Here is a 143,766-nt window from a genome sequence, read left to right as displayed (position 1 = left end):
ATCTCTGAAGAAAGAAATTAAAGAAGATCTCAGAAGATGGAAAGATCTCCCATGCTCATGGATTGGCAGGATCAACATTGTAAAAATGGCTATCTTGCCAAAAGCAATCTACAGATTCAATGCAATCCCCATCAAAATTCCAACTCAATTCTTCAACGAATTAGAAGGAGCAATTTGCAAATTCATCTGGAATAACAAAAGACCTAGGATAGCAAAAAGTCTTCTCAGAGATAAAAGAACCTCTGGTGGAATCACCATGCCTGACCTAAAGCTTTACTACAGAGCAATTGTGATAAAAACTGCATGGTACTGGTATAGAGACAGACCAGTAGACCAATGGAATAGAATTGAAGACCCAGAAATGAACCCACACACCTATGGTCACTTGATCTTCGACAAGGGAGCTAAAACCATCCAGTGGAAGAAAGACAGCATTTTCAACAATTGGTGCTGGCACAACTGGTTGTTATCATGTAGAAGAATACGCATCGATCCATACTTATCTCTTTGTACTAAGGTCAAATCTAAGTGGATCAAGGAACTTCACATAAAACCAGAGACACTGAAACTTATAGAGGAGAAAGTGGGGAAAAGCCTTGAAGATATGGGCACAGGGGAAAAATTCCTGAACAGAACAGCAATGGCTTGCTCTGTAAGATCGAGAATTGACAAATGGGACCTAATGAAACTCCAAAGTTTCTGCAAGGCAAAAGACACCGTCAATAAGACAAAAAGACCACCAACAGATTGGGAAAGGATCTTTACCTATCCTAAATCAGATAGGGGACTAATATCCAACATATATAAAGAACTCAAGAAGGTGGACTTCAGAAAATCAAATAACCCCATTAAAAAATGGGGCTCAGAACTGAACAAAGAATTCTCACCTGAGGAATACCGAATGGCAGAGAAGCACCTGAAAAAATGTTCAACATCCTTAATCATCAGGGAAATGCAAATCAAAACAACCCTGAGATTCCACCTCACACCAGTCAGAATGGCTAAGATCAAAAATTCAGGTGACAGCAGATGCTGGCGTGGATGTGGAGAAAGAGGAACACTCCTCCATTGTTGGTGGGATTGCAGGCTTGTACAACCACTCTGGAAATCAGTCTGGCGGTTCCTCAGAAAATTGGACATAGTACTACCAGAGGATCCAGCAATACCTCTCCTGGGCATATATCCAGAAGATGCCCCAACGGGTAAGAAGGACACATGCTCCACTATGTTCATAACAGCCTTATTTATAATAGCCAGAAGCTGGAAAGAACCCAGATGCCCCTCAACAGAGGAATGGATACAGAAAATGTGGTACATCTACACAATGGAGTACTACTCAGCTATTAAAAAGAATGAATTTATGAAATTCCTAGCCAAATGGATGGACCTGGAGGGCATCATCCTGAGTGAGGTAACACATTCACAAAGGAACTCACACAATATGTACTCACTGATAAGTGGATATTAGCCCAAAACCTAGGATACCCAAGATATAAGATACAATTTCCTAAACACATGAAACTCAAGAAAAATGAAGACTGAAGTGTGGACACTATGCCCCTCCTTAGAAGTGGGAACAAAACACCCTTGGAAGGAGTTACAGAGACAAAGTTTGGAGCTGAGATGAAAGGATGGACCATGTAGAGACTGCCATATCCAGGGATCCACCCCATGATCAGCATCCAAACGCTGACACCATTGCATACACTAACAAGATTTTATTGAAAGGACCCAGATGTAGCTGTCTCTTGTGAGACTATGCCGGGGCCTAGCAAACACAGAAGTGGATGCTCACAGTCAGCTAATGGATGGATCACAGGGCTCCCAATGGAGGAGCTAGAGAAAGTAGCCAAGGAGCTAAAGGGATCTGCAACCCTATAGGTGGAACAACATTATGAACTAACCAGTACCCCGGAGCTCTTGACTCTAGCTGCATATATATCAAAAGATGGCCTAGTCGGCTATCACTGGAAAGAGAGGCCCATTGGACTTGCAAACTTTATATGCCCCAGTACAGGGGAACACCAGGGCCAAAAAGGGGGAGTGGGTGGGCAGGGGAGTGGGGGTGGGTGGGTATGGGGGACTTTTGGTATAGCATTGGAAATGTAAATGAGCTAAATACCTAATAAAAAATGAAAAAAAAAAAGAAAGCCAATCTCTTCTCACAGACTGTAGAGCCTTATTTATACTCACACCAAAAATCATATATCTCCCATGGGTCTTCCCTCACCACCAATCTTGATTCAGCAGTGAATCGCTCTCAGTTAATATTACTCGGCCAATCAGCGTGAGTATGCCAATTATCAAGAAGCTGTCAACATACCACCAGAAGTTTTCTTGTGCATTTCTCTCTTATGGAGTCCTGACAAAAGCAACTCAACTAAACAAGAGGAGGCAGATCAATGCATGCATGTCATTAACAAAGAATCCATCCCGTGGGAGCAAATGGTTAATGGAAGCAGAATATATAGTCATAGATGGATGGGGGACTAGAACAGGAAGATCCAGTGGAGAAGAGGAAGGGAGAGGGGGGATAAGAGAGGGAATACATGGAGAGACAGCTAAAATTAAGGGCTATTTTGGGGTAGTATGGGAACCTAACACATAAGATTCTTAAAATGTTTACATATACGAGGGAAATGAAAATGAAATTACCAAATAGTGGGGAAGACAGAGGCCCAAGTTCACATTTCTTGTCATTAAATGAAGCTTCTGGTATGGGAATTTGTCTAATTGAGTTGTTAACCAAAAAGGTCCCAAGGGTATCCCCCAAATGAGCCAGGCTGTTGCCAAGAGTATGGATTGTTCTCCACAGACTATAAGGCCCCCATTGATGAAGAAAATGCCTACACAACTGACTGTAGGCAAGGTGTCACACAGAGTCAATCTATAAAAACAATCTTTATGGAAGATATCATATGTAGTTTACAAAGAGTTTTTATGTCGTCACTGTAAGGTCTGCCCCTCTAGACTAACTGTAGACATCTTGTTCCATGCCTGCTAGCTATCTCATATTGTTGCTATAATATGCCTCCCTGTCATTGACCCAGAAAAATATCTTGACATAGAGCAGGGTCTTGCTGAACCCATCCTAGCTTGTTATGTTCTGTATGCTCTGAAGTTTGTTAATTTTAAGAAATTCCACAACTGTAAGCTCCACTGAGGACCAATCAGAATAATGGTCAGTTAGACCTGTTCTGTCTGGTTAGGGAAAACAGCTTGCGTCAGAGCCGACCACCAGGCAGCACATCCTGCACCTGTACATGAGCTCACTGTGGCTTCTCCTTCATAAGCCGGCCCTGAGAGATGTTCAGCATCATAGCTCAGCACCCAGATACTGAGTATATAAACTTCCCTGGCCTGGGCTTTGCTATGAAGATCAAGCTGGTCTGGAACACCAAGATTCCTTTGCATCTGCCTTCTCTATGCTGAGCTTAATAGATATGGGCTAGAGAGATAGATCAGCAGATAAGAGCACTGGCTGGTCTTCCAGGGAGACTGTGTTGGATTCCTAGTATACACATGGCTGCTCACAACTCTCCATCCAGTCTACTGGGACCCCAACCTCTTTTGTACAGAGTTTAGGGTACAGAGACATGCATAATGACAAAATACCCACGCACTCAAAGTCATTAAAACTTAGTGATGAATGGCAGGATCCACTCCACTGGACCCATTGTAGAGTTTGCCTTTGATGCTTTACTAAATTGGCACATATGGCACTTCTTCAAGGTTGTCTTCCCTGTGGACTGGCAACATCACTGGATCATTTGATGTCTGCTGCATCTACATCCATAGGAGAGCATTGTACATGGCATATGTACTGTGTCCATAAATGTAATTTTTAAAGGATGTCAAGGTTTGACTAAGACCTTAAAGGTTTTAGTATTCACACATTTAAATAAAAATGATCAAGAAAGTCAGTTGTAAATCGTAAAAATCAGTTTTATAAGCTGGCATAAAAACCTTTATATTTATTAATAACTTTAGGTACAATAGCTGGGCAAATTCTGAGCAATTCTAATCCTGGAATTCTAGACTAGACCCCTTCTCAGCCATGTGGCCTGATATCTGCAATCTTAGCCAAGCTCTTCCCTGCTGCTTTATCTATATCCCCATTTGACACTCCACACACACACACACACACACACACACACACACACACACACACACACACACTACACACTCACTCTAGACCTGAAATTGCAGCCTTTTCCTCTCCTGCCCAACTATCGTGTGTTCAGTTCTAAGATTATTGTCCATGAAGAACATGATGGAAAACATTTTATAAAATACTGAGTCCAGTGAAACTTCAAAATAGTGACAATACCAAAGTCTGGGCTAAAACCAGGTATCTGGGTACAGAAAACAGAATTTGAAAACACAGTGCACAAAATCATCCTCCAAAGCTAGAGAAAGCACCCAAGGAGCTGAAGGGGTCCGCAACCCTATAGGTGGAACAACAATATGAACTACCCAGTACCCCCTGGAGCTCATGCCTCTAGCTGCATATGTATCAGAAGATGGCCTAGTCGGCCATCATTGGGAAAAGAGGCCCCTTGGTATTGCAAACTTTATATGCCTCAGTACAGGGGAACACCAGGGCCAAGAAGTGGGAGTGGGTGGGTAGAAGAGCAGGGCAGGGGGAGGGTATAGGGGACCTTCGGGATAGCATTTGAAATGTAAATGAAGAAAATATCTAATAAAAAATTGAAAAAAAAAGTCATCCTCCAATACCTAAATTTCCATATCACCACAAATTTCCCATAAATTTTTTTAAGTGTAAAAAGTTGTTAAATTTGAAAAAAATCAAGTGTCCAGAATTACCAGTATCCCTTTGAGGGCTAAAAATTTATCCCTGTTTTAGCTGAATAGAGAGGGATTGGTGGGATAGTGATTTATTTACACTGTAAATTAGAGGGAACAGAGAATATATTCAATAATTATATTCCAAAGGAGTACAGGGTGGGTAGTAGTAAGATGGCCAGAAGCTTTGAGTGGCACTGGCAGTAGGGTTCTCTATTTTAGAGAAGTCCCCGTTTTAATGAATTTCTTTGTGTGTAGTTTCCTGACACGTTATTCAGACCTGGTGGACAGGAGTCCAGAGTTGGTGATATACCCAAATGTTGGGAGGTTAGCATGATCCTCCATTCCTGTCATTCCCAGTGTAAACAAATCTAATATTTTGCCATTGATTCTTTTACATGGGAATGGATTCTATAAAATGGAGGCTAGTGCTGCTCAAAAAAATTCTTCAATATCTTTTCTTTTTTATGAAAAATGTTTTAACATTGTATTTACAAAAGTCATATTTTGGAACAACACATGGTCATTTCATGCCTCCAAACCAACACTTTGAAAGAAGAGGCATAAATACCAGGAGATGAAGACCATGACAAGCTACACTAGATCCTAAACCAATACAACAATAACCACAACAAAAACCAAAGCAAAACTGCACAATGGAAGTGTACACTTACTGCCAGACTACATTACTTGCTAAATTCCTGCCATTCCTTATAGACATGGATAAGTGGAAATACTATAGAACTTCAAAGAAGGCTTTTGTATCACTGCTTACACTTGTAATGCCAGCACATGAAAAGTAGGGGTAGGAAAGTCAGAAGTTCAAGGATCGGCAAACAATGATATGGGAGGACACACATGCACAGAGTGAAGGAACCTCCATAGAATAACCTGGGGCTAATTAGGTAACTGCCATCTGAAGAGGACAGTGACGGCCAGAAACCTCCAGTTTATGAATGAAGAAAAAATTTTAAAAGGGAAGAACTATAAAATGGGGAAAGGGAATCTCCTAATTTCTATATTTAATCTTGAAACTCATGTCAAAATCCTAAAGATGAACCTGGAGGACCTGAGGGAGTCTCAGTACTGGCTCACTTCTCTTTCAAATATGATCACATGTCATGAATCACTTTTCCTAAATTTTACTATATCTATGTCTAACAGACATACTCCTGTTGCTGTCAGGAACTACAGACATCCAGAGAAAAAACACCAAAGAATCATATTCAGTACCAAAGATAGGCCTCATATCATGTAGATACAGAAAACAAAAACAGAAGAGGCAGGGATGTCCACTTCCTAAGGATGGAGGACAACATACCACTCAAGGATAGTCCAGGAAAATGTGTAATGGAAAAGTCTCTGCAACTTCACTAATTGTAGCCTCCCCCAGCCTTGAAGCAGGGTAATTCAGACCTCGCTGCCACTGAGTATGAGACCACCTGGGGTGGAGCCTTCCACTGCTCTTCTCCTAGACACTGCTACCTGCTGAGAGGCCCTTGAGATATTCCAGAGACTGCAAGCAATCCAGTAATTTACACCTACTTGCCAAACCACTTCTGTCCAGCAGATCACCTACAGGCTGGTGATGGGCATCAAGAATAGATCTGCAGGGGATGGACCTCCCCTCTTTATAAGCACAGACTCTTAGTAAACTTGGGGAACTTGAACAGAAACGTGTCTTGGCCTCCATTGTTTCTCTCATCGTTCTCTCCCATACAGCTCCAGCCTCCCACTCAGGAACCCAGTTAGTGTGGCCGCTGGCGGCTACAAGTAATACCTGTCTGAATTAGAAATGATCCACAGACATCTCTAAATATATTAGTAAAGTTAAGTAGGAAAGTACACGAACCAGAACAATAGGAAATGCTCATTTAATAAATGGAGATTACTGTGTCTATAAAGTACCCATTCTGTGACAAGTAATGGCCAGAGGCCTGGTTAAAACAAAGAACTCCAAAATACTGGTATAGGTTTTCAGGAAGAATTATTTGGGGGGTCTGGGGGCTGGACAAAAGGCCCAGTGATAAAGAGCACTGACTGCTCTTCCAGGAGACTCGCATTCAATTCCTAGCACCTGCACAATAATAGACGACCATCTAATTCCAAACACAGGGAATGTGAAGCCATTTTCTGATCTCCACAGCCACCAGATACCATCACGGTGCTTAGACATACATAGAGGGAGGGAAGTCATACACATAATAAAAATGAATAATATTTATTAATAAATGGAGAAGGGGGGAGCAAAAGATAGAAACGTTGAAAATAACCACAACAGGAGAGATTATGGAAAATATTCTCCCTTAAGGATTCAGCCAGATCAGAGGCCAAAGCCATTTTTCAGATATTCCTGTCTACCTAGTCTATTGTTATTTATCTAGTGACACTCACCATCTCTGCTCAGCCTGTAGTAGCAGAGCAAGTCCAAGATCTCTATTGTTTCCCACAATCTGCATGGCTTACATATAACCCAACAATGAATTGGACCCAGGACTCCAGGAGACGAGCCTCAGAACAAAGGGCATAGAAATAACACAGCTGATAGGAGCCTGAAACCAACATGCAATGGGACCCTGCCCTCCTCCTGGCACCTGAGAAAGTTCACTAGGCTAGGGGGGTGGCGAACAGGGAACCCAGCTCTGCACCTGAATGATGCAGGATGCCAGGCACAGGGAGTATAAAGAGGAAGCCTGGAGTTGCTGGAAGGGACAGGGCCAAGGCTAGGCTTCCCTTGTCTGTGGTAGTGCTGCATAGCATCCTTTTAGCTTCAGAATGAGATTCTTTCTCTCAGTTCTAATACTCACTTACCAGAGTCAGAGTTCAGGCAAGCATGGCTGTCCAAAAGGAGGACTGCAGGTAACAACAAAGTCTTCCTCCTAAGTGATGGTACAGGTTTAGTCCAGAATGATTTTCATTCACAATACATTTCTGAGCTTTCTGGAAGAGGCTGATTGGCTTCTCTTAGAGTACCCAGTGGGAAGTACAGAGACCTGAGGGGTCATGAAAAGATTAATTGTAGGGGACAAACCTCCATAGCCTGGCTTCCTGACCACAGCTCTAGTCACAGATATCATAGGAACAGTGTCTTGTGACAAGTTGTTTACCCTGATCACCATATCTGTCCTGTTGACAACATCCATCTGAGTCCTAGCCAAGATGCTGATCTGGATGCCAGAATCAAGGAAGGAAAAGAAAACAAAGGCCTACCTATCTCCCTGACATATCCATCTCTGTTGCTGATCTACAGTTTCATTGCCAAGTCACGTCATGGTCTTTGACTGGTGTGCTGAGGCCACCTGCACTAACGTGCCGCTTTCTGGTTATCACAGTCCAAACAGATCCTAAGAGGATCAAGAACTTTAGGATGGAGTTGGCTTCTTTGTCAGTGTCCATGTTCATAGGATGCCAAGTGTACAAATGGCAAGAAATGAAAAAGATAATGCACTTCTAACAGATCTCTTATGAACTCCACTCAAAATTTCTCCTGTGTCTATCTGTAACACCACACTGACCTTCCAAACATCCTCAAGACACAAATATGCAGCCAAAATTCTGTACCTTACTGTACCTGGGAAACTTTTAAATTTTTCAAACACCCACATTATTGCCACTATTTAATATCTCAGAGATTAAGGACCCAGGCTTTTTACCTTTACCCATTTCTTGGGGCCTAACCTAAAGAAAGAGATGCCCATGAACATTAAAAAAAAAAACCTACAGGAGTCCAAATAGACAGGACCAGAAAAGAAATTCCTCCCCACACATAATAATCAGAACATCACATTCACTGAATAAAGACAGAATATTAAAAGCAGTAAGGAAAAGGGTCAAGTAACATATAAAGGCAGACATATTAGAATTACAACAGACTTCTCACCAGAGAATATGAACGCCAGAAGATCCTGGACAGATGTTATACAGACCCTAAGAGAACAAAAATGCCAGCCCAGGCTACTCTCAATTACCATAGATAGAGAAAACAAGGTATTCCATGACAAAACCAAATTCACACAATATCTTTCCATGAATCCAGCCCTTCAAAGGATAATAAAGGGAAAACTCCAACACAAGGACAGAAATTCTGCCCTAGAAAAAGCAAGAAAGTAATCCTTCAACAAACCTAAAAGAAGACAGCCACAAGAACAGAATCCCAACTCTAACAACAAGAATAACAGGAAGCAATAATTACTTTTCCTTAATATCTCTTAATATCAATGGACTCAATTCCCAAATAAAAAGACATAGGCTAACAGACTGGCTACACAAACAAGACCAAACATTTTGCTGCATAAAGGAAACCCACCTCAGGGACAAAGACAGACATTACCTCAGGGCAAAAGGCTGGAAAACAGTTCTCAAAGCAAATGGTTTGAAGAAACAAGCTGGAGTAGCCATTCTAATATCAAATAAAATTGACTTCCAATCCAAAGTTATCAAAAAAGGCAAGGAAGGTCACTTCATACTCATCAAAGGTAAAGCTTTCAAGATGAACTCTCAATTCTGAACATCTATGCTCCAAATGCAAGGGGAGCCACATTCACTAAGGAAACTCTAGTAAAGCTCAAATCACACATTGCACCTCACACAATAAGAGTGTGAGACTTCAACAACCCACTCTCATCATTGGACAGATCCTGGAAACAGAAACTAAACAGAGACACATAGACACTAACAGAATTTATGGGAAAAAAAAGGATTTAACAGATATCTACAGAAAACTTTATCCTAAAACAAAAGGATATACCTTCTCAGCACCTCATGGTACCTTCTCCAAACTTGACCACATAATTGGTCACAAAACAGGCTTCAAGAGATACAAAAATATTGAAATTATCACATGCATCCTATCAGATCACCATAGACTAAGGCTGATCTTCATTAACAACATAAATAATAAAAAGCCAACATTCACATGGAAGCTGAATAACACTCTACTCAATGATACCTTGGACAAGGAAGAAATAAAGAAAGAGATTAAAGACTTCTTAGAGTTTAATGAAAATGAAGCCACAACATACCCAAACTTATGGGACACAATGAAAGCAGTCCTAAGAGGAAAACTCATAGCTCTGAGTGCCTCCAAAAAGAAACTAGAAAGAGCACACACTAGCAGCCTGACAACACACCTAAAATCTCTAGAACAAAAGGAAGCAAATTCACCCAAGAGGAGAAGACTGAAATTGGTACTCTTCCCAATTCATTCTAGGAAGTAATCAAACTCAAGGCTGAAATCAACCAAGTGGAAACAAAAAAGAACTATTCAAAGAATCAACCAAACCAGGACCTTGTTCTTCAAGAAAATCAACAAGATAGATAAACCCTTAGCCAGACTAACTAGAGGGCAAATGGACAACATCCTAATTAACAAAATCAGAAATGAAAACGAAGACAAAACAACAGAACCAGAGGAAATTCAAAACATCATCAGATCCTACTACAAAAGGCTATACTCAACAAAACTGGAAAACCTGGAAGAAATGGACAATTTTCTAGACAGATACCAGGTATCAAAGTTAAATCAGTATCAGATTAATGATCTAAACAGTCCCGTATCCCCTAAAGAAATAGAAACAGTCATTAATAGTCTCCCAACCAAAAAATGCCCAGGACCAGATGGGTTTAGTGCAGAGTTCTATCAGACCTTCAAAGAAGACCTAATTCCAATTCTCCTCAAATTATTAAACAACATATAAACAGAAGGTACTCTACCCAATTCATTCTATGACACCACAATTACTCTGATACCTATACCACATAAAGACCCAACAAAGAAAGAGAAATTCAGACCAATTTCCCTTATGATTATTGACGCAAAAATACTCAATATAATCCTCACAAAACAAATCCAAGAACACATCAAAACCATCACCCATCATGATCAAGTGGGCTTCATCCCAGGGATGCAGGGATGATTTAATATATGGAAATCCATCAACGTAATCCACTATTTCAACAAACTCAAAGACAAAAACCACATGATCATCTCATTACATGCTGAGAAAGCATTTGACAAAATCCAATACCCCTTCATGATAAAAGTCTTGGAACGTTCAGGAATTGAAGGCCCATACCTAAACATAATAAAAGCAATATACAGCAAACCAGTAGCCAACATCAAAGTAAATGGAGAGAAACTTAAGGCAATACCACTAAGATCAGGGACTAGACAAAGCTGCCCACTTTCTCCCTTCCTAATCAATATAGTACTTGAAGTAATAGCCAGAGCAATTAGACAACAAAAGGAGATCAGGAGGATACAAATTGGAAAAGAAGAAGTCAAAATATCAATATTTGAAGATGATATTATAGTATATATAACTAACCCTAAAAATTCCACCAGAGAACTCCTAAACCTGATAAACAGCTTCAGTGCAGTAGCTGGATAGAAAATTAACCAAACAAATCAGTAGCCTTTCTCTACACAAAGAATAAACAGGCTGAGAAAGAAATGAGGGAAACAACATACTTCACAATAGTCACAAATAATATAAAATACCTTGGTGTGACTCTAACTAAGGAAAGGAAAGACCTGTATGATAAGAACTTCAAGTCTCTGAAGAAAGAAATAGAAGAAGATCTCTGAAGATGGAAAGATCCCCCATGCTCATGGAATGGCAGGATTAATATAGTAAAAATGGCTATCCTGCCAAAAGCAATCTACAGATTCAATGCAATCCCCATCAAAATTCCAACTCAATTCTTTACTGAGTTAGAAAGGGCAATTTGAAAATTCATCTGGAATAATAAAAAACTTAAGATAGCAAAAACTATTCTCAACAATAAAAGAACCTCTGGTGGAATCACCATGCCTGACCTCAAGCTGTACAACAAAGCAATTGGGATTAAAACTGCATGGTACTGGTACAGTGAAAGACAGGTAGATCAATGGAATAGAATTGAAGACCCAGAAATGAACCCATACATCTATAGTCACTTGATCTTTGACAAGTGAGCTAAAACCTCCAGTGGAAGAAATGACATTTTCCACAAATGGTGCTGGCACAACTGGCAGTTATCATGTAGAAGAATGTGAATTGATCCACACTTATCTCCTTGTACAAAGCTCAAGTATAAGTGGATCAAAGACCTCCACATAAAACCAGAGACACTGAAATTAATAGAGGAGAAAGTGGGGTTTTAAAAGCCTCAAAGATACGGGCACAAGGGAAAAATTCCTAAACAGAACAGCAATGATTGTGCTGTAACATCAAGAATTGATAAATGGGACCTCATAAAAATGCAAAGCTTTTGTAAGGCAAAAGATAATGTCAATAAGACAAAAAGGACAACAGATTGGGAAAGAACTTTTACCAATCCTAAATCTGATAGGAGACTAATATCCAATATATTCAAAGAACTCAAGAAGCTGGACTCAGAAAATTAAATAACCCCATTAAAAAATGGGGCTCAGACCTAAACAAAGAATTCTCAACTGAGAAATACCTAAGGGCTGAGAAGCACTTCAAAAAATGTTCAACATTCTTAATCATTAGGGAAATGCAAATCAAAACAACCTTGAAATTCCACCTCACACCAGTCAGAATGGCAAGACCAAAAATTCAGGTGACAGCAGATGCTGGCAAGGATGTGGAGAAAGAGGAACACTCCCCCAAAGCTGGTGGGATTGCAGGCTTGTATAACCACTCTGGAAATCAGTCTGGTGGTTCCTCAGAAAATTGGACATAGCACTACCGGAAGATCCAGCAATACCTCTCCTGGGCATATACCCAGAAGATGTTTCAACTGGTAATAAGGACACATGCTCCACTATGTTCATAGCAGTCTTATTTATAATAGCCAGAAGCTGGAAAGAACCCAGATGTCCCTTAACAGAGGAATGGATACAGAAAATGTGGTACATTTACACAATGGAGTCCTGCTCAGCTATTAAAAACAATGAATTTATGGAATTTTTAGGCAAATGGATATATCTAGAGGATATCATCTTGAGTGAGGTAACCCAATCACAAAAGAAGTCACTTGATATCCACTGATAAGTGGATATTAGCCCAGAAACTTAGAATACCCAAGATACAATTTGGAAAACACAAGAAAATCAAGAAGAAGTAAGACCAACTCGTGGATACTTCATTCCTCCTTAGAATGGCGAACAAAATACCCATGGAAAGAGTTACAGAGAAAAAGTTTGAAGCTGAGATGAAAGGATGGACCATACAGAGACTGCCAAGACGGCCCCACCCTGGGATCCATCCCAAAATCAGCCACCTACCCAGGCACTATTACATATGTCAGCATGATTTTGACGAAAGAACCTTGACATAGCTGTCTCTTGTGAAGCTATGCAGTACCTGGAAAATAAAGAAGTGGATGCTCACAGTCACCTATTGGATGGAACACACGGCCCCCAATGGAGGAGTAAGAGAAAGTACCCAAGGAGCTGAAGGGGTCTGCAACCCTATAAGTGGAACAACAATATGAATTAATCAGTACCCCCAGAGCTCCTGTCTCTAGCTGTATAGGTAGTCGGCCATCATTGGGAAGAGAGGCCCTTTGGTATAGCAAACTTTATATGCCCCAGTACAGGGGAACACCAGGACCAATAAATGGGAGTGGGTGATAGGGGAGGAGGTTGGGGGGGAAGGGTATAGGGGACTTTGGGGATAGCATTTGAAATGTAAATGAAGAAAATATATAATAAAAAATTGAAAAAGAAAGAAAGGAAGGAAGGAAGGAAGGAAGGAAGGAAGAAAGAAAGAAAGAAAGAAAGAAAGAAAGAAAGAAAGAAAGAAAGAAAGAAAGAAAGAAAGAAAGAAAGAAAGAACAGAAAGAACCTCTGGGGAAATCACCATGCCTGACTTCAAGCTGTACTAGAGAGCAATGTGAGAAAAACTGCATGGTACTGGTACAATGACAGACAGGTAGAACAATGGAATAGAACTGAAGACCCAGAAATGAACCCACACAACTATGGTCACTTGATTTTTGACAAAGGAACTAAAACCATCCAGTGGAAAAATCGACAGCATTTTCAACAAATGGTGCTGGCACAACTGGCTATTATCATGTAGAAGAATGCGAATTGATCCATTCTTATCTCCTTGTAAAAGCTCAAGTCTAAGTGGATCTAGGAACTCCACATAAAACCAGAGACACTAAAACATATAGAGTAATAAGTGGGGGAAAGCCTCGAAGATATGGGCACAGGGGAAAATTTCCTGAACAGAACAGCAATGGCTTGTGCTGTAAGATAAAGAATTGACAAATGGGACCTCATAAAATTGCAAAGCTTCTGTAAGGCAAAAGATACTATCAATAAGACAAAAAAAAAAAAAAAAAAAAAAACCACCAACAGATTGGGAAAGAATTTTTACCAATCCTAAATCTGATAGGGGACTAAAATCCAATATATACAAAGAACTCAAGAAGCTGGACTCCAGAAAATCAAATAACCCCATTAAAAAATGGGGCATAGGTCAGGCAGTGGTGGTGTTTGCCTGTAATCCTAGCACTTGGGAGGCAGAGGCAGGTGGATTTCTGAGTTCGAGGCCAGCCTGGTCTACAGAGTGAGTTCCTGAACAGCCAGGATGGCACAGAGAAACCCTGTGCCCAAAAGAAAAAGGTGGGGGGCATAGAGCTAAACAAAGAATTCTCAATTGAGGAATACCGAAGAGCTGAGAAGCACCTGAAAAAATGTTCAACATCCTTAATCATCAGGGAAATGCAAATCAAAACAACCCTGAGATCCCACCTCACACCAGTCAGAATGGCTAAGATCAAAAATTCAGGTGACAGCAGATGCTGGCAAGGATGTGGAGAAAGAGGAACATTCCTCCATTGCTGGTGGGATTGCAAGCTGGTATGACACCTCTGGAAGACCGTCTGGCGGCCTCAGAAAATTGGACATAGTACTACCAGAAGATGCAGCAATACCTCTCCTGGGCATATACCCTGAAGATGTTCTAACTGGTAATAAGGACACATGCTCCACTATGTTCATAGCAGCCTTATCTATAATAACCAGAAGCTAGAAAGAACCCAGATGTCCCTCAACAGAGGACATACAGAAAATGTTGTACATTTACACAATGGAGTACTACTCAGCTATTAAAAACAATGAATTTATGGAATTCTTAGGCAAATGGATGGATCTGGAGGGCATCATCCTGAGTGAAGTAACTCAATCACAAAAGAACTCACTTGATATGCAGTATCTGATAAGTGGATATTAGCCCAGAAACTTAGAATACCGAAGATACAATTTGCAAAACACATGAAACTCAAGAAGGAAGACCAAAGTGTGGATACTTTGTACCTCCTTAGAATGGGGAAAAAAATACCCATGTAAGTAGTTACAGAGACAAAGTTTGGAGCTGAGATGGAAGGAACGACCATGCAGAGATTGCCCCATCTGGGGTTCCATCCCATAATCAACCACCAAACCCAGACACTATTGCATATGCCAGCAAGATTTTGCTGACAGGACCCTGATATAGCTGTCTCGTGTGAGGCTATGCCAGTGCCTGGCAGAAGTGGATGCTCACAGTCATCTATTGGATGGAACACAGGGCCCCCAATGGAGTAGCTAGAGAAAGTACCCAAGGAGCTGAAGGGGTCTGCAACCCTATAGGTGGAACAGCAATATGAACTAACCAGTATCCCCAGAGCTCATGTCTCTAGCTGCATATGTAGAAGATGGCCTAATTGGCCATCATTGGGAGGAGAGGCCCTTAGTCTTGCAAAGATAATTTGCCCCAATACAGGGGAATGCCAGGTCCAGGAAGCAGGAGTGGGTTGGTTGGGGAGCAGGGCAGAGGGGAGGGTATACGGGACTTTTGGGATAGCATTTGAATTGTAAATGAAGAAAATAAAATAAAAATATCTGTTACTGAGAGCACAATAGAATTTTCAGAGGTCTTCTATCTTTAGCTCCGGGCACTTCTATTCAGTATGGATGCTCACTAGGCCCACAGTTCCCCCTTTATGAATTCTGGACTTTTCCCTTCTGCTTTCTACTGTTTCCTTTTCTACTTTGCTAATAAGGTACATGATTCTTGTCATCACTCACTGCTTCTGATAGTTTTTATCCAAGCCACCCTTACTTATTCCTGGCAGATGTTTCCATGTGTTCCCGAGTGTCCCAGCCCCATCATGCTTCTACAGTGAGTTAGACCTGTGCTCAGTGCTTCATTGAGGAAGGTTAACTCTCCTTTTCTCAAAACAGGGAAGAAGAAAAACGAAGCCAGTGACTGCTGCCTACCCACCAAATTCATCTTCAGGATCCTAAAGTACACAACAGGAGGACTCTTCCCTGATCTGCTCTATTTCATTTCCTTTATTTCTTTGCAAATAAACTAGAGATTTCTAGCCTTGGCTTACTTCATCTGACTGCTGTTGTCTAAATTTCCCCAGTTCATTCTCTGGACAGTCTATCAGAGCGATCCGGTGTCTTCCTCTCCACCATGATTCTCCATGGTCTTGAACTCCTGATCCTCCTGCTAGTGTACCAGGACAGCTAGTTCACCTGAGACAATCTGAAACGTGTCTACTTATGTGTGTGGAGAAAAGATTGCAGTAACATTTCAGATAAGATTTGTAGACAGGAAGTATTTAATTGCAATGTGAACTCTTGTCCTTGTTTTTGCTCTTTAAGAAATGAATCCCAAAGTTTATGTTGTTAGGTACAATATGTAAAACATATGAAACTGAAGAAGAACGAAGACCAAAGTGTGGACACTTTGCTCATTCTTAGAATTGGAAACAATCACCCATGGAAGGAGTAACAGAGACAAAGTTTGGAGCTGAGACAAAAGGATGGTCCATCTAGAGACTGCCATATCCAGGGATCCATCCCATAATTAGCCTCCAAGCGATGACACCATTGCATACACTAGCAAGCCTTTGTTGCAAGGACGGTGATATAGCTGTCCCTTGTGAGACTAGGCCGGGGCCTAGCAAACACAGAAGTGGATGCTCACAGTCAACTATTGGATGGATCACAGGGCCCCCAATGGAGGAGCTAGAGAAAGTATCCAAGGAGCTAAAGAGATCTGCAACCCTATCGGAGGAACAACACTATGAACTAACCAGTACCCCAGAGCTCTTGACTCTAACTGCATATGTATCAAACGATGACCTAGTCGGCCATCACTGGAAAGAGAGGCCCATTGGTCAGGCAAATGTTATATGCCCCAGTACAGGGGAATGCCAGGGCCAAAAAATGGGAATGGGTGGGTAGGGGAGTGGGGGGGGGGGACTTTTGGGATAGCATTGGAAATGTAATTGAAGAAAATACGTAATAAAAAAAGAAAAAAATAATAATCTCAATGATATTTTAGAACTTACAATACCATGGGAAATGTATAATAATGAAGGGGGAAGATGGATGATCTATATAGCATAAAGTGCAGAAATAAAGGTTGGTTTTAAAAGTCTAAAAAAAAAAAAAAAGAAAGAAATGAATCCCCTCTAGTTCAGGAAGGCTTGAAATCCTCTGCTTCCCAATGACAGATGTTACAGGCATGCACCACCATTGCCTTCTACATTAGAAGAATTCTGTTAGAGAGTATTTTTAATATTAAATGATATTTTACAATGTCTTAGGTTTTCTATTGCTATGAAGACACACTCTAATAGCCTCATGTTCATGAATTCCATGTCAATTTAACACAATCAAAGAGAAATAAGGATTCCAAAGATTTACACAATTAACTATAATCTAGCTCTTAACAAAGGCCTAACCACAGCATTTTAGATAAGTGGTTTCAAACATGTGGGTCACAACTGCTTTCGCAAACCTCTATATACAAAAATACTTACATTGTGATTAGAATACAAATGACCCTTATGATGTGGTAAAAAGGGTAATTTGAGGGTTGGGGGTCAAACAACATGAGGAACTGTATTAAAGGGTTCCAGCATTAGGAAGGGTGAGAAGCACTGCTTTGGATAATGCACTGAGTCACATATGCCGGCAGCAGTGTGAAGGCCATTAATAAGAGATCAGAAAACAAAACAGGTGATCACTAGGGAATCGCTCAAGCTTGTTCCAAGACTCCCAAAAGGAAATCCTCCCCTCCAGGCAAATCATAGGCTGCAGAATACTGGAAGCTGACATCTCAGAGCAGCATTTCCAGCCCTGAGCCCAGATCCTCCAACCAGGACTGAATTGTGACCAGCCAGGACTGAACTCAGAGTCACATCACTGCAAGTGACATGAACAGAGGTTCTTGTAAACTGCACAGAACTGTACAGCAGCCAGTCTAGACATCCCTCATTTACAGGTAGTGGATCTCATTCCAGATAGCTGAATAAAGGACCTGCCTAAGGATCAACTATTTTTCCAAAATGTGGAACCTGCATCTGCTGCCACACAGGGCTGGTGGAGAGCTCTTCTTCCTGCCCAGCCTGGACTCCTTTGCAGTCTAGTTAGAAATGTATTGTTCCTCCCACAGCATAAAATTTTTAAAAAGTTCATTCATCAGCAACTGATCCCTTACCCAGTTGACTACAACAAAGATAATATCTAAGCTCCCAAGATAGCATTAATGATTTTGAGTACATGAATTCATCACAGTCAACTTAAGGGCTTCTTAAAGCTTCCCAAGTTTTCTATGGAAAATATTTGGCCATGTTAATGACTGACTTTTTGACAATTGTACATAAAGTACCTGGTCAAAGAACATTGTACTTTAAAAGAACATTCATTAACCTAGCATCCATTCAATGTGCAAGATTCTCCTCTGGATATGAACGCAGCTAATAATGAAAAAAAAATCAATGATGTTTGATGTCCTTGGCCACCTGTGCCCATTTAGTGACTAATCAATGAGAAAAATTTACAATTACCCACTTGGTGGGCAAATTCCTTTTATTCTGAGCATTTTGGAGCCAGTAGTATGGATGTCTGAGTGCTACACCAACCTGGACTACATAACCACTTCCAGACCAACCAGGCTACATACTGGAATGCTGTTTCAAAAGAAAACTAATATGAAAGGTCCTTGTTGCTCTTGCAGACGACCACAGTTGATTTCCAAGCACTTGCGTCAGGCAGGTCACATGTTCCTTAATGCCAGATCCAGGGTTTCCCACTATCTCTTCTAAAATCTATGAGTACCTTGTATACACACAGAGGCACACAAAAATACATACAAATAAAAGGAAGTCTTCAAATTGTTTCTCGGAATATATATCTGTGCAACTGCATTTTTCTGTGTTTCAAATATTTTTAAAAAAAGTGCTAAAAGGAATACACAAAATCCTATGATTTGTGGTGGGGAAGATGAAAATAAAGACTCCCAGAAATGTTAAATATCCAAAACGATCATAGGATGGCATTTTCCATTTCAGAAAATTGTCCTTTCTCTTTTCATTCACCTTACATGCAAATAGTTATCAATATCTGCATTGAATCAAAAATCTCAAAATGTCCAGTTCCTACCATGATAGTTATGGATTGATATAATCCACACAAACACAATCAGCACAGAAGGCTACACAATGTCTGAGCATGTACAGAGATTCTAACATTGAAATGTTTGACAATTGCTGACTTACAGGCCTCTGGGCTAGGACTCAAGGATGTTGTAACCTGGACTGGAGGACAGACAAGTGCTTAGACACTGATGCCACAATACAAAGTGTAGAACTGGTGCAAGGTGGGGAAGCAGTACCCTAGAAATCCCCTACACCCAGGAATTGGTCCAAGACCCACCCCATCAGGTCTACGTCACTACCTTTGGGAAACCTACTAGAAGCCAATCAGAATCAGCCACATCGGGTTGTAAAGTGAAGAGATACCGGGCCCAATTGAAACTCCACTCATCAGAGAGGATGAGGAACACTGGACCCTGCACACTCCTGCTCCTCCTGATGGTGGCCTTGGACCTGAACCACTATTGTGCAGGTGGGTGCGGGACTGGAGGGAATTGGCCTTTGGGGGAGCAGGAAACAGCACCTGGAATCCTTGTCTCTGAATCTTCTCCCTTGTCTAACGAGACCATTCCTGATCCCCTAGCTGGATCACCCCTGACCCTCGCCTGCATCTCAGGTCCACAGACACACACCACCACCCCTGCTCTGCTCTCTTCCAAACTGCTCTGGGTCCAGGCTGAAGAGGCAGGGTCTCAATGTGCACCACCCACAGGATCACACTGGCTGCAGACTTTCAACATTGTAATTTTGGAGCCTGGCATGTTGGAGCCCCGGTTCATCCAGGTCAGCTATGTAGACTCCATACAGTATCAGGGATTTGACAGCAAAGACCCATCTGCAGGGATGCAACCTCGAGCTGCATGGATAGAGCTGGAGCCACCTGAATATTGGGAAAAGGAGACATCAAGAGTTCTGGAATTGTCACAGGTAGAGAGACAAGTTCTTCGGTTAATGGTGAAAAAAAATGGACACAAAATGGATGGTGAGTCACCTCAGCTCTGAGGTCATGACATCTCAATGTCCTCATGATCTGACCCCAATAAGCTCGACTCTAGGTCCCCAAGTCAGAGATGCATCCATAGACAAAGGGACCCCTGGAGACCTTAGACCCAAGAGAACCATAGATTGTGACCTGGTTAGGGGTTTAGTTGGGGACAAAATCCCGGGGCGGGGGGGTAGAAGCCTCACAGTGACCAGGGGCTGAATGGGGGTGGGGCAGGTTATCACACCCTGCAGGAAGTATATGGCTGCAATGTGGCTAATGATGGGAGCTTCCTCGGCGGTCACTACCGACTCACCTACTATGGCTATGATTACTTAACCCTAAATGAGGACCTGAGCTCTTGGACTGCAGAGGGCAAGGGAGCTCAACACGCGAAGAGCAGGTGGGAGGATGCAGGTGAAGCAAAACGGAGGAAGACTTACCTGCAAGGGGAGTGTGTACAAAGGCTTCTTAGATACCTGGACCTTGGAAAGGAGACCTTGCTGTGCTCTGGTAAGAGAGGCCCTTGACAACCCCTTCTGCTTTCTGAGATTGGAGCTCCTGCCTCCCTGAGGCCTCCTCCTCAGCAGGGAGCAGCTGGAATGCTTACACTGTCTTGCATCAAAGTGGGAAAGAGGGCTCCTAGGTTTCCTGACTCAACATGAGAGAGGGACTCTCCAGAGGATTCCGCCTTCTCCCAGGACAATTCAGTGTGTCCATTAACAGCAGTTCACTTCCATCTCAGGCCTGATCACTGTCCATGCACGATGACATTGAATGTCTGACTCCAGGGTTGCTGAGTCCCTAGACCCCCTCCCCAATCAAAAAGAGAAGTCTATTTGTCTAGAATTTCCTGTTCTGTGTTGGCTCATGGTTATTTTAAAATATTCCAAGGAATAGATCATCCAGATCCTGAGTGTAGGCTTCTGTGTGGACTCTGCTCCCTCCCTCATCCACGTCTCCCATCCTTTCCAGGGATGGTCCCATGAGCACTGCTCAGGCCCCCAGAGGAGTACAAAATACCTGAATTTTCCAATTGTTCCCATCAGATGCCCCCCAAACACATGTGACCCACCATGTAAGACCTGAAGGGAATGTCACCCTGAGGTGCTGGGCCTTGGGCTTCTACCCAGCTGACATCACCATGACCTGGAAGAGGGATGGGAACAACCTCACCCAGGACATGGAGCTGCCAGACACCAGGCCTGCAGGGGATGGAACTTTCCAGAAGTGGGCAGCTGTGGTGGTTCCCTCTGGAGAAGAGCTAAGATACACATGTCATGTGCACCATGAAGGGTTACCTGAGCCTCTCACTCTAAAATGGGGTAAGGAGTGGGTGTGAGCACACACACTGCTGTCAGGAATTGTGTGAGCTCTTTGATGAACTAGAGCAGGATCAGGGTTGAGAGCTAGGGTCAGACTCCTCACTCTTCCTTCTTTTCCATCCTCAGAGCCTCCACACACCATCCCCATCATAGCAATTCTCATCGGCCTGGTTCTTGGAACCTTGGTGGTGGGAACTGTGGTGATTTTTCTGGTGTGGAGGAAATAAAGGTAAGAAAGGGTCTGAATGCTTGTCTCTCTACAGATCTGCAGACCAAGCTATAAATGAACCCTGCCTCATTAGAGGAAAGATGTATCCACTCAGGCACTGGGAATTGTGTGCTGACATTAACTCTATCATAAAGCATAAGGGAAATATAGAAAGGTCCACTGCCCTCTTGATGCAGGAGATGGAGACCTGATTGTGATTCCCCACAGACAGAAAGATGTCACAGAGAAGGTCCCTGCTGAGAACAGACCTACAGAAGGCTACTAAGTCCTTTTATTTACTATTTTCCATTGTGTTTTCTTCTGCATCCACGGAGCTGCAGTCCCAGTTCAAGAAACTTCCCTGGGGTTTGACCAGGAGATTTTCCACTCCCACAACTTTACTGCTTCCACAGTCTCTCACTGGCTGTGTTCTTTCCACAGGTGGGAAAGAGGCACCTATAATTCAGCTGCCAGTAATTAAGTCCGAGTTGTTTCCTGAGCCCCTTGCAAAAGGGAAGCCAGGAACCCATTGTGTGTGCTCACACATTTTCCCTCTGGGCCCTATTGCTGTGGGCCCTTAACAGGTCTTATGTTGTACTGCCATAGGCATGGACAGTGCCCAGAGATCTGATGCATCTCTCCCAGTAGGATAGGAAATATTCAGAGAACATATTCCTGAGCTGGGGTCACTTGCTAGACTGGAATTGTTGTTAGTATGGATGCTTGTTTGCTATCATGGTTTAACAATCACCAATCAGAATTTGTTCTTCATTTTTCCTTCTATAGAGTGAGATACAAACCTTCTGTGACTTCAAAAACTCCTGGCTTTTCTTTCAATGGCTGACACCTATGTCCATGTGTCTGTATCCTGTCAAAAAGAGACAGGTCTGGGAGACCTCCAGCAAAAACTGACCTTTAGTTTACAGTAAGCTGTACATTTATTCTGTCATCTTTAACATGAGGATTTGGGTAATTTTTTAATGTATGACTTTTTCCTATAGTTTATTTAATGAGTAAACCCAATCAAAGCAAGATGAATTAAATAGAAACTCTGTCTTCAGGAGTTGAAATTCATTATTTGGGTCTTCTCTGACTTTTTCTGAGTGCTTTTCTTTCTCTTCAACTTCATATTTCTCTGTTAATGTCTCTTCCTAATAAACCTGAACTTTGATTCATACTGGTAGTCTTAATTTTTTTTCTTTCCAAGTCTAGAGTCCCATTTTCACTTAAGTAGAGGTTTCTTGTAAATGAAACTTTTATTTCCCCAGATGACAAGATACGATTGGAGCTGGACACAAGCTGTGGGAATTCCTGGCTTGGTCTGAGCCCAGAGGCTGTCCTTCTCTTTTATAACTATTCCCTAGGCCTAGGCCTGAAAGCTTCCAGTCTCCATACAATCTAATCTTCTAAGCTGACTGAATCAATGTGGCTTTCCTCAGCTTCTGACTGAATTGCTTTGTTGGCCTCGTACTAACTTTGGCAATCTGTTCTAAATCCTCTGGCTCCTTCTCATTCTCTGGCTACTTCTGTCTTCACCTGTGTCTTGTTTGTTCTCTCTGTAATCTAACTTTGTAAAACAGTCATGGTAAAACTGCAATACACACACCACACTTTTCTCTCTTGCTGCTGTTCTCATGAGAGTTGAGCATATCCTATTTCAGACTTGTTCTCTCAAAGCTTTCTCTATTTCATCATTCTGTCTGGCCCTCATATAGATGTCACTTCCAAACATGGTTGCTTACTACTAAAACTAATCTTTCCTTCATTGGAATGGGGGTTACAGACAGCTGAGAACTGTCATGGAGACATTAGAAACCAAACACAAGTTCTCTGGAATAACAACCAGTGCTCTTACCAAATAACAAGTACCAAGTGCTCCTAACAACTGAGATATCTTGTTCTTTCAAGTCTTTCTCTAATTCATCATTTTGTCTGGCCCTCAATTAGATGTCACTTTCAAACATGGTTACTTACTTCTACAAACTAATCTTTCCTTCATTGCTGGGGATAAAAGGTGTATACTAATGGTGTGTCTGCATTCCAGCCTGATTATATCTTTGAATAGGATCCCTTGCCAGACTAACCATATTGCTGAATTAAAATTCCTCTACAATTTCTAAACAGAAGTCCTTACACATGCAGCATGGAGCTGTCTCTACCCTACATCAGACTGGGTCTGCCACTGTTCCTGCTGACCAGAAGGACTCTCTGAAACAACGCTGGCCAGGTTGCTTGGCTATCACTCTTTTGCTTTGCCTGTCACCTCCAACCTTCCCCTTCACCATCTGAAGATCCACAGAGTGAATTGTTTTATTTTTGTGGTTGATCTATCTGCATGTATGCTTGTCTCTGTAACACTTGTATGCCTAGTGCCCATGGGTGTCAGAGGAGGTCCTCAGGTCCCCTCGAACTGGGGTTACAGACAGCTGTGACCTATCATGGAGACATTAGAAACCAAACACAGGTCCCCTGGAAATTAACAACCAGTGCTAATTTGTTAATTACCAAATGACAAGTACCAAGTGCTCCTAACAACTGAGATATCTTTCTGACCTTTAATTGTGTGTGTGTGTGTGTGTGTGTGTGTGTGTGTGTGTGTGTGTGTCTGTGTGTGTGTGTGTTTATGTGTGTGTTTGTGTTGTGTATATGTCTCCTTCTGTGTATGTGACTATGTGTAAGGGAGAGAAAGAGAGAGAGGTGGGAGATGAGTATTTGTGTACAGGAATACAGTGCCCTTGGATGGCAGAAGAAGGCAGTGGAGCCCTAGGAGATGGTATTTGAGAGAGTTGTAAACTGCCTTATTAAGCATGCTGAGAACCAAACTCAGATACTCAGGAACTGCTCTTAACCACTGAACCATCCTTCTGGCTCTTTGAGTCAGAACTGCACTACATAGTGTTCTAACACTTCCCAATAGGAGTGAGAGGCACAGGTATTGTATAAGAGAAAGATTAGCTTCAGGGAACTAGGAATCACTACAGCTTTCTTCCTCACACAGACCAAATAATTAGGCATAGAATCCTGGGAGTAGTGTTTGGAAATTAATTTCTTTAACCAGATCCATGTCCTCCTGGTCCTGTTCACAAGCCCTTGGGAGTCCCAGCACAGTACCCAATAAGTCAGTAATTCTCAACCAGTTTATGGAAAAATGCCCATACGTGCTTAGGATTTATGTAGATCTCAATAATAATTATGCTCATGTGTATTGTATCAGTTTATATTGATTGCATTAGGAACTGTAAGTTTTAAGATATTTACTTAATAACTATTTGTGACTGTCAAAATTATATCAGAAATTAATTGAAACCAAAGGGACTAGGTACTTGTGGCAAATGTGTGTTTACTTGTTTGTTTCTTCTTCTTGTCCTTGTCAAACTCCTTGTTGTTGTTGTTGTTGCTCTTTTTCATCTCCTCCTCCTCTTCTTTTTCTTCTTCTTCTTCTTCTTCCTCTTCCTCCTCCTCTTCCTCACTAAATCTTGAGGTGGAAAGACCCACTTTTTATTTAACTTTTTACTTATTCATTCTGAAATTCACTACACGCACCACAATCCCATTCATACCCACCCTCTTTCCATGCAAACCCTCCCTCCTAAAAGAAAAAGAGGGAAAGAAGCCCATTGTGGAAACTGTAGTGTATCACAATGTGTCTCATGGTATATTTGTCCATACTTTTTTATTTGCAATATTTCATTGTAATTGGCCATTAGTGTGGGTCAAAACCTCTGGCTTCTGCTATACTATCAATACTGGGTCTTCACCAGGAATCCTGTTGGATACCGTGTTGTTGACCTGTGTCAAGAAGATCTTGCAGCTTGAGATCTGTTGGTCAACACCTTCACGTGCTTCATAGATGGAATACATGTTGGGGTGGGCCAACTCAAAGCCCTGGATCTTTGCTTTGGTCTTATCTGAGTTGGTAGTTAAACTGCCAGATATTCTGCACCATCACCATTAGGACAGGCTCTCCATCACTGCCCACATCTAACACACCAGGGGCTATACCAGCAAGAGACAGTTAGTTCTCCTGCATTCATGCCCTTGGAGCAGGTTTTCCTGCACCCATGCCAGCAGGGCTCTATTGTATTGTCCAGGCAAGGTGCAGGGCCTAGTTTGCCAAAAATTGCAGCTAGTGAGGAACAGAGCCAGCTCTTCCCACCTGCCATAGCTGGCAAGAGATAAAGGGAGGGCCTCTTTCCTTCAACCACACCACTGCATGGCAGATGTGTGCCAGAGCCAGCTTTCCCAAGCTCACATATTTGGTGCCTGCTCACCCACATCCCCTGCAAACAAATGGCCAGAAAACTGCTTCCTGGGAGAGGTATGAGGCCTGCTCTCTTGAGTACTGCAGCTGTTGAGGTGCAGGGACAGTTTTCCTGCTCTCAGACATTTAGGACAGCTCTCTCAGGATTCCCAGGCAATAATGGCCAGATCCACAGGGCCCTCAGACATCAACATGGTCCCAGGTGGCATCCCAGACCAGGGATACCCACTAGCTATTGATGGAAATATATCCCCTCTCCTGCAGGGCCATGATTCCGGACATGCCCTTAACAGAACTTGGGCCAGGACTTCAACATGGCCATACATCACCAGCTACTCATATCAGGCTGTTCCTCACTACCCTCCAGTCTCCAGTTCTGGCTCCCTTCATTGTTCACACATCCTTCTGCTTCTTTTTCTCTTTCATCTCTCCACCATGCACTTGCTTTTCTTAGTCAGAGCTGGGACATCTTAGGAGGGCTATGCCCTACCTCTGTGTGGCACTGAGCAGGGGTTGTCTTGGGCTTGCTCTGTCCACCCAGGACACAGGATGCTGGTCTGGGGTCAACTTTGGCATGTGGGGAAGACACACTTTTAATTTGGATCTCCTAAATTGGGCAGATACATCTTTATACTGAGCCAAATTTTATGCTGGAAACCCCTATAAAGAACATGAAAGAAGGAATGTTTTCTGCTCTTGTCTGCCTCCCCTCACTCTGGTTAGAATCCATTCCTTCACTAGCATTAGAGTCTACAGCAGGATTCTGGTGTATACAGAAGACCCACTGAAACATCCAGTCTCATGAATTGAACATCTACTGGATTCTTATACTTTCCTTAACGAGACAGTAATTATTAGACTAGCTGGACCACAGCCTTAAAGACATTCTAATAAATCCCCTTTATATACATGTCCTGACCCAGGGGACAGTTGAACAGGGTCTGAGGAAACACCTGTGGAGAAAATGGGGGACAAAGAAACACAAAGAACAGACAGCAAGTCAAAAACAACTCTGATCAAGCTGACAAATTTTATTTTTCCCAGGCAGGTTTTATACCCATAGAAGTAGGATATGGGGAAGGGGGTGACGCAGAATCGCTTTGTTTCTGGGGGAACCCACCTGTTCCCAAAAGCAGGATATTGGCTAGGTAAAAAGTTCAGCAGGAGGAACAGAACAGAATGGGTTGCTAGGCACCTGTCCACAAGATCTATAGATTTGTTCTTAACTGGGGGTAGTACTTTCCCATAGAGGCCTCAACGTTTCCCACAGAAATCTCAACTAAGCTAGTACTTTTCCACTAAGGCCAAAACTTTGTAAGTAAGCACTTATGGCTGATAAGGCAGTTAACATTTAAACAGGGTGGCTCCCATCTCCCCCTTCCTTTTAGTATAGAAGGACCATGGCGATTTTATTCTTTGCTAAGGCAAGGATAGAGGCCTGACCTCAAGTGACTAAAGGGGATCTTGTAATGGCTCCCATCCTCCTGGTGTTGTCCAGTGAAGCATGGGGACCATACTTATCCTGATGTCTTTTTTCCTGGAGAGGGGATAATTTTTGTATATCAACCCCTATGCAGTCAGGCTTGTCCCTCAGGGAACCCAGAAAAATGTTTTTAGTTTTTGCTTTACATTCCCTTGCAGTGCTTTGCCTCACAGCCCAAGCAAAAACTTAGATCACCAGTCAGAGGGGTTCTGGATGGCCCCTTGCTACTTGGTGCTGGGGCTGGAGTCGCCTTCCTTAGGTTGGGTGGAGATGGCCTTTGGGAACACCCTGGAGGGAATAACAACCTCGTCTCCAATCTCTTGGTCCTCAGTAGCTAACTTATGATAATATACTTGGATAGGTTTTGCTGCCAAATCATCTATCTGATGTTTCAGAAAACTGGTAAGTCCATTAAGGGCCCAGGGACCAAAAGAAAGAAGCAAAAACAATCCAACTAACGGTCCCAAAATGGAAGGAAATAAGATTGACAACCACAGAGAGGTTGAAAACCAATTTTTATACCAGCTCTCTTCTTTTTCTCTCTCTTTCTCTCTGTCTTTTTTTCTAAGCCTTCTCTTACTTTTCTCATGCTCTCTTTAACCATTCCTGTTTTATCTACATAAAAGCAACACTCTTCCTTAAGAGCTGCACACAGTCCTCCCTGCTGTAAAAAGAATGAGTCAAATTGGTAGAGGTCTTACAAGGGGTCCAAACAACATCATTTCTCTCTGAGAGGTCCATCCAAGTGTAATTCCAAAGGAGGTGCCTATTATTAGGAGATTTGGGGGCGGGAGGCAGTTGAAGGTTGGTGGTTATTCTAGTCAGCCACAAGATCATGAGTATCTTCGTCTGGAGCAGCATCTGAAAAAGAAAAGAGATTTGTCTCAGGAGGAGATGATTGCTCCATTCTGGACACAGACGGGTTTACAGCTTTTAGTAGTCTCTCTGGTAGCCATCTTGGGCCAGCATTTTTATTTATTTATTTTTTGTCATAAATGCAAGAAGACCCTCGTCCCCATATAAGGATGGGATCTGGTCCTTTCCACTGTCCAGTGAAGGGATCTTTCCATTGTGAGAATCTTGTGACTTAGGATGCAACAGGAGGTGAGCTGCCGACCTGTCTTCATTATCCAGGGACAAGAAGTTAAGAACAAAGAGAGCATAATTAAGCCCATTTCGGGGTGTCAAGGGGGAAATAAGCATCTGTAACTTCAGTCAACCACTGAAGCATATTTTTTAGAGTCTGATGGGCTCGTTCTATGATGCCCTGGCCCTGAGGATTATAGGGAAGACCAGTGACATGTTTAATATCAAACTGGGAAGAAAACTGTTGGAACGTGGTTCCTGTATAACTGGGGCCATTGTCAGTTTTAATGATCTGTGATTTTCCTATGGCAGACATGCCCTGTAAAGTATGTGTTATCACATCATGCGATGCCTCTCCAGAAAGGGGAGATGTGTGTATAAATCCACTATAGGTATCAACTATAACGTGCACATATTTTAACCTTCCAAAGGAGGGAAAATGGGTAGCATCCATCTGCCATTGTTCATTAGGGATGAGTCCCCAAGGGTTAACTCCCAGGTGAGGAACCAGCAGCAGAGTGGTGCATCCACCACAGGACTTAACAATTTCTCTTGTTTGATCTCTAGAAATCTTGATCATTTGGCTTAAGGTAGAGGCATTTAAATAATGCAAAGCATGAGCCTGGTTAGCCAAATCTATGGAATCAAGTAGGGCAGGGAATGCTGCACAAGGGGCCTCGTCAGTCAGGGCATTTCCATGCGACAGAGGACTACCCAGGCCAGAATGGGCTCTCAAATGTCCCACAAAAAAAAAAGCCACTGTCCTTTTAATAATTAGGGATTGAATCTCCACAAATAATTTGGAAGCAGTGGAAGCAGGCTTAATATAAGGGATTGTCTCTAAAACAGGAGTAGAATGAGCCAGGTAAGCACTGTCAGTATACAAATTAAATGGGGTCATTGGTAACATTTTAAAAACCTGAAGGACTGCAAACAATTCCACCAGCTGGGCAGAGGAATATGGGGACTGCATTGAAGTAACCCGATCTTATACAACAAAGGCAGCTTTGCCTATTGAGGAACCATCTGTAAACACCAATGAGCCTTCAAGGAGTCAAATTTTGGGGAAAACCAAGGAATGCATCCTAACAAATTGTATAAGGGGATCATTAAGCAGCAGCTGCAAACAGAGCAGAAGGGAGGGAGGGACCTTTGGATTGGCTCAGCCAGTTAGCTGTGGAGGAGGATGCTTACAGAGCAGGGGTTTTAAATGTCTTCAAACTCAAGAATCTCAGGACAGCTGCTAAAAATTAGAAAAATTCTAAAAAACAATACCTAGGGGCCGAGGTAGCTTCGCAAACAGTTCCCCTTAGTAACTCCTATTACCCTATGCAGGGGAAACACAGCTGGCCCTGGAACTCACTGCCAGCAGAAAAGGCAGCAGAAAAGAAATCCACAATATTCAAATTAATGTCAGTCAGGTCAAATACGATGTGATTTGGAGCGACTGACACAGCCTGCACAGAACACATCTCAGGAAGACACATTGCTCCAGGATAGCAGCAACTGTAGGTGCACATGAAAGGCAGGTGCAGGGGCGGGGTGGGGAGGTGTTAGATCAAGCCATTCATCCTCTAATTGCTGGAGAGCTCTGAGCAGCCGCACTTGCTCATTTCCGGTTTCTACCATGTTGCGCAGAAATGCCACCTCAGCAATTAACTGATGGCGGGCACTGGACATGGCAGACGGATCAAAAACTGCATCTAAAATCCCAAAGGGTTGTGGCAGAAAGATGGGAGTGTAGCAACATTTCTCAGCAGAGGAGCCAGGGCGATTGTGGCGGGTTTGGGTGGAGCTACCTCTCCTATGAGAGCCTCCTCCTCAGCGGGTAGCAGCTCGTTACCAAAATTAATGAGGGAAGGATAAAGGTCAGCCATCCTAATTTCCTCCATAAGTGGAGGCAAGGAAAGATCCATAACATCACTTACAGAGGGTGAAGCGGGCAAGGATCCTTCCCTTAAAGGGGAAGGCGGCACTGTATGAATCGCTAGGTTAGCAGAGGACAGGGGACCAGTTTTTTAAGAAACTGCTCTTCCAGCGACTGCGGTGGTGGAGGATGGGGAGAGGCGGATTCCTTAACAAATCGCTCCCCCTCGGACACTAAATGCTGGGAATCTAAAACTATCATTAATGAGGAACCAGTAGCTAAAGGCAGTAACGGGTATCTTTGTAGATCCAAATGCTTCATAATAATCTTTAAAGCAATCGCCAACTCTGCGCCAGTGTTTCTCATCAATTGTTCCCTTTTGGGGGAACCATGGACAAATATCTCACACAAAATCTAAAAATTATATTAAATACTTTTTATTAACCCTAGTTCTTTGCGTTTTGAGTGACTCCTTGAGCCCTATCACAAAAAGTGACCGTTTCAAAAAAAAAAAAAAAAAAGGGGGGGGGGGTGGCATGTCTTACCGTATTTCTCCTAAGATCTGCGCCCCTTTATTTATTCCTCCCAGACTGTCTCAAGATAGGTTGCTCAGTGGCGTCATGTGGAACCAAAGTCACTTTCTGGCGTTTCTCAAGATGAGAGGTAGGCCTACCCTCCAATGAAGAGCGGCATTCTCTCCTCTGTGATCTCCTGGGGTTCAGGCACCAGTTTGTCCCGACCCGCAGGACAGTTGAACAGGGTCTGGGGAAACACCTGTGGAGAGACTGGAGAACAAGGAAACACAAAGAACAGACAGCAAGTCAAAAAAAAAAAAAAAAAAAAAAAAAAGCCCTCTGATCAAACTGACAAATTTTATTTTTCCCAGGCAGGTTTTATGCCCACAGAAGCAGGATATGGGGAGGGGGATGACGCAGAATCGCTTTGATTCTGGGGGAACCCACCTGTTCCCAAAAGCAGGATATTGGCTAGGTAAAAAGTTCAGCAGGAGGAACAGAACAGAATGAGTTGCTAGGTCCTGTCCACAAGATCTATAGCTATTTGTTCTTAACTGAGGATAGTACTTTCCTACAGGGGCCTCAACATTTCCCACAGAAATCTCAACTAAGCTAGTACTTTTCCACTAGGGCCAAAAATTTGTAAGTAAGCACTTATGGTTGACAAGGCAGTTAACATTTAAACAGGGTCACTCCCTACATATAAATACACACACACATGCACATACTCATATATACATATGCAAAAATGCACATGCATACATATATATACACATAACATATACAAACATATATTTATTCCATGTTCTGTTTCTATAGAGAACCTTAACTAATATTGTCTTACTTTGCAGACTCAGTGTCTGTGAGCCCTGATCCTCATGGCTTTTGTTCAGGACAGAGGGCTCTAAGACACTCTCTCTGTTTGTAATATCAGAGCCTGGATATCAGATGTATAAAGAAAGTCTGGGCATAGCTATAGAGTGAACTGGCCCAAATGATATAGCCAAAAGGTTTTTATGCACACAGACACACACACACACACACATACAAATCCTGGTTGACACCCTTCGGTTAGCAAGAACTGTTAGCAAAGAATGGAGCTACAAAGGCCAAATGTAACATGAGTATAGTCAGGCACTTTCCCAGACCTATGGACTATGATGGATTTGGTTTTGCTCTCATTTTGGCAGGTGTTAGGGGTCTCCATGCTGGATTCTTAGGTCAGAATGGAGCCTCTAACATAGCATCACTTGTGCAAAGGGCTTGGCAGGGTGCTGTTTCAATATGGCCTTGATAGGGGTGACCTTGTCCTAGTCTACAAAACCCACACAAACTCACTGGTGTTCACATGGATAGAACAACTAGACAGGTATGGCTGTGTAGGGTCGTTAAAATTGATTGGGAGGATTCTAAACACCTTTGATTATTTAGCTCCCAAATAAAAGACACAAAACACTTATGTTCATGATAAGCCTTAAAAGCACAAGAGCTGGGAAGATATCAACCTTCTATGCTATTTTATCTACTTCTCTATCAATAACCTGGAGATACGACTTCCCATGTTCCATCTGAGCCTCTCCTACTACAACTGGCTGGCACTCAGAGCCAGGCTTTCATGATCTACCCACCTCAAGAAGTCTCTTCTCCCTTTTTCACTCTCTCCTATTTCCCCTTGTTTTCTCTCCTCAGACCCAAGATAAGCAAATGAAACAATGCCTACATCTCTTCTGCACAACTAAAGACTTTCAGTATGGATGCATCTGGAGGATATCATCCTAAGTGAGGTAACTCAATCACAAAAGAACACACATGATATATACTCAGTGATAAGTGAATATTAGCCCAGAAACTCGGAATCCTTCTTAGAAGGGGGAACAAAATACCCATGGAAGAAGTTACAGAGACAAAGTTCAGAGCAGAGACTGAAGGAACGACCATCCATAGACTGCCTCACTTGGTGAACCATCCCATAAACAACCACCAAACCCAGACACTATGGCAGATGCCAACAAGAGCTTGCTGACAGGAGCCTGATAACAGCTGTCTCCTGAGAGGCTCTGCCAGTGCCTGGCAAATACAGAAGTGGATGCTCACAGTCATCCAGTGGACAGAGCACAGGGTCCCCAATGAAGGAGCAAGAGAAAGTACCCAAGGAGCTGAAGGGTTTTGCAGTCCCATAGGAGGAACCTCAATATGAACTAATCAGTACCCCTGGAGCTCCTTGGGACCACCAATCAAAGAAAGCATATGGTGAGACTTGTGGCTCTAGCTGCATATGTAGCAGAGGATGGCTTAGTCAGTCATCAATGGGAGGAGAGGCCCTTGGTCCTGTGAACTTTCTTTGCCCCAGTATAGGGGAATGCCAGGGCCAGGAAGGAATAGGAGTGGCTTGGTTTGGGAGTTGGGGGAAAAGGGAGGGGATAGGGGATTTTCAGAGGGGAAACTAGGAAAGGGGATAATATTTGAAATATAAATAAAGAAAATATCTAATAAAAAAAGAAAAACTAAAAAACAGAAAAAATTTTTAAAAGGAAAAAGAAAAAGAAAAAAGAGCTAAGTTCAAAGTAGATTCTTTTTATTTATTTATTTATCTTTCAATTTTTTATTAGATATTTTCTTCATTTACATTTCAAATGCTATCCCAAAAGTCCCCTATACCCTCCACCCGCCCTGCTCCCCTACCCACCCACTCCCACTTCTTGGTTCTAGCATTCCCCTGTACTGGGGCATATAAAGTTTACAAGACCAAACGACCTCTCTTCCCAATGATGGCCAACTAGGCCATCTTCTGCTACATATACAGCTAGAGACACAAGCTCTGGGGATACTGGTTAGCTCATATTGTTGTTCCACCTATAGGGTTGCAGACCCCTTCAGCTCCTTGGGTGCTTTCTCTAGCTCCTCCATTGGGGGCCCTGTGTTCCATCCAATAGATGACTATGAGCATCCACTTCTGTATTTGCCAGACACTGGCCTAGCCTCACACGAGACAGCCATATCAGGGTCCTTTCAGCAAAATTTTGCTGGTGTATGCAATAGTGTCTGAGTTTAAATCAAAACAACCTTGAGATTCCACCTCACACCAGTCAGAATGGCTAAGATGAAAAATTCAGGTGACAGCAGATGCTGGCAAGGATGTGGAGAAAGAGGAACACTCCTCCATTGCTGGTGGGATTGCAAGCTTGTACAACCACTCAGGAAGTCAGTTTGGAGGTTCCTCAGAAAATTGGACATAATACTACCGGAAGATCCAGCAATATCTCTCCTGGGCATATACCCAGAAGAAATTCCAATGGCAATAAGAACACATGCTCCACTATGTTCATAGCAGCCTTATTTATAATAGCCAGAAGCTGGAAAGAACCCAGATGCCCCTCAACAGAAGAATGGATACAGAAAATATGGTACATTTACACAGTGGAGTACTACTCAGCTATTAAAAACAGTGGATTTATGAAATTCTTGGACAAATGGATGTATCTGGAGGATATCATCCTGAGTGAGGTAACCCAATCACAAAAGAAGTCATTAGATATGCACTCACTGATAAGTAGATTTTAGCCCAGAAACATAGAACACCCAAGATACAATTTGCAAAACACAAGAAAATCAAGAAGAGGGAAGACCAATAGGTGGATACTTCATTCCTCCTTAGAAAAATGAACAAAATACCCATGAAAGGAGTTACAGAGACAAAGTTTGGAACTAAGATGAAAGGATGGACTATCCAGAAAACCCCACCCAGGGATCCATCCCATAATCAGCCACCAAACCCGAACACCATTGCATATGCCAGAAAGATTTTGCTGAAGGGACCCTGATATAGCTATCTCGTGTGAGGCTATTCCAGTGCCTGGCAAACACAGAAGTGGATGCTCACAATCAGCTATTGGATGGATCACAGGGCCCCCAATGGAGAAACTAGAGAAAGCACCCAAGGAGCTGAAGGGGTCTGCAACCCCTATATGTGGAACATATAGGGGCATAGGGGACTTTCAGGATAGCATTTGAAATGTATATAAAGAAAATATCTAATAAAAAGAATAAATTAAAAAAGAACTACTCCCTCATCCGAGTCTTTTGTTCCAAGAGCTGTATGTAACACTTGGGTCCCGCTGCACTCCTTGCTGGTTTTCCTTCAGCCCAGCCGGATCTGACTCAGATCAGAGTGGCTCCCAGTTACCGAGGGACCTGGAAGGCAAGGCAGAGACTTCATCTCCCTGCCTGCACTCACTTCCTTTCCCTGGAACCCTCGCACCAGTCCTGGACAGAGACATACATGGAAAACCTCTGGTACCCAGGCCCACAGGAGGGGTGACAAGATGATTTAGTGTAGGCTTACATTTTTCTCAACCTGACTTTTAATAGTTTCTTAAATTCTTTAATACCCTTTCTAGCCCACCACCAACCAGAGGTAGTGGGAAAGAAATGTTATTAGGATTCAGGAAAGTGGGCTTGTATAGAGATAGTTGTTTGGAGCAAATCCCATCGACATTGTCAGATAAGCAATTCAGTTCACAAATCAACAACAACAGCTCAGTACACTTTCAAATATTCAGCAATCTACCAGCAGTTCAGTTTGTAGAGTCCAGATACCAAACACCAATCAGCAGTGGTGGCACAAACTTGCAGGAATGACCAGGACTCAGCCAAATTGACACGAGTCAGCAAGAGCGATTAGGACAAGCAGGAACACTAGAAGCTCTCATCTGTGCCTTTCTCAACAAATCGAAGATCAAGAAGTTCTACAGACAAGTCCCTCTGAGAGTCCATGGAGTCCTATTTATACTCCCCCTCCCCCACCAACCATCACATATCTTGCCTCAGCACGTGAGTCTGTCTTAGCAAAATACCACATGAGTTTGTATCAGCTGAAATTACTCTACCAATCATTTGGAGTCCGAGGATAAAACAAGAAGTTGCCAGACTACCAGAAGTCTTTTGGTGTATATCTCTCTATGGACTCCTGAGAAAAGGAGATCAACAATGCATGTAAGGTGAATCAATACATGCGTAAAATGAGTGAAGAAATGAGCACGAGTCCTTTCAAGTGTTTGCTCTAGCAAAACACCCTTTCACCTGAATCTGCTTCATTGAAACGTTCCTTCACATGTCTGCTTCATCAACACATCCTTTTACTAGTATCTACTGCAGGAAAGCATTCCTTCATGTGTTTACCCCTCCAAAACAGCATCTGCCAACAAAACTTACTTTCCAAAGAATCCCTAAGGTTCCACTTCAGGATAGGATCTCTGGGGCAGCAGGATGTGAGGCTGCTGGCTCTGCTCTCAGCCAACCAGGAGACTGAGAACCAGGAATGCAATGGTCACCTGATTTTTCTTGCCCACCCCACCCCTTGTATTTAGTCTAGGGCTACAGTCTAGGATTATAGTGTCACCTTCCTTTAGTTAAACCTCTCTGCAAATGCGTTTGAAGGCATGCCCAAAGGTTTGTCTCTTATATGACCTTAAATCCATTCACCTTGACAAAAAAGATTAATCATTACAGTTAGTCTATGAGAAAGAAGAGGATCTGTGATTTTTTCTTTTTTTTTTTTTTCCTTGCTAAGAAGAGGATTTAAAGGACTTCAATGGAGGACTTCTAATATAGTAGAGTCCAACCAAAACCTGATCACAGCGGGCCACTCCCGAGTGAAGCTGCTGTTTGTGGGAGTCGCTGTGTACTGCAGACACTGGGTGCTGCAGCTGCTTCCTGTGCTATGGGAGCAGATGCTGGAGGCTCATTTTGCAGGCACCTGGCTAGGAGCCTAAGTAAGACACAGAAATGCCATGCTTTCCCTTCATGCTGCTCTACTGCCATCTACTGGACAAGCTTCAGGGTCAGCTGGCAAAGAACAGATCACTAAGGGCTCAGGATCATTTTTTGTAGCTGAGATGCAGCATAAATACTTTCTCACACAATGAGAGCAATACCTGAACCTTGTAGCAAACAAAAACCAGAGGGAGATTACAACCTATAAATATGGTATTGCGACACTGCAGTGCTCATGAAGCTCTTTGGATTGTTTTGGGGTTGTTTTGTTTTGTTTTGTTTGCTTTGTAATCAGTATATTAAAGAGACATTAATAATTTTCAAAGATTGTTTAAATTCTGATACGCAGACATGAACATATGATGACATTAAATGTACGATTATGACCGTTCTTCACAATCTGCTACCATACAAAGGTTAAATTATGATTACTTTGGGGCCTAAATCAAATGGTTTAAAAGAGCTAGCAGCATGCATGAGGAACACCTATGCATGCAAATTTCTTTTCACTCTGTGGGAGTTAATAAACAAGGGATTTTTAATGCTTAGGTTAATTAGAAGAACCCACCTCTCTCTAGACGTAGAGCAGGTGTTGAACACAGGTAAGGCCATGCTAAACTCTGGAATAACTATTAATATTAGTGAGTTCTAGACACTTATATTGTGAGCACTCTTTCACACATTACTATTCCTGGAATAACCAAGACACTGGGAGTGGGGAAATCTGACTACCCATTCAGCAGAGATTGGACTTTCCTTTGCTGTTGGAGGCACCTGGAATAAAGACACTAATCTAGTGGGTGTGACAAAAGTTTAAGAAAAAGAGCACCTTAGACTCTCCCGCATGTAAGAACATATATTCAAACAGAGAAGGGGTGGGAAGAATGGAAGCTAAAGGGAGTTTGCTGTGATAGAGCACCTCTTAGGAATATCAGTAGCTGTGTCCATAAATCCCAACTACATGTCTGCTCAAACCTGGGCTGAATGAGACAATGCCAATATTCATGACAAAGTGACCAAAGAAAAGTCCAGGAGGCCTCAGTCATCCACAAAGAACAACAGGCACGTAAGGAAATCTGGGAGTTGGGGGGATAGTCTTCCACAGAGGAAAGCATCAAGTGGTTATCCAATACCACATGCGTAGGTTGAAAACATATATACGAATACTGTTATATAGGCTGAGCAGGTAATATATAAGAGCATGTGTGTGTGAGTGTGTGTGTGTGTGTGTGTGTGTGTGTGTGTGTGTGTGTGTGTTATGTGTTGAATGTGGAACATACACACACAGACACACACACACACGGAGCAGGCACATAATAACAGTAAATTTTAAAAAACATCCACTTGGAAATGAATGGGAGAGTTTTATGGTGTAGAGAAAAGGGAAAGGAGAAATGCAATTAATTATATTATAACCTCAAAGTAAAAAATCCAAAAATTTTTAAAAAGCAACGTAGAGGATAAAGAGGATTAGTGCAGGTTACAATTCCAGGTCTCCCTCCATCATTGCAAGGAAGTCAAGGAAGGATCTGCAAATGGCTAGTACATCAAGAAGAGAGAATCCAGCCTGGGAAACACATAGGCTAACTACAGATCTTCACCTCTATCTCAGCTCCCCAAAATCCAATTCCCCAGGCTCATTCCCAGTTCCACAGCCAACCATCTACTGTGACTCCCCTTTTGGTCTACCCCCTTTCTACAGTGGACCACACAAATCTTCTACTCCAAACTTCTTTCTCTCCCACTCATGGCTTATCCCAGTCCCCAAAGTCAACAGGCATTCCTTGGGAATCTGCAGGCCACTTTCACCAGGAAAGCATGGAGGCTAATTTCAGATCTACGTAACTCCTCTATTACTCCAAGTCTGACCCATCATTCTCATCTCCACCTCTGTTGCAGATCTTCTTCTCTGTGGCCTCTCCTCACTTTCTACATCTATTACCAGGGGATAAGCAGATCCCAATGAAACACCCTACTTTCCTCCCTCCTGTGGACCCCACACACACAGCCCACCCCCTCCTAGCCCTTCCTTACTCCTAAGTGTCAGCTCCCAATACCTAGAAATACATTTTACCTAGAATCCCCAGTGGCTACATCTATCTGGATTCTAGAAGTAATCCCTATCAGGTGATACACAGTCACTATGTCTCACATGAAACAGAAATATTAACATAAACAAAATACTCAAACAACAAAGACCAGATATAGGTACCTAAAATATGATCTTTCCAAACCCAGATACCCATATGCCAGCATAAAGACAAATCAGTAACAGCCCGGGGGATGTAAATCCAACAGAGCCTAACAGCTCTAGCACAGCAGACACTAAGTGTTACAACACAGCTAAAGTATGTGTGCCCAAACACACAAACACACACACACACACACAGGATCTTAAGATAGCCTTTATTCCCTTTATTTGTAGAATAGAGGTTCTTAACAGGAAAATAATTTTTTAAAATCCCTTAACGAAATATATGAAAACACAAATGGTGGAAGGAAATGGATAAAACCGTTCAAAACCTGAAAGTAGAAACAGAATCAATAAAGGAACCCCAAACTGAGGGAAATATGGAAGTAAATAATTTAGGAATTCTAACAGGAACCTGAGAGGCAAGCCTCACTAACCGAATAGCAAGAATGGAAGAGAGAATCTAAGGGGTTTCAGCAAAATCATAGACAGAATAGGTCCTTCAGTAAAGAAAACGTTAAATCTGAAAATATCCTGGCACAAAACATTCAGGTAATCCAGGACACCATGAAAAGACAAATCTAAGAATAATAGAAATTTTAAAAGGGGAAGAAACACAGGTCAAGCTGGTGGGAGTGGCTCACACCTTCAGGTCCAGTACTAGGGAGGCAGAAACAAGTGGCTCTCTGAGTTCCAGACAAGCCTGGTCTGCACAGTGGGTTCCAGGACAGCCAGCAATACACAGAGGGATTGTGACTCCAAAAACCAAAAGAAAACACAGGTCAAAGTCACAGAAAATATTTCCAACAAAATCATAGAAGGAAATTTTCCTAACCTGAAGAAGGTGATGCCTATAAAGGTGCAAAAGGCATCCTGAACACCAAATAGACTGGGCTAGAAAAGAAAGTCCCTTTGTCACATAACCATCAAAACAATAAACATAACAGAACAAAGAAAAACATTAAAAGGAGGATGGGAAAAAGACCAAGTTACATACAGAGGCCGACCTATTAGATAACACCTGCATTGCCAATGAAGATCCTAAAACCCAGAATGGCCTGGACAGATGTTCTAAAACTTGAAGACACCACAAGTGCCAGTCTAAGACTACTACTAAGAAAAAAGTATCAATCAAATAACAATCACAGCATTTGGGGAAAAGAAGAACATTCCATGATAAAACCAAAGTTTAACTTGGGAGGAAGAGGCAGGTGAAATTGTGAGTTCAAGGCCAGCCTGATCAACAGAATGAGTTCCAGGCCTGCCAGGGCTATACAGAGAAACCCTATCTCAAGAAACCACAAAAAAAGTTAAGCAATATCTAGCTAAAAATCAACCTCTAAAGAAAATAAGATAAGGAAAACTTGAGCCAACCACACCTAAGAAATAAATAATCCACACACAGGAAATAAAGAACCACACACAAAAATAAATAATGCCAAACCAGCAAATCAATAAAGGAGAAACACAGCTGGGCGTGGTGGCACACACCTTTAATCCCAGCACTCAGGAGGCAGAGGCAAGCGGATTTCTGAGTTTGAGGCCAGCCTGGTCTACAGAGTGAGTTCCAGGACAGCCGGGGCTATACAGAGAAACCCTGTCCCGAAAAACTAATAAATAAATAAATAAATAAATAAATAAATAAGAAACAAATACACACACCGACAACAACAATCACTACCATCAATGAAATAACAGGAATCAAAAACACCGCTCATTATCATCTCTCAATATCAATGGTCTCAACAATATGGATATAAAAACAGTATGCAACCTTCCAATGCATCCAAGAAACAGAAACACATCTTGACATCAAGGATGGACATCAGGGTAAAAAGGGTGAAAAATGATATTCTAAGCAAATAGACCTAAGAAGAAAGCTGGTATAGCCATTTTAATATCTGACAAACTAGACTTCAACACAAAACTAATTAAAAGGTATATATACTCATCAAGTGAAATGTCCACTTAGAGCACATTGCAATTTTTGATGCATATGGCCCAAGTATATTGCAACTCAAATTCATAAAAGAACATTAGTACAGCTTAAATCACATATTGTACCAAACACTGACAGTGAGATACTTCCCTACTTGACTCTTACCAACAGACAGGTCATCCAGACAAAAACTAAGCAGAGAAATGCTGCAGCTAACTTGTGTTATAAACCAAATGAACTTAACATATCATTATGAATTAAGAAATAATCTATTTGGCCGTATAGCATCACTACAAGACAGTACCTCTTTGTAGATCTGCAGAGATATGCTCAAAAAGGGTGAGCTAATATCTAGTGATTGATAAATGTTTAATAGTAACAGAAACACTTATTAATCGCAGGAATCTTTCCTAAAATGAATTCTCTTCTCCTCTCTACCTTTGGATGAATATATAGAACTCTCAGCTCCTCCAGGCCCACATCTACCTGGACACTGCCATGCTCACACCTTGATGATAATGGACTGAACCTCTAAACCTGAAAGCCAGCCCCAATTAAATAATGTCCTTTATACGAGTAGCTTTGGTCATGGTGTCTCTCCACAGCAGGAAATCCCTAATTGAGAGAGCGGGAGAAAGAAGAACACACAAAGTAGCAAACACCAGCTACACACACTTAACCTGATAAAAGTGAAAGTGGGCAATAGCCTTGAATGTACTGGCATAGGAGATGACTTTCTAAACAACACCAATAACACAGGAACTAAGATCAACAATTAATAACTGGGACCTCATGAAACACAAAAGCTTCTATAAGACAAAGGACACTATCATTCAGACAAAGTGTTGGCCTACAAAATGTGAAAGATATTTACCATCTACACATCTGATAGAGGGCTAATAGACAAAATTAAACTCAAAAAATGAGATTTAAAGAAAAAACTGAATTTTAAAATGGAGTCCAGAGAATTCTCAAAAGAGGAAAGAAAATGATTGTTTAAAGAAATGTTCAACATTCTTAGTCATCAGAGAAATGTAAATCAAAACTACGTTGAGATTGCATCTCGCACTGTTTAGAACAATCTATAAAACAAGTGATAGAGTGAAAATTTAATTTTTTTCTTTTATTTTTCCTCCCCAAATTTAATTTTTTTCAATGCCTACTTTTAATGATGGTTCTTACATGCTTTAATCTCCCTTCTAGCACACAATCCACGTGACATAGTGGAAGAGAAAGGATATGGCGGGCGGGGGAAGAAGACGAGTTTAGAAATGGTTCATTGGGCAAATCCATTTATTGTCAGGAAAACAGCAGTTCAGTTCACAGCTCACCAGTGACAGCTCGATACACTCACCAACACTTCATGGAAATCCCAGCAATACAGTTCAGTAGAGTAGGGATAGCAAACACAATCAGCAGAAGTGACACAACATAGCAGAAGTGCCAGGCCTCAGCTGAAATGTCACAAGTAAGCTGGACAAGGACAAACAGGAATTCGAGGAAATGTTTTCTGCAACAACAACATCAGAAAGATCAGTGAAAACTGGAGACTGACAAGAGTTGAACAGCACTCTGCAAGCAAGCTAATCTCTTCTCACAGACCATTGATCCTTATTTATACTCACTCCAAAAATCACATATCCTCCATGGGTCTTCCCTGACCGCCTGTCTTGCTTCAGCAGTGAATCACACTCAGTTGATAGTATTCTGCCAATCAGCATGAGTATGCCAATCGTCAAGAAGCTGTCAACATACCACCACAAGTTTTCTTGTGAATTTCTCTCTTATGGTCATGACATGACATTGAGTCATGACAAAAGGAACTCAATTAGACAATGTGAGGCAGACCAAAGCATGCATGTCATTAGCAAAGAATCCATCATGTGTTCTTTCCCATGTTTGCTTTAGCAAAATATCCTTTCATCTGTGATTGCTTCAGAGAAATGTTCTTCACATGTTTGCCCCAGAAAAACACCATCAGACACAACTGACTTTCCAAAGAACCCTAAAATTTCTACTTCGACAGAATAAAGAAGTAGGGGTGGGAGCAAATAGTTAGTGGAAGCAGAATAAACAGTCATGGATGGATGGGGAGCTGGAACTGGAGAATCTAGTGGGGAAGTAGAAGGAGAGGAGGATAAGGGAGGGAATTCATGGAGAGACAGCTAAAACTAAAGGCTATTTTGGGGTAGTATGGAAACCTAACACATAAGATTCTTAAAATGTTTACATATATGAGGGAAATAAAAATGAAATCACCAAACAGTGGGGAAGACAGAGGCCCAAGTTCACATTTCTTGTCATCAAATGAAGCTTCTGGTATGGGAATTTGTCTAATTGAGTTGTTAGCCAAAAAGGTCCCAAGGGAATCCCTCAAACAACCCAGGCTGTTGCCAAGAGTATGGATTGTTCTCCACAAACTGACTGTAAGGCCCACATTGATGAAGAAAATGCCTACACAACTGACTGCAGGCAAGGTGTCACACAGAGTCAATCTATAAAAACAATCTTTATGGAAGATATCATATGTAGTTTACCAAGAGTTTTGATGTCGTCACTGTAAGGTCCGCCCCTCTAGAATAACTGTAGACATTTTGTCCCATGACTGCTAGCTATCTCATATTGTTGCTGTAATATGCCTCCCTGTCATTGACCCAGAAAAATAACTTGACATAGATCAGGGTTTTGCTGAACTCAACCTAGCTTGTTATGTTCTGTCATTATATTCCTGATATTTGTTAATTTTAATGGAGGAGCTAGAGAAAGTACCCAAGGAGCTGAAGGGGTCTGCAACCCTATAGGTGGAACAACAATATGAACTAATCAGTACCCCCGGAGCTCGTGTCTCTAGCTGCATATGTAGCAGAAGATGGCCATCATTGGGAAGAGAGGCCCTTGGTCTTGCAAACTTTATATGCCTCAGTACAGGGAAATGCCAGGGCCAAAAAGTGGGAGGGGGAGGGGAGGGGAGGGAGGACTTTTGGGATAGCATTTGAAATGTAAATGAAGAAAATACCTAATTAAAAAAATAAATTAAAAAAAAAAAAGAATTGCCACGTCTGTAAGCTCCACTGAGGACCAATCAGAATAATGGTCAGTTAGACCTGTTCTGTCTATTAGGGAAAACAGCTTGCGTCAGAGCCGACCACCAGGCAGCACATCCTGCACCTGTGCATGAGCTCGCTGTGGCTTTTCCTTCATAAGCCGGCCCTGAGAGATGTTCAGCATCATAGCTCAGCACCCAGATACTGAGCTGTGGCTCTGATCGATCAGAATTAGGGTGTATATTCCATAAATCATCGCTGTCTTACTGAGATTGGTCTCCATGTGGTTTGTGGGCAACTCCTGAACCCACAAACCCAACAGTCACATCTTAAGCTTATTGTGCAGAGATGATTGGCTCAATTGTCACCAGGAAAATTTTTCACCAAATTGTGTTTTGTTTAAATATGCCTGAAATAAACTATTGGGGTCAGACTCCTTAAGTTTCAACCAATACTTTATGTTCTTAGACTTGTTAAACCAAACTACCTGCTTGCCTCCCACAGATCATCACTCCGCTGACCGTGGTGGACTCGGAGACCACAACAATAATATTTTATTTACCGTATCATTATCCCTAAGAAGCCTGTTTGTTTTCTAAAAAGGTACAAAAGGTGGGCAGATCCAGATGGTTGGAGAGATGGGAAGAAACTGGGAGGAGTAGAGAAAGGGGACACCCTTATCAGAATATACTATGGAAGAAAAAAATCTATTTTCAGTAAAAGGAAAAACCATAGAGAGATGACTGCATGTTTCCTTGCTTGTCCTGAGCTCAACTTCTCCACTCTGATACAGTCAAGGATGCACCACCCACCACTCCAATCCAATACAGAGACTCTTTGGTTGAGACTCAACTTGGATGATGAGTAGAGGCTGACTGTGAACATTTCCCATTTCATTTCATACACCTGACATCAGGGAGGCTGCTTGCCCTTCCTAGACTTGTCTATGGAAGTGACAGGGACAGGTGGGTGGGTAATGGAAAGATGAACTCCTGGGTGCCGCATCTCTAGAGTCCTGTTTCCCACCTCAGACCCACCTCTGTGGACTATTATCCTGGAAGCAGTGTCTGGGGACCTGATGCTTACCCCAAAGCTTGTGCTGGTCCTGTTGACAACATCCTTCTGAGTCCAGCTTGGGGGAGGGTAAGTCAGCAATGCCCAATCATTTTCATGACAGGATCTCTTCTCACTTACAAAGTGAATGGGCCTCAAGGTAATTCTTCCTAGGTGGATTTTACTAAGTCATACTGACCATGCCATGAACTGAGAGTTTGAGACATTAGGCTTATTGAAGATATTGTAACTACTTGCATGTAAGAATGATATTTTAAAAGAAAATTACACATTTTCAAGGCATAATGATGGTGGATAGAATAGATAATATTTTTGAAATTTACATTTTGGCAAGGAACTTTAACTTTTCCATCAATTAATAGGGTGTTTATTCATTTAAAACAGCTTTCTACTTAATTTCAGAAAATTAACAGAACCATGCTTAGCAGAAACATGTAAGCTGTACATATTTTTATGTGTGTGTGTGTCTGTGTGTGTCTGTATCTGTAGCTATATCTGTGTGTGTGTGTTTATATGTTTGTCACTGTCTCTGCCTATTTCTGTGTCTCTGTTTCTGTGTATGTTTATGAGTGTGTAATAGGAAAAAGAGTCACCGGGCGTGGTGGTACACGCCTTTAATCCCAGCACTCAGGAGGCAGAGGCAGGCAGATTTCTGAGTTCAAGGCCAGCCTGGTCTACAAAGTGAGTTCCAGGACAGCCAGGGCTATACAGAGAAACCCTGTCTCAAAGACACAAAAAAAAAAAAAAAAGAAAGAAAGAAAAAAAAAGAAAAAAAGGGAAGAAAAAGAGTCACCACAAATACTGGAAGTGTAGTTAGAGATGGTTGTGACTTGCATGTATATGCAAGAAATTCAGTTCTAGATTTTTGCAAGAACAGCAAGTGCTTTTCATTGCTGAGCCATCTCAGCAGACACAGAATATTTTTACAAGTATTAAATAATTGGAATAAAAATTATTTTAAGAAATTTAAATAATTTTATAAACTAATTAAATGTTTTTGTTACTACCAGCAGGATACTCTTTGGAGATGGGGTATAGTTATATAAACTGCCCTGGCCTGGGCTTTGCTATGAAGCTCAAGCTGGTCTGGAACACCAAGATCCCTTTGCATCTGCCTTCTCTATGCTGAGCTTAATAGATATGGGCTAGAGAGACAGATCAGCAGGTAAGAGGGAGGACTGGCTGTTCTTCCAGGGAAACTGTGTTGAATTCCTACTATACACATGGCTGCTCACAACTCTCCATCCAGTCTACAGGGACCCCAGCCTCCTTTCTTACAGAGTTTGGGGTACAGAGACATGCATAATGACAAAATGCCCATGCACTCAAAGTCATTAAAACTTAGTGATGAATGGCAGGATCCACTCCACGGGACACATTGTAGAGTTTGCCTTTGATACTTTACTAAATTGCCACATATGGCACTTCTTCAAGGTTGTCTTCCCTGTGGACTGGCAACATCACTGGATCATTTGATGTCTACTGCATCTACATCCATTGGAGAGCATTGCACATCGCATATGTACTGTGTCCATAAATGTAATTTTTAAAGGAGGTCAAGGTATGACCAAGACCTTAAAGGTTTTAGTACTCGAACATTTAAAAATGATCAAGTAAGTCAGTTGTAAATTGTAAAAAAAATCAGTATTGCAAGCCTGCATAAAGACCTTTATATTTATTAGTAACTTTAGGTACAATAGTTGGGCAAATTCTGAGCTATTCTAATCCTGGAATTCTGGACTAGACCCCTTCTCAGCCATGTGGCCTGATATCTGCCTTCTTAGCCAAGCTCTTCCCTGCTGCTTTATCTATATCCCCATTTGACCCCCACCACACACTCACTCTGGGCCTGAAATTGCAGCCCTTTGCCTTTCCTGCACAACTATTGGGTGTTCAGTTCTAAGATTATTGTCCATGAAGAACATGATGGAAAACATTTTATAAAATACTGAGTCAGGTGAAACTTCATAATAGTGACAATACCAAAGTTGGGGCTACAACCAGGTATCTGGGTACAGAAAACAGAATTTGAAAGCACACTGCACAAAATCATCCTTCAACACCTATTTCCATATCACCACAAATTTCCCATAAAAATTTTTAAGTGTAAGAAGTTGTTAAATTTATGGTGAAGAATTCAAGTGTCCAGAATTACAAGTATCCCTTTGAGGGCTAAAAATGTATCCCTGTTTTCGCTGAATAGAGAGGGATCAGAGGGCTATTGATTGATTTGCATTGTATATTAGAGAGACCAGAAAATATATTCAATAATTATATTCCAAAGGAGTGCAGGGTGGGTAGTAGGAGGAGAACCAGAAGCTTTGACTGTCATTGGCAGTAGGGTTCTCTATTTTAGAGAAGTCCTCGTTTTAATGAATTTCTTGTGTGTAGTTTCCTGCCACGTTATTCAGACCTCGTGGACAGGAGTCCAGAGCTGGTGATATACCCAAAAGTTGGGAGGTTAGCATGATCCTTGTTCCTGTCATTCCCAGTGTAAACAAATCTAATGTTTTGCCATTGATTCTTTTACATGGGAATGGATTCCATAAAATGGAGGCTAATGCTGCTCAAAAAAATTCTTCAATATCTTTTCTTTTTTATGAAAAATGTTTTAACATTGTATTTACAAAAGTCATATTTTGGAACAACACATGGTCACTTCATGCCTCCAAACCAACACTTTGAAAGAAGAGACATAAATACCAGGAGATGAAGACCATGACAAGCTACACTAGATCCTAAACCAATACAACAATAACCACAACACAACAAAAACCAAAGCAAAATTGCACACTGAAAGTATACACTTACTACCAGACTACATTACTTGCTAAATTCCTGCCATTCCTTATAGACATGGATAAGTGGAAATACTATAGAACTTCAAAGAAGGCTTTTGTATCACTGCATGCACTTGTAATGCCAACACATGAAAAGTAGAGGTAGGAAAGTCAGAAGTTCAAGGATCGGCAAACAATGGTATGGGAGGACACATATGCACAGAGTGAAGGAACCTCCATAGAATAACCTGGGACTAATTAGGTAACTGCCAGCAGAAGAGGTGAGTGACGCCCAGAAACCTCCAGTTTATGAATGAAGAAAAATTTTTAAAAGGGAAGAACTATAAAATGGGGAAAAGGGAATCTACTAATTTCTATATTTAATCTTGAAGGAAGCAAATTCACCCAAGAGGAGTAGACGGCAGGAAATAATCAAACTCAGGGGTGAAATTAACCAAGTGGAAACAAGAAGAACTATTCAAAGAATTAACCAAACGAGGAGTTGGTTCTTTGAGAAAATCAACAAGATAGATAAGCCCTTAGCTAGACTCACTAGAGGGCAAAGGGACAAAATCCTAATCAACAAAATCAGAAATGAAAAGGGAGACATAACAACAGATCCTGAAGAAATCCAAAACACCATCAGATCCTTCTACAAAAGCTTATACTCAACAAAACTGGAAAACCTGGAAGAAATGGACAAATTTCTGGACAGATACCAGGTACCAAAGTTGAATCAGGATCAAGTTGACCTTCTAAACAGTCCCATATCCCCTAAAGAAATAGAAGTAGTTATTAATAGTCTCCCAGCCAAAAAAAGCCCAGGACCAGATGGGTTTAGTGCAGAGTTCTATCAGACCTTCAAAGAAGATCTAATTCCAGTTCTGCACAAACTATTTCACAAGATAGAAGTAGAAGGTACTCTACCCAACTCATTTTATGAAGCCACTATTACTCTGATACCTAAACCACAGAAAGATCCAACAAAGATAGAGAACTTCAGACCAATTTCTCTTATGAATATCGATGCAAAAATCCTCAATAAAATTCTCGCTAACCGAATCCAAGAACACATTAAAGAAATCATCCATCCTGACCAAGTAGGTTTTATTCCAGGGATGCAGGGATGGTTTAATATACGAAAATCCATCAATGTAATCCATTATATAAACAAACTCAAAGACAAAAACCACATGATCATCTCGTTAGATGCAGAAAAAGCATTTGACGAGATCCAACACCCATTCATGATAAAAGTTTTGGAAAGATCAGGAATTCAAGGCCCATACCTAAACATAATAAAAGCAATCTACAGCAAACCAGTAGCCAACATCAAAGTAAATGGAGAGAAGCTGGAAGCAATCCCACTAAAATCAGGGACTAGACAAGGTTGCCCACTTTCTCCCTACCTTTTCAACATAGTACTTGAAGTATTAGCCAGAGCAATTCGACAACAAAAGGAGATCAAGGGGATACAAATTGGAAAAGAGGAAGTCAAAATATCACTTTTTGCAGATGATATGATAGTATATATAAGTGACCCTAAAAATTCCACCAGAGAACTCCTAAACCTGATAAACAGCTTCGGTGAAGTAGCTGGATATAAAATTAACTCAAACAAGTCAATGGCCTTTCTCTACACAAAGAATAAACAGGCTGAGAAAGAAATTAGGGAAACAACACCCTTCTCAATAGTCACAAATAATATAAAATATCTCGGCGTGACTCTAACTAAGGAAGTAAAAGATCTGTATGATAAAAACTTCAAGTCTCTGAAGAAAGAAATTAAAGAAGATCTCAGAAGATGGAAAGATCTCCCATGCTCATGGATTGGCAGGATCAACATTGTAAAAATGGCTATCTTGCCAAAAGCAATCTACAGATTCAATGCAATCCCCATCAAAATTCCAACTCAATTCTTCAACGAATTAGAAGGAGCAATTTGCAAATTCATCTGGAATAACAAAAAACCTAGGATAGCAAAAACTCTTCTCAAGGATAAAAGAACCTCTGGTGGAATCACCATGCCTGACCTAAAGCTTTACTACAGAGCAATTGTGATAAAAACTGCATGGTACTGGTATAGAGACAGACAAGTAGACCAATGGAATAGAATTGAAGACCCAGAAATGAACCCACACACCTATGGTCACTTGATCTTCGACAAGGGAGCTAAAACCATCCAGTGGAAGAAAGACAGCATTTTCAACAATTGGTGCTGGCACAACTGGTTGTTATCATGTAGAAGAATGCGAATCGATCCATACTTATCTCCTTGTACTAAGGTCAAATCTAAGTGGATCAAGGAACTTCACATAAAACCAGAGACACTGAAACTTATAGAGGAGAAAGTGGGGAAAAGCCTTGAAGATATGGGCACAGGGGAAAAATTCCTGAACAGAACAGCAATGGCTTGCTCTGTAAGATCGAGAATTGACAAATGGGACCTAATGAAACTCCAAAGTTTCTGCAAGGCAAAAGACACCGTCAATAAGACAAAAAGACCACCAACAGATTGGGAAAGGATCTTTACCTATCCTAAATCAGATAGGGGACTAATATCCAACATATATAAAGAACTCAAGAAGGTGGACTTCAGAAAGTCAAATAACCCCATTAAAAAATGGGGCTCAGAACTGAACAAAGAATTCTCACCTGAGGAATACCGAATGGCAGAGAAGCACCTGAAAAAATGCTCAACATCCTTAATCATCAGGGAAATGCAAATCAAAACAACCCTGAGATTCCACCTCACACCAGTCAGAATGGCTAAGATCAAAAATTCAGGTGACAGCAGATGCTGGCGTGGATGTGGAGAAAGAGGAACACTCCTCCATTGTTGGTGGGATTGCAGGCTTGTACAACCACTATGGAAATCAGTCTGGCGGTTCCTCAGAAAACTGGATATAGTACTACCGGAGGATCCAGCAATACCTCTCCTGGGCATATATCCAGAAGATGCCCCAACTGGTAAGAAGGACACATGCTCCACTATGTTCATAGCAGCCTTATTTATAATAGCCAGAAGCTGGAAGGAACCCAGATGCCCCTCAACAGAGGAATGGATACAGAAAATGTGGTACATCTACACAATGGAGTACTACTCAGCTATTAAAAAGAATGAATTTATGAAATTCCTAGCCAAATGGATGGACCTGGAGGGCATCATCCTGAGTGAGGTAACACATTCACAAAGGAACTCACACAATATGTACTCACTGATAAGTGGATATTAGCCCAAAACCTAAGATACCCAAGATATAAGATACAATTTCCTAAACACATGAAACTCAAGAAAAATGAAGACTGAAGTGTGAACACTATGCCCCTCCTTAGAAGTGGGAACAAAACACCCTTGGAAGGAGTTACAGAGACAAAGTTTGGAGCTGAGATAAAAGGATGGACCATGTAGACACTAGCATATCCGGGGATCCATCCCATAATCAGCTTCCAAATGCTGACACCATTGCATACACTAGCAAGATTATGCTGAAAGGACCCTGATATAGCTGTCTCTTGTCAGAGTATGCCTGGGCCTAGCAAACATAGAAGTGGATGCTCACAGTCGGCTATTGGATGGATCACATGGCCCCCAATGAAGGAGCTAGAGAAAGTACCAAAGAAGCTAAAGGGATCTGCAACCCTATAGGTGGAACAACATTATGAACTAACCAGTACCCCGGAGCTCTTGACTCTAGCTGCATATGCATCAAAAGATGGCCTAGTCGGCCATCACTCGAAAGAGAGGCCCATTGGACAGGCAAACTTTATATGCCCCAGTACAGGGGAACGCCAGGGCCATAAAAGGGGAGTGGGTGGGTAGGGGAGAGGGGGTGGGTGGCTATGGGGGACTTTTGGTATAGCATTGCAAATGTAAATGAGCGAAATACCTAATAAAAAATGGAAAAAAAAATAATAATCTTGAAACTCATGTCAAAATCCTAAAGATGAACCTGGAGGACCTGAGGGAGTCTCAGTACTGGCTCACTTCTCTTTCAACTATGACCACATCTCATAAATTCCTTTTCCTAAATATTACCACATCTATCTCTTTCATTGTTTTTTGTTTGTTTGTTTTGTCAGATCTTTTCTCATTACTGTTGTCAGAAACCAAGCTCTGACACTAAACCTTCTGATGATAGTATCACCCTTAAGTTGTATGTGCTCAAGTGTCCAGGGCTTTGAGGTCCATCAAAGACACACTCCTGTTGCTGTCAGGAACTAGAGACATCCTGAGAATAAAGACCACAGAATCATATTCAGTACTGATGCTGGGTCTCATAGCATGTAGATACAGAAAACAAAAAAAGAGGAGGCAGGGATACCCACTTCCTAAGGATGGAGGACAACATAACACTCAAGGATAGTCCAGTAAAATGTGCAATAGAAAAGTCTCTGCAACTTCAGTAATAGCTGTGTGAATTAGAAATGATCTACAGACATCTCTAAATATATTAGTAAAGTTAAGAAGGAAAGTGCATGAACCAGAACAAAAGGAAGTGTTCATTTCATGAATGGAGATCAGTGCGTCTATAAAATATCCATCCTGTGAGAAGTAATGGTCAGAAGCCTGTTTAAGACAAAGAATTCCAGAATACTGCTATAGGTTTTCAGGAAGAATTATTTGGGGATCTAAATAATTAGATAATAATAATAAATAATAATAATTAGGGGCTGGACAGATGTCCCAGTAATAAAGAGCACTGACTGCTCTTCCAGGAGACTCGCATTCAATTCCTAGCACCTGCACATCAACCTACAACCATCTAATTCAAAACACAGGGAATGTGAAGCCGTTTTCTGATCTCCACAACCATCAGATACCATCATGGTGCTTAGACATATATACAGGAGGAAAAAGTCACACACATAATAAAAATGAATAATATTTATTAATTAATGGAGAAGGGAAGGGAAAAAAAGGTAGAAACATTGAAAATAACCACAACAGGAGAGATTATGGAAAATATTCTCCCTTAAGGACTCAGCCAGATCAAGGGCCAAAGCCATTTTTCAGATACTCCTGTTTAGCTGGTCTATCGTAATCCAGCTGATGACACTCACCATCTCTGCTCAGCCTGTAGTAGAAGAGCAAGTCCAAGATCTCTATTGCTTCCCACAATCTGCATGCCTGAAACACAACTCAAGAATGAATGAGACCCAGGGCTCCAGGAGGGCAGCCTCAGGAGAAAGGGCATAGAAATAACACAGCTCATAGGAGCCTAAAACCAACATGCAATGGGACCCTGCCCTCCTCCTGGCACCTGAGAAAGTTCACTAGGCTGGGGGGTGAACAGGGAGCCCAGCTCTGGACCTGGATGATATAGGAAGCCAGGCAAGGGGAGCCTAAAGGGGAAGCCTGGAGTTGCTGGGACAAGCAGGGCCAAAGCTAGGCTTCCCATGTCTGCAGTGATGCACAGCATCCTTGTGGCTTCAGAATGAGATTCTTTCTCTCAGTTCCAATACTCAGATGCCACCATTTAATATCTCAGAGTTCAGGCCAGCATAGCTGCCAGCAGCAAGAGGAGGACTTCAGGTAACAGAGTCTTCCGCCTAAATGATGGTACAGGTTTAGTCCAGAATGATTTCCATTCACAATACATTTCTGAGCTTCTGGAAGAGGCTGATTGGCTTCTCTTACAGTACACAGTGGGAGATACTGAGACCTGAGGGGTCATGAAAAGATTAATTATTGGGGACAAACCTCCATAGCCTGGCTTCCTGACCACAGATTCAGTTCTAGTCCCATATATCCTAGGAGCAGTGTCTTGGGACAAGTTGTTTACCCTGATCACCATACCTGTCCTGCTGACAACATCCATCTGAGTCCTAGCCCAGATGCTGATCTGGTTGACAGAATCAAGGAAGGAAAAGAAAACAAAGGCCTACCTATCTCCCTGACATATCCATCTCTGTTGCTGATCTATGGTTTCATTGTCTAGTCACATCACGGTTTTTGACTGGTGTGCTGAGTCCAATTGCACTAATGTGCAGCTTTCTGGTTATCAGAGACCAAACAGATCCTAAGAGGATCAAGAACTTTAGGATGGAGTTGGCTTCTTTGTCAGTGGCCATGTTCATAGAATGCCAAGTGTACAATGGCAAGAAGTGAAAAAGATAATGCACTACTGACAGATCTCTTATGAACTCCACTCAAAATTTATCCTGTGTCCCTCTGTGACACCACATTGACCTTCCAAAGATCCTCAAGGCACAAATATGCAGCCAAAATTCTGTACCTTCCTGTACCTGGGAACCTTTTAAATTTTTCAAGCACCCACATTATTGCCACCATTTAATATCTCAGAGATTAAGGACCCAGGCTTTTTACCCTTACCCATTTCTTGGGTCCTATGTAGTTGCAGCATCCTTTTCCCACAACTGTGTTCACAGGAGCATCTTCTATTAGGGTGATCTTATCTTGGTGCCACAGTTTGCATCTGTGGCATGGGGTAGCTTCCCAGCTCTGTAGCTGTTGCATGGCAGGGCGTGAAATGGAAAGCAATGGTCATACAGAATGAGAAAGACTTCCTGTACCTCAGTTGCTCCCTCCCTGCAGAACACAATGGGTGTGAAGACAGCTGTTGCCTAGATTAAATCTTTTTTGCCAGAGGCTTGTTGCTGTGTTCCAGATACAGAGGAGGCTCTGGGACATGCTGGAGGGAATGTCTCCAGGACAGCCCACAGCACTGAGCCCTCCCTACACTGACATGTGTCTGCTTCCCTGTCATCTCTCCCTCTCTTAGCAGAGGCTGGCTTAGAAATCTCCATCACTGACTAAACTTTTCTTTTCACTGAACTACAAAGTCACACTTCCTTACTGAAGATATGCATTTGTCTAGTGTTTTGATATCTCTTACCATGGTAGGTGGTTGATTCATGTACGAAACATGAGTAAAACCTGGTACAAAAAAATGAAGTGTGATGTCCTTGTATAACTGGCTTACCCTGGGCTGAATGCATTGCCTGCTGTGACAAGACAGCAGCCTTGTCGAACCAAATGTATCATAAATTGAGGAGGGTTAGATGAGCTGGGGCGACAGGCAGTCCTGTAGGATATAAAGACAAAATGAAGTCTCACCTGCTTGCTGCTTGCAGCCTTGATGCCTTTGGGAGTATACTGTGCCCCTGGGCAATCCTTCACAGTTTGACACCACAGAAGGTAGAGGTTCCACCACTAGGCACCCCCCATGAGTCAGTTCTCATATGCTGCTGACACTCTGGACATGTCTTCTACAGTCTCATTTTGAAACATGACTGGACCTCTATAAGGATCTTCCTGTCATCTTGTGAGCACACACTTAAACTGGATGGAACCCGTGTCAATGGTCTGTGCAGACTCTGGGTCTGACAAGTATTCTACCACACTGAAATCTGCACTGATTTAAAGCCTCTTCCTTCCTGTGTTTTCCATCTGGCCAGGTGTCAGCATATATTCCAATGCTCTGACTGTCCTGAGAGAGTGGTTACTGGAGGGGCTGGGGCTAACAAACCACCAGCTCAGTAGAGGTCTTTGAAAAACAAAAAACAAAAAAAAACAAAACTGCTCTGGTTGAGAACTGAGTGGAGAGTGTTTTCCACTATCTCTCCTGCTATGTCTGCTTGTAACATTCTTGTCTATCTTGCTCCCTCTCTCTAGAATTAAAATATCTGTTACTGGGAGCACAATGGATTTTTTTTTTAAGGATCCTTCTGTCTTTACCATAGCTCTGATCACTTCTATTCGGTGTGGGTGCTCGCTAGGCCCACAGTACCCCCTTTATGAATTCTGGACTTTTCCCTTCTGCTTTCTAATGTTTCCTTTTCTACTTTGCTAATAAGGTACATGATTCTTGCCATCACACACTGCTTCTGATAGTTTTTATCCAAGCCACCCTCACTTACTCCTGGCAGATGTTTCCATGTGTTATACCCGAGTGTCCCAGCCCTATCCGGTTTTGTTTAATGTTTCTACAGAGTGTTAGACGTGTACTCAGTGCTGCAGAGAAGGGAGGTGCCACTCTCCTGTTCTCAGAACAGGGGAGAAAAATGGAGGTCTGTGACTGCTGCCTACCCACCAAGTTCATCTGCAGGATCCTACCATGAGGGTTAGACTTAAGTACAGGACAGGACTCTTCCCTGGTCTGCTCTGTATTATTTCCTGTATTTCTTTGTAAATAAGCTAGAGATTTCCTGTCATTGCTCGCCTCCTCTGACAGCTGTTGACTAACTTTCCCCAGTTCATTCTCTGGAGACTCCATCAGAAAGAGACTGTGTCTTCCCCTCCATCATGGTCTTGAACTCCTGATCCTCCTGCCTGAACCTTCCAAATGCTGGGTTTGCTTGGGTGTGCCTTGACACCTAGCTCTCCGGAGACAATCTGAACTGTGTCCACTTATGTGTGTGGGGGAAAAAATTGCAGTAATGTTTCAGATGAGATTTGTAGACAGGAAGTATTTAATTGCTATGTGAATTTTTGTCAATGCTTTTGCTCTTTAAGAAATGAATCCTGCTGGGTGTGGTGGCGCACGCCTTTAATCCCACCACTTGGGAGGCAGAGGCAGGCGGATCTCTGAGTTAGAGGCCAGCCTGGTCTACAAAGTGAGTTCCAGGACAGCCAGGGCTACACAGAGAAACCCTGTCTCGAAAAACCAAGAGAAAAAAAAAAAAGAAAAGAAATGAATCCCCTCTAGTTCAGGAAGGTTTGAACTCCTCTGCTTCCCAATGACAAGTGTTACAGGCATGCACCACCATTGCCTTCTACATTAGAAGAATTCTATTAGAGAATATTTTTAGTATTAAATAGTATTTTACACTGTCTTAGGATTTTTATTGCTATAAAGAGTCACTGTAATAGTCTCATGTTCATGAAATCCAGGTCAATTTAACAGAATCAGAGAAATAAGGATTCCATAGACTTACACACTTAATTATGACGTAGTTCTCAACAATGACCTAACCATAGCACTTTAAATCAGTGGTTCTAAACATGTGCGTTGCTACCTCATTGGCAAACCTGTGTATCCAAAAATTCTTACATTGAGATTAAAATACAAATGACAGTTATGAAGTAGCAAAAAAGGCAATTTGATGGTTGGGGTCACCACAACGTGAGGAACTGTGGGATGCCCGACTTGCCAGCAAGTGAGACGCCACAACAGGATCCTTCTGCAACACGTTTATTGGGAGAGCATGGACTACATAGGCGAAAGACCCCAAGCCCAGAAATGGCGCTGCTTATATAGGCCTAGGAGTGACGTGTCCATACCTGATTGATTATGCTACCAGTACCTCATTAATATGCATCAGGCCAAGCAGTGACTCAGTAAAAAACTCTTATGCACATGCGCACATTGGTTGTTTACCCAAATTCATGGGCGTCGGCATAAAGAAACCAGCGCCATCTTGTAATGGCTTTTGCGGCTTCCCACAAGGAACTGTATTAAAGTGTTCCAGCATTAGGAAGGGTGAGAAGCACTGCTTTGGATAATGCACTGAGTCACATATGCCAGCAGCAGTGGGAAGGCCATTAATAAGAGATCAGAAAACAAAACAGGTGATCACTAGGGAATCGCTCAAGCTTGTTCCAAGACTCCCAAAAGGAAATCCTCCCCTCCAGGCAAATCATAGGCTGCAGAATACTGGAAGCTGACATCTCAGAGCAGCATTTCCAGCCCTGAGCCCAGATCCTCCAACCAGGACTGAATTGTGACCAGCCAGGACTGAACTCAGAGTCACATCACTGGAAGTGGCATGGACAGAGGTGCTTACAAGTGACATTAATAGAGGTGCTTGTAAACTGCACAGAACTGTACAGCAGCCAGTCTAGACATCCCTCATTTATAGGTAGTGGGTCTCATTCCAGATAGCTGAATAAAGGACCTGCCTAAGGAACAACTATTTCTCCAAAGTGTGGAACCTGCATCTGCAGCCACACGGGGCTGGTGGAGCTCTTCTTCCTGCCCAGCCTGAACTCCTTGGCAATATGATTAGAAATGTATTGTTCCTCCCACAGCATAAAAACAAACAAAAAAATTCCATTCATCAGCAACTGATCCCTTACCTAGTTGACTACAACAAAGATAATATCTAAGCTCCCAAAATAACATCAGTGATTTTGGACACTTGACTTGTGACTTCTTCACTGACAACTTAAGGGTGGTTTGTTTTTTGTTGTTGTTGGGGGGTTTTGTTTTTTTGTTTGGTTGGTTGGTTTTTTTTTTTTTTGGTTTTGGTTTTTGGTTTTTGGTTGTTTTTGGTTTTTCGAGACAGGGTTTCTCTGTATAGCTCTGGCTGTCCTGGAACTCACTTTGTAGACCAGGCTGGCCTCGAATTCAGAAATCCGCCTGCCTCTGCCTCCCAAGTGGTGGGATTAAAGGCGTGCGCCACCACGCCCGGCCGATGACTGAGGTTTTGAAAATTTTACTGAAAGGACTTTGTCAAAGAATGTCCTACTTCAAAGTAACATTCATTAACTTGGCATCCATTCAGTGTGCAAGATTCTCCTGTGGATGTGAATGCAGCCAATAATAAAGGATTCAATGATGTTTGCTGTCCTCAGCGTGAACAACCTTAAGGAAGTACCACCTGTGCCCATTTAGTGACTTATCAATGTGAAAAATTAACAATTACCCACTTGGTTGGCAAAGTCCTTTTATTCCGAGCATTTTGGAGCCAGTAGCATAGATTTCTGAGTGCTAGGCCAGCCTGGTCTACATAGCCACTTCCCAGACCAGCCAGGCTGCATACTGAGATGCTGTTTCAAAAGAAAACTAACATGAAAGGCCCTTGCTGCTCTTGCAGAGGACCAGAGCTGATTTCCCAGCACTTGAGTCTGGAAGGTCACATGTTCCTTAACTCCAGATCCAGGGTTTCTGACTACCTCTTCTGGAACCTATGAGTTCTTTGCACACACAAAGAGACTCACCAAAATACATACAAATAAAACGGAATCTTAAGATTGTTTCTCCTAAAATATATCTGTGAAACTGCATTTTTCTCTGTTTCAAATATTAAAAAAAATTCTAGAAGGAAGATACAAAATCCTATGATCTACAGTGGGGAAGCTGAAAATAAGGACTCCAAAAAAATATTAAATATCCAAAAAGTTCTTCTGGCAGCATCATTTCGTTTCGGAAAATTGTTCTTTCTCTTCTCATTCACCTTACATGCAATTAGTTATCAATATATACATTGAATCAAAACTCTCAAAACCTCCGGTTCCTATCATGATAGACATGGATTGCTATAATCCACACATGCACAGTCACCACAGAAGGGTAAACAAAGTCTAAGCATGTATTGAGATTCTGACATTGAAACATTTGACAACTGCTGACTTACTGGCCTCTAGTCAAGGACTCAAGGATGTTGTGACCCGAACCAGAAAGATAGACTTGTGCTTAGACACAGATGCCAGAATACCAGATTGCAGAAGTGGGTGCAAGATGGGGAAGCAGGACTCTAGAAATCACTGACCACCAGGAATTAATCTCTTGAAGTCCCACTCCATCAGGTCTATGTCACTACCCTTGGGAAATCTAAGAGAAGCCAATCGGCATCTGCCACATCAGGGTTATAAAGAGATACCAGTCCCCATTGAGACTCCACTCATCTTGAAAGATGAACCCTGGACCCTGCAACTTCCTCCTCCTCTTGGTGGCCTTGGACCTGACCCAGTATTGTGCAGGTGGGTGCCGGGCATGGAGGGAACTGGACTTTGGGGGAGCAGAACACAGCACTTGAAATCCTCATCTCTGCACTTTCTCCCTTGCATAACCAGACCCTCCCTGATCCCCGAGCTGGATCACCCTGACCCTCTCCTGCATCTCAGGTCCACAGACACACACCACCACCCCGCTCTGCTCCCTACCAACCTGCTCTGGGTCTAAGCTGAAGAGGCAGGGTCTCAATGTGCCCCACCCACAGGCTCACACTGGCTGCAGACTTTCAATACTGTGATTTTGAAGCATGGCACGTTGGAGCCCCGGATCATCCAGGTCGGCTATGTAGACTCCATACAGTATCAGGGATTTGACAGCAAAGAACCGACTGCAAGGATGCAACCTCGGGCTGCATGGATGGAGCAGGAGCCACCTGAATATTGGGAGAAGGAGACAGCACAAGTCCTGCGCTTGTCACTGACAAACGAAAGACTTCTTAGGTACATGATGATCTACAATGAACAGAGCAATGAGGGTAAGTCATCTCAGGGCTGAGGTCATAAGCCCTCAATGTCCCCCTGGTTTGGCCCAATAAGCTCCACTCTAGGTCCCCAAATCATAGATTCAGCCATAGTCAAAGGGACCCCTGGAGACCTTGACCTGAGAGAACCACAGACTGTGATCTGGTTAGGGGTTTAGTTGGGGACAAATCCCGGGATGGAAGAGAAGCCTCACAGTGACCAGAGACTTAATGGGGGTGGGGCAGAATATCACACCCTGCAGGAAGTGTTTGGCTGCAATGTGGATAATGATGGGAGCTTCCTCGGCGGTCTCTACCGGCTCACCTACTACGGCTATGAGTTCATCAACCTGAATGAGGACCTGAGTTCCTGGACAGCACAGGGAGAGGCAGCTGGGTTCCTGAAGACAGACTTGGTGAATGTAGGCGCAGCGGAAGGCTGGAGGACCTACCTGCTAGGGGAGTGCACAGAAAGGCTTCTTAGATGCCTGGACCTCGGAAAGGAGACCTTGCTGCGCTCTGGTGAGAGGCCCTTGACAACCCCTTCTGCTTTCTGACATTGGAGCTCCTGCCTCCCTGAGGCCTCCTCCTCAGCAGGGAGCAGCTGGAATGCTTACACTGTCTTGCATCAAAGGGGAAAGAGAGCTCCTCGTGTCCTGACTCAACGTGAGAGAGGGACTCTCCAGAGGATTCAGCCTTCTCCCAGGACAGTTCAGTGTGTCCATTAACAGCAGTTCCCTTCCATCTGCACTGTGTATCATGGCCTCTCTCAGGCCGGATCACTGTCCTTGCACAATGACATTTAAAGTCTGACTCCAGGGTTGCTGAGTCCCTAGACCCCCTCCCCAATCAAAAAGAGAAGTCTATTTGTCTAGAATTTCCTGTTCTGTGTTGGCTCATGGTTATTGTAAAATAATCCAAGGAATAGATCATCCAGATCCTGAGTGTAGGCTTCTGTGTGGACTCTGCTCCCTCCCTCATCCAAGTCTCCCATCCTTTCCAGGGATGGTCCCATGAGCACTGCTCAGGCCCCCAGAGGAGTGCAAAATACCTGAATTTTCCAATTGTTCCCCTCAGATGCCCCCCGAACACATGTGACCCACCATGTAAGACCTGAAGGGAATGTCACCCTGAGGTGCTGGGCCCTGGGCTTCTACCCAGCTGACATCACCCTGACCTGGAAGAGAGATGGGAAAAACTACACCCAGGACATGGAGCTGCCAGACACCAGGCCTGCAGGGGATGGAACCTTCCAGAAGTGGGCAGCTGTGGTGGTTCCCTCTGGAGAAGAGCTGAGATACACATGTCATGTGCACCATGAAGGGTTACCTGAGCCTCTCACTCTAAAATGGGGTAAGGAGTGGGTGTGAGCACACACACTGCTGTCAGGAATTGTGTGAGCTCTTTGATGAACTAGAGCAGGATCAGGGTTGAGAGCTAGGGTCAGACTCCTCACTCTTCCTTCCTTTCTCTCCTCAGAGCCTCCACAAACCATCCCCATCATAGCAATTCTCATCGGCCTGGTTCTTGGAACTTTCCTGGTAGGAACTGTGGTGGTTTTTCTGGTGTGGAAGAAATAAAGGTAAGAAAGGGGAAGGGTCTAATTTCTTGTCTCCCTAGTGATCTCAAGGCCAAAATATAAAAGTAGCCTGCCTCATTAGAGGAAAGATGTATCCACTAAGGCACTGGGGCTTGTGTGCTGACATTAACTCTATCATAAATCATAAAGGAAATATAGATTCACTGCCTCTTGATGGAGGTGATGGAGACCTGATTCTGATTCCTCACAGACAGAGAGATGCCACAGAGAAGGTCCCTGCTGAGACCAGACCTACAGAAGGCCATTAAGTCCTCTTTACATACAATCTTCCATTGTGTTTCCTCCTACATCTATGGAGGTGCAGTCACAGTTCAAGAAACTTCCCTGGGGCTTGACCAAGGGATTTTTCCACTCCCACAATATTACTGCTTCCAGAGTCTCTCATTGGCTGTGTTCTTCCCACAGGTGGGAAAGAGGCACCTATATTTCAGCTGCCAGTAATTAAATGGAAGTTGGTTCCTGAGCCCCTTGCAATAGGGAAGACAGGTAACCATTGTGTGTGCTCACACATTTTCTCTCTGGGCCCTATTGCTGTGGGCCCTTAACAGGTCTTATGCTGTACTGCCATACGAATGGACAGTGCCCAGAGATCTTATGCATCTCTCCCAGTAGGATAGGAAGTACTCAGAGAACATATTCCTGCGCTGGGGTCACTTGCTAGACTGGAATTATTGTTAGTATAGATGCTTGTTTGGTATCATGGTTTAACAATCACCAATCAGAATTTGTTCTTCATTATTTCCTTCTATAGTGTGATATACCTGCCTTCTGTGACTTCAAAGGGTCCTGACTTTTCTTTCAATGGCTGGCATCTATGTCCAGGTCTCTGTTTCCTGTCAGTATGACTAAGGAAGTGAGTTCAGCCCAGACTCTCCATGCTGACCTGTATGTCTTCCCCAGTCATCTCTCCTGATCCAGGAGGTGCAGGTCTGGCTGACCTCCATCAGAGACTGACCTTTAGGCTCCAATATGCTGTAAATTTGTTCTTCCTTGTTGAACATGTGTATTTTGTCCCTGCTTCTAAGGAGGACAGAAGTATCCATACTTTGGTCTTCCTTCTTCTTGAGCTTCATGTGGTCTGCGAATTGTATCTTGGGTATTGAGCTTCTGGGCTACTATCCACTTATCAGAGTGCATACCATGTGTATTCTTTTGTGATTGGGTTACCTCACTCAAGATATTTTCTATTTCCATCCATTTGCCTATGAATTTCATGAAGTCATTGTTTTTAATAGCTGAGTAGTATTCCATTGCATAGATGTACCACATTTTCTGTATCTATTCCTCTGTTGAGAGACATCTGTCTTAAGTCTCCTGTGAACACAGTTTTATTTACTCCTGTAAACTGGACATCTGTTGGGAAAACTTTCTCCTGGTGGGGGACTAAGCAATGCCTACCCCTGTTCTCAAAGAGTGTCAATGACAAATCAAAGATTGAATCTCTGTGAGGAATTAATATTTTTCTTGAGCTTATTTACAGAGCTTGTATGAGAGGTTGCTGACAGGAGTGTAGGTAAATCTAATGTATAGACTGGATGGTCTCTACCTTCCAGAGATGGATTCCTTTCCCCATCCTCTATATTCCCCAGCCTATATACTGCAGCCCCTCCTGAGACCCCCAAGGCTGTGTAATAAAAGCAGATGTGGAGCTCTGAATCAGAATGGACCCCCATAGGTTTATATATTTGAATGCTTAGTCACCAGGCAGTGGGACTCTTTGAAAGGATTAGAAGGATTAAAAGGCATGGTCTTGCTGGAGGAAGTGTGTTATTGGGGGGGGGGAGGGGGGGAGAAGGGGAGACTGTTGAGGTTTCAAAAGACCATGCCAGGCCTGGTCTCTTTCTGCCTGTTGCCTGCAGGTTAGCATGTAGCTCTCAGCTACTTCTTCAGCACCATGTGTGCCAGTGTACTCTGAACCATGATAATAGACCAAGCCTATGAAACTGTAAGCAAGCCCCCAGTTAAATGATTTCTTGTTTAAACGTTGCTGTGGTCATGGTGTCTCTTCACAATAACAGGACAATAACTAAGACTTCACAATTGCATACTACTGGCTGAGAGAAGTGGCTGGATACTCAGCTGAGGAACCAATGGCCACCTCCATCTATGAGGTAATGTCAACAGTCAACAAACCCAGCTGCGTGCTCGTTTGTGAGGAGGCACAAATGAGCTGGTTGGTTTGTGAGGATGCAGCTATGCTCCTCGATATTCATTAACTCATGAAGACAGTTTGGCTGGGAAAATAGTCCTGTACAACAGGGTCACTTACAGAAGCCTGGGTGAAGGTTCAATACAAAAACGTGAATGATTCCAGGGCAGCTTCAGCACCAAAAGCCCAACTTATAGGCAGCTTAGCCAGCCAGAAAGTCTCCTCTCCCAGCAATTGCTTACTGTTTTTATGAACAGGGAAAGAGGCTACTGAACCCTATGTGCTTTAGGAGCCTCCTGAGCTTGTAAACTCCATTAGCTTCCTGAGTCTTATGAGTCTCCCTCCTCCACTCACAGGGAGCACTTCCTTAGAGGATATGACTGCACAACACTGAGTCACATAAGGCTCTGTCTCAAAAAGCCAAAACAAAGGCCTAGGAAGATGGTTCAGCAGATAAAACATTCACTGAGCAAGCATGAGGATAATTTAGATCTCCAGAACCCATATAAAAGCCAGTGGGCACAGCTGGATCCCCAACAGCAATCATGGTCCTCTGGGATTGGAGGTTGAGGAAATCCAAGGGCAAACTGGCTGGATAGACTGGATAGTCAGTGAGCTCTGGATAAAATGAGAGGCCATGCCTCACAAATAATGGGAATTCTGATTGAGGAAGACACTCAGTGTCAACTCTGGTCCCCACGTACACATTACTCACACACACATCTGAACACACATACCCATGCACATGCACACAGCACACACATATTCATGCAGAAAAAGATGAAACCAAAAACGATAATGTGACTTAGGTTTTTATTTGATTGGAAGGTACAGTCCATTAATCAAGGATCATCTCTTCTAAGGAAAATAAAAGTCCCTGGGGTAATGATTCGGTGGGTAAAGGTGCTTGTTGCCAAGCCTAAGGGTCTGCTGCATTCAATCATTTGATGGTGGACAGAGAAACAGTTCCCAAAGTTGTCCTCAGACCTCCATGAGGGTGCTGGTTTACAGCACTTGTTAGAGTAGCCCAAGATGAGTGCCCAGTCTATGAGAACTTTGTGCCACAGCTGCTCATCATCTACATGGCAAACAACTTTTATAGCAGGATACACCAAAGGTCTAAAAGGCCAGTATGGCTAGCAATGTTCTAGAGGAGGACAGAAGACACTCAAGCACAGAAAGTGTTCCTACAGGACATGTGAAGTGCTAGGTGATGGGTACTACAAAATGTGGAACAAGGAATGTTATTATTTTACTGGGGTGCTCAGCATAGGCCCCACTGGGAAGGTGGACTGTAAAGATCTGAAGGATGTGGAGGAATCTGTCAGGTGTCTTCAGGAAGTTGTTGCTGTGTTTGTTATTTGTGGCTATTGATATGTTGTTAATAAGCAAGAGGATCTTCCAGTGCTTACACCACAGGACACCGGCCTCTATGTTCTAGGGAGAAAGTGGCTCCAGGCATGTGTTAGGTAGTCTTATGGAGAGATGTGAGGTATAGTCAGGTCTTATGGGTCTGGAAGATAATAAAAGCATCCTTGCTTAAAGCAAGGGCATTTGAGTGAGGTGGAAGGGAAAAGTGTAGGGCACAGTCTGGCCTTTCAGGCTGGACATGACAGCCACTTCAACTGGCAAGTGAGCAAGTGAAACAGCAAAAGGGACTGAATTCTCTACACAGTTTGAAGATAGGCCTTACAGTATTTATCAGTGCATTGGTTCTATGGTACAAACAGAGAGGAACAGAAGACACTGACGTCATGGTGTAATTGAGAGACACCGTCTCCCTAGGCATCTCCCTTCCAGAGTCTGGAAGGGCCTCATGTGCACAGAGGAAATGGCAGGTGCTTGCTGTAGACGTGATTGATCAGAGATGCCCAAGGGAAGCATGGGGTCTGGAGTGATGGTACAGGCCTGAGATTCTGACATTTGTTTGGGGACTGAATGGGAGGATCACTTAAGCTCAGAAACTTAGCTCAACCTATATAAAAAGAGCCCCATCTCCAAGAGGAAAAAGAGGAACAATGAAGGAAGGAGACAGATGTGACGGGACACATACACACTGAGGCAGGAGCTTCAGCTATTCAAGTCCAAACTCGGTTATAGACTCGAGCTACAAATAAATAAGAGAAAAATTAAAGAAAAAAATTAAATGAGGTGGCCAGGTTGATGGTCTAAAAATACTGAAGATGAAACTAGAGAGCTGCAAGGAGTGGCATCAAATTAATGACACTTAAAGCCATTTCAATTCATGAAAGCTAAATAAAATGTTGGTTACAGGAGAGAAAAACAGTGCTGACTGAGCTCTGTGCTCCAAAACAAGTGGTCTGATTAGATCAGAGGTGGCTGCACCATTCTGGTGTCATGCCAACGACAGCAAAAACAACAGGAGTTGCACAAGAAACATGAAAGCCATCTTTCGATGAGGAGAAGGTATAGGTTAGAGGAGGGAAATCAAAGGGAAATAACAGCATGGAAAAAGAAATGAGAAAGGGAAAGGAAAACAAAGAAAAATATGAAAGAGTAAAAAAGAAAAGTTTGGTAATCCTAGCACTTGAGAGGCAAAGGCAGGCAGATTTCTGAGTTCGAGGCCAGCCTGATCTACAGAGTGAGTTCCAGGACAGGCAGGGCTACACAGAGAAATCCTGTCTAAAAAACAAACAAACAAACAAACAAAAACAAAAAAAAAAGACTAGAAGTGAAGAAGAGTAGAAAGAAGAGGAGAAAGAAATCGAACTGTTGTGTGTCTTGAGAAAAGAGGAACAGACATCTATTCGTTCTAGATTGGGCATCTATTCGTTCAAGAAAGACAAAAGATGATCCCATTGGTGCAATATCAGCTCAGTGTTACAGTGCAGCCAACCGCTTTCGATTGGAAATGCAGCGCACTGAACCAGTGAGTTTGCTTGGGTGTTCACAGTATTGTTGAGGGTTACTTACAGAACCATGGATGGCTCAAAGGCAAAAGCATCCCTGAAAACTCCACCCCAGCACAAGCCGAATCCTTATCATTCCCACCCAAACAACCGGCAATGTGGCTGGCTGGAGATTCTCTTCTCCCCAGCAAGTCTGACAGCTTATGTAATCTTTGGGGAAGTCTTTTGTAAATCTTGACAGTTTCAAGAGCTTCTAGTGGCCTCTCTCCAGAAGAGAACGTTCCATACCTATACAAAACCCTACTCCATCTGGCTCTTTCCTTCTCTTTGTGCAAGCTGGGTGATGTCTCTAAGCCTTGGGTGTGATAGATATGCAACTTCAATGCTCTATGGCTAAGCATTGTGATGCCACAATAAAATTGTTCTCAGAGCCAGGCGTGGTGGTCCACACCTTTAATCCCAGCACTTGGGAGGCAGAGGCAGGTGGATTTCTGAGTTTGAGGCCAGCCTGGTCTACAAAGTGAGTTCCAGGACAGCCAGGGCTACACAGAGAAACCCTGTTTCAAAAACAAACAAACAAAAATGTTCTCAGGGACCTAACCAATTATGAATCTCTGGAGAACTCCATCACTGCCTCCAGAATGAGTAAGGCTGTGGGTAAAAGGACACTAAACACCATTACACACCATGGAGGTGAGGGGTGTGATGGGGATAAAAGAAAAGCCTTGTTATGTAGCCCAAGCTGACTTCACAGCAACCCTCCAGCCTCAGCATCTTGATTGCTGGGATTATAGATATGCACCACCATACCTAGCTCTGTTAAGGAGAAATCTTTTGTGAAATGAAGACTTAGTTAATGTAGCAACATTATTCTGTCTTGTCTACTTCTATCACCTAGCTTGTCACAGTAGTACAGCCCCAGACCTTGGAAAGTCTAAGAGGAGAATCCTGAACTTGAGGCTAGCCTGGGCTACAAAATGAGACCCAGTTTCAATCAAAGGCCACAGCTACCCCAACTTTAAGCAGACACACTTTGATCAGCAACTATCAACATCAAAGCAAGAACTCCTACCAGAAAGATTACAACTCACTAAAGCCTCTGGCGATTAGAAATTTTAGCAATGGTGGGGAGCGTGTGGGGGACTTTTGGGATAGCATTGGAAATGTAAATGAAATAAATACCCAATTTAAAAAAAAAAAAAAGATCACCATCTTATTTGAAATTCATGGTGAGAAGGTGAACTAAATATATCTCCGAATTTATGTCCCTTTAAATCTAAATTTATTACCATTTTTTTAAGAAAGGGAGATTTTGAAGTTATAATCGATATTATTGTGGCTGGGTTCTCTTTTTTTTTTTCTTTTATGAAATAAAAAGATCCTGAGTCAAAAAAAAAAAAAAAAAAGAAAGAAAAAAATTTTAGCAACAACATATTCAACCTGTATAACAGGAAGAAATAGATAAGTAGTGTAATTCATTTGATTATAAATTATGCCCAGGAGGTAGTTATTGACATCATAGGGCAGACAGGGGTTACTAGCTTTCTTTCTTTGAGGGAAGGGGCACACCTTTAATCCCAGCACTTGGGAGGCAGAGGCAGGCGAATTTCTGAGTTTGAGGCCAGCCTAGTCTATAGAATAAGTTCCAGGACAGCCAGAGCTACACAGAGAAACCCTGACTTGGGGGGTGGGGGGGAATTAACCCTTTGAGGGAGGGAATTTTGAGCAAAACACAGAACAACTTTTTTTCCCAAGCATTAAATTCTATTAGCTCTTTTAAAAAAATATAATTATTTATTTATTTATCATGTGCAGTGTTCTGCCTGCACGCCAGAAGAGGGCACCAAGATCACATTACAGATGGCTGTTGGCCACCATGTGGTTGCTGGGAATTGAACTCAGGACCCCTGGAAGCACAGTCAGTATATTCAACCTCTGAGCCATCTCTCTAGCCTGAACAACTTTACTGTATAAAGGATTATCCTGGTTATATCCTAAGAAGAGAACTGTGACACTGCAGTAAATTCCACAAGGATAGAAATGTCAGTCCCGGGGCTGGAGAGATGGCTCAGCAGTTAAGAGCACTGACTGCTCTTCCAAAGGTCTGGAGTTCAATTCCCAGCAACCACATGGTGGCTCACAACCATCCATAACGAGATCTGGCGCCCTCTTCTGGAGTGTCTGAAGACAGCTACAGTGTACTTACATATAATAAATAAATAAACCTTTAAAAAAAAAAAAAAAGAAATGTCAGTCCCTCCTCCCAGCAAAAGCAGTGGAGATGCTGGAAATAATGTGGACCTGGTCTGTAGATGGACCTAGAGCTCTTCCTAATGAGCTCTATCAAAGCACAAGGAAGGAATTATACAGGGATGCAGACTGTGCCAGAAAAATGATAGAGATGCCACCAGGAAAAAAGGAAAGACTGCCAATGGCATATGTGAGGAAGGGATGTGGCAGACAGTTTAGGAGATACTGAGCTGAAATGTCCACTAATATTTTGCTTAGGTGGGAGGTTGGCAGAGGGACACTTAGGAACAATGTCTGGGCTGGAGAAATGGATCTGGGTGGGACACATATGAAAGGTATTAGACCTAAGGAAGTGATAAGGGCACCAAGGGAGTGATGGCTACAGAGATACAAAGAACAAGGACAGAGCCCTGTGCTCCAGTGTCAGCATTGGGATTAGAGCCCACACCAAAGCAGACTGCCTCATTCCAGTGCCACATCCAGAAGGCACGGAAAGCAGGAGTCACAGCTTTCCTGTGCACAGCAATCACAAGGATGTCACTACAACCTGCTGAAAGTCAGCTGTCAAGTGAGAGAGCCCATGTTTGTGACAAGGTTGGTCTGGATCCTGCTGGTCTCCTGATGGTCTCCTACAGTAACAAGGGCATAGAACAGGATTCCCAGGCCCTGAAGTGTCTCCTCTAAAGACTGCTCAACAGGCATTCTGGAATTCAAATGCCTAACAGTTGGGACTGGACTTAGGGAGAGACCTGGGTCCTTTTAACAACTCACAAGCATCCTGGTACTCAGACACATGGGGCAGTCCAGTGAGATCAACAATCAAGTGTAACGAGAAAAATCTAAAGCTGCACCTGGACTCCTCACCATGGCAGGAAACGTGGCAGCTCATTAACCTGAATGATGAAAGAGCCTGTATTTGCACATATTTGGATAAAGCAGTCACTAAAGGCTGCTAAACAGCAATTTACATGGTCACGTCTTTACATTAGATGTATTTCTTTCAGATGGATTAAGTGCTAGAAAAACTGACAGCTAAGTGGTCAATTAGGATGGAGAAGCAAGCTATTGTTAAACAGGACAGAGTAGCACCCTATAAAATGCACACACATCCTGAAGTACTTTCTTGGCCAAAACAGAGGAAGTTGTCTAGGATATATTAACATGTGTTGCCCAAAGACCACTGAAATTACCGAGAGGCCCTTATTTAACTAGAGGGAAAGGAACATCAAGGGACCAAAGCTGAGATTCCAGGACCTGATATCTGTTTGGACACTAACCAAATATATCCTATCTCTCTGCTTCCTCCGCACCACCATTTCACGCTGTCCCTGCCACTGATCTCACCTGGCTTTGCCTCTTCTTTCCAGAAGAGCTGAAACACACCCTACCATATACTTACTGAAATCTAAGAGCTTTGCACATGATATACCAGAAACTAAGCCTTACAACCTCTCAGCAATTAGGGATTCAACCATGAGAAGCTGCTGTGGTTGGAGAAGAGACCAGCGTGGAAATGTGACCTGGTTCACCAATCTGAGGGCTTGAAAGCAACATTAAATATGAGGAAATCATTACAATGGTTGGCATTACCGTTAGGCACACCCCTGCCCAAAGTCTAGGGAAAGCTGAAAAAGTGCATCAGAAATCCCTTCCTTGGGAGGATGTCTCAAACTCCAACATGGAACTAGCTCAGAAGTAAAAGTCTGTTTAGCCAAAGACCAAGGAGCAGGGCAATTTTAAAAGGCATAAACCTTGCAGGAAATCTTGAAAGAAAGTCAAGAAATATGCAGCTCATGAAAGTGAAACCTGAAGACGCTGAATCAGCCAAGGCTGGCAGCACTTTAAGATATCCACATGGCCACCAAGCTTCAGATGTAAAGATACACATTCAAACTCAGGGGAAAACATTTCTATGAAATGAAGCCCTTCACTGAAAAATGTAACAGCTCCATATAGTACGACACACTGTTGTTTTGGTTTTTTATTTTGGAGTTTCCCTGGCAATGCACAAAGCTTGACAAAACACTGTTGCTATCCTGAAGACAAGAAAAACCGAATCACCAAGACAACCCTAACTCTTTAACCTTTCAGAGAGCTGTCCAAGTAGACTGAAATCCCCACCACCCAACTTCCCAAGGCAGAAAAAGAGCTCCTAGGGACCAGGTGTGAGCATCACTCGTGGGAGGGCCCACGGTGCAACAGGGAACATGTTGAGTTGATTGGAGTGTTACTTATTATGTATTTATGAACTGCTACATTACGTACAGTAAGAACTTCTGGGAACCCCAGACACAATGGTAATTCAAACCTATTTGCCTTTTCCTCCAAACACTTCAAAGGACACTCAAAAGAAAGATAGGGACAGGGGGCAGATGATAGAAAATTCTCAAAGATACAAGATTAAAAGGGGAGGGGACAAGTCCTCCTAACAGAAAGGTATACAATGGGAAAGGCCACACTGGGATATTTTTAAGGGACAGTGATAAAAGACTAGTTTCATGCTACTCTGTTTTAAATAAGGTGTTTATTAACTGTAGCAACTGCTGCAGTTTATAATCCCTATGGGCAAATATGACAAAATGAAGTGGAGGAAAAATTGATATCTATCAAATTTACTCTTAAAATCACTGGCTACAATGAAAGCAGAGCAAAAACAACAAAACAACAGAACAAAAAACAACAGTAAAGACAATTTTTTTAAAGTCAATTTGTTGTATTTGACATTTGTGGTCCTAAATCTTTGACCTCAGACACTGCCTGTTTTCTGACATTAAAACAGTTTTGAACTCTTTAAGTATGAGGGGTTAAATATGCATCTCAGGTGTAGTAGTCAACACCTGTAATTCTCTAGTACTGAGGTGAAGCAGAAGGATCGAGCTTCCTAGTGAGCCTTGACTACATAAAATGCTACCTCAAAGGAGCCAGAACTGCACCGTGTTTGTGAAGAACTAAAACAGAAGAAGGACCACTTCCTCTGAAAGGAGGGCACGCATTCAAATACACGCAAATATGTTGAATGCCAACTGTTGCAGGAAGGAGAGAGAGTGTTTTGTAGTGGCTTCCTCTGAGATTAAAACCTTGCATCATGGAGGGAAACTTCCTAAAACAAGGGGTTTACAGAGATGTAAAGCAACAAGACATTCTAAAGAGAAGTGAAGTGCTACAGGGAAGCACCTTAAGAAACAACTCCTGACAGCTTCAGAAGTCCAAAATCCCTTCCTCCCGAGGGCATTAACAGTAGACACTGCCGAGAGCCACTCTCAGGTGAGCCCAGCAGAAGCAGATGACGACTGGAAGAAATAAGAACAAGCAGCCTGGAAGATGCGCACACTAGCCGGAAAGAGACCCTCAGCCTCTTCATCTGTGCAGTGTGCTCCAGGTTTCCAGCTATGTGAGCTGTCAACTACACGGGGGTGGACTTTGGTGACACCGTGTTGTCTTTGAGTTATTTCTGTTCCTGTAAGTAACTCCTCACCCATATTCCTCTAAATAACCCCAGTAAAACTCATGCTTCACCACATCGGACTTCAGTGGTACGCATACTTTGGTCCGTGTCAGTTTGTTGAGATGAGCAGACACGTGTTTATCTCCCCAGAAAAGGTCTGTCTCACAACAGAGGGACAAGCTACCTATGCATCCAGTAGTGTCAATGTGCATCCTAGCACTGACTCCTCCTGAGTCCATTACATCTGTACCAGCAGACGATCCCTCCACATCAACTCATCCCCTCCACAAAAATCTTCACCATGACAGGTTTATGACACTTCCAAAAACAACAAGCGTTAGCATTTTGTCTAGGCTCTGCCCCAGTTACCTCTCTTGCCTTCTTGCTCTTACTCTGTCCTGTCCTGCCTCTTCCCCCTCTCTCACCACTCGCCTCCTCCTCTCTCCCCACGTGCTCATGGCACTCACGGCTGGCCTCTACTTCTCTTTCTTCTCTTCTCTGCTCTCTTCTCCCCCCCCCCCCCCACCTTTCTCCGTCTCTACTACCCTCTCAAATCCCCTCCCCATTCCCTGAATAAACTCTATTCTATACTATGCCATCGTCATCGTGTGGCTGGTCCCTCAGGGGGGAGGGATGCGGCAGCATGGGCCTGCAGAGGCACCCCTCCTCCCACACCTGACTACACCTCCACCAAACACACTCCTTCTCTCCTTATCTTTTTATAAAACACAACAAGGAGGCCAATGTGCAAGTCTGGAGTCTATCCATAAGCTCCATCTGCTCTCCCAGAGAAACTTAAGCAAGGTCTTCAAAGAGAAAGAAGCAGGCTTTGGTTCCCACCCAGTGTTTCCTGAGCACAGGATTTGGTCCTCCTGGCATCCTAGATGCAGGGGCAGCAAAGCACCGAACTAGACCGGTTTTCTACACTCCAGCTCCAGCCAGGGAAAGCGTTTCGCTAATGTCAGCTGTGGTGGCTACTCCTGGTGGTCAACTTGACTATCTGGAAGGAATTACAACCCAGAATTGGAGGGCTCACCTGTGATCCAGATCTTGAGGCTGGAAGACACAAGTTTCTGACCTGGATCTTGACATGGAGATCTTGAGGTACAGTGGCCATTAAGTTTAGGACCAGGCAAGGCAGTACACGACTTCAATCCCAGACTGGGGCAAGGAGTTCTCTGAGTTCAAAGTCAGCCCGGGAGAAAGCAAGTCCCAAATCCAAACAAGGTGGTGCACACCTTAATCTGGGCCACGCCTTCTGCTGGAAGTCTACATAAGGACATAGGAAGAAGGAAGATTCTCTTCTTCACGGGCTTGCACTTACTTGCCAGCACATCTGTCGGAACCTACTTCTACAGAAGACCAGCTGAAAGAACTAGCCACGTGGGACTGCGCAACTACTAGATTCTTGGACTTCCCATCCACAGCTGCCCATTGTTGGGTTAGCCTGTAAGTCATCACGATTAATTATAGAGAGAGAAACATTCACTAGGTTCTGTAGCTCTAGAGAACCCCTGGCTAATACATCACCCAACCGGAGGAGGGGAAAAGACGCACCTCGGTCTGCAGCCAAGATAACTCACCTACTACAGCTTGCCGGTTAAATTGCCAAACCTCAGCCAGTCGGAAGTGACGTGCCAGCATAGACTCTCAGGTCGGCCACGTAATACACCGCCGCCTTAAACAGCAACCCTCCCCCAGAATTGACCCGGAGACCGGGAAAGTGTGGCCCAACGCCCACAACCCGTAGCCGCCCAGGCCTCTGCGGTTCCCAGCCCCACCGAGGACCAGCTTGAGCCTCTGCGGGCTCGCTGACCGCGCAGCTCTGCCAGCCCAGCCACGGCGCGCTGCCCGCCATGGGGTTCGGCGTCTCGCCACGCGCATGCGCGGCCCTCAGTCTCCGGGGGACCGCTCTGGTCACCTGGGCGCCAGCACCTCAGCCACGGGAAGCGGCGGGTTCCCTCTCGCCCGGTAAACTAGCCGCGCAGGCCCTCGCCTCCGGCTCTCCGCCCGCCACCCGCCGCGGGCCCGACTAGGCCCTGGCACGGCGGCTCGGCGCCGCGCAGCTGTCTTCCATCGCCGCAGCGCGGCTTCCGCTTCCGGCGAGTATTGTGTGTCGCGCCGCGGGGCGGGGGTGAGGGGAGGAGGAAGGAGGGAGGCAGTGCTCCGGCGGCTCCGCGCCCGGCACTCCGGGACCCGGAGCCGGGAAGGTAGGTGCTGCGCCGCCGCCACAAGGGTCCCGCAGCCGGCTCCAGCGAGCGGGCTCCTCTCGCCGCGGCCCTACGCCCGGCGAGTACGTCAGCCGGCCGGCGCGCAACCACAGCTGCCTCCGCCCGCCTCGGGCCCGGAGGACGTTTGCCGCCCCGGCGACGTCAGCGCGTCCGGCGTTGCTTGGCTACCCCGCCGTTCCCCTGTCCCGCTGCCTTTGGTCTCCCCGGGTGAAACTGACGCAGTCATCGCGGGTCTGGGCTGCGACATGGCAGCGGGCATCCCACCTTCACGTCACACCTCTCCCTCACTTAGACACGCATCCGTTCCTCCCTGCCAAGCACGACGTATGCTCCCTCACTCTGGTCCTCATGCTCCCGATATGGCTGGAGAAGATGGAGAACGGGTGGGACAGAGTTGTGGCCAGTGCTTGAAAGAGGCTCCTGAGGTGGTACCCAATAGTGATTAAAGGCAAAACGTGGACGTCTCTGACGCGATTACTTACACTGAGATCGAGTAATGGAGAGTGGGAGGAAGGATCAAGCCAGAGGAGCACAAGGCCATATTATGGCTGCCCTCTACACCACCACCACACCACCCCCAGCTCCAAATCCTCTCCGTTCTTCACTATCCTTGAGCCCGTTTCTCTCTCATACCATCTATTTGCTAATTAGATACATGCAGGTCTCTCAAGTGTGAATATGGTTCAGTTTTAGGTGAGGATGCCACTTATCTGTAGGATTGAGGAGGAGGAGGCTAAGTCACTAGTCAAAACTGGATTCTAATGGGCAGAGAAGAAAGAAATCATCCAACTGTACTTATCTGGATCAATTCTTTTCTCCATTAAAAGAGGATAAGTTACCAACTCCTACTTAAAATCCTTCCATTTGTACCACCAGTATACAGAAATAATCATTGTTGCCCCAATTCATTACATGGGCACTTTTCTGTCGATGGGTAGACCTATCAAATTTCCTTCCTTTTTGGGGGGCCCCTTTTGGGACAGAAGGAAAGTAGGGGGTTATGGGACCAGATAAATTAGCTTACTTATGTATTGACATCTTAAGAATGGAGAGCTTTGGTTGTCTCTTTCCATACACTTATTCATTTATTGAGACCAATAACTATTTATTGGTTATATTTAATTTAGGCTGGCCTCGAGTTCCTGAGGCTCCTGCCTTTGCCTCCTCGGTACATGCGCTACCTACCTAGTATTAACCATACCTGGCTAATTTCCTTCCTAATCACTGACTATCTAAGGAGTTAGTTATCAGTAGTGACGTTGAAAGACTGCAGTCACCACTGAATGTTTAGAATGTACTTGCCAGCTCTCTCTCCAAGAAGCTGCTGCCCTCAATGCACTCAATGGTGCTTCCTTAGAGCTGATATGTATTTGTTGCTTTGCAGCCATCCCAGCTGCACACAAATAGAAATGCGGTGAGTGACAGGAGCATCTTCAAGAAGAGAGCGTTCTTCCTTTGGGCTAGTTTGGGGAAAGGAAGAACCATGTCATGCTTTCCCTGAAACAGTGTGTTACTGTAGTGTAACTCATTAAGAGGAACAGCAGACAATCAAGGCTAGACTCTAAAACAATAAACTTCCTATGACGTTAGAAGAAGTAGCTTGGGGTTCTTTGAAATCGATGCAGTAATTATATATGAAGTTCTTTAAAGTAGTAATGAGTTCTAGGGCTGATAGTCAGTTTTAATAGATATGTAGATATATTATTTGTTTTACAAATCTTACTCTACAGCCCAGGCTAGCCTTATTCTTGTATTGATCCTCCTGCCTCACAGTGAGCCACCATGCCCAGCTAAAATCTTAATACTTTGGCTTATGTGACATATCTCATTTCCCATGGTTCCCTCCCTGTAGAAATAAGATCTGTGTAATTCAAGCTAACCTAGAACTCATTGTGTAGCCTACGTTGGCCTTCAGCTAATGACAGTCCCCCTACCTTGACCTCAAAAATGGCTAGGGAAATGGGTTTCAGTCGCCATATCAGGCTCCTTTTCATTGCTGGTATTGAAAAAGCAGAGGTAAAGAAATTCTGGGCACTGCTGATATTTGCTGACTCAAAATAATAATAAAATAATAATAACAGTGATGGGGAGAGGTCACACACACTGTAAATAGACCAACAGATGAAAAGGTGGAAATGGGAGAATACCAAGATGGGGCTTCATCTAGACCTATGGCTTACTGGGAGCTAATGTCAGGAAACAAAATAACCCTCCAACTAACACTTCTTTCCTCTCTCCCTGCCTCCAAGTTATAATGGCAGAGACAAGTCTGTTAGAGGCTGGAACCTCTGCAGCCTCCACAGCCGCTGCTCTGGAGAACCTGCAGGTGGAAGCAAGCTGTTCTGTATGCCTAGAGTATCTGAAGGAGCCAGTTATTATTGAATGTGGGCACAACTTCTGCAAAGCGTGCATTACCCGCTGGTGGGAAGACCTAGAGCGGGACTTCCCTTGCCCTGTCTGTCGGAAGACATCCCGATACCGGAGTCTCCGGCCTAACCGACAGCTAGGCAGTATGGTGGAAATCGCCAAGCAGCTCCAGACGGTCAAGCGGAAGATCAGAGATGAAAGCCTCTGCTCCCAGCACCACGAACCTCTTAGCCTTTTCTGCTATGAAGACCAGGAGGCTGTCTGTCTGATATGTGCAATTTCTCATACCCACCGGCCCCACACCGTCGTGCCGATGGATGATGCTACACAGGAATACAAGGTAGGCAGCCAGGCCCATGATGCTAGGGTTGGGGGTTGGGGAGGGCAGCTGAGAATATACTCTGAGTAGTCCCTTCCTGACTGTATACATCTGGTCAGTTGTCCTCCATTGAGAACAGTGAGGAGTACCCTAAAATTTCTGTAACTTACTGCAATAATATTGAGTCTTCCAAATATATCAGATTTTAAATAAATGAGTGGAACCACATGATCTGAAAAATATTTTAGAAGAACTAAAAAAGATTTTGATTTAAGCCTTTTTACTTAGGAAGTAGTTCTTTTCCCCATTTGTTGGAGGTAGCTAAAACCACTTGAGACTGATATCCAGCAAACTGTGCTGAGCCAGTCTGCATCTTCCCATAGAATGGGTAACAGCATTTAACATTTAAATCACTAGTGAGGGCACATGGTAAATATTTTACTAATAAAAATCAAAGATGGTACTGCCTAGGATTCTGCTTAACATTCTGCTTAACAAAGTCTTGAAAAATATTTAAGGTTATTTACAATCAAGATTTATTTTGTTTCTAAGTAGTTAGATTTGAATAGAGGCACGGGTTTAAAAGGGTATCAAGACAGGCGTGGTGATACAACACACTTGTAATCCCAACACTCAGATGGAGGAGGCAGAAGGATCAGAAGTTGGTTATTCGTGACTCCATGTCAGGACTGCTGGAAACCTGATCATAAAATAACAATAATAAAAGTGCAGAAGGCAGCTTCTGGCAGGAGGAAGGTGTAGCCTGGTACTAGAGACTGTTCTATCATACACACCTTTCATGGATCCCCAGCACCCCCAGAACAAGCAAACGAAAACCCAGGTAACTTCAGTTGTCCATAAGAGAACAGCATGGGAGCAGACCCAGTCGATGACAGCCAGACGACTAGGTTCAGGGGAGGAAAATCAGGTAAGCCACAAGCATGATGGTGACTAGTGCCAGAGAAAGGGGGATCTATGAAACATCCACATGACATCTCTAGCTCTGACAAGGAAGGGAGTTGGATGAAGAAGTGATGCAAGGGCAGACAGTGAATGACGGTGGAGTGGAGAATGCGTCTCAGTGGTAGAGCGCCCGCCCAGCATGCTGGGGGCATGGGTTTGACCTAAGTGCTTCAAGGGAAGAATAATCAGGGGTAGAGAAATGGCTTAGCAGGTAAGTGGGCCACTCAGGCAGATCACCTGAGTTTGTTCCCTAGCCTATAACTTCAGTTCCAGGGCATCTGATGCACTCTTCTGGCTTCCCTGGGCAGTGACACACACATACGCACACACTCAAGCAAACACATTCACGTGACTAAAAAGAAGAATCTATATCAACAGCAAAAGGTTAACCTCTTGAGTAATGGATGTACCAACTATCACGTCTCCTGCTTGCTCCCGACCCTCAGGAGAAACTTCAGAAGTGCCTGGAGCCCCTGGAACAGAAGCTGCAGGAGATCACCTGCTGCAAAGCCTCCGAAGAGAAGAAGCCGGGGGAGCTCAAGGTAAAGCTTGGCTGCCCGTTTCCCTTCAGTTCATCTGACAGCCAGGGGAAAGCTGCCTGTCTCTCACAGTGCTATCTCGTCAGGCTTGCCAGGAAACACTGGAGGGATTCTACTTTCTCTGAGTAAAGTTCTGAGGAGATGGCTCACTGGATAGAGGTGCTTGCTGTGTGCGCATCAAGACCTGAAGCCTACGTGGGGGTAGAAAGAGATGAATGACTCCACAGAGTTAACATCTGACTTCCACATGTGCGCTGTGCCCCACGTGCTCACCCACTCTTACACACATTAGATATACAAGAAGAGGTACTTTTTAAATTAACAGATGAAACATGCTATTCCTGTTAAGTCCACGGAGTCCTTGCCCGCTATTCTCTTCCTACTCCCAAGCAAGGAAAGGGGATCTCCTAAGAGTGCAGTGCTGGGAACTTAGAGGTGCTGAAGGAAAGAGAGTTCACAGGAGATACAGGGAGAGCTGAGCAAGAGCTCGCAGAACTGCTCAGTAACATTTTGTTTGGTTGGTTTTAATTATTCTGTGTGTGTGTGTGTGTGTGTGTGTATGGATATTTTCCCATGGTTACCAATGGTTGCAAGTACCATGTGGATGCTGGGATTCAAACTCAGGTCCTCTAGAAGAGCAAACACCCAATGCTTTGTAATTTTCCAGCCCCAGAGAACCACATTTTGAGATGGAGTCTCACCTTCACTGGCCCAGAACTCAATATGTAGACCAAGTTGACTCCAAACTCACAAATATCCACCTGCCTCTGCCTCCCAGATGCTGAGACTAAACACATGCACCATAACACTTGGCTCAGAAGTACATCCTTATAATTAAGTGAGCTAATGTAATGCCGATTCATTGCCAGAATGTCTGTCCCCTCCTCAGCCTCCACCTGTGCAGGTTCTGATAAAATATCAGGGCAAAAAAAGGAAACCTAAGGGAGAAGCGCTCTCTTTTGGAGGTGTCTGTAATGGCCGGGAAGGCAGGGTATACCTGTAGGAACAAGAAGCCTGCTGATCGGCTGATCAGATTTTTACCCTACATAGGAAGTAGAGCAAACAGGAAGTAGGGTAAACCCGCAAAGCCTGCCCCCTAGTGACATACTTCCTCCTGCAAAGCTCTACCTCCACAAGGTTCTATAACCTTTGCAAAGATCCCAAGGGCTACCAACTGTGAACCAAGTGGTGAAATACGGGAACATATGGAGGGCATTCACCATGATAATGTTTTAACCAAAGTACAGTTGTTGTTTTCAATTATTCATTTTTATTCAGTGATCTTTAAGAGTGTAATTCAAAACATTCCTTTCACGACTGTTTGAATTCATCTTCCTCCCCTTCTTACCCCCTTGTTCTTTTAAAATAGTTTGTAGGAGCAAGGCTTGGTGATGAGGACATCTAATCCCAATAGTCCGGAGACTTAAGACAGGAGGGTTACAAGTGAGGATAGCCAAGACTTCAGAAGACCCTGTCTCAAAAATAAAATGCACAGTTTTAAACTGTGTAGAGGCTGAGGGTATAGCGTCCGTTCCCCAACACAGCAGACAGAAACACAAGTTTGTGAACTAGGCATGACAGTTCACACCTGTAACCAGAGGAGGCTGGGGCTGGAACCCCAATATCCAAATCACAAATTCACAGCCAGCACAGGCCAGTATGGGCTTGTGAGATTGTACATCCTGGGTGGGGATGGAGTTTCTAATTAGCTATACAGAAATCAACATTTTTTAAGTAAAAGTCCAGATAAGATAGCCTATCTATATAATTCTAAAGTGATTGCAATATCTAATAACATCAGAGAGTAATTTTTAAATTTTTTTTTTTGTGATAGTTTCATTATGTGGGTCTGGCTAGCCTGGGACTCAGAGATCTGTCTGCCTCTGCCTCCTAAATACTGAGATTAAAGTTATACACACCACTCCCAGTTAAAAGTGATTTTAATTACTAATCCAGTATGTGGCTATTTGATTCTGACTTCCCTAAAAGCCCCTCCCTGCTTACAGCTTATGTGACACTATGAGTTCACCAAGTACTGGCTCCTGAGCAGAGGTGAGCCCAACACCACAAGCAGCCATGCTCTTGATGACAATGTGAAGTCTAAGAGAGGCAACATACAGTGTTCCGGTGTGTGTGTGTGTACATTCTCTCAGAGACCAGAAGTTGACAAATGGGGTCCCCTGGAAATAGGGATACTGGCAGTTATGTACTATCTAGTATGAGTGTTGGAAACCAAGCTCAGGACTTCTAGAAGAGAAGTAAGTGTTTGTTTGTTTGTTGTTTGTTTGTTTTTTTAGTGACAGGGTTTCTCTGTGTTACAGAGCCCTGACTATCTGGACTCCTTGTAGACCAAATTGTCCTTGAACTCAGAGATTCCAACTCAGGAATTTGCCTCCGGGGATTAAAGGCATGGGCCTCCACACCCAGCCCAGGAAGCAAGCATTTTTAACCACTGAGTCTTCTCTCTGGCCCCAAAAACATACTGCTAAGGAATATAATTCATTAGAGTGCTCATAATACCACACATGTTGAGAATCTGTTCAGGACAAAAGTGAGAATGCATCGTGCCATTGCCTGCCTGAGACAGCAACTAGTGACCCTGTAATGAAAGCTAGTCTGCCATCTGCTTGGCATAGTTTCAGATCCATGGCTGCGTTCTGAGGCCTACAGGCTTTGGTGTGTCACCCACTATTCTTGAGCCTGAGCCCAACCTCTCTCTCTGTCTGCATCTTTCAGTCCACTCTGCTACTCTTCTGAGTTGATGCTTCCCTTTCAGTCAAAAGACTTGAGACTGCTATACTGGGGAAGGTCACTTGCAGGAAGGCCTAGGGGAGGGCATGCTGATAACCCTCAGAAAGTGATCCAACTGCTGTTTGAGTCCTAAACTCTCAAGCTTCAAGGATGTTTGTTAGAAGTAAAAGTATGTACCGTTAGCAAAAGCACGTTTCAGATTTTATAAAGCTAAGTACTGATTGATTTAAATCTATCCACTGATTTGCCCTGTGAGTTGTCTGTTGGGGTCATGCAGGTAACAGTGTCCCTTACAGGAAGAGAAGCAAGTGTGCTGTTAAAGTCTTCCCAGTGACAAAGAAGTCTGTCCTGAGCCTGGTGGATCTGGGAGACCCCCTCGTGCCTTCTGGTCCTGATAGCCTCCTCCCTTGTTCTCAGAGACTGGTGGAGAGCCGCCGGCAGCAGATCTTAAAGGAGTTTGAGGAGCTGCACAGGCGACTGGACGAAGAGCAGCAGACACTGCTTTCACGACTGGAGGAAGAAGAACAGGACATTCTACAGCGACTTCGAGAAAATGCTGCTCACCTTGGGGACAGGCGCCGGGACCTTGCCCACTTAGCTGCTGAGGTGGAGGGCAAGTGCTTACAGTCAGGCTTCGAGATGCTTAAGGTTCGACCTTTGCTCCTGTATAGTTCCTCAGGTCAAATACAATCTAGCTATGTGCAGGCCGTGCTGTCAGTATGGAGTGCACCCTCTCTTACTCTATTTCTGTAATCCAAGGTTTTCTTCCAGGTATGTGCTAAGGGCATTTTTCTAGAGCGGGGCAGCTCAGGTTTCTATCATCCCTTCCATTTGTTTTGTTTGGGTTTTTTTTTTTTTTTTTTTTTGCTTTTTTTTTTTTTTTTGATTTTGGGGTAGTTAGTTGGGTTTTTTCCCCTTTTGGGGGGGTGTTGTTTGTTAGTTTTTCTTTTTTGGTTTTTCTAGACGGGGCTGTTCTATTATAACAGCCCTGGCTGTCCTGGACTCACCTTGTAGACCAGGCTAGCCTCACTCACAGAGATCCACCTGCCTCTGTCTTCTGAGGGCTGGTATTAAAGGCATATACCACCACACCAAGCCTAATTTTTTTTTACATCCTTAATATCCTTCTGTCTTTTCAGAAATTATGTGCTTGAAGCTAGAGAGATGGCTCAGTGGTCAAGAGCACTTGCTTCTCTTGAAGAAGACCAGGCTTAGTTCTCGACACCCGCATGGCAGCTCACAAACCTCTAACTACAGCTCCAGGGTCCTTACACCGTCTCTGGCCTCTTCAGACATTGCTCGCACCTGGTGCACATACATACAATATATACATGCAAGCAAGACACTCATACACATAAATCTTTTTTTTTAATGTATATAATTTACACTCAAAAAAAAGATCATTCTTTTCAGAAAATAGAAGTCTGTTCTACTTAGAGATACACTGTGCACTCAAAATTTTGTAAATGCAGTTACCATTACTTTGCAGTCCTAGAACTTACTGTACCTAGTGCCCAAAGGGGGTGGGCTTATAATATAAAGGATACTCAAAATGTGTTTATGTTGTAGTCAGTCTGTTGCTACCTCTAAAACGCTTAAAATCGTCTTACTATGGTAAGCGGATCTCTTATCTCAGAAGAGATCACTGGCATTTGAGTCAGTGAGGTATCACTGCACATTTACATGTACATTTATGTTGCTTAGAATCTATCCCTGTGTCTTCATTTGTGTGTGCTTTGCTAACCGCATTAAACTGGAAATTCTTCAGGGTGAGATTCATTGTGTTTGTCATCTGGATCCCAAGGAGTCTCAAATCAGGACTGGTATAAATTAGTGTTCATTAACCAGTGCTCTAGACAAGGGAGTCTGGATCACAGTGGGAATGTCCTGTGCCACGAGGCTGGAATTGTCTGTACTGATCCTCATGATGCAAAGGTGTGTGGTTGGATTTGGAGGACAAAGAAAAAGCAGACACCACCTCTTCCTTGCAAGGAGCCTGCAGTGTCTTTGAGGAACAAAGTCAAACACAGGAAACCATTTTGAAGTGATATTACCACGCTTTGATATGACCAGCAGTTATGGCATTCCATGAGAGACATGCACTAGGTCCCTCGGACTGGGATCCTCAGTTTGCCTGGGGCCTAGTTTGCAGATCTAGAACTGTAGAGAAGAGGGAGAACCTTTTTGCCATCGTGTTCCATGAATTCTAGGACCAATCTTACTTTCTTTTCTCTTTCTCTCTAGGATGTGAAAAGTACCCTAGAAAAGTAAGTGACTCTGTCTCTCTGGGTTGGGTCATGGCTTAGAGACTGGGTTTAGTAATGACTTGGAGGAAGTAAGAAAGGGGAAGTCATACAGTGTACGCGGAATTGGATACGGGGAAGGATGCGCCATTGGGAGTGATAAATCTTCACCTCCCTTTTGAGAGCAGCGAGAGCCACGTTCTGCTTATGTCTATAGGTGGCTGTGTACTTGTAGTACACAGCTGTGTACCCGGAGCTGTGGTCAGACAAGGTGGCAGCACAGGAGTATGAGTAGGGGAGGGGTAACTGTCCATTTGCATGAAATGTAAGACTCATTCTTAAGATACAGATCTGTCAAGGGAACCACATAGCTCTCTGAGTATAAAAGAATAAAACAGCTATCTTCAAGGAGGAAGGGAAGTTGGAGAGGTCTGGTTCTTCTTTTCAGTAAAGATAATACCACTTACATATTCCGTTGGCTTTAGCTCCCCTGACCCTGTTCTTTCTTTATCTCCCATCCTTCCTAGATGTGAGAAGGTGAAGACCATGGAGGTGACTTCAGTATCCATAGAGCTGGAAAAGAACTTCAGCAATTTCCCCCGGCAGTACTTTGCCCTAAGGAAAATTCTTAAACAGCTAATTGGTGAGTTGTTCCCAAGAGGATACTGGCAGAGGGCATGTAGAGGAATGGAAAGTTCAGATCCTTCCAGTGAGCTTCACTCTTCTTAGGCCCACCCCACCTGCCCCATTACCAGCTTTCTGTCTCACCTTGAATCGTAGAGTTCAGAGAAGAAGCCTTAGGTGTCATCTGCTCTAAATAGGGACCTAAACACAGTAAAGGGTTCCTAACTCATTAGGAGGAGTGAGCATGGACCGCATTTACCATCTTAGCCAGGAAAATGAAAGGGAACATCATTGTTAATATTTGTGCATAGAAGAAGAGTCACAAAGCAGGACTATTTCAGGATGCGAGTTCCTGTTTATCCTCTCCCCAGCCCCTACTGCCCACTCGATATGGATCCTTCTCTCTGGCCCTCACTCAGACAGTACCTTTCACTATTCCATTCAGCAAAAGCAAGCATGATTTGAGGTCAACCAGCCCACAGTGTTCTGGGAGCCTTGCAGGCTGTGCACAGGGAGGCTGGGAAAGTGAGGCAGGGACGTTTAGCTATTCCCATCCTCATCTAGCTCCACTCTGGCTTCTTCCGCCAGCGGATGTGACTCTGGACCCCGAGACTGCTCACCCTAACCTCGTCCTGTCAGAGGATCGGAAAAGCGTCAAGTTTGTGGAGACAAGACTCCGAGACCTCCCTGACACACCGCAGCGTTTCACTTTCTACCCTTGTGTCTTAGCTACTGAAGGCTTCACCTCAGGTCGACACTACTGGGAGGTGGAGGTGGGTGACAAGACCCACTGGGCAGTAGGAGTATGCCGGGACTCTGTGAGCAGAAAGGGCGAACTGACTCCACTTCCTGAGACTGGCTACTGGCGAGTGCGGCTGTGGAATGGGGACAAGTATGCAGCCACCACCACGCCTTTTACCCCTTTGCACATCAAGGTGAAGCCCAAGCGGGTAGGCATATTCCTAGACTATGAGGCTGGCACACTGTCCTTTTACAACGTCACAGACCGTTCACATATCTACACCTTCACTGATACTTTTACTGAAAAACTTTGGCCCCTCTTCTACCCAGGGATCCGGGCCGGTCGGAAGAATGCTGCACCACTTACCATTAGGCCCCCAACAGATTGGGAATGACAAGAGATGCAGTTTAATTGGGGTGAGGCAAGGTCAAGAGCGGTGGGCCTTCCTAACTGGCCTGCTAGAATATCTTGGTGTCTCCGTGGTTCCAGTCTTGAGCCATCTTGAGAAACCACCTCGCATCTGGGATGGTTTGTGTGAGGAGTAAAGATAGGACTGGGCTGCATGACCAAGCACAGATGAGTGTCCCTCCTTACTGTAGTGGGAGAGTGGACTCCCAGGGGATTGTACTCTGGTGTCCCGCAGGTTTCCTAGTGCACGGGGACAGGTTGAGAAAGCAAAAGCTTTCCAGAAACAAAGTCTATAGGAAAGGGTCTTAACTTGCTTAAAATGCAGGAAACAGAAACCTTTAAAAGGCTTCTGTGACGCAGAATAGCCTTGTTCCTTGTGGGAGCGCACAGGGGTCTGTATACCTCGGTGTCGGAAAGATGAGTGGCAGTTGCTGTCATGAGTCTAGAAGTCGAGGGGCTTTTCCGGGGCCAGAGCTTGAGCATTAAAGTTAGGAGAAGGATCAGGGAAGAGGCTGAAGGAATGTTTCTAGGATGAATGAAGGGAAGGGGGTTTTCTTTGGTCTCTTTTCTTCTTAGGGTAATGCTATCATTACCCATAGGATTAGCCAGAGGTTCAGATTTGGGGAGAAGGAAAGGATGGGGAAAAAGGAGACTCCATGTCCCAAAGGCTTGCGTTATTCCTGTTTCCTGCAGTTGGCTGTCTCTAAAAAGTAGGCTCCTCTTGCTTCCTTCTAAAGGTGAGATGGAAGCAATCCTGCAAGACATACATCTGAGCCGGGCGTGGTGGCATACCCGGGAGGCAGAGACAGGCGGATTTCTGAGTTCAAGGCCAGCCTGGTCTACAAAGTGAGTTCCAGGACAGCCACAGCTATACAGAGAAACCCTGTCTCAAAAAACTCAAAAAGAAAAAGACATACATCGGTCCTTCCATTGTTTCCCAAGGCAACTTGGAGAGGAGTCAGATATTAGAGGAGAGAGAAAGGTGTAGCTAAAGCCTTGGCCTTAAGGAATGTTCCTAAGTGGTTATTCCCAACTTGTCCACCTTGCCCCCTGGCTCAAAGACCTAAGGAAAGAAGGGAAGGTGATGGAGTCTTTCTCACCCATGAGAACAGGGTAGAAGAGGGTGGTTTGTGTAGCAAAGGGCCAGAAGACAGCTAAGCTTCTATTTCTATCCTTCACCCTTTGACATTCCCCTTTTCAGAGAATGTAAATTATTTTAATTTTAGGCCAAAATAAACAACCCATAGGGTACATATTTTGTCACAAAAGGTACCAGATGCATGCCAAACCAAACAACCTGGATTATCTGCTGCCTGGGTAATCTTCACACAAGACTGAGACAAGAAACTGCAGTGAGGGCATTCAGTTCCTCCTACCACCTCAACAGGACTTTGTCCACTCTACTCTTACCTTTGTGCCTTGACTGTGGTTCTTTGTGGCAAGATAATTGGTTGGTGAAAATATGGAACAAAGGATCCACTAATGTGATCTCTTGAGTTGCGTGGTAATTTGTCAGTGGATGGGTGTGGAAACTGTATGTTCTTGAGTCTCACCTTCTGTCCTTAATGGAGGTTTGGGTAAGCTTAGGAATCCACATTTTAATACACTCCCCTCATTTGTCTCTGAAGGCCCATACAAAACACCCAGGGTAAGTTTCAACGAATTGCCTAACTCTGAGCCAGCAGTCTGGTTCCCCACAGATCCTGCAGGGGCCTGGATCCCTCTGCTTCTGACCTTAGCCAGTAACTGGGAATCAGAAGTAAACACCAAGCCAGGTTGAATAAATGAGAAAAGGTCAGAGGAAGGAGGGTGAAGTAGATACTAATAAATAGCCGAGGAGACCGGCCATGCTGTTGTCTGGTTATTTGTGCTGTTCATGTAGCTACTAGCCCTTGGAACAGCAAGTGCCTTTAATAAGAAGTGGGAGAAAGGCAAGAAGCTCTTTGCTTAGGGATGTTTTGTCCTGTTAACTTATTTCCTCCCTTGTGATCTGATCTTTCACACTTTCAGGTCCATGGGCACTAATGCTTTTTATTTTTGAGACAGGGTCTGGCAATGTAGCCCATAATTCATATCCTGTAATTTATGGTAGTCCTACCTCAACCTCTCCAGTGGTGAGATAGCCAGAATATAACACCAGTTATTCTGGGCATTGACTGTTTTGTTATGTTACATCCGTTCATAGAAGTCCCAAGCATCTACCCTCGGCTTCAGAAGAGTAAGACAAAATCTAACCCAATGTCCACCGCAAACAACCCTCTTTCCAACCATAAAAGACAGGACTTCGGTCCTGTTATGTTTATGTACTTTAAGATCCTTTACCTGTTCCACGTCTACCTAATACGTGAGGGATACCAAACTAGGGCTGCCTGCACACAGAAGACCTGTGGGGTCCTCTGGTTTCTGACAGAAGCTGGTGCGGGGCTGAGGGCCCCCCCCCCTCCCGCACTACAGTTCCCAGCAGACGTTGCGCACTGCGCACGTCTGGGGCGGGACATCCGCAAGGAGGGGCAGACACTCATGGCGGGCCCAGTGAAGGACCGGGAAGCCTTCCAGAGACTCAGCTTCCTGTACCAGGTGAGACGCGCTCGGGGTGGGTGGCAGCCCGGTGTTGCGGCCGCAGAGTAACCTGGATGGCCGTCCTTGTTCCCAGGCTGCACACTGCGTCCTCTCTCAGAACCCCGAGAACCAGGCGCTGGCTAGGTTTTACTGCCACACAGAGAAAACCATCGCGAAGCGGCTGGTCCTCCGGCAGTAAGGCACAGGGTGGCGGGCAGGACCCGGGGCGCGGGCTGGCAGGCAGGCAGACAGCGACCTCCTCTCTTCCTCACCCAGGGACCCCTCTGTGAAGAGGACGCTCTGTCGCAGCTGCTCCTCTCTCCTCATTCCGGGCCTCACCTGCACGCAGCGCCAGAGACGTGAGTGCTGCCCCAGAGACATTTGTGAGGTGGGGACACTAGAGGACAGGGCAGGGCTCAGCAGCTCCACCTAGAGATGGAGACTTTCTGCAGCTGACTTAGTCCCTAAAACTATCTTGGACTACATGACACTCCTTAGTTTAAAAAAAAAACAAAAACAAAAAAAACAAAGCGATTTCGTTATTATTTCATTCCTAGGGTGCATTAAGCACTACTTACTAGCTGAGTGGGTTGTGGAGGTTCACGCCTTTTATCCCAGCACTTGGGAGGTAGAAGCAGGTGGATTTCATGAGTTTAAGCCTATCCTGATCTACATAATCCGGACTGGCCAGGTCTGCATAAAGAAACCCTGTCTCACACAAAAACACATACTGTCTCTTTGCTTTTGGTTTTGATTTTGTTTTGTTTTGTTTTTTGGCACAAGTGTCACAGTAGCCCAGACTGGCCTCCAATTCCCTGCAGTCTCCTGCCCCCACATCCCTAGCTAGGATTACAAGCATGAGACAACACACCCAGCTACTGGAGTCGTAATTTTAAATGCTTCAGTTGGTAGGGGTAGAGTGCTGAGTCCTACCAGTGGCAGGGAGGTAGGTATAACATGATAAACAAGAGTCAAACACTCTAGACGCTGGGATTCCCACACGAGAGAATGTGTGCTTTGTAGGGGCTTGGGAGATGGTTCCGTGGTTACTGTGCCCGATAAGCTTAAGTGTGAGGGCCTGACTTCAGATCTCCAACACCTGTGTACAAGCAGGTTGTAAGCCCAGCCAGCCTTGGGGAGCAGGTGAAGACGTACAGATCCTCCAGAGCACTCTCTGGCCAGGCAGTCTAGCTGAAAACATCTAGTCCCAGGTTCAGTGAGAGACCCTGTTCCAAAAAGACATGGTGGAATGTGGTAAAGGAAGACAGACACCCAAACTAGATTTCTGTCCTCCACATATATATCTAGATGAGTGTTCCTGTGTGCATACACACACACACACACACAAACACACGTACTCATGCATATAACAGTAACACATATGTGTATATACAATATGAATGTATAAATAAAAATAGGAATTTTTAAAAAAGAATCTGTGCTATAAGAAAAGGAATGCTCAGGAGGCTGGAGTTTGAGGTGGGCAAGATGGAGAGAGGTGAAACTGGACAGGAAGCTAGGCTGTGTTAAAGAGTTTGAACTTCACTTTAGAGTTCCAAGGGATTGATATGTATGCAGGCCTCCCACACACATCAGATCTACAAACCAAGTGCAGATGGGATGGATTTTCTATTGATGGTGGAAGGAAGACTGCAGACATACAAAAAAAAAAAGAGCAAAACCTTTATGTCAGAAGCCTAGGCACTTCCTTCTTTCCCGTTTATGCCCCAGGCCGAAAGGGACAGCGCTGGACAGTACAGACCTGTCTGACATGCCAGCGGAGCCAGAGATTCCTCAACGACCCTAAGCATCTGCTCTGGGGTGACCGGCCTGAAGCCCAGCTGGAAAATCAGGCAGGTGAGCAGTGGTAAGGAAAGATAAAGGAGCCTCCAAGAGATGGGACAGTAGAGAGCCAAGAGTAGGAAAGGGGGTGAGCCTGGTTAATATAAGGTGTGTTGGAATCTTAGGAAATTAATTCTTCTCTGATTCTCCTCCTATGTAGACATCAATCCATCAGAGCCCCTGCCAAACATAGCTGACCTCCCCAAAGAGAACATTCAGACTCAGGCTTTGAACACCAGTGAATGACTTCACTCCACTTGCCAGATAAATAAAGTTGAGTTGTTTGACTTTGTGTTCTGTGGTATCTCAACTGGTTATATCATCTTCCTCTGTATTCTTGTTTTGTTTTGGTCACCTAACCTCTCCTTACGTCTTCGTACTCCACCACATAGGGAATCCCCAGTTTCCATTCACTACTTGGTCCCATTAAGCAGCCCCTGTCTAAGGCTCTAGGGCCCCTTCACCCCACCCCTGCATGCTCAGTACAATGCCATGTTTGGAAATCAAGGGTCAGCATTTCTGATAAGCTCATTGCCTCCGTACTGAGGTGGTCCTGACTGCTGAGGAGAAACAGGCACTTCACAAACCTGGGCCTACTCAGACTTGACCTTTTCCTCAGCTAGGAATCGTCGTCTATACAATCAAGGTAAATGGTTCAGGCCTGAGCCAACACAGTAAAAGGTGCTAAACACTGGCAGGCTCCTTAAGTCTGCTCTCTAGGTAAACTCCGATGTCTTCTCTGATAGCTTTAGAAAGCCTACTCAAGGACAAAGTTTCTAAGCTGACTTCTTTGCTGCCTGCAGATTACAATGTTACCCCAAGAAACATGGAAACAAAATTCACTATTTCGGAAATGAAGTTTCTTCCCCTTTAACCCCGTGTTGCACTTAACCTAATAATGCATAAGAAAATGCAACAATGATTCTGCTTTTGGGATCTGGAAGGAGAAGGTCTCCTAACTGTTTCAGAAGACTCAGTAACTTAGTGTTTCATTGGCCAAAGCAAGGTGCATCTCCAAGGCCAGGTTTCATGTGGAAGAGGCTGTATCAGGACATGAACTTTCTCAGTTTCCTGTGGACCATGGCTGTAGCAGTCTACCCTAGTTTTATCTATGTCCTGAATTCAGTCTTTCTACTAACTCCACAAATAAGTAAATTCTCTTCATTAAAAATACTAAACTGACGCCAGGCATGGTGGATCACGCCCTTAGTCCCAGCACTCAGGAGGCAGAGGCCAGCCTGGTCTACAAAGTGAATTCCAGGACAGCCAGGGCTATACAAAGAAACCCTGTCTCAGAAAAAAAAAAAAAAAAAAAAAGTACTAAACTGGGTGTGGTGGCACACACTTAATCCCAGCACTCTGGAGGAAGAGGCTGGCGAATCTCTGAGTTCATGGCCAGCCTGGTCTACAAACAGATTCCAGGACCCTGAGTTCAAGGCCAGCCTGGTCTACAAATAGATTCCAGGACAGGCTCTGTTATATGGAGAAACCCTATCTCAAAAAAAAACAAAATCAGGGCTAATGAGATGGCTCAGTGGGTAAGAGCACCCAACTGCTCTTCCGAAGGTTCGGAGTTCAAGTCCCAGCAACCACATGGTGGCTCACAACCATCTGTAACAAGATCTGACTCTATCTTCTGGATTGTCTGAAGACAGCTACAGTGTACTTACAATAAATAAATGAATCTTTAAAAAAAAAAAACAACAAAAAAAAGTACTTAGCAGTGTTCAGGTAACAATGTTGATTGGTTATTTGACAGTTCATTTCTAGAGTTGTGCCTAGCTGGATCAACTGACAGCCATCAAGGAACATATGCTCTAAAAGCACACCTAATCATTCCTACCTGCAGCCTGCATCTTTAGCTCATGTTTTTTTGGCTTCTTCAGTAAGCCTCATAACTGATGGTCCTTGGCTCTTGCACACTAAATCTGATTTGTGGATAACTTTGTGTATGTGTGTGTCTACACACAATAGAACATGCTCCAAGTAGGATATCCAAACTTTTTTTCTTCAAGGAATTCTTGTCCAGTCTAACCTAAACTTCCTATGATCCACTGATGATTTTGAACTTCTGATCCTCCTGCCTCCAGTTCTGGGATTACAGGCATTTACCAAAACACTTAGTTTTGTTTGTTTGTTTGTTTGTTTTTTATCAAGTCAGCTCAGTCAGTCAACAGTTCTCTGGGGAGGAAGGAAGGATTAAAAAGAAAAAAGACAATTGGACAACACTGTAGCCTGACCCCAGTCTGTTCAGAGGCTGAAGCAGATTTATTTTTTTCCAGTCTGCTTTTATATCATTCTAGGTATATACAAAGAATATGGTCAGTCTTAAGTCATAAAGTAGTTAAGGAACAAACAAGGCATGGACTGGGTAGGTAAGGAGCAAACAAAATATAGATGAAAGGTCTCATGAGTACTGTATTCAGGGTCTTAACAAGAACCGTCAAGATACAAAGAACACATTCCTCAGCTGCATTCATCTTTTGCCTACTTCAGAGTCCTAGACCAAAGTCAATTTCCTGCCTGAGGTCTATTTGTTCTAGCCCACAGTCAAATTCCTGCCTGAGCTTACTTCCGTATCCTGGCCCAAGGTCAAATTCCTGCCACGTTTCTAGAAGTGGCCCCAAAAGCTTTGCACAGTTTTTCCGTGGTGCCGAGGATTGAACCCTGTGCATGCAAGGCAAGCACTCTATCAACTGATCTGCATCATCCCCAGCATAGGAGCAGGAAAACTTGAGTTCTGATGTCATAGTTCAATCAAAAGATTCCCTGGGCTGGAGAGATGGCTTAGCGGTCAAGAGCAATGACTGCTCTTCCAGAGGTCCTAAGTTCAAATCCCAGCAACCACATGGTGGCTCACAACCATCTGTAATGCTACTCAGTGCCCTCTTCTGGTGTGTCTGAGGACAACTACAGTGTACTCATGCATAAAATAAATACATAAATCAAAAAAAAGAAAAAAGAAAGAAAGAAAACAGCTACAATATACTTTTTTAAGAGAGAGAGAGAGAGAGAGAGAGAGATTGATTCCCCTTGTATAGGAGACCATTAAGATCAAGTTCCAGGAGGGAAAAACAGAATCTGGGGGGTTGGAGAGATAACTACGCTTGCTGCTTTTGCAGAGGACCAGGGTTTGGTTCCCAGTATCCACATAGCAGCTCACAATTGCCCATAACTCCAGTTCTGAGGCTCTAACATCTGATCTCTTTGGGCTCCTGCACACAGCGCACATAACATACTCTCATACATACACATGAATGTAGTTCCCTCATAAATCTTTGTGGTTTGTTCACGTGTTCTGGTTCCTCTAAGAGTCAGCTGCAGTCATATGCATACTCTAAGGACTACAGCAAAGACTCTCAGGCTATCAAAGAGTTCTTCAAATAGAATAAACATTTGGTTCAGCCTGGCACCCTGATCAGCACTGTAGTCCCAGCTGTTCAAGAGGCTAAGACGATCCGGTTCTCCCACCGCCCCTGCGACGGGTCGCAGCAGTTAGTGTGGTGAGGGCTTGGTGGTGCAGCTCGGGACAGATCCGGTGACACACGCCTCTCCCACTTCGCGCCGCCAGGATGCCCAAGAGGAAGGTTAACACGGATGGAGGCGGAACCCAAGCGCCGCTCCGCGAGGCTATCGGTCAAGCCCGCCCCTCCCAAGCCAAAAAAAGCCACGGGAAAGGATAAATATCAAACGAAAAAGTGCAGATAAAAGGGAAGAGGGGAGCAAAGGGCAAACAACAGGCTGAAGCTGCTGACCAGCAAACCACAGATCTGCCTGCAGAAAATGGAGAGACAGAAAACCAGAGTCCAACCTCTGATGAAGAGAAAGGACCCAAGTCCGACTAAGCATCCATCACGCCTGTCAGTGGTCCCGCCTCCCTTCTTGTACAGTCCAGAGGAATATTTTTATCAACAATTTTGTAAATGCGAGTTTTTTAGTAGCTCTAGAAACATTTTTAAAAGGTGAGGGAATCCCACCTCATCTCATTTTTTTTTTTAAGTGTAAATGTTTTTTTGTTTTTTTTTTTTTTAAGAGGTTAAATCATTTGCTGGTTGTTTATTTTTGGTACAACCAGAAAATAGCAGGATACTGAATCAGGAGAGGCTGTGACTGCCTCGGGGGTCACCATCACATTTCGTAGAGGGAGCTAGTTTTATATCCTACAATACAAAGCACACTAAATGGCAATTTGGAGTCTCGGGGGGTGCATTTGTGTCTGGAATATTTTCAGTTCTATCTGGTCCTGTGTTTCTTGTAGAACCATTTTGTAAGAAAGCCAGTCTTTGGTCCTTGCCCTGTCAGAACTGTGATGTCTGTGGTCGTGGCAGTCCATTTTCCTAACAGTCGTGATAATGTGCTGTGAAAGATGGAAATTCTGAGTACGTTCTCTGTGTGGCATAAAACTGTGAGTTGGTGGAGCTGAAGATTATGAACATTTGGTTGTTAGGAAAGGTCTTAGGAAACTTGCCAAGTTTGAGGCTGGAACATCATTGGAATAAGTTCAAAGAAAAACAATCCGTAGCTCTTCATTTGTGTACATGAACACAATGTGACTCTTTAGAGTTTGGGTACATGAACACAGTATATGGTTCTTTTGGGGACGTGTGATAAGAACTGGAATGTCTGTACTCTGCTCCTCGACCAATAAAATCTCTTGAGAGAGAGAGAGAGAGAGAGAGAGAGAGAGAGAGAGAGAGAGAGAGAGAGAGAGAGAGGCTAAGGTAAGACTAGCACTGGAGCTTGGGAGTTTGAGACTAGCCTCAACCACAACCAGACCTTATCTCCATAAAAAACAAAAGCTCCAACTCCATAGGATGCTACGCTCTCTGGTCGAGTCAACTGGACAAGCCGAGAGGCTTAAAAGTCACTCATGAGGCAAAAGACTTTCAAGGAAGCTCTCCTCCTGGAGTCTAGCGTTCCCTACCCATACAGTAATTTTTCATTCCCGCGTTCCATTCCCGCGTTAGTCTAGTGTATGGATCCACGTGCTCTCTTTCAATATTTTCCTATCATAAGTGCCTTTTAAGATTGAATTCTGACATAGCTAAAGCCATCCGCCAGTGTTCCAACAGTCCTAGTTCGTCCTTAGCAAGACCTTGGGCTTGGAATTCAGTATTGCCCCTGGTATTACACTATCTCTTTGAGTAAAAGTTAGGTCACTGCCCTTCACAGGAATTTACCATCACTAAGGAAGAAAGAAGTTTCTGACCGTAGGAGAAACCAGAACAGATATTTAGAATTATAGCTGAGTTACACCTATATACAGGAATTTACAATGGTTTAGGAAGTAGATCCGGCTGTGGTTTTAGAGTATTGCATTACTCATGAGATGGTTAGCTAGAACAAAACTCCCTAGTTAGAACCATGACTTGGGTGTGAAAGCCCTTGCCCTAGGAGTGAAAAGATCTCACACCTGGATTCTAAGACTATAGCTGACCTTAGATAGGGCTGACTCTGTCTCAGTTATTTTATTGCCCAGTTCCTGCCAGACTTTGCGTTTTCATTTCCTCTGTTCTGTGTAAGAGTCATTAAGCATCCGGTTACCTTATTTGTACCTTGTTGTCTTCTGCATAAAAAGTCTGATGTTCGATTTGAAAAATTACATTCAGATTCCACACAAACTCTCCTGTGTGTGTGTCTGTCTGTCATTCATCCACGCTTTGCCCACCCGCGTCGAGAGACCCCGTTCCACGCAGACACAGGGACCCAGAAGGTCTGCGGCAATAGGATACAGGTTATGGTGTGCAAAAGTGGATTTCCTGCACCAACTATGAGATGTATGCCCCTTCAGAAGTAAAAGAAAAGATAACGAGATTAGTCCATTTAAATTAGATCAAGTGAAGAACATTTCACTCAATACTTATACATAAGTGATCACTATTTAACCGTTAAATACCCTTTATTCACTTTGAAAACTGGTATTAAAAAGCCGGGTGTCATAGTCCATACCTTTAATCCAAGCACTGGAGAGGTAGAGGCATCCTCATCTGTGTCATGAGTTCCAGAAGAACCAGGGCTACAGAATGAGGGAAGCAGGAGGAAACGGTGGAGGGGGAGAAGAAAAAGAAAGAGAAAACCAAGACTGGGCTAAGTCCCCAGTCCTGAAGTGGGTGTGGAGCGAGATGGGGAAGAGGGAGAGCAGGTGAAAGGGGCATCATTACTATCAGGAGAAATGAGACTGGTCAAATGTTACTGCTATTCAGAAACGGGAAAATTGAGTTCTCAGCAAAGGAAATAACTTCATTTTTTGTCTGCCTTACCTAGAAGTATCAAATACTGTATGTGTACATACTGGAAATAGATAGGGATTTTCCTTTGGGGCTGGGAGCATGGTGTTGGAGACAGGGTTTCACTAGCCCCAGATGATCTGAACTCATTATGGAGTCCAGGGAGCCTTGAACTCATGGTAGCTTCCTGTTCATGTAGCCTGTCAAGTACAGAGACTATATACTGAGCCACCATATCCTGCTGGCTATAAGACATTTATTTAGTAGGCAGCAATCATAATACTTTCAGAGTAATAACAGCAAAAGATATTAGAAAAGACAAGTTAAGCCGGGCGTGGTGGCGCACGCCTTTAATCCCAGCACTCAGGAGGCAGAGACAGGCAGATTTCTGAGTTCGAGGCCAGCCTGGTCTACAGAGTGAGTTCCAGGACAACCAGGGCTATAGAGAAACCCTGTCTAGGAAAAACAACCCCCCCCCCCAAAACAACAACAACAACAACAAAGACAACCCAAAGCTCCCAGGTGGCCACCGGCTGGGCTCAAAGTTTGCGGCCGCCCCTGCACTGCGCGCCCGATGTATGGGTGATATACTGTGGCGGCGGCGGCAGGGTGAGGAATGGCCATGTTTAAGGGCGCGGCCCGAGTGCGCGGGCTCCTGGCAGGCGCTCAGACGGGAGCAGGGACATGGGACCGCCTGGCCCGGGCCTCAGTCACGGGCTCAGGGCCTGACCCGGCTCTGCCCCGCGCGCCCGCCGGAATGCCGTGCAAGCCGAATTTGACCGTGAATGCCCGCCGCCACCCTCAACGTCCAAAGTGTCCACTCACGGTCTACTAGGAAGGCGACCTCCTCCCAATAACGCCAGGTGCTGAGTGACTATGGGCCTCCATCGCTAGGCTACACCCAGGGAACTGAAAAGAGCCAGGTGCCTCAGAGTAAATATGCAGAGCTGCTGCTGGTGGTCATTGAAAAGTTGGGGGAAAAGATCAGACCCACGGATGCCGGGAGCAAGAGCGCCATGGAAAGGCTAAAACTAGGCATCATTCATGTCGGAAGCCTGGTTCCGGAGTGCTTGGCTGAAATGGAACTGAAGGTCCATCTCGCTACCCCATGGAGATAAGACGCTTTGTTCAAAACGGCAATAATTTTTCTACCACAGTCATTAAGCTTTTAGCCCACACATTTTGCACTAACTGACAATGTGCATTTTAATTAGTTAGGAATGACCCAGCTCATTTTTTCTTTCCAAACATTTGAAAGACGTTTGTGAAGCCACTTCACAGCAAGCTATTGCTTGTCCCCAAATACCAATGTCCCCTTTAACCTCCCCTTGGATCCGTTTTCCTTTTGCATCACCCCTGTTGACTTCCTTTCCTTGAGCTCCCCTGCCTCTGAGGAATTGAGTGCAAACCCCAGCTTAGTAGCTGGCCCTCCTGTGTACAGTGTAGACCCTGCTTCATGGAGCTTCTCTGCCTAAGCGTTTGCATGACTGAGTGCTTTGTAGTCAGTCTTTAAAATGCACAGGTTACACATGCAGAAGAAAGAGCAATCTACCCAACGTACCAAGCACCCTGCAGATGTCCATCCTGAGACTATAGATCTCGGTTCCATGTTTACTGTGAGCCCATCACAACATCTGGAAGAAAACGACTGAAACTGTTGCATCTTTGTATTTATAACTTGATGTAATAAAACTTACTTTCATTAAGGAAAAAAAAAACAGTCATTAAGTGCTCTTAACCTCTGAGCCATCTCTCCAGTCCCTAAAGTGGTTTTTTTGTTTTGTTTTGTTTTGTTTTTTGTTTGTTTGTTTTTTTGTTTTTTGACACAGGGTTTCTCTGTGTAGCCCTGGCTGTCCTGGAACTCACTCTGTTGACCAGGCTGCTAAAGTGGTATTCTTAAGTTAATTTAGATAATTAATTAAGATATTTTGCTGGCCCTTTATTATAAATTAAAATGCAAAGAACAGACATGCTGTTGGGGTCCAGGAGTCATCCCACAAACCACATGAACACGGGTCTCAGTCAGACAAGGGTGGTTTGTTTATTGAACACATACCCTAAGACTGATTTATCAGGGCCACAGCTCAGAGTTCAGGGGCTGAAACTACAATCCCAAACATTTCTCCGGGCCCTGTTTTAAAGGAAAAAAAAAATGATAATGATCTTATGTGCAGGTGCAGGAAGTGCTGCCCAGTGGTTAGCTCTGACTCAGGCTATCTTGACTAACTAGACAGAACAGTTCTAACTGGCCTGTATTTTTTTTTCTTTTTTCTTTTTTTCTTTTTTTCTTTTTTTTTGGTTTTTCGAGACATGGTTTCTCCATATAGCCTTGGCTGTCCTGGAACTCACTTTGTAGACCAGGCTGGCCTCGAACTCAGAAATCTGCCTACCTCTGTCTCCTGAGTGCTGGGATTAAAGTCGTGAGCCACCACGCCCGGCTACTGGCCTGTATTCTTATTGGTCCTAAGTGGAGCTTATGGTTTGTGGGAAGCCACATGTGCCGTTGCAGAGTGGCACTGACTACTGCTGGCCACCACGCATAAGTTTGGACAAACAACCAATGTGTACATATGCAGTAAAGTTTTTTGCAAAGACACTGCCTGGCCCGGGCATGATAATAAGGCTTTGAGAATATAACCAATCAGATGTGAGACATGCAAATGAGGTATGATAATGAGGCTCTGTGAGGTACAGAGAGAGAGAGAGAGAGTAGCCAATCAGATGAGTTACATGCAAATGAGGCGTAGTGCATAACCAATCCAGGTGTGAGACACGCCTCTCCTAGGCCTATATAAGCAGCACCAGTTCTGGGCTCGGGGTCTCTTCACCTCTGCAATCAAGCTCTCCCAATAAACGTGTGCAGAAGGATCCTGTTGCAGCGTCGTTACTGCTGGCCAGTCCAGCGCGCGCAAGAATGGTTGTTGAATTTCTTAAGGTTGACAAACCTCAGAACATACAGAACATTAACAGGTTATGAGGTCAGCAAGACCCTGCCCTGGGGCAAGCTATTTTTCTGTGTCAATGACTGGCCAGCATGTTATAGCAATAATTTGAAATAGCTGGCAGGCATGGAACAAAATGGCTAGAGCTATGCTAGGGGGGCAGACCTCAACATGCAAAACAAGGTCTGGGGAGAACTCAGTAAAGTGCTTGACTTGTAATCACAAGGACTGAATTTAGTCCCCAGAATTCAAGTAAAGATAGATAGATAGATAGATAGATAGATAGATAGATAGATAGATAGATAGATAGAGACAGACAGACAGACAGACAGACAGACAGACAGGAAGCCAGATGTGGCCAGGCATGATGGCACACACCTTTAATCCCAGCACTCATGAGGCAGAGGCAAACAGATCTCCGAGTTCAAGGCAAGCCTGGTCTACAAAGTTGTTACACAGAGAAATCCTGTTTGGGAGTTGGGGGAGGCGAGAACAAGTTTAATAGAACTTGCTTGGAATCTTAGCACTGAGGAGGCAGAGATGAGTGGATCCCTAGTAGGTGGATCCTTATATATCACCGGCTGGCCAGCCCCTAGCCTACGCAACAAATCTGGGACCCTGTTTTAAAAAACAAACAAAAGAAAAACCAAAAAACAAAACAAAACAAAACAAAACAAAACAAAACAAAACAAAACAAAACAAAACAAGGGAGTTGGAGAGATAGCTAAGTGGTTAAGCTCTTGAGTTCAATTTCCAGCAACTACATGATGGCTCACAACTATCTATAATGGGATCTTATGCCCTCTACTGGCATTAGGCGATCATGCAGACAACATTCATATAAATAAATGAGCCTTTAAGCAAACACACACACCTGTACCTGATGTGCATTGGCACAACCACACAACATAGATGCACGTGAACACACATAAACACATAAAATAAAAACAAAATGACATCATGATGGGTTCTTACAAAACACACCCAGGCTTAGAAATCATAAACATCAGGCTGGAGAGATGGCTCAGAGGTTAAGAGCATTGGCTGCTTTTCCAGAGGTCCTGAGTACAAATCCCAGCAACCACATGGTGGCTCACAACCACCTGTAATGAGGTCTGGTGCCCCCTTCTGGTGTACAAGCATACATGCAGGCAGAATATTGTATACATAATAGATCTTTTTGAAAAAGAAAAAGAAAAAAGAAATCATAAGTGTCTTAGTTTTCTTGTCATTGTGACAAAACTCCCGAGGTAGGAAGGAATGTAATTGTCTTTGGCTTGAAAGACCCACAACGTGAGGACTCCCCCACGTTCTGACTCAGGAGAGGCGACACCCCAAAATCACCAATGAGAAACGGTCTTGCTGCAAATTGCAAGAGGATTTTTATTCAAGAGCGCTCTCGGGCCCACGGTCATACACCACGCAGGGGTAGAGGACCGTGGCGCCCCGAGTAGATGAGTAAGGGGGTATTTAAAGAAAAAAACCACAACTCAAGGAGGTAGGAAGGACGTTGTTGGTAAATACCAAAAATACCAGTTAAGAGTCACAAGGAAGACAAAGTCACAGATGTCACAAGGAATACCTGGTAATTGTTAACTCTCAAGACAGTTTCTAAGAGCCCCTAACAATAGCACATTTGCATTGCAGCTTCCAGTAATGGTCAGGATGACTTTCTTTGAATTAACACTCTTTGAACACAGGAAGCGGGTGGGTGGAGGAATGTCGATATCTGTTTTATGATTAGCATTTTGGAGCACTGAGTTTACTACTCTTTCAGGCTCAAGGTTTGAAATATCAGAAAGTTACAGGAAGTGACCAGGGCAAAAGGCATCCTTCCTCCAAATAGACAATATTGTTAGGTCAGAACCCTCTGATCTAACCCTCACCGGAAATGCCATCATATTCAAGACATGGCTACACTGCTTTTTAAAAACCTATGTATTGTAATTATGGGCAGTGTGTGTGCCCGCTTGAGTGTATGTGCACAGTGTGACTACGTGTGCCCAAGGAGGCCAGAGGAGGCTACCACACTTCCTAAAACGGGAGCTATGGGCAATTGTGAGCTACTGGATGTGGGAATTGACACCTGAACCCTGGTCCATTGCTAGATCAGCAAGTGCTCTTAACCTCTGAGCCACCTCTCTTCTAGCCTCAGGTTTGTTTGCGTGTATGTTTGTTTGTTGTGAGCACCATATTTTAAAATTTTCAATGTGACATACTTCATCTTCACATCGTTTTCAATACTAGATGCCGCAGTCCAGCGCCAACGTTGTTGTTCTCGATTTGGGGTTGCAGGGTTAGGGGTGGTGGTGGGAAGGCGTGACAGCGGAGGCAAGACTTGGTCTAGCGAGATAATTAGGGTTGTTTTTTTAATATTAAAACGTTTACCTGTCTTATATCTAAGTGGCTTTGCAGCGGTAGCTGACAAGCCTCACTGAATTCCTTTGAGGCCAGAAACCGCAAGTCTCTTGTGTTTCCGAATCTAGGCTTAAAACAGCAGGAGATTAAGTAGCCTTTGTTCTTATCCCAAAGTAATGTAGCAGCTCAGACTGTGAGTGAAAGTGTAAGGAAGAAAAAGAAACACTGAAGGGCTGGTGAGATGGCTCAGTGAGTAAAAGCACTGACTACTCTTGAGTTCAAATTCCAGCAACCACATGGTGGCTCACAACCACCCATAATGAGATCTGACGCCCTCTTCTGGTGCATCTACAGACAGCTACAGTGTGCTGATTTATAATAAATAAGTAAATCTTTGGGCCAGAGCAAGCAGGGACTGAATGAGCAGAGTGCACCCGACCGAGTGGAGCTGAGTGGAGTTGACCAGCACGAGCGGAACGGACCTGAGTGAGCAGAGGTCCTAAATTCAATTCCCAACAACCACATGAAGGCTCACAACCATCTGTACAGCTACAGTGTACTCACATACATAAAATAAATAAGTAAATCTTAAAAAAAAAAAGAAACACTGAAATGTTATCTTAATCTTTCTTTCCTTTTTTTTTTTTCGGGACAGGGTTTCTTTCTTTTTCTCTCTCTCTCTCTCTTATTTATTTTTTGGGGGGGGTTGTTTGGTTTTTTGAGGGGGTTATTTGTTTGTTTGTTTGTTTGTTTGTTTTCGAGACAGGGTTTCTCTGTATAGCCCTGGCTGTCCTGGAACTCACTCTGTGGACCAGGCTGGCCTGGACCTCAGAAATCCTCCTTCCTCTGCCTTCCAAATGCTGGGATTAAAGGTGTGTGCCACCACGCCCAGCAGCAGTGACAGGGTTTCTTAATCTTTATTTCTAAGTTCCTCTTCTCTAAAACTTCTCCAAAAATTCTCTCTCCAGAAATTCTCCAAAAAAAAAAAATAATAATTTCTCTTAATTTTAAGTCCTCCCCCTTTTTAAAAATATTATTTATTTTATGTATATGAGTACACTGTTGCTGTCTTCAGACACACCAGAAGAGTTCATCAAATCCCATTACAGATGGTTGTGAGCCACCATGTGGTTGCTGGGAATTGAACTCAGGACCTCTGGAAGAGTAGTCAGTGCTCTTAACTGCTCTCTCCAGCCCCTAAGTCCCCTTTTAATTTCTAAGGTATTCTACTCTGTTGTCCTTCTCCTTCCTCCTCCCAATCTTGCTCTCTCTTCCTGCTTTGATGTATTAATGCCATGCAATGTAATCATTCCCAGTTTTTTGTATTTTTCTAGGGGAATAGAGTACATGGTTTTTCGAAGCATCCTTTTTTTAAAAAAAAAAAAAATTAAAGTTCTCTAAAAGTTTGAACATAAATTCAAATCATAAATCAAATAAGAAGTTTACAACAGAGAATGTTTACCTATATTCCCATTAAAACTAGACATCCTGGAGAGATGGCTCAGTGGTTAAGAGCACGGACTGCTCTTCCGAAGGTCCTGAGTTCAATTCCCAGCAATCACATGGTGGCTCACAACCATCTGAGTGTGTCGTCACAGGAAGGAAGCTGCTGTGTCATCTAATGTCAGTCGTCCCAGCTTTAGACCCTGAGAGCTGTAATATTGACCACCCAGGTGGGATCTGTCCACTCGAGTAATACAACCGTTCAGGAGAGATGTGTCCATTAGCTTGATAGCAGCATGATTGTCCAGTGATTCAGAAATGCTTCCATAGGCTCAAGTATTTGAACACTTGGCCCCGAGTTGGTAGTACTGTTTGGGGAGTCATGGGACTTTTAGATTGCAGCCTTCCTGGAAGAAGTAAGTCACTGAGGGCAAGCTTTGGGAGTTTATAGCCTTGACCCATTTCCAGTTTGCTCTGATGACTGAAGATTTGAGCTCTCTGGCTGCCTGAGGTTATGCCTCCCTCTTCCTCTGGAACCATAAGAACATCTTTCTTCCATAAGTCATTTTGGGAGGGGGAGGAGGAAGACAAGGAGGGAGGGAAGAAAGGAAGAAAGGAAAGAAGGGAGAGAGAGAGGGAGGAAGGGAGGTAGGGAAGGGAAAGAGGAAAGAACAGAAGGGGAGAGGATGGAAGGGAAAGGAAGGAAGGAAGGAAGGAAGGAAGGAAGGAAGGAAGGAAGGAAGGAAGAAAGAGAGAAAGAAAGAAAGAAAGAAAGAAAGAAAGAAAGAAAGAGAAGAGAAGAGAAGAGAAGAGAAGAGAAGAGAAGAGAAGAGAAGAGAAGAGAAGAGAAGAGAAGAGAAGAAGAGAGAGAGAGAACTTTGTGGTTGTGAGAATGATCAGGCTGCAACATCTGTCAACCCTTTGATCACCAGGGTTGATTGATTCTGCTGATCTGGCTAGCTGAGCAGATGTTCCCTTCCTTAGTCACCTCTCCACAAGCCTGGGTTTATCCCTAAGCTGCAGGCTCAGAGGACAAGTATGACGACCCTCCATGAATATAAGCAGACCAGTCTATGGTCCACCTGCTAAAACCTCCAAACAGACTCTCAACAAAGATTTGGTTGTTTGTTTGTTTGTTTTCGAGTCAGAGTTTCTCTGTATATCCCTGGCTGTCCTGGAACTCTCTTCAAGACCAGGCTGGCCTTGAACTCAGAAATCTGCCTGCCTCTGCCTCTGCCTCTGCCTCTGCCTCTGCCTCTGCCTCTGCCTCTGCCTCTGCCTCTGCCTCCCAAGTGCTGGGATTAAAGGCGTGCACCACCACGCCAGGCTCAAGAAAGATTCTTCCCCCTCCCCCACCCCGTGGTAAAAGTAAAACCTTTACTAAAAATAATACATATTTATTTAAATATTTTGCTGGAATAGCATACATACACTGGTATCATTTATTTACTCTATTAAGAGATCTATCAAACATGATCTTTCTTAAAATTAATAAGCACGTTATTTTACTTTCACTTCTAAAATTCAGTCTCTTACATATAATCAAAATATTTCCATGCCTATCTTAAAGCCAATCAAACGCAGATTTAAGGATCTTGAGTTAAAATTGAGCCCTTAATCTGACTCATGCGCTGCCTTGTTCTACAATTACCGGAATGTAGGACGTGCTGGGGACACTTGGGTCTGTGTTTGCTGATATTTTGTGTATCCAGTCTATCAGCACAGAGGGGAGAAATTTCCAGCCTATAGTAGGAACCTGTCTGCCCAATGTCTGCTGCTGTACCTGAGGGGACCCACAAGCTGCTGCTTCTGCAAATGATTATCAGAGATAAACCTGTGCGTCTGGCTCTGAAACCCCAAAAGCAGAGTGCAAAAGAAATCTGAGGCGCTTGTCTGGAGAAATGTAACTTGATCCCCAGTGGGCTCCCTCGAGGGTGGTCCTCTCAGTAAGCAGTCTTCAGGCTCTTACACTGAGCCAAACTCAGAGACCAGAGAGAGTGGGGTGGGGAAGGCTCTTGCCTGCATAATGCCTGCCCAGAGGACCTAAACAAACCCCAAAACCCTTGCCCTCTGGTGGAAGTGAGTGCTTGAGGGACCAGTCCAGCAGGTACCCGCAAGTCCCTCCCCCACCCCATCCCACCCCACCCCCGCCTTGCTGAGGGATGTGGGTAGTTCTCTGAGCCTGAGAGAGGCTATGGACCCAACAAAGTGGAGGACAAGACACAGTGACAAGGCCAGATGAGAACACCTGATCACCCTTTGAAAGGGAGACAGGTGCTTTCTAGAACTGTCAGTTTAAGTATCCAGAACAAGCTAAGTGGACAAGGTAACAACAAGGCTCAAGAAAAAAGGAGGAGATGCATTTGGGGCCGCTGATAGCCCCTGCTAAATCTCTGGCACCATGAAGGTTATGAGAGTGGTAAGGTTGGCCTGAGTGGTGAGCCACCCACCCCTGTCCGAAAAACTTTCCCTGGGGAAAATTCCAGAGAAGGCCGGTCTTGGCATCTAGCCCTTCATCTTTAACCCCAGCACTTGGATGGCAGATAAGTAGATCTCAGTGGGTTCGGGACTTGTCTGGTCTACATAGCAAGTTCCAGGATAGTGAGAGCTATTTAAAAGAGAAAACCTGTCTCAAAAAGAAATAAAAAAAATAATAAGTATCTTGATACTAAAGAATCTTCAATTCAAAAATTATACTTAGTAAATCTCAAACTTAACAAGGATAAAACTATGAAATTTTATTTTTTTTATATAGAGTAGAGTTTATTCGGGGCATGGGAAAGGGAGTCAAGAGAGTAACAGAGGCAGAGAAAGGCAGAGAGAGGGAGAAAGTAAAGAAGTAGAAGCTGGCCACAGCCATGAGCATGGGGAGAGAGGGGAAAGGGAAGGGGGAAGAGAAGAGCCCAAGAGAGCGAGAGAGAAGCAAGCAGGAAGCAAGAGTAAGAACAACATTATAATCTTATACAAGTTACTAGTTTATTGTAAACTGTATTTAATCATTTGTAGATACACAAATAATTTGTCACCTTATAAATGATCCAGTTCTTTAATGTGCTCAGAATTATATTTGTGCTCACGCTAAGAATAGGTGTAATTCATTGAGAGACAAAGTTGCAGAGAGATCAATTTACATCTCCCTGTCATAGTCTTCTGTATATGCTGTCAAAGTGAAGCCTGAAGAAAGTAACTGAAAACAAGTAACCTCAAAGTTTGTTAAACATAAAATAATTTTCAAGGGGCTGGTGAGATGGCTCAGTGGGTAAGAGCACCTGACTGCTCTTCCGAAGGTCCGAAGTTCAAATCCCAGCAACCACATGGTGGCTCACAACCATCTGTAACAAGATCTGATGCCCTCTTCTGGAGTGTCTGAAGACAGCTACAGTGTACTTACATATAGTAAATAAATAAATCTTTTTAAAAAAATTTTCAAAATTGGATGTGTAAAAAACTGATTATGCAGGCTGGAGAAATAGCTCAGCAGTCAAGAGCTCTGATGGCTCTTTCAGAGGTCCTGAGTTCAATTCGCAGCAATCACATGGTGGCTTACAACCATCTGTAATGGGATAATGGGAACTGATGCCATTTTCTGGTGTGTCTGAAGAGAATGACAGCATAATCACGTACATTTAATTAATTAATTAATTAATTAATTAATTAATACTGTTAAAAAATCTGGTTATGCCAAATGGTGGCAGCACACACTTTTAATCTTAGCACATGGAAAGCAGAAGCAGGTAGATTTCTGAGTTTAGGCCAACCTGGTCTACAGAGCAAGTTCCACAACACCAGGGCTACATAGAGAAACTGTCTCTAAAGACAAAACAAAAATAAGGAAGCAAGCACACACACACACTCACATACAAACTGGTTATGAGAAATAGAATACTTGAGTAAACTAGATTAAATGTGCAATACACTTGCATGGCAGGATGTCTCCGGGTCCAAGTAGTTCCCTTGGATGGAGCACAGTCACACCGAAGTAAGTTGTGTGCTAGCCTCATTACAGGTTGCATGGGGACTGCAACCTGCTGCTTCTGCCTCTGGCTGTGTAGACCTGACTAGGAAAACACTCCTTATCTACATGGAAGATGAGTTCCTCCTGATGTCTCACTTGTCGGGGATGGATTCCCTTGCCCTATGGAAGATTTCAAAGTCTGCACCCACATCCTAAATGTCTCGAACAACAGAGATGCAGATAGCAATTACTTTTCACTCTGTGCCTCCCAAACTGGCAGACATATGAGGGTGCTATGAACAAGGGAACCTTGTACATAGCCTACCACCTGACTGGGTATGGGACCTGCATGTTAGTTCATTTGGCCACGCCATTTCTCATGGCATTCAATTCTTCCACTTAATAAAAGCAAATTCCAAGGTTCATACCTCAACTGTCCATGTTCAAAGGAAGCTTTCAGATAAGCTGCCTTCACATTCAACACCTTTGGAAAGCTCTTCTGCATACAATCTTATGAAAAATGACTTCAGTAGGACTCTAACTTAATGCTTTTATTGATTATTTGAAAATTTCACATGATGTATCCCAATCCCATTCACATCCCAGTCCCCCAAGTTGGCCCTCCCTTATACTCTCCCCCCCCCCCACACCAAAAAAGGAAAAATACCAAGTTTAATTCGTGTTGCCCATATACTTACTGAAGCGTTGTCAAACTCCCAGTGGCCAGCCTCTTAAAGATACCTGGTTCCTTCCTCACCCCGCCCCTGACAGAAGCCATCAGCTGTGTCAGGTCAGCATCCTTATCACAATTTTTAAAAGTTCTCTTCAGTGGCTTTTCTTTTTCTTTTTCTTTTTCTTTTCTTTCTTTCTTTTTCTTTTTCTTTTCTTTTCTTTTCCTTTTCTTCCTTCCTTCCTTCCTTCCTTCCTTCCTTCCTTCCTTCCTTCCTTCCTCCCTCCCTCCCTCCCTCCCTCCCTCCCTCCCTCTCTCTCTCTCTCTTTCTTTCTTTCTCTGTGGGCGATAAGGAAGAGGTTCTCACAGAAGCGTTCTATGTCTCTCATTCTCAGACTGAAATCATACATACCCTGGCCTTTATAGTCAGCAGCACGCCCTTAGGGCTTCAGCCTGGCAGTTTCTGGCTTCAGTATGGACCACAGTGTGGCACTCAGCAGCACGCATTTGGGACTTCCGCGGTTGCGGGCACTAGTTATAAAGTCCACCCAGATCCGCAGGAATCAAACCCGCCCTTAAAGTCTAGATCTGCCTGATGGCGCTCTGCGGGTTTCTCCTATGGCTGGCAGGCGTTCTAGCCCCCGCCACAGTCCTGAGCTGGTGACTGCGGTGTCCTGAGGGAATTGGCCTCTGCGGGGAGGAGCGGGTGGGTGGAGTGGGGCTCCACTGGGGAAGCCCCGCCCCTGCATCGCCAGCTGAACCTTCCGTCTCTTCTCCACCCGGGTCCCAAACCCTAAGCCCTGCTCCCCTCCTGGCCAGAGCACCGTCCTGGAGTCCTGGGAGGACGTCGGAGTTTCACCGCCCGCCATCCACAGGCTCACACTAGCTGTGGTATTCCCTCATCGCCGCCTCCGGACCCGCCTGGGCCTCAGGGAGCCCGGTATCATGGAACTCAGTTTAGTGAACCACAAGGAATTCCTGCCATTTGATAAAAATGCCCTGGCCCCAAGCCATGTGGCTAGAGCAGGAGGGGATGGAGTACCAAGAGCAAGAGACACAGAGAGCCAAGAATGAGGAGCAGATTTTCCAAGTGAACCCTGCTCTTAGCTACTACAACCAGCCCTTTATAGTAAGCAGCACGCATTTTGGACTTCTACAAGGCTTCTGGCTCAGCATGGACCACAGCATCTCAGTCTGTCCTAAGTTTTATCTTCTCCCCTAAAGATTTATTTATTTTATGTATATGAGTACATTGTACATTGTAGCTGTCTTCAGACCAGAAGAGGGCATCAGATTCCATTACGAATGGTTGTGAGCCATGTGGTTGCTGAGATTTGAACTCAGGACCATAGGAACAGTGGTCAGTGCTCTTAACCACTGAGCCATCTCTCCAGCCCCCGTGAGTTCACATTTTTAAAGCATCTTTCCAGGGATCGGCTCTTCTCTGATATTTCCAGGAAGACTTCAGGCTCTGCTGATTCCTCTGCTGCCTCCTCCGCCTGGGAGCCTCCATGGAACTCTCAGGCTCCTCAGAGCTACTCCTCAGGCTGCAGGCAGGAAAAGTTTGGGTGGACCTACTTGAAGCTCAGGATCTGAGCCCAAGTTAATTTGTCAAAGAGATGGTGGCTCCCTTTACAAAGCTCCTATGTGCTTGTTCCTTATGCAGGAGTCTGATGGAAACAACCTGCTACTTACAGTTTCCTTAACCCACTACTATCCAGATGTTGGCAGCACACACTTTTAATCTCAGCACTTGGAAAGCAGAAGCAGGTAGATTTCTGAGTTTAGGCCAACCTGGTCTACAGAGCAAGTTCCACAACACCCAGGGCTACATAGAGAAACTGTCTCTAAAAACAAAACAAAAATACCATGACTCTGGTACATGGTCCAGCCAGTTCTACAATTGCATTTGACCTTATGTTAACTTCATATTTAACCACTTATTGATTTGTATTAATCTTAATGTAAATTTTGTTCTTGTTAACTTTGTCTCTTAATGTTTCTGACACGGTTGTACAGTTATCACCACCTGACTCATGTTCTGTATCTTCACCATCTATTAGGTTATTTTGTGTCCCCATAGATGGACCCCCTACTGAGGTACACGAACTACTTCTTCTACATAGTGGGTTTTGTCATCTTGAAAGAGTTACAGCCTGCCTCAGTCCCTGACTGGAGATCTCTGAAAGGGAGCCATACACATCAAATAATAAAAACAATATAGAGAGCCATCAAGAAAGGCAGTCGCTCTAACACGGGAGGACCTGAGTTTGATCCCAGGGATCCACAGGTAAGAAGACGCAGGTCTCTTGAAATTTATTCTGAGGCTGTCACAGTACTTGGCGGAATACATGAACACACACACAAACACACACTCCCTACACACAAACATATCACCACTACCACCAGGACCATCACCAACACAAACAAACAAAGACACAAAGCACACCAGCTTTTGTTCCACATGTGACTTTTTTTTTTTGGGGGGGGGGGGGGGGTTTGAGACAGGATTTTTCTGTATTGCCCTGGCTGTCCTGGAACTCACTTTGTAGACCAGGCTGACCTCGAACTCAGAAATCCCCCTGCCTCTGTGTTGTGTCCGGCCAGCAGACCACAACCTGGGTTCTAGCCTGGAAAGGCATTTTGGAAACCTGGAAGAGAAGAGGGGCTAGGTGGCGAGAGAAAGAAATGTAGCCAAGACAGTTATTCTGATCAAAGCTCAAATTTTACTGTTGTGACACTCAGTTATGAAGGAAGGGGGAGGGGACCCGATTCCCGCCGAATAATCTCAGATCCAGTAGTAGGGTGAGCACGTGATGGCTTCAGAACAGCAAAGCAGCAGGTTTCAGCAGTGGGCGTGGCAGAGAGAATGAGCAGGAAGCTCCACCCCTGAGCAAGCAGGTTTCAGGCTGGGGGAGGGGAGACTACACCTCTGCCTCCCGAGTGCTGGGATTAAAGGCATGTGCCACCACGCCCGGCTCAACATGTGATTTTTATGCCCATTTTGGGATAAAGAGTGGTGTGACCACATCCCCAGGTCCCTCACCCACCCTCCCACCCCACCCACCCCATGAATTAACAGTCAGGAGTAGTGTGGGCACAGAAAGGAGTCTGGCTGTAGCTGAGTGCAAAGACAAAAAAGTTCTCAGAAGGATGGCTTGTGGCAAAGTCCTATCCCCAGGAAAGACCCACAGCCTCACTGCCCCAGGCCAACCTGACAACAGTCTGCCCTTTATCCACTCCCTTCCTACCCTTCAGTTCCCTTGACTGTCATATTGGTGAGGAGGACTTGGGACTGAGTAGAGTAAGAGCTGCAGGCCCAGAGACTTTCCCACAAGTAGCCTACATGTTTTTCCCTGCCCCACAATAAACAGCTTTCTTCAACTGCTTATTCTGACTGAGAGGGTGGAGATTTCTTCACTGCTGCCTGTTGCCCTTGAAGTTGGTCCTGACCTCTAGTGAACTGAGAAAAAAAAAATGGAACAAGAATTTTTGGGCAGTGTCAGCACTAGGTGAGCATTAAACTCTAGAGTTAGTATCTCAGTGCTAAAGCAGTGTTTTGTTTTATTTTCTAAGTTCCTTAAAAGTTGTGTGTCAGCTTTCCCACATAAGATACAGGGGTTTCTCTGGTGACTGAACTGACTTGTGAAGGCTGACTTGGCTCACCTTTCCACCTCTCTGGAACCAGGACAGACAAAAGGTTGAAGGGAAGGGGTAACCCCACCACGACCCTGCTATGTGGTTCAACTGGACCCCTCTCCTATGTGTGTATTAAGAGCTTGTGTACACCATGCTGGGAACACAAAGCAGAGACTGGGTTTGCGCCAAGGAGAGAAACCTTGCATCCCTTGGAGGGTCTCAGACCTCAGCCCTGACCACAAGCTTTTGCTCCACCTTCCTTTTCTGACCTTAAGGAGCAGAGTGTCCCTGGCTAGGAGGTGTGACCACACCCTCCTCATCCCTCACTCACCTACTCCACTCATTGACTGTCAGGAGTTCTATGTGGCATGAAAATCAGTCTGGCAGGAGAACAGGGAAAGGCTTTGATTCACTGCTTAAACTGGACTATTCCATGGGTGATTTTTACTGTGTCACTATTTCACTGCAGAGCAGCTGGCTGTTTCTGCTGTGATCCCAGGCAGAGCAGAGGTTCAGGATCTCAGATGCTTTGAATAGGACTTATAGAATAGTGAGAGAAGTTCTGGAAACTTGGTAAATACAGAGGGAGGGGGAGGGGCGCCGGCAAAAAGAGAGGAGGAGGACTGAGGACCCTAACTTTGTATCCTTCAGAGCTTAAAGCAGGAATAGAAAGTGGAATGTGGAAATGTCAGCCTAGGAAAAGACAAAAGTTTTCAGGCTGACCAAGCCCCTCTGCTCCCATCCACTCTGCTCTTCTGTATTCTGCTTCCCTCCATTCTCTCCCCTCCATTCTGCTCCCATCCACTCTCCCTATTCTCTGCCCTCTAGTCCTTCCTTATGCCTCTCCTCCATTTCCTCTTATTGTCCAACTCCCAAAAAGCAGAACTGCCAGCATCTTGAGATATGTGGGGAACAGGTGTGGTGGTAGTCCCTAGATGGCTCCCAGGACTGCAGCCATGTCTTATGACTTGCACCTGACTTCCTCAGACACCCGAAAATAAGCCACGTCCATCGTGAGAGCTGCACAGGCACACCATGACACAAAATCAGGCCATTTGACGAAGGCCAATGAACTGAGATTATGTGGACTGGGCTGATGGGGCATAGTTGAGGGGCTATATAAGGGATTGCGATTGGGGGCTGGAGAGAGATTACTGCTTGCATGTTGAAAGGATCCTGAATAAACTGCTTTGAGAAGAATGCTGTGTCATTGCTCTTTTCTGCTGGTCAAAGACAGAAGCGACAGAGATGTTTTAAGAATGTATTCAATATCTTCTGTAAATGTAGTGGAGGACATTGACTATGTCCTTGAGTTTTACAGTCACCAGAGCAGCATCTAATTTTTTTCAGGCTCCTGGGGAACCCCTGGGGAAGATTTAGTCCCTCTGTTCACCAGGAGGGCAGCTGTGCCCTTGGCTTGGATCCTCTTCTTGGAGTGCCAGTGGTTCCTGCTCATGGGGTAATCTCGGGTTGATAATCCTTCCCTGTAAATGAGGAAGAAATATCAATATTGCAAACCATGAACATTACCTGTTGCTACCACAATTATCCCAGTTAAACTAGTATGTTTTCAGATAATTGAAAGATTTTTCTACAAAGCTGTGAATAGGCAAAACAATAACAACAACAACAACAACCAAAGATTTGAGATCTATGGAGGTGTTCCTATAGCCCCGAGAGTGAACAGGCTCACCAGGAAAGCAGGTAGAAGTAGGAAGGATATTGATAGTGAAACAGGTTCAGCAAGGGACAAGTAGTGTAGGCAAAAGAAAAAGCAGAAATTGATATTCAGAAACACTATCAGGATTGAAGAAATAATTTACTTAGATCAATGCCAAAGGACACTGTGATGGTCAGAACTGATCTAAAACTTGAGAGAATCCAGAGTCCACTAGCAAAGGAAAGTCCGCCCCAGGTGTGCCTGGAGGAAAGTATCAAGAGTAAGTTACTCTCTAGAATGGCTGGGAGGCATTGTCTTCATTAGGTTGAGTTTGGAAGATTCTTTCCTAATATGGACAGACTTTGCCTCTGCCCTGTATTACACTGTCATGAGACAGCTGCCAGCAACTCTCCCATTTAGCTCCCCATTTTCTCTAACAAGATCAAGTTGAGTTTACATTCCCAGACTCAGGGGCTGGCCCTCCAAATACTGTCTTAATTGTCTATAAACCAGTAAATGAATGTAGAACCTGATGTCATCATTATCAAGATGTCTACATTGTAAGAATAGAGTCAATGGCTTGCCAAGCCATCATTAACTGCACACAGCTGACCTGATTTTGTTCTTTTATCACCTTGAGCTCTGGACCAAATATCTATGAGGATGAGTTAAGGGTCTTGTTTCCCAATGGAGTGTCTAAGGGACAAAGTTAAAGGCCTTGAAGACAGGTGTCCTAGGAAAAGCCTTGTCTACTTCATATGCTCCCTTACTTAACCCTTAATGTCAAACTGGGATTGGATGACCTAGAAGCTCTCCCTAGTCCCCACCCCACTGGCCTGTTTTTGTGGGTTTGCCCTTTAAATAAGCAATGTAGCTTCCTGAACTGGCCAACTCCCTGAAAATAAAGCTTTCATTTTTAAGTTTGAATTGACTTTTCTCCACCTCCACTCAGAACCCAACAGCACTTCATAGAAAGAACAAAGTTCCCTAAGCTTTTTGCCCCCTGTGGATGTACTGTAAGCAGCTGCTCCAGCTTCCCAACTCCATGGCCATGCCCTGGGTCTGTGCCCAACTACACACTTCCTCCCTTGCTTATGTCAGAGGATTTTGTCATACCACAGGAAAATAAACCAAGACCAACGCATGCATGCCATAGAATTAAAGATTATGGAGAGTCACAGGGACAGGAAGCAATGCTGTGTGAATGTTAGGAGAGCTGGCCTGGCTCAGAGACATTGAAGAGCTCCCACACAGAGGCTTAAACAGAGATGTCTGAAGCAGCAGGGTGTGCTGCTTAACTGAGGAGGTCATCTCAGTCAGGAGGACATAACAGAGAAATGAAGCTCTGGCAAGGATGTAAGATGAAATGATACATGAAGAGAAGCAGGTGGCTCTCAGCAAGAAAACCAAAGACAGGGCTGGAGAAATGGCTCAGTGGTTAAGAACACTGACTAGGCATTCCTCCCTCCCTCTGTGGGCGTCTTTGCGCCGCACGCGGCCGCTAGGGGCGGTCGGGGCCCGTGGCCGCCTTGGCTTTTCTTCATCTCTGTGTCCTCGCCCGGGCGGTACCCGCTCAGGCGCCGGCCCGCGGGACGCCGCGGCTTTCGTGTGCCGACGCGAGTCACCCCCCGGGGTTGCCAGTTCGGGGAGGGAGAGGGCCTTGCTGACCCGTTGTGTCCCGGCTTCCCTGGACGGGGTGGGGGGTGGGGGACCCGTCGTCTGTGGATTGTGCGTCCCGGGGCTCGCGTGTGAGTAAGATCCTCCACCCCCGCCGCCCTCCCCTCCCCCCGGCCTCTCGGGGACCTCTGAGACCGTTCCCCGACTCGTACTCCAGTGCGGCCGGATGCTGTCTCTGTAGACCAGGCTGGCCTCAAACTCAGAAATCCACCTGCTTCTGCTTCCCAAGTGCTGGGATTAAAGGCGCGCTCCACCACACCTGGCAGCTGTTCTTACAGAATTCCTGAATTCAACTCCCAGCAACCACCTGGTCGTTCACAACCACCTGTAATGGGACCCTATGCCCTCTTTGGTGTGCATGAAAACAGTGTATTCATATAGATAAAATAAATATACATATACATAAAATAAACAAATCTAGCCGGGCAGTGGTGTTGCACGCCTTTAATCCCAGCACTTGGGAGGCAGAAGCAGGTGAATTTCTGAGTTCGAGGCTAGCCTGGTCTACAGAGTGAGTTCCAGGACAGCCAGGGCTACACAGAGAAACCCTGTCTCGATAAAATCAAAAATGATGATGATAAATAAATAAATAATGAACTAATCTTACAAATCAAAAAAAGTCATATTTGAAAAAAAGGGGGTGAGGAGGCACTGAGCAGCCTCTTGACTCTGTCAGGACTCATTTGTAAGCCTTCAGTGACAAAATGCATGAGAATTCATCTAGAGGTCAACTCTTCCACCCCGCATACCCTTCACCACTATTATACACTGTATAATAATATACATTATACACCATTATACAGCATGCTCCTATTCCTTTCCTTTTTCTCCCATAGACATGAAAGAAATGCTAACAGGGTTACCTACCCAGCACAGACAGAGAGCTGCAGCTCCCAACACTCCTGTGGTGACCAGGATGGGGGCAATCCCCCAAAGCCTAGGACTAGAAGAGACCCAAAGAAGTTTCAGCCTCAAGGGAGAGATGTCCTAAGGGCAGAAAGAAAAGTCAGAGTTAGGAAAGCATCCCTTGCTTCAGAGAAGGAAGCAAGCACTTTTTTTTTTCTCTTCAAAGTTTTATTTCCCTAACTTCAGGTCAAATTTCCACAAAATTGTATTCTGGTCAATTACTAGCCTTTTTTAGCTCCCCACAATGGTAGTACCAAAGGATTTGTGAATCAGCGAGAAGAGACCACTTTAAGAAGCATTGTATTTACTCATGACACAAGGCAACAGAGTTGGGTATCTGACTGTTCAACAACACAAAGCTTTAATTGCCTCAGTGAGGACAGACAGGAAAACCAGGCTGTAGACACTCTTCAACTTGTCAGAAATCAGACCAAGGAAAATCTATTCCACACCAATCCAATCTTTTCTTTCTGTTGCCGCAATATTTTTCTTCTTTTAATTATCATATCATGTATTTTCTCAAGTCCTTCCTTTAGCCCACCTCCTATGATTGCACAGGTGGGCTGCCAATGCCAAGAGTGCATGAGGTCAATTCACCTATTGGTAACAAGTCTCAATCTCTGATAGACCAGGTGGGTAGCAACTAAAAGTACAGGGACTCCCTGGTTTTCTGATATCTTTGTTATTTTATAAAGTTCAGTTTGGGCTTCTTCTGTTTGCTACACCGACAGAGTCCACCACAAACACAATGTCATCTATGCATGGGGTATATAACTATCACAGTGGTCTTAATTTCTCTTGCTCAGAAAGTGAAAAGTGACTACATCCGGAAGTGAAAAGTGACTGTTTGAGAATTGCCCAAGGTTACCTTAGTTTTCTCAGTGTTAAATCCTTTTGTAGGCATGGTATTTACAAAGTCGTTGAACTGCAGCCTGCATAAAATTGTTGTCTTTCCAGCACAGTCCAAACCAGTGGGAAAGGACCAAAAGGTGGCAGGCTGGTTCATACCCAAGTTCTAGCTGCAAATGGTTTACCAAACTGAATGCTTTCTTCTTATCTGTTGAGAATTTCCTTTTCTGGGTGAGAGAGCTACTCGATTTCACTTTCCACCCTCTGCTGTCTACTGTCAGCCACTGCCTAGAAGTCCTCCCTTTGCAGCAGTGAGGTCTGACTGGGGGGGGGGGGGGGGACAGAGGGAGGGAGGAGCGTCTACTGTCAGCCTCTGCCTATTTCACTTTCTGCCCCTACTGTCTACTGTCAGCTGCTGCCTAGAAGTCCTCCCCCTGCAGCAGCTAGGTCTGAAGGGGGAAGGGACAGAGGGAGGGAGGGGCAGAAGAGCTGTGGCGCACCAGCCTAAACCTAGTGCTAAACCTAGTTAGGGGCACACTAGCCAGCCTCCCTAGGTGGCGAGGCGCCCAGAGAAGGAAGCTCTTAAAGTAACAGCTGAGTATGGAGAAGGAGGGAGCAGGAGTCTGCTTTACCAGAGGGACAGTGGAGGTCACCATGATCACTCAATATGGACAGGATGGAAGTCTGGACTGACAGTCCATTCCCCATTTTCAGCTGCAGATGGTGTCCCAAGATGAATGTATTCTTCTTTTCAGCTTATGATTTCTCTTTCTGGGTGATCGCTGGCTGACAGTCCTGATTTGTCACCTCACTGTCAACCTGGGCTGTCAGCTGCTGCCCTGCTCAGGAGTCTGTCCCTGGGCAGCTGCAAGCCCTGATGCTCCCCACCCGCTCTTGCTAGGGGCATGCTCACCAGCCTCCTTACACCAACAGCCTAGTATAGGCAAGGAAGGAACAGGAGTCTGCTTATCAGAGGGACTGTGGAGGCCACCATGATCACTCAATATGGATTGCATAGAATCAAACCCCACAAGGTCTCTCATGCAGCACAATACAATTGAAAATTGGCCTAAGAAGACCACCCACTTTACTAAGGGTGCTTCATAGTGTCTTCTATATAGAAATTGAGGGTCCTGAAATGAGGCTCAGATTTCCAGGACAAGAAAACACAAGGGTATGAAAGCAGAGCTCTGCCACTCAATGGTGATTACAGAAAAAAAAAATGTTGATCTCCACCAGGACTCAACATTCCCAGGACCCAGCTCAGGCCTTCCATTCTATTCTGAGTCTCTAAATAATGAGAACTCAGTCATGTGGGAATTTGACCTGTCCCCTCCCCAAACCACCTCTTCCAGGCTTTCCCACCTGACATAGACCCCCAGATCTGCTTACCAAGAAGAAGAGACTCTGGCTCATGGTGAACACTAGATCCTTCCAACCTGCTCTAGAACAGCTCTGGATAACAGGACCCAGGGATTACTGCAGATCACTTGCCCCGTGCTGCACGAAATGAAATGGGCAGTCTATAAGTGATTGTTTAGTATGTAGTGTCACTGGAGCAGTCCTGATATGAGTCAGCCTCATTAGACACCATCCAATGACATTTGTCGTCTGAGCCAAAATAGTAGCCAAATATTGGAGAGCTCATCTCTTCGTCCTGTCTCCCATAAAGTTTTGTAACTTATACTCACTTCTTCTAACTTGTGCTTGTGGTTTTAGGTTTTAAGATAGAAGGTACTGGAGGCCTGGCGGCTTTTTCAAATTTTCCGTTGCTCACTGAGCTGAACTACGGTTGGGATTCCTGATGCTGAGTTGGGCAGGTATACCTCCATTCTCTAGGGAATGCCAATGTGGGAGGACAAGAAGACCCTGACCTCTCCCTAGATCATCTTAGAATAGCCTCAACCAACAGTCACTTTTAGTGGGATTAACTAATTAAACCTCATCCTATAAGCAGGTGTCCTAGGTAAACCTAGAACCTGGTCTCTGGTGCTTGAAGGACAATTCCTCCAGTTCTAAAGAAAAACATCCATGGAGCTTGGAAGACAAGGTCAGTGGCTCAGTGGGGGAAGCAATTGCCACCAATGCCATCCCTGAGACAAACACAGTGGAAGGAGAGAACCTGGTTCTGCAAGGTTCCCTCTGACCTCCTCATCTGTGCTGGGGAAGAAGATGGACAGGTACACGACAGACAGACAGACAGACAGACAGACAGACAGACAGACACACACACACACACACACACACACACACACACAGACTCACAGTGAAAGTAATAAAATTTAAAACGCCAGAGTTTTGGGTCTTATTATAGGAAGGGAAAGAAGAATGGGAAGGAGGAAGGAAATGAAGAAATAAGATTTGTAATTGTATTTGCAGCCTTCGCTGCGGCCCCATCCGGTGCTCTCCAATGCCAGTGCTGCATCTTGCTAGCTGACCGCAAATCACAGGTGGTAAAGCACCCTGGAAACAACAAAAGCTCACAAGCTCACAAAAGTGCGCCCTCTACCAGAGGAGTGAAGAAACCTCATCGTTACAGGCCTGGTACTGTGGCACTCTATGAAATCCGATGCTATCAGAAGTCCACTGAACTTCTGATCCGCAAGCTCCCTTTTCAGTGTCTGGTGCAGAAATTGCTCAGGACTTCAAAACAGATCTGAGCTTCCAGAGTGCAGCTATTGGTGCTTTGCAGGAGGCAAGTGAGGCCTATCTGGTTGGCCTTTTTGAAGATACCAATCTGTGTGCTATCCATGCCAAACGTGTATCAATTATGCCAAAAGATATCCAGCTAGCACACCGCATACGCGGAGAACGTGCTTAAGCGTCCACTATGAGGGGAAACATTTCATTCTCAAAAAAATTTTTTTTCTCTTCTTCCTGTTATCAGTAGTTCTGAATGTTAGATATTTTTTCCATGGGGTCAAAGGTACCTAAGATAAGATTGCGAGTAGAAACAAAGGACAGAATCAGGTATTGGCGTTTCTCCACGTTCATTAAATGCAAGATGTAAAGCATTAATGCAAGCAAAATGTTTCAGTGAACACATTTCAACACAATTATAAATAAACCTGTTAAAATCTTCTGGACAATACCAGCATTTGGATTTTTAAAAAAATAAATAAATTTCTTATTGACGACAACTAAATGGTGTTTGTAGCATTTTTTTAACCAAAAACATCTTTATTTTTTTTTAGTCTTTAAAAAAAAAGGAAGACAAAACAAAACTCTTCTTTTCCCAAAATAACCATGATTAGCTTAGAAAAATGGATGTATATCTTCAAAGAGTTTCCCTTTAACGGAAACTTCATTTATAGACTCTAAATGTTAAAGATTTGAAAACAAAGTCGAGGAAATCCATTCATACTTCAGGCCCTTCTCCTCCGGGAACCAGCATTGTTATATTATTTCCATTTAGTAGAATTTGATCTAATTTTGTAATTCGTCTTCCTTCTGGTGTAATTTCAAATTCTGTGACATCTTCCAACACCATATTGACAAAGTCATCAAATCCTAGAAGTGTCCCGACAATTTCTTTATCACTCTTCATCACAATGTGAATTCTTGACCCTATACATTTGTCCACAAGTTCTAGTGGCAGGAGTTGGGACGGTTCGTGGTCGCGTTAGCCACCATGGCCACGGCGGAAGTCTGTTTGTAGCATTTTTATCACACAGTAGATTCCATCCATTCACTATACTTTTCTAACTGAGTTGTCCTACATACAAGTACATGTTGTTAATGTTGTCAGTCTTCTGTACTGTTCCTGTAAGTTTGCTACTAAAATACATTAAACTATAAAATAAAATAAAATAAAATAAAATAAAGAAATAAGATTTGCCTGTAGGTCTCTTCTCAATTCCAGTCTAAGGAAGGTATGTGGGGACAGTGGCATAACAGTACTCTGTCAAGCAACACAGGGTTCTGGGCAAGGTCAGCTATTGAGGTCTGGGATGGAGTAGCCCTAGCAGGCTCCTCCCATCTTGCTAGTTTCACTGCCCACCCTCAACCTGTGTGATGTCCTTCTCCCCTGACTCTGATGACAAGTTGGCAGTTATCACCCCCAGAGGATAGTGAGATCCTGAAACAACAACCAGCATAGTCTCCAGTACTGGTTATAAACTCCGCCCAGATCGGGAGGAATCAAACACACTCTGTATCCCTCTCTAGATGTGCCTGACCGAGCTGTGCAAGTTCCTTCTGTGGCCGGTGGCCACCCTGGCAGCGACCCAGACCAGCACAAGTGAGTGCTGGAGTCTGCAGGAGGAGGGGAGGGGGAAGGGAGTGCCGAACCGCTTTTTCCACTGGACACCACTGCCTTTGAGCACTGAGCACTACTCCCCTCCTCCAGGAGCAACCGTTGGCATCCCAGGAGGAGGTCGGGATCTCACTGCTTACAGTCCTCAGGCTCACACTCGCTGTGTTCTTTCCTCACCGCCTTGTCCTGGCCTGACCTGGAAGAGCCAGGATTCATGGAAGTCGGCTACTTGGACCACAAGGATTTCCTGCGCTTCCACAGCGACCCGGAGTCTCCACCGTGGGTGGAGCAGGAGGGGCCAGAGTACTGGGAGCAGGAGACAAAGAGAGCCAAGAGCATAGAGCAGACTTTCCTCATGGACCAGAGGACCCTGTTTGGCTACTACAACTAGCACCACGCATTTTGGACTTCCACGCGGTTTCTGGCTCAGCATGGACCATAGCCTCTCAGTCCGTCCATAATTTTATCATTCTCGCCTGGGCACCCAGTTCTGTTTAGTCATCTTTCCTTCCAGTCATCTGAGTTCACCTTTTAAAAGCATCTTTCCATAGACCTGCCCTTCACTGGTATTTCCAGGGACACTTTGGGCTCTGAAGACTCTGCTGCTGCCTCTGCTGCTCTGAGCCTCCTCCATAAGTCTCTCAGGCTCCCGGGAGCTGCTCATCAGGCTGCAGGCAGGAGATGGCTTCAGTCACAGCCATACTTCAGGATCTGTCCTGAATCTGGTTCTGCAGCCCTGGCTCCTCCACCTCATCTACAAGGTCACAGATGGAGTAGGTGTTGGGGTGGCCGACTTGAAGATCTGGATCTGGGCACAGATGACAGCCAAATAGGTCAAAGAGATGGTGGCTTCCTTTACAGAGCTTCCATGTACTTGTTCCTCGTGCAGGAGTCTGATGGAAACAAATTACTAGTTACAGTTACCTTAACCCACTTCAGCACTCTGTTACATGGTCCAGCCAGTTGTAAAATTGCATGTGACCCTATGTTAACTTTATATTTAATCTCATAATGATTTGTGTTAATCTTGATGTAAATTTTGTTCTTATTAACTTTGTCTCTTTATGTTTCCCACATAGTTGTACAGTTCTTCCCACCTGACTTATGTACTGTATCTTTACCATCTATGAGGTTATTTTGTGTCCCCATGGACAGACACTCTTCTGAGTTACATTAACTACTTCTCCTGAATAGTGGTTTTTGTGAGCTTGAAAGAGTTACAGCACTCCTCAGCCCCTAACTGGAGATCTCTGAAAAGGGAGCCATACACATCAAATAATAAAAAACAATATAAAGTTCCAGGATAGCCAGAGCTATACAGAGCAACCCTGTCTCAAAAAAACAAAAAAATAAAAACAAAACAAAACAAAAAACACACAATATAGAGAGTCATCAAGAAAGGCACTTGCTACCATGCCTGAGGACCTGAGTTTGATCCCAGGGATCTCAAAGAAGGAAGAAGCCTGTCCCTTGAAATTTGTTCACAAGCACTTGGTGGAATGCATTCAACCAGTCCCAACCACCATAAAATAATTTCACACACACACACACACACACACACACACACACACAAACACAACATCACCACCACCACCAAGGAAAACAACCCAAACAAAGAAAGATGCAAAACCTGCCAGCTTTTGCACCACATGTCATTTTATCCTCATTATGGGATAAAGGGTGGTGTGATCACATCCCCACACTCCTACCCACTCACCCCACCCAATCAGGAGGAGTATGAACACCTAAAGGTGCCTGGCTGTAGCTGAGTGCAAAGGACAAAAGAGTTCTCAGAAAGATGGCTTGTGGCAGGAATGAGCCAACAGCCTCACTTCCCCAGGCCAACCTGACAACAGTCTGCCCACCCTGTCCTTCAGTTCCCTTGACTATTGATTGACTATTGGTGAGGAAGACTTGGGACTGAGTAGAGAAAGATCTGCAGGCTCAGAGAGACATGTGATTCCTTACACACATTTCTTCAACTGCTCATTCTGTCTGCCAAGCTGGAGATTTCTCTACTGCAGCTGCTGGTTGCCCTTGAGATTTTTCCTGACTTGTGAGTCAACTGGCAGAGAAAAAAGCATATCAAGACTTTTTTAGACTGTGTCAATACTAGGTGAGTTTTAAACTCTATCTAGAGTTGATATCTCACTGACAAAACTGTGTTTTCTTTTTTTTTCTTAATTTTTATTATTTAAATGCATTTTATACATCAAACATATTAATAATATTGAATATTTTGAGAATAAAATAATACCTAAAAAAGTTGTTCAACTTTTATAATCATATCCTTTCATACCCTAAAAATATCATTAATGAACATTTAATACTCTCCATAACCAAGGACCCTATAACTAATGTTGAATAATAAATTGTTTCAAAACATACAAAATATTCTTTGGGAATTAAGGATACTAAGAGAGCATAAAATATTAAAATGAATTAACAAATATATTTAAAAGCCCTTATATGATACTATCTGACATAGTGAGACAGTATTTAAAATGTGTTATATATCTGTGTACATTGTCTAACAATCAGTTTACTTAAAAAAGAATATCAGTGTTTCTAGGAGAAATTATTTTATCAGTAAGTATATTTTAAACATTACGAAATAGCAAAAACTCTTTGAAGTTAAACATTAAGAAAATGCTATTTTCAAACACAGTGAGGAAAATTATCAATAATATTTCCATTATTTTTGTAGAACATGGTTTTAATATTTTGAACTAATTATTAAATAGAATTAATATTTTAAGATATATTTCATTGTTATGTCTCCCTTTTTGTTTCTGATTTTATTAATTTGGATACTGTCTCTGTGCCCTCTGGTTCATCTGGCTAAGGGTTTATCTATATTGTTGATTTTCTCAAAGAACCAGCTCCTGGTCTTGTTGATTCTTTGTATAGTTCTTTTTGTTTCTAGTTGGTTGATTTCAGCCCTGAGTTTGTTTCCTGCCGTCTACTCCTCTTGGGTGCATTTGCTTCTTTTTGTTCTAGAGCGTTCAGGTGTGCTGTCAAGCTGCTAGTGTAAGCTCTCTCCAGCTTCTTTTTGGAGGCACTTAGAGCTGTGAGTTTTCCTCTTACCACTGCTTTCAATGTATCCCAGAAGTTTTGATATGATGTTTCTTTGTTTCTTTGTTTCTACTAAATTCTAACAAGCCTTTAGTTTCTTTCTTTATTTCTTCCTTGAACAAGTTATCATTGAATAGAGTGTTGTTCAGCTTCCACTTGTATTGTTTTTGTTGGTATTTAAGGCCAGCCTTAGTCCGGGGTGATCTGATAGGCTGCATGGGATTATTTCAGTGTTGTATCTGTTGAGGCCGGTTTTGTGGCCAATTATGTGGTCAGTTTTGGAGAAGGTGCCATGAGGTGCTGAGAAGAAGGTATATTCTTTTGTCTTAGGATGAAATGTTTTATAGATATCTGGGATCCTGGATGTGTGAGTGCCTGGGAGTGGCGCTTCCTCTCCGTGCTGTGGGACTGGCTGCAGAGTTTGTGTCCAAGGTGTGCACAGGGCACCAGCCCAGACCAGAAAGAACCTATGGCACTGGTTTGGCAGACTTCCTGAGTGCCTATTATTTTATTTTCTAAGTTCCTTAAAAGTTGTGTGGCTACAGAACAGTAGTTTCTCCATCGACTGGAACTGACTACTCAGTGCTGATTTGGCTCAACGTTGCCTATCTGGAACCAGGACAGACAGACGGTTGGAGTAAAGGGGAACCCCACTCCCACCCCATCACGTGGTTCCACCTGTGCGGGGGGGGGGGGGAACACAACAGAGACTGGGTTTGTGTCAAGGAGAGAAACTTTGCCTTCATTGGAGGAGCTCAGACCTCCCCACCCCCATCCCACCCACAGCCTCCCCCCCTCCTGCACCCAGCCCCATGCCATTCCCTGTCCTCCAGCTTTTGCTACACCTGTTATTTTCTGACCCTAATGACCACAGAGAGTGTCCCGGAGTAGGTAATGTGACCACACCTTCTTCTTCCCTCACCCACCCACACCACCAATATGTTCTCACAGTCAAGAGTAGGAAATTAGTTTGGGGTCTGGGCCTGAGAAATGCATCAATTCCTTGCCTTACTTGGAGCATGCCACATGTGGTTTTTACCTGGTCCAAGATTCATTGCAATGCAGCTATCTGTTTCTGCTGTGATAGCTGCAACTGGGAAGCCTGAGGATCAATGCTGGTTTTGAAGACTCCTGTGCTAGTGGGAGCAATTCTAGGAACTTGCTGAATATACAGGGGTTGAGGTGGGTTGCAGCCAGAAAGAGAGACATGGACAAATCAGGACCCTAACTTTGTATCCTTCAGAGAGCAAAGATAGAAGAAAAAGTCTAGGGTCAGCCTAGGAAAAGGACAAAAGACTGGAGTTGGCCTCATCTGCTCTGCTGGCCTACACTCTTCTTCCCTACAATCTGCTCCCCAAACCTCTGCCTGAACTCTCTGCCCTCCAGTCCTCCCCACTGCCTCTCTTCTATTTCCTGTTATAGAACAACTCCCAACAAAACCAGAACTGCCAGCATCTTCATGTGTTTTAAGAATTTATCCAGTATTTTCTGGACAGGTAGTAGAAGACAATGACCATCTCCTAGTCAGCCATGGTAGCAACACATCTTTAATCCTAGCAGTCATGATGCAGACAAAGGTGGCTCTCTGAATTTGAGGCCAGCCTGATTTATACACAGAGTTCCAGGACAACCAGAGGGAAAAACCCTGTCTTGAACCCTACTCCACCCGACTCCTGAAAAAGAAACTTCCTTGAATCTGATCCTTCAGTAAATGAAGGCCATCTGATCTACCCATGGCCCAGTATGGAAACTGGGAGCTATGATTCCTAAGAATGCTTCCCCCCCACCCTGCTTGATCACCCCTGACAGACTTTGTAGTCACCCAGCAGTCATCTGCAGCCTCTGATGCTTTTGTCCAGTGCTGCTCGGGAACCACTGGGGATGACTTAGTCTCTCTGTTCATCAGGGAGGCTGCTGTGCCCTTGGTTGGATCCTCTTCTTGGAACCCCCGTGGTTCCTGTTCAGAGTGTAATCTCCGGTTGAGAATTCTTCTCTAAAAATGAGGAAGAAATATCAATATTGCAAACCATGAACATTATTTGTTTCTACCACAATTATCCCAGTTAAAATAGTATGTTTTCAGAAAATTGAAAGATTTTTCTACAAAGCAGAGCATATACAAAAAACAAACAAACAAATAAAACAAAAACAAACAAACAAATAAAAACCCCAAAGACTTGAGATCTATGGAGGTATTGCCTGTACCCCTGAGAGAGTGAACAGGCTCACCAGGAGAGCAGGGAGAGGTAGGAGGGATATTGATAGTGAAACAGGCTCAGCAAGGGACAAATAGTGTAGGCAAAGGGAAAAGCAAAAATTGATATTCAGAAACACCAGCAGGATTGAAGAAATAATTTACTCAGATCAATGCTAAAGGACACTGTGATGGTCAGAATGGATCTAAAACTTGACAGTATCCTGAGTCCAGTCATAAAGGAAAGTCTGCTCCAGGTGTACCTGGAGGAATTATCAAGAGTAAGTTACTCTCTGGAATGCCTGGGAGGCATTGTCTTCATTAGGTTGAGCTTGGAAGCCTCTTTCCTAATATGGACAGAACTTTGTACTGAGATGGAGTCTTACACTGCCAGGAGACAGCTGCCAGCAACTCTCCCATTTAACTCCCCATTTTGTTAACTGGATTAAGCTGAGTTCGCATTCCCAGACTCAGGGGCCTCCTCCTACTGTGCCCCTCTGAATACTGTCTTAATTGACTATAAACCAGTAAACAAATGTAGAACCTGCTGTCATCATTATCAAGTTGTCTACATTGTAATAGAGTCAGTGGCCTGCCAGGCCCTTATTAACTACGCCCAGCTGACCTGCTTTTGTTCTTTTATCACCTTGAGCTTTGGACCAAATATCTATGAGGACTCGTTAAGGGTCTTGGATTCCCAATGGAGTGTCTAAGGGGATGAGTTAAAGGCCTGGAAGACAGGTGTCCTAGGAAAAGCCCAGTCTACTTCATAAGGGTTAAGCAAGGGCTTGCTTAACCCTTAATGTCAAACTGGGATTTGGATAATCCAAAAGCTCTCCCTAGTCCCCACCCCCACTGGCCTGTTATTGTGGTTTTCCCATTAAATACATCTTCCTGAACTGGCCAACTCCCTGAGCACTCAGAAATTATAAAGAAAACCAAAGACAGTGGATAGCTTTCATGTTTAAGCTTGAATTGACTTTTCTCCACCTCCACTCAGAACCCAACTACACTTCATAGAAGGAACAAAGTTACCCTCGCACTGCCTTTGGAGCTTTTCGCTCCATGACTGGATGTAATATAAGCAGCTGTTCCAGCTTCTGGACTCTGTGGCAATGCCCTGGGCCTGTGAGCCAAATACACACTTCCTCTCTTGCTTTTGTCAGAGGATTTTGTCAAATCACAGGAAAATAAACTAAAACAGATGCATGCATGCCGTACAGTTAAAGATTATGGGAAGTCAGAAACTGAAGCTCACAGTGACAGGAAACAATGCTGTGTGAATGTTAGGGAAGTTGGTCTGGCTCACAGACATTGAAGAGCTCCCCACAGAGTCTGAAACAGAGATGTCTGAAGCAGCAGGGTGTGCTGCTTAAGTGAGGAGGTCGTCTCGGTCAGGAGGACATAACAGAGAAATGAAGCTCTGGCAAGGATGTAAGAGGAAATAATACAACAAAAAAAGCAAAGACAGTGGCTAGCAGTGTGGGCCAGAATCACAGGGTCTGGCTTGGGGTGGAGGTCACTGAAGCTCACTGCTGGGATGCTCCCTTGACATTGAGGCTACAGAAATAGGAGGAGGATAAAGAGAGACAGGGCAGAGGCTGAGAGATGGGTTAGGAGTTAAGACCACTGGCTGCTCTTACTGAGCTCCTGAGTTCAACTCCCAGCAACCATCTGGTGGCTTACAACCATATGTAATAGGATCCTATGCCTTCTTCTGGTATGCAGGAAAAGTGTGTTCATATACATAAAATACATATACATAAACAAATTTTACAAAACAAAAAAATCATATTTGAAAAACACAGGGGGGGCACTTCCTGTTGACCATACCAGGATTCATTTCTAAGAATTCAATGACTAATTGCATGAGAATTCATCTAGAGGTCAACTTTTCCACCCTGCATATGTGGTCGCAAACTGGACAAGTTCTTATCTGCTTAGGATTTCTCTTCCTGGGTGATGGAGCTTTTCGATTGCTGGCTGAAGGTTCTCCTTTGTTGCCTCAGCGGATATCAGCCATTGAGGAGTCTGTCTCTGGGTAGCAGTGAGCCCCACCCCAAATATGTGCTGCAAGCCAGCCACATGGGAGTTTGACCTGTCTCCTCCCCAAAGGGTCTTTTCCTGCCCTTCCCACCTGATTATAGACCCCAGATCTGCTTACCAAGAAGAAGAGACTCTGGCTCATGGTGGACACTAGATCCTTCCAACCTGCTCTAGAACAGCTCTGGATAACAGGATGCGGGAATCTCTGCAGGTCACTTGCCCTGTGCCCCATGATGTGTGCTGTGCAGTCTATAACTGATTGTTTAGCGACTACTGTGACTCCAGCAGCTCTGATATTCCTCTATTCCTCAACTCATGTGAGTTGATTGGTTGGAATAACAACGAATTGGAGTCAAACATTTTACAAGTCATTGATTGCTCATCTGCTCATCCCTTTTTGGCTTTGAGGCAGGGTTTCTCTGTATAGCTCTGGCTGTCCTGGTACTCACTCTGTAACCAGGCTGGCCTCCAACTCAAAATTCTACCTGCCTCTGCCTTCCAAGTGCTGGGATTAAAGGCATGTGCCACCACTGCCCTGCTTCTCTTCCACACTTCTAACTTTGTGGTTTGTGGTTCTAAGATAGAAAGTGCTGGAGACTCAGGGGCTACTTCAAATTTTCTGTTGCTCACTAAGCTGAGCTAGGGTTGGGATTCCTGATGCTGAGTTGGGCAGGTATGCCTTCATTCTCTAGGGAATGCCAATCTGGGAGAACAAGAACTGCCCTGACCTCCAGTCATGAGAACCCACCTCACCCTACATCATATCAGAATGCCCTCAACCAACAGAATCATTTTTAGTGTGATGAACTAATTAAAGCTTATCCTATAAGCAGGTGTACTAGGTACATAGAACCTGGTCTCTGGTGCTTGAAGGACAACTCCTCCAGCTCTAAAGGAAAACACCTCTGGAGCTTGGAAGGCAAGGTCAGTGGCTCAGTGGGGAAAGCACTTGCCACCAATGCCATCCCTGAGACCAGTGCAGTGGAAGGAGAGCACCTGGTTCTGCAAGGTTCCCTCTTACCTCCTCATTGTGCTGTGGCCAGAAGATGGCTGGGAACAAATGCATACACATACACAGGCAGGCAGGCAGGCAGGCAGGCAGGCAGGCAGGCAGTCAAACACACACACACACACACACACACACACACACACACACACACACACACACACATACAGGCCCACATGCACATGCTCACATATTGAAAAATTAAAACGCCAGAGTTTGGGGTCTTATTATATATAGAAAGAGAAAATGAATAGGAAGGAGGAAGGAGATGAAGAAATAAGATTTGCCTATAGGTCTCTTCTCAATTCCAAACTAAGGAGGTGTGGGGATTGGTGATATAACAGTGCTCTGGCCAGCAACACAGGGTTCTGGACAAAGTCTGCTATTGAGGTCTAGGATGGAGCAGTTCTAGTAGGCTCTTCCCCATCTCTCTAGTTTCACACCTCACCCCCAACCTGAGTGAGGTCAGCCTGCCCTGACACTAATGACTAGTTTGCAGTTATTACCCTCATTGGATAGTGAAATTCTGGGAAAAAAAACAAGTAACGAAACAAGAAAACAAATAAATAAAACCCAGCGTTGCCCCACAGATCTGCAGGAATCAAACATGCCCTGAATCTCTCTATCTGCCGGTTGGCACACAGCTCCTGCTGCTGGTGGCCGCCCTAGCCCCATCCCAGACTTCGCTGGTGAGTGCGGGGGGTCAGGATGGAAAGGTTCTCTGTGGGAAGGGGCGCAGGCAGCACTGGGGAAATAGTGTACCCGTGTAGCCCACCGACCCTCCGCTCTTTCTTCGTCTTCGACTGGAGCCCTGCGCCCTGCTCCCCTCTGGCCTTCGCCGCCTCTCGGGGTCCCGGAAGGAGGTCGCAATCTCTCTGTGCGCCGCCCCAAGGCTCACACTTGATGCGGTATTTCCACACCTCTGTGTCCTGGCTGGGCTTCAGGGGAAACCCATTCATCTCTGCCGGCTAAGGGGACGACATGCAGTTCGTGCGCTTGGAGGATGGAGCCCCTTACGCCATGGGTAGAGCAGGAGGGGCTGGAGTATTGGGAGCAGGAGACAGAGTGGCAAGAATGAGGCGCAGAATATCAAGAATGAGTGGACCTGAGGTCCCTGCTCCACTACTACAACCAGAGCAAGGGCGGTGAGTGACCGGGGGTCGGAGGTCACAACCCCTCTGTTTCACTATGGACAGGACTGAGATGGGCATGGCCTATGTCGGAGGTTCTTCTCAACGTGCGGGACCCACGGGGACACAGACCTGGGACTCACTTTAACTTTCAGTTCAGGCGATTCCTAGGGAAGGGACCGCGGACACCATCTAGCGATTGTGTGTCTGTGACATGGGGTCGGACGGGAACCTCCTCAGCAGGTATGAGCAGCATGCCTATGATGGCCCATGATTACACTGTTCTGAAAGAAGACCTGAAAACGAGGGCGGCGGCGGACACGGTGGAGCAGATCACCCGATGCAAGTGGGAGCAGGCTGATGAGGCAGAGAACAGAAGGCCAATTTGGCGGATACGCGTGTAGTGAAGTGGCTTTGGAGATACCTGGAGAAGAAGGAGATGCTGCAGCGCACAGGAAACTACTGCAGCTACCCCTCCCCCAAGCTGGAACTTAGTTCTGAGAAAGAAGGAAAGTATCAGCTGTAATAATGCCATCTCACCTTGTTATTACTTTTTAAAATGTTAAAAAAAAAAACCGTGGCAAAAGAATCACATAAGGAAATTAACCAGATGAAAGTTAGAGTAGGTATTTTGAACCCATGGAGATTGACCAAGGTCTCTGCTGAATTTTGAGGTTTTTTTTTTTTTTTCAAGGTAAAAGGTGAGAATCTAAGTTCACATTCTTGAAGTTGCTATGTCACAGCAGCATCTCTGATCCAATGCACGTTCTGTGTTGAACATTGATTATGCATAGCTTTGACGTTTCATTTCCAGGACCTGTCTTATGCCTTTGATTTCCTGCGTTGTTCTGGTCACTACAGCTCTGCAATAACATCTGACAACATCTCCAGTTCTTACTGCTTAGGATTAGTTGGCTGTTCCTAGACTTTTGTATTTTTTTTTCTAAACCTATGAAATGGACTAGGATTTTGATAGTCATGCATTAAATCTGTAGGTTATTTTGGTAGAACGACCACTTTCATGATCTTAACTCTGGTAGTCCAGGAGCATGGGTTTTCTGTCCAGAGTCTAACACTGCCCTCTGTGGTGTCCTTTACATCATCATGAAGTGAAGTTTCCATTGTAGAGTTCTCCCATTTCCTTGGTTAGCTAGATCCCTAAGTGCTGCACCTCTGGGGACTCACTTAGAATGGCACATTTCTCCTAATGTTCTTCCTTGAGAGTACACTGTTGGATAAATGAAGGCTACTTTCTAATATGGATTTTTGTATCCCAAGCAATAAGGGTTTATTAGGTCCAAGAGTTTCCCTGTAGACTCAACTGGGACTTTTAAGTTAAAGAATTGTGTTGTCTGGAATAAGAGATAATGTGACTTCTTCCTTTCCTTTTTTAATGCTTTTCTTTCCTCTAACTGAGATAGCTGTTCAAATAAGAGTGGAGAATGGACAGTCCTGTCTCATTCCTCATCTTAAAGTCTTAGATGACATACTGGTTATCTTCTTCTTCTTCTTCTTCTTCTTCTTCTTCTTCTTCTTCTTCTTCTTCTTCTTCTTCTTTTTCTTCTTCTTCTTCTTCCTCTCTCTCTCTCTCTCTCTCTCTCTCTCTCTCTCTCTCTCTCTCCTCTTCACAGAGTGGTCTAGCCCTCTCCCTCTCTCTCTTGTGTATAGGAGAAGGAGAGACATCCTGGAATTCTTTACCCATTACCAGAGATTGGCTCAGCCTTCTCTCAGGACAGCTCACAGAGGGTCTTAGGAGGGAAAATAACCAAAGCAGTTAACCTTCCACCTACAGTCCTTGTGAGGCTGAGGTACAAGTGCTATGTGCATATGAGGGGCTGCCTGAGCCCCTCACCCTAAGATGGGGTAAGGGAAAGCTGGAGCCTTCTGCAAACCTGTGACAAGAAACAGGGATGATGGCTGTGGTCATATCCTCTCACCTTCCCTTCCTTTCAGCTTCCTTCCCTTTCCCTTTCTTTCCCTTTCCCTTCCCCCTCCTCCTTTCCTTTCCCTTCCCCCTCTTCCTTCTCTTCTCCTTCCCCTTCCTCCTTCCCTTCTCCTTCCCCTTCCTACCTCTCCTCTATTTCCCCTTCCTCCTTCCTTTCTACTTCCCCTCTCCCCTTCCCTCCCCCTTCCCCCTTCCGCTCTATTTCCCCTTCCCCCTTCCCCCCTATTTCCCCTTCCCCCTTCCCCTCTATTTCCCCTCTCCCCTTCCCTCCCCCACCTCCCCTTCCCTCCCCCACCTCCCCTTCCCCTTCCACCTCCCCTCCCCTTCCCTCCCCCTCCCTCCCCCTCCCCCCTTCCCTCCCCTCTCCTTCCCTCCCCTCCCCCTCCCCCTCCCTCCCCCTCCCCTCCCCTCCCCTCCCCTCCCCTCCCCTCCCCTCCCCTCCCCTTCCCTTCCCTTCCCTTCCCTTCCCTTCCCTTCCCTTCCTTTCCCTTCCCTGAGCTTCCTCAGTCCACCATCCCCATCATGACCATTGTTGGTGCTGTCCTTGGAGCTGTGGCCATCTTGGGTTTTATCATCTGAGGTGTTCTGATATGGATGAACAAGAATGCAGGTATGCAAGAGGCAGGATCTGCGATTTGGTTTTGGGGGTGGGGAGGGTGTTTGTTTCCTTTCAGCAACTACAAGAAAGGTACACAGTGAATGGGAAACCCCACACACCATGTGGTCACACACTGTGCCTATCTCTGGGTCTGTGGGCCGACCTTACTCTAAAGCACAGGGAAATAAAGGGCAGATTTGTAAAACTGATGACAGATGTCACAGGGATGTGACCTCTCAGTGACAGAGGTCAGGGCAGCAGGTCCCTGTGGAATACAGACCTTGAGGCTGATACCAGTTCATTCCCTGCATACCTCCTTCCTCATGTCTGCTGACCCTTCTCTAGTCTGATGACAGTTCTAGAAACTTCCTGGGGTCCAGAGCTTCTCTGGTCTATCACAGCTCAAGGGTGCTACACTCAGGCTCCAGGTAAATGTAGGGGGAAGGCTTTTCTCTGAGGCATATGGGGGTGGAGCTGGAGCCTGAGGGAGCTCAGCCAGCCCAGAATTCCCCTTATAGCCAAATCTTGAGGGATTGAGTGTGGGCTGTTGTAAATATTTCTACCCCAGACAGGGATGGTACCCAGAGCTCAGATGTGTCTCCCATAGACTGTAAAGGCAACACCCTAATGATCAAATCATCCGGTGTGACAGATTTGGACATGCCTGGTTCACAGAGACGTGCAGAATTTAGACCTTTCAGTGAGTGTGTGGGTGGTTGGGATATTGTCTTCACGGAAATTGTCTGTGAATCTTCTCCTACAGCATGAAGCCTGGCATGAACTGAGTGACAGAAAATGTGTTGGGGTCTCTCCTGTGACATCCAGAGCACTCAGTTCTCTTTCAGCAACAGTGTCTGAATTTCCCTGTGATCCTATGAGCACAATGTGAAGAACTGTGAAGCCCAATCTACGCCTGCACTCTAGGACCCTCTCCCTGCACTGCCTGTGTTCCCTTCCACGGAGGAGACATCTGCATCCTGTCAGCTCCATGCTGCCCTGAGCTGCAGCTCCTCACTTCCACACTGAGAATAAGAATATGCATGTGAACTTGATTGTTCACACCCTTGATCTGACAGGATGATTGACAGGTGTATTAAAGGACTGAGAATACTTAGAGTTTTGGGGAAGAAATAAATGGCAGCATGGAGAACCTTCTGGAATCTGTGTTCTTTATGCTGAGTGTGTCTGGTGGGAAAGAGGAGTCTGTGGGAGCTGAGTGTGAATAGGGCACAACCCAGGTAGGGCTCAGTTGGTTGTAGGCTTTGATGTGGTCATTCCTCAACTCGGGTCACCTTTTGGCTGTGTTCTCTTCATCAATCAATAGAATGACATGCTGACAGGGTCTGTGACCAGGCATGGCCTTGTTGGTCTCCAGGATTATGAACAGCCAGGGCTGCTGTAACAGTGCAACCTGTGCTCTGACCTGGCTGTGGTTCTCCTTCCTAGTTTCTGTGCAGGACCAGAGCTGTCCTAGTTCAAATGATGCGGGTCTTCTCCTTCCCTGGGCTCCTAGAGTAACAGTCTGGGACTCAGGGTCCAGAGATACTACCTGGGGCTGCCTGACTGGTAGAGAAGGAGGTTCCTCCTGCTGCTCACAGAGAAACCAGGGATTTAAAAAATAAAATATCAAATAAAACAGAGGAGATATCAAATAACACAATCTCTTCCCCTTCCTGATTTTAACAGAAACACTAGGTATCTCTTCATTTCACTTACTGTTCCAGCCCTTTCCTTCTTGCTAGCATGAGGTAGGGGGAGATCACCCCCGTGTTTCCTGACTATATCAGAGACTGGATCTCCCGAGGGAGCACCCTTATCTCAGGAGAGTTTGAAGTCTCTTCAGGATGAAAAGAGAGAAGGTTCCTGAAATAACCAAAGTTCCCCCACTGTGTCTGCTTCCTTTAGAGCTATGGCTTCTCTCAGGCTTTGTTCTCTGCCCACACCCAACCTCTGTGACATTTGACTTCAGTGATGCTGAATCTCTGAGCACTACCCAGACAGAAGCAGACGTCCCTTTTTTCCTTTGGGACACATAGCTGCTCCTGGGCACAAGTTCTGGAATTTTCAGAGCATTGTATGTAACCTACTGGGAAATTTGACCTTTGTTCCAGTCATTTCCTTCCCAGGTAGCCTCACTGACACTTCTGGAGTCTTCAGGAAGATTACAAGAGGTCCAAGCTATCCAAGTCTTCTCCTCAGATCCTCCAAAGACACACTCATCATCTCAGGCCTGAAGGTGATGTCACCCTGAGGAGCTGGGCCCTGGGCTTCTACCCTGCTGACATCACTGTGACCTGGCAGTTGAATGGAAAGGAACTGACCCATGACATGGAGCTTGTGGAGACCAGGCCTGCAGGGGATGGGACCTTCCAGAAGTGGGCAGCTGTGGTGGTGCCTTCTGGGGAAGAGCAGAATATATACTTGGCATGTGTACCATGAAGGGCTGTCTGAGATGGGGTAAGGAGGGTGTGGGTGCAGAGCTGGGGTCAGGGAAAGCTGGAGCCTTCTGAAGACCCTCAGCTGGTCAGAGTTGAGAGTTGCGATCATGTTCACTTTCCCCATGTCCTTACCCTTCTCTTCTCAGAGCCTCCTCAGTCCAGTATGCCCACCAGGACCATTGTTGGTGTTGTCCTTGGAGCTATGGTCATAGGTTTAAAGAGCAGAAATGTTATGATGTGGATGAGAAAGAACAAAAGTATGGAAGAGTCTGTGGCTAGGTGCCTTATGATTATAAACCAATACACATAGACTATATGCACAAGATTTCCCATCTCTGGGTCTATTTGCAGACACTCACCTTACAATAAAAGACAGATTCATAATGGTAATGGGAGGATCTGCAAAGGATTCTCAATGACCTCTCAGAGGTCAGAGGGCAAGGCTCATGCTAAACACTACAGATCTCCAGGCTGGCCTTGGTTCATCCCTTGCATATAATGTCCATGGCCCAGAACTTCCTTGGTCTCTCATATCTTTTTTTTTAAGAGGTGGAAACAGAGGCTATGACCCTGCTGCATGTCAGAATGTGAGGGAACAGTTATCCTTGAGGCACTCGGGGTGGAATCTTGGCTGAAGGTTCTTCCTCCAGCCCCACCATTGGTCTCCTGACAGTGTCTTGTTACTTCTACTGCAGGTAAGGACAGTTCCTGACTTATCTCTGGAGACTTGAAAAGGTGAGACCTGTGAGCCTGGGATTGGGGCTGAGGCAAACTGGAAAGGACTGAGTCACTGGGCCTCTCAGATTTAGACCTTTGAATGAATGAGAGGAGGGCCTTTGAGATGTTTTCATATTGATTGCCCTGACATTGTTCTTCATCTTGGGACAGCTGCCTTCTGGGACTGAATGACAAGTTCTGACTTCTGAACAGTGAAATCACTTTGGGCAGCGGTGTCCAGGGGCTTATTCTTTTCCTGTGCACACAGTCGAGAGATCTGGAGAGCAGAGCCCACTCACACACACCAGAACTCTGTCCCTACACTGGCAGTCATCCCTTCCACAGCTAATCTTCCTAGTGCAACAGACACTGGGGACATCTACATCCTATCAGTTCCATGCTGCCCTGAGCTGCAGCTCCTCACTTCCACACGTAACATAAGAATTTGAATGTTAACTTGATTGCTCAAATCTTTAACCTGAAGGGTTGAATAGTGAGTATATTAAGGGACTGAGACTACTTGGAGTGCTGTGGAGGAAATAAATGGCAGCATGGAGGACCTTCCAGAATCTGTGTTTCTTGTGCTGAGTGTGTCAGGTGGGGCAGGAGTCCTCTGGCATCTGTTTGTGAATGGGGCTGTGCTAGGTGGAGCTCAGTCCATGTGCACGTCCTTGCTGGTCTGGTCATTCCTCAGCTATACATCCTTGGAACTTGTCACTTAATAGAGTCACTGGATGACAGACTCTGATCATAGGAACACAGGCATGGCCTTAGCCTTCTCTTATGACCAGGATTATGAGCCCCTAGGACTGTACCAGGCCTGTTGTGCAGCTGAGAAACTGACATTACCAGTGAAGAAATTTCTGGAGAGTGGTGCTGAACACCTTTAATCCCAACATTCAGGAGACAGACAGGAGAACCACTGATTTCCAGGCCATCCTCAACACTCAGGGTGACACAGAAAAAACCCTGTCTCCAAATTGGGTACCTGGGATCAGGGTATCCCTGTGTCCAGCCTGACCATGCAGATTGTAGGCAGAATGTAGATATTTGAGGTTTGGATTAGAAGAACAGTTGCATGCATGAAGCAAGGCTTAAAGAGCCAAGCTAGTGGAGGCCTGGGAGGCAGAGCTGAGGGCAGGTTGACCTTTGTGGGCCCCGGTAATGAAGCTTAAAAGGGGAAGAATATCAATAAAGTGGTTTGGAAACTCATTCTTGTATTGTTTTGGAGAAGACAGTGGCTGTTTTCTGTCCTTGAGCAAAAAGTCTGTCTGAAATTAAATCAGAGAGTTTTAGATTAAGGGCTTGGCAGAGGAGATTCAGGAGAGTCTAGTCTTGCCTGTGTTGCTCATTTATTAGTGGCCACTCCCATGCACCTGTCTAATGGAAATGAGCAGGGTACATAAGGAAAATGCACAAAGTACAGTTTGAAGAGAAAAGAACCACTAAGTAGTGCTCAGAGGAATAACGTTTAAAGAAAATCTACTGCTAAGTGGAAGAAAGGGACAAGCCACACACAGCTATGCTTTCAACCTGTAATTGAAAATTAAAGAAAAGCTTAAACAGTGAAGAAAACCACCAAAACCACAAAACTGGTCAGGAGATAAATGAATGTGGGGGCCAGGTTCTAGCTCAAGCAAGCAGCAGAACTTGGCAGCTTTATTCTGGCTTATGGAATCTCCCTATGTTTGTGTGTCCAGAGTGTCCCTCCACAGAGGCCCAAAGAGGCCATTGAGCAAAGCTGGGAGAGTGAATCCTGGATTTCACTGGAGATCCCAAGATTGGGAGATGCCAGTCTTCCTGTATTCCCACGGAGAGCTGCTATTATGTGTGAACCAGCCTGAAAGAGCTGAAAGAGCCAACACAGCTGACAGGAGCTGGAAATCTGGAGAGAGTTTTGGCAGCAGACATGGAGATGAGTTTGCAGTTTGCCCAGCTGGTTTTTAGTCTGTGATCCAGGGTTTCCTCTCTTTGCTCTTTCCCTTCCTTTTGAAACACAAATGTACATCCTTTACCACTGTATATTTCAACTATGCGACCTGGTTTTATTTTCTTTAGAGGGGTTGCAGTAAAGAGATTGTGTCGAGCCTCAGAAGAGAGTATAAACCTTGAAGTTTTAAAGTGTTGAGACTGACAGGCTATGCAGACTTTTGAAGGTGGACTGAGTTCCTTTTACATTCTGTTATGGCTACACTCCTATGGGGCCAGGTAGTGGAATATGGTAGTTTGAATGAAAATGGCCCCCATTGGCCTAAAGACTTGACTGCTTGGTCATTAGGGACTGTCACTATCCAATGGATTAGGAGATATGTCACTCAGGGTGGTCTTGGAAGATTCCAAAGCCCAAGACAGAAACTGCCTGAGGAACCAGATGTGGAACTCCCAGCTACTGCTCCAACCCCATGTCTCCCTAGATGCCAGCCTGCTTCGCTCCATGAGGGCAATGGACTAAACCCCTGAAACTGTAATTAGGTCCCAGTTAAATGATTTCTGTTGTTGTTGATGATGTTGTTGTTGCCATGATCCTGGTGTCTCTCCACAGCAAGAGAACACTAAGACACAAGTTGACTTTAAAAAGATATTGTAAAGACCTCTCAGTGAAAACTGAGAAACTTGTATCTTCTTTTGTTGTATTAAATTTTAAGCTGTTTTTTTTTTTAACTAACACCTTGCAAAAAGAAGATCACTAAATGTCCATCTGACTCACAGGCTGCTGGAGTAGCATTGTAGTTAGAGTGGGTATTCACAGATTTGCAGCTCTGCCCTTGATTCCATCCTCTCAGGTGGTCAGGACCTGCTATCTCCCTTTTCCTGACAGAGAGAGACTGATAGTGTGGTCATGTTCTTGTATTGGATCATGAACATACTGCACACAATCTGTAATATTCTATCATTCTCTCTCTCTCTCTCTCTCTCTCTCTCTCTCTCTCTCTCTCTCTCTCTCTCATGGCTGGCTCTAGGTAAGTAAGCTGCTCTTTCAAGAGCAGTCTCAAGAGAAATCTAGATAAATAAGTGACAGAGGACTCTTGGGGACAGCCAGCAGGAACCTGAGTCCTTTCCAGCTGCCATATGAGGAAACCTTATCTCATGTGACCCCAGCCCTAGAGAAGCCTTGAGAAAACACAGCAAGAAAACAGGACCTGGGAGAGCTCCTGAGCCAGGGTCACCAGGGACTCTTGATGTCACACACTGTGGGAAGTATCAATAGTGTGCTGTCTCCACATGCTGAGCTTGGCTGCTTTGCTACAGTGCAGCAGATGACTGAGAAGTGCAGTTCTCCAACAATCTTCCTGGGGAATTCAGAGAACTCTGAGCTAAATCTACAGTGCCTGAAGAGGAGGAATTATCCTAATCTGCATTTCTTTTTTTTTTTTTTTTTTTAAAGATTTATTTATTTATTTATTTATTATATGTAAGTACACTGTAGCTGTCTTCAGACACCCCAGAAGAGGGTATCAGATTTCGTTACGGATGGTTGTGAGCCACCATGTGGTTGCTAGGATTTGAACTCGGGACCTTCGGAAGAGCAGTCGGCGCTCTTAACCACTGAGCCATCTCGCCAGCCCCCTAATCTGCATTTCTATCTGCACTAAGCTATTATAAGGCAAACTTCTTAGCATTTTATTTCAATTATAAGTGTTCGAAGCAAAGTCTTAGTCCAGCCTAGGTCAGGGGTGGGCAATCCCAGGGCCCTGGATTCCCCATCTCCCCAATTTCACTTCTGCTCTTAACCTGGGTCAGATCCTTCTCCAAGACACTAATGAATGACCTGCTCTCAGATCTCACCCCCATTAGATAGCAAGATCTTGGGAAACCAGCCACCTTGGCCAAGGGCTCTGGTTGTGAAGTCCTGGCAGATCTCAGAACTCAGACCCGCCCTGATTGCCAGATGGGGGCAAGTGCAGCGAAAGCTGCTTCTGCTACAGGCGACCTCCCTGGCCCGGACCCAGACCCGAAAGGGTGGGTGCGGGGTCAGGAGGGAAAAGGCCTCTGGGGGCATGGGCGGGCCGGGGACTGCACCGGGGAAGCCGGGTCCCGGCGTCGCCCACCGGACCCTCCGCCCCTTCTCGACCCGCGTCCTGAGCCCCGCGCTCTGCTCCCTTCCCGGCCCGCTCACCAGCCCGGGGTCTGGGGAGGAGGTCGGGGTTTTACCGCGCGCCGCCTCCAGGCTCACACTGGATGCGATATTTCTCCACTGCCATGTCCCGGCCGGGGCACTGGAAGCCCCTGTACATGGAGGCCGGCTACGTGGACGACACGCAATTCGTGCGCTTCGACAGCGACGCGGAGAATCCGAGATATGAGCCGCGTGCGCCATGGATGAAGCTCCAGGGACCTGAGTACTGGGAGCTACAGACAAAAGTCGCAGAGGGCCATGAGAAGAGTTTCCAAGTGCATCTAAGGACCCTGCTGGGCTACTACAACCAGAGCAAGGGTGGTGAGTGACCCCATGTTGGAAGTCACAACCCCTCCTCTCACTCAGGGGCCAGGAAGTCCTGGGGCCCAAGTCCTAGGAGCTCCCAGAACTTGCGGGACCTGCTGGGACCCAAGAACCACTTTCACTTTTAGTTTAGGAGATTGCTAGGGCGCAAAGGGCGGGCGGGGCTGACCGCGAGGTCCCACAGGCTCTCACATGTTCCAGAGGATGTATGGCTGTGACGTAGGGTCCGACGGGAGCCTCCTCCACGGGTACTGGTAGTACAGCCTACGAAGGTCGCGATTACATCGCCCTGAACGATGACCTGAAAACATGATTGGCAGCAGACAGGGCAGCTCTCATCACCCCAAACAAGTGAGAGCAGGCTGATGAGGCAGAGCATTACAAGGCCTACCAGGAGAGCACTTGCATGGAGTAGCTCCAGATACCTGGAGCGCAGAAAGAAGACGCTGCTGTGCACTGGTGCAGGGGCTGCGGGGTGGGGGTAGGGGGGCAGCTCCTCCCTCTGCCCTTGGGCTGGGGCTCATTGCAAAGCAAAAAGAAACCATCACCTGGGGTGATGCCCTTATCTCTTCTTGTTTTTACATATTTATCTTTTTTTCTTTAAGTGACAAAAAAAATCACACATTGAAATTAACCAGAACAGAAGTGATACATCTCAGTGAATTTCTATGCAGTTAGAATAGCCATTCTGAACCGCTGAATATTCACTTTGAATTATTAAATATAAACCCAGTACCAATAGGCAAAGAAAAAAGAAAGAGGAGGGAGGGAGGGAGAGAATCCAGGACAGAGGTAGAACTAGAAAACAATTGGCTTCTTACCCTGTCTCATACCTCAAGGTGATTATCTGCATTCTGCCTCTTCTTGTCTCTCAATATTTACCTTTCTTGTTTCCTTTTGGCCATGTTATACTACACATGTATACAATTGGATACATTTATACATATGTTTTCTGCTATATCCCACACTTGAGGAAAGCTATGTAATTTTCTTCCTGTCCTTGTGTAACCTCAATAACACTATATATGCTAAGTTCACCCATTTGCCTTGGTTGTTTGTGATTACATTGTTTAGAGCTGAATAGTATTCCATAGCCTTGACATTTCATGTCCAGCACCTCTACCACATGCCTTTGATTTTGCTGTCTATTTTTGGCCAGTTTCAGCCTGTTCCTGTCATTAGAGCTCTGCAGTATAACTTGAGGCTGGGTGAAACACCTCCAGTTCTTACTCCTGAAACTGGCTCTGAGTGGTCTTTTAAATTATTTACTAAACATATCAAATTAATGAGAGTCTAATAGTAGTGCATTAAGTCTGTAGGTTACTTTGGTAGAATGGCCATTTTCACAATATTACCTCTGCCAGTCCTGGAGCAAGGGCTGTAGGTCCAGCATCTGACATCCTCCTAGGTGATTTCCTACTACAGCACCTTGAAGGTTGCAAGGTAGACTTCTATCATTTCCTTGATCTGATAGATCCCTGAACTCTTAATTCTTTGAGAGTTATTTTGAATGGCATGTTTCTCCTAATGTCCTCCTCTGAGAGTGCACTGTTGTACAAGTGAAGGCTACTTTTTTTTTTCATTGATTTTTGTGTCCTCTAAACAATAAGTGTTTCTTAGGTCCAGGCGTTTTCGTGCGGCTCAACTGAGTTTTTATTTAAAGATTCCTCTTGTTTGGAAGAATTCATAATGTGGCTTCATCCTTTCCTATATTGATCCCTTTTGTGGCTCTCTTTTGTCTAATTTTGAAGCAAATATGAAATTATCATTGTCTCAAGGGAGATACCAGAGAATGGCATCCTCGTCTGATTCTGACTTCAGACAGAAGAACTCTGGCTATCTTTCTTTTGACACAGCTTTCAATTCTCTCCCTCTCTGGCACATGAAAGGAGGAGAGTTCTCCTGGGACTCCTCACCCTTTATCAGGAAGGGGTCTCGCTTCTCCCAAATCTCAACCTTCTCTCAGGACAGCTCAGAGTGAGTCTCAGGAGGGGAGGAGTCTTTGTGAGCCTTGGCCTTGCTCAGGGCACATTCTCACCCTCCATACCAGATCTTTGGAGTCTGACTCCAGTGATGGTCAGCTTCTGACACACCTGGTCAGGAAAGAAGTAAATTTTCCTAGTGAGCACCTGTAGTTTCTAACCATGGCCTCCTTAACCCAGATCTAAAATTTCCAAATGATAAGATTGTCCAGAGTACTGTGTCTAAGCTATAGAAGAGGGATTTTTACCTGTACCACACCTGATTCAATCCTGACTCAATCCATCCCCAGGGCAGTGTCATGGGCATAGCTGGAGGCCCCAGAAGAAAGAAAAAAGCCTGCACTCTCCAACTTTTCTCTTCATATCCCCCAAAGGCAAAAGTGACCCATCATGCCAGACCTGAAGGTGGTGTCACCCTGAGGTGCTGGGCCCTGGGCTTCTACCCTGCTGACATCACCCTGACTTGGAAGAGACAGGAAGAAGACCTGACCCAGACATGGAACCTATAGAGACCAGGCCTTCAGGGGACGGGACCTTCCAGAAGTGGGCAGCTCTGGTGGTGCCTTCTGGAGAGGAGCAGAGATACACATGTCCTGTGGACCATGAGAGGCAGCTTGAGCCACTCACCCTGAGATGGGGTAAGGAGGGTGTAGGTACACAGCTGGGGTCAGGAAAGCTGGAACTTTCTATAAACCCTGGATAAGGTTGTGGTTGATGGCAGGAGACATGACCCTCACTTTCCATTCCTTGCCCTTTCCTTCCCAGAACCTCCTCAGCCCATCATCTTCATTAGAACCATTGTTGGTGCTGTCCTTGGAGCTGGGGTCATCTTAGGTTTTATCATTGGTGGTGTTAAGATGTGGATGAAGAAGAAGAGAAAGGGTATGGAAGGGCTGCTACTTGCTTCTTTCACAAGGGTGCACTGTAATTATGAAACAGTGCACATATACCATATGTACAACCTTGCCATCTCTGGATGTGTGTGCTGACACCCATCATACAGTAAAGCACATGAAAAATGAAGGAGAGAGTAATAACCCTCTGGTGTTAATAACTACCCTCTGGTAGTAATAACCTTCATGGTGGAGGTGATCCACACATGAATCTCTGCGGTCAGAGGTCAGAGGTCAGAGGCTTCCTTCACAGCACTGCAGATTTCAGGCTGCCATTGGTTCACTCCCTGCATAACTCCCTCCTCATGCCTCCTGGACCTTCCTCCATCTGCTGTTATTGTTCTGGAAATTTCCTGGGACCAGGACTTCCCTGGTTTCTCATAGTGTTTTTTCTCACAGGTGAAAACAGTGGCTATGCTCCTGGTACAAGCTGAGCTGAAGATCAGCTGTCAGCCTCCTGACTATGCCCCCTTATTTCTTGTACTGCAGACAGGCACAGTTCCCAGACCTCTGACTTGTCTCTGGAGCCTTGAAAAGGTGACACTTGGGGTCCTGAGACTGGGGCTGAGCAAACTGGACAGGACTGGGTCCCTGGGCCACTCAGATTTAGACCTGTGAGTGAGAGGTGGGCCTTGGCCATGTTTAAATATTGACTGTGCTGACTCTTGTTCTTCATCTTGGGACAGCTGCCTCCTGGGACCAAGTGACAAGATCTGACTTCTAAACAGTGAAATCACTTTGCGGAGCAGTGTCTGGGGGTTTGTGCTTTTCCAGTGCACACAATGGGAAGACCTGGAGACACCAGCCCAACCCAGTACACAAGGACTCTGTCCCTGCACTGCCTGCCATCCCTTCCTCAGCCAACCTTCCTGGTCTAACAGGTACTTGGGGACATCTGCATCCTGTCAGCTCCATGAGCTGCAGCT

General features: G+C 44.5%; 4 protein-coding genes, 1 long non-coding RNA gene and 5 pseudogenes across 12 annotated transcripts; 7 read left to right on the top strand and 3 right to left on the bottom strand.

Annotated features, from left to right (window-relative positions):
* Positions 1–19,602: 19,602 nt before the first annotated feature.
* H2-M10.1 (histocompatibility 2, M region locus 10.1) lies at positions 19,603–22,893 on the top strand. 2 transcript variants are annotated; one of them, NM_001360498.1, is made up of 6 exons: positions 19,603–19,675; positions 20,045–20,185; positions 20,423–20,698; positions 21,235–21,510; positions 21,637–21,739; positions 22,505–22,893. In NM_001360498.1, the coding sequence occupies exons 1-5, from the start codon at positions 19,603–19,605 to the stop codon at positions 21,735–21,737; spliced, it is 867 nt and encodes a 288-aa protein (NP_001347427.1). In that variant the 3' UTR covers positions 21,738–21,739; positions 22,505–22,893. The 2 variants fall into 2 exon arrangements, with proteins under 2 accessions (NP_001347427.1, NP_038572.3); NM_013544.3 differs by having other exon boundaries at positions 19,916–20,185.
* A 4,086-nt stretch (positions 22,894–26,979) lies between these two features.
* Positions 26,980–56,328, bottom strand: Gm33257. Of its 3 annotated transcripts, XR_385570.4 has the most exons (4): positions 54,068–56,328; positions 52,795–52,861; positions 30,961–31,200; positions 26,980–28,323 (listed from the first exon to the last, which is right to left on the bottom strand). It is a non-coding gene; the product is annotated as a predicted gene, 33257 (long non-coding RNA). The 3 variants fall into 3 exon arrangements; XR_876783.2 differs by having other exon boundaries at positions 52,795–56,295; XR_876785.3 differs by lacking the exons at positions 52,795–52,861; positions 54,068–56,328 and adding an exon at positions 42,187–43,592.
* A 3,003-nt stretch (positions 56,329–59,331) lies between these two features.
* H2-M10.2 (histocompatibility 2, M region locus 10.2) lies at positions 59,332–61,472 on the top strand. Its single transcript, NM_177923.1, has 5 exons — positions 59,332–59,398; positions 59,638–59,907; positions 60,139–60,414; positions 60,970–61,245; positions 61,372–61,472. Exons 1-5 carry the CDS (start codon positions 59,332–59,334, stop codon positions 61,470–61,472), a joined length of 990 nt encoding a protein of 329 aa, NP_808591.1.
* A 12,276-nt stretch (positions 61,473–73,748) lies between these two features.
* Trim39 (tripartite motif-containing 39) lies at positions 73,749–86,881 on the top strand. 5 transcript variants are annotated; one of them, NM_024468.2, is made up of 7 exons: positions 73,749–73,860; positions 76,687–77,144; positions 78,533–78,628; positions 81,794–82,024; positions 83,621–83,643; positions 84,147–84,262; positions 84,832–86,880. In NM_024468.2, exons 2-7 carry the CDS (start codon positions 76,692–76,694, stop codon positions 85,377–85,379), a joined length of 1,467 nt encoding a protein of 488 aa, NP_077788.2. In that variant the 5' UTR covers positions 73,749–73,860; positions 76,687–76,691; the 3' UTR covers positions 85,380–86,880. The 5 variants fall into 5 exon arrangements, with proteins under 5 accessions (NP_077788.2, NP_840065.1, NP_001344818.1 ...); NM_178281.1 differs by lacking the exon at positions 73,749–73,860 and adding an exon at positions 74,320–74,416; NM_001374606.1 differs by lacking the exon at positions 73,749–73,860 and adding an exon at positions 74,367–74,416 and having other exon boundaries at positions 84,808–86,881.
* A 1,025-nt stretch (positions 86,882–87,906) lies between these two features.
* Positions 87,907–90,080, top strand: Rpp21 (ribonuclease P 21 subunit). Its single transcript, NM_026308.2, has 5 exons — positions 87,907–87,970; positions 88,047–88,147; positions 88,229–88,311; positions 89,684–89,809; positions 89,955–90,080. Exons 1-5 carry the CDS (start codon positions 87,914–87,916, stop codon positions 90,038–90,040), a joined length of 453 nt encoding a protein of 150 aa, NP_080584.1. The 5' UTR covers positions 87,907–87,913; the 3' UTR covers positions 90,041–90,080.
* Positions 90,081–92,777: 2,697 nt separating this feature from the next.
* Positions 92,778–93,808, top strand: Gm6633 (annotated as a pseudogene).
* Positions 93,809–96,778: 2,970 nt separating this feature from the next.
* Gm4252 lies at positions 96,779–97,139 on the top strand (annotated as a pseudogene).
* Gm18604 (predicted gene, 18604) lies at positions 115,428–116,272 on the bottom strand (annotated as a pseudogene).
* On the bottom strand, positions 119,287–119,768 carry Gm10074 (annotated as a pseudogene).
* Gm5682 (predicted gene 5682) lies at positions 119,753–135,520 on the top strand (annotated as a pseudogene).

Source organism: Mus musculus, chromosome 17 (assembly GCF_000001635.26).
Source record: "Mus musculus strain C57BL/6J chromosome 17, GRCm38.p6 C57BL/6J".
Lineage (NCBI taxonomy): Eukaryota > Metazoa > Chordata > Mammalia > Rodentia > Muridae > Mus > Mus musculus.
The sequence above is the reverse complement of the archived record's forward strand: the minus strand, read 5'-3'. Positions and strand labels throughout refer to the sequence as shown.

Excerpts from the sequence above, each read along its gene's own strand:
- Trim39 (NM_001374606.1), top strand. The coding sequence starts at position 76,692 with ATGGCAGAGACAAGTCTGTTAGAGGCTGGAACCTCTGCAGCCTCCACA. Across the intron at positions 78,629-81,793 it reads AGAAGCCGGGGGAGCTCAAG|AGACTGGTGGAGAGCCGCCG; the intron begins GTAAAGCTTGGC and ends CCTTGTTCTCAG. Across the intron at positions 82,025-83,620 it reads CAGGCTTCGAGATGCTTAAG|GATGTGAAAAGTACCCTAGA; the intron begins GTTCGACCTTTG and ends CTTTCTCTCTAG.
- H2-M10.2 (NM_177923.1), top strand. The coding sequence starts at position 59,332 with ATGAACCCTGGACCCTGCAACTTCCTCCTCCTCTTGGTGGCCTTGGAC. Across the intron at positions 59,908-60,138 it reads CAATGAACAGAGCAATGAGG|AATATCACACCCTGCAGGAA; the intron begins GTAAGTCATCTC and ends GGGGTGGGGCAG. Across the intron at positions 60,415-60,969 it reads GGAGACCTTGCTGCGCTCTG|ATGCCCCCCGAACACATGTG; the intron begins GTGAGAGGCCCT and ends TGTTCCCCTCAG.
- H2-M10.1 (NM_013544.3), top strand. The coding sequence starts at position 19,603 with ATGAGGAACACTGGACCCTGCACACTCCTGCTCCTCCTGATGGTGGCC. Across the intron at positions 20,699-21,234 it reads GGAGACCTTGCTGTGCTCTG|ATGCCCCCCAAACACATGTG; the intron begins GTAAGAGAGGCC and ends TGTTCCCATCAG. Across the intron at positions 21,511-21,636 it reads GCCTCTCACTCTAAAATGGG|AGCCTCCACACACCATCCCC; the intron begins GTAAGGAGTGGG and ends TTCCATCCTCAG.
- Rpp21 (NM_026308.2), top strand. The coding sequence starts at position 87,914 with ATGGCGGGCCCAGTGAAGGACCGGGAAGCCTTCCAGAGACTCAGCTTC. Across the intron at positions 88,148-88,228 it reads AAGCGGCTGGTCCTCCGGCA|GGACCCCTCTGTGAAGAGGA; the intron begins GTAAGGCACAGG and ends TTCCTCACCCAG. Across the intron at positions 89,810-89,954 it reads CCAGCTGGAAAATCAGGCAG|ACATCAATCCATCAGAGCCC; the intron begins GTGAGCAGTGGT and ends CCTCCTATGTAG.